The sequence below is a fragment of the Callospermophilus lateralis genome, chromosome 5 (genome assembly GCF_048772815.1).
Source record: "Callospermophilus lateralis isolate mCalLat2 chromosome 5, mCalLat2.hap1, whole genome shotgun sequence".
Lineage (NCBI taxonomy): Eukaryota > Metazoa > Chordata > Mammalia > Rodentia > Sciuridae > Callospermophilus > Callospermophilus lateralis.
The window spans coordinates 148,758,043-148,902,221 of NC_135309.1; the positions used below are offsets into that span (position 1 = coordinate 148,758,043).

General features: G+C 38.3%; 1 protein-coding gene across 4 annotated transcripts; it reads right to left on the minus strand.

Moving 5' to 3' along the window:
• Positions 1-15,693: 15,693 nt before the first annotated feature.
• On the minus strand, positions 15,694-69,480 carry Dab2 (DAB adaptor protein 2). 4 transcript variants are annotated; one of them, XM_076857404.2, is made up of 15 exons: positions 69,149-69,479; positions 37,171-37,363; positions 35,716-35,855; positions 34,816-34,914; positions 32,980-33,111; positions 32,343-32,427; positions 31,902-31,924; positions 31,628-31,681; positions 31,154-31,216; positions 25,662-26,315; positions 24,515-24,677; positions 19,987-20,613; positions 19,325-19,434; positions 18,672-18,739; positions 15,694-17,383 (listed from the first exon to the last, which is right to left on the minus strand). In XM_076857404.2, the coding sequence occupies exons 2-14, from the start codon at positions 37,259-37,261 to the stop codon at positions 18,677-18,679; spliced, it is 2,304 nt and encodes a 767-aa protein (XP_076713519.2). In that variant the 5' UTR covers positions 37,262-37,363; positions 69,149-69,479; the 3' UTR covers positions 15,694-17,383; positions 18,672-18,676. The 4 variants fall into 4 exon arrangements, with proteins under 4 accessions (XP_076713519.2, XP_076713521.2, XP_076713520.2 ...); XM_076857406.2 differs by lacking the exon at positions 25,662-26,315 and having other exon boundaries at positions 69,149-69,480; XM_076857405.2 differs by lacking the exon at positions 31,154-31,216.
• Positions 69,481-144,179: the final 74,699 nt, after the last annotated feature.

Here is a 144,179-nt window from a genome sequence, read left to right on the forward strand (position 1 = left end):
TGAAGTTTGATTAGGTACCTGAATGAATTCTGAGAGAAAGAGAGAAAGCTATGTGAGGGTTTGGGCAAAGTGTTTCAAGCTGAGGAAACAATAAGTGCAAAGGACCTGCGGTAGCATGTTGGTATTGGAGCAGACAGTACAGATGTACCAGGAGAAGAAGGCAGGGTGCATTTCTACTTTAGAGGCCATAGAAGAGATTTGCTTTGATCCCAAGCTTTCTGGGAATCCTTAGAGAGCAGAAATAATGCTCGAATTTATTTTGCAGAGATTTCTCTTCCTGGATGGATAATTGACTATTGGAGAGTAGGCCAGAATGGATGCAGGAAAGAAATGATAGTGATTTGGGCTATAGTAGTCAAAGTGGCTACAATTTGAAGTGGTTAGATTTGGGATATAGATAGATAGATAGATATTATATATTCTATACACTATAACTGACACATAATAATTGTATATTTTCACATTTCTAGGGTACAAGGTAATGGATTTGGAATACATTTTAAATGTGGTACCAACAGGACTTGCTGTTAGATCACATGTGAAAACGACACAGAGTTAGGAAGAACTCCCAGAACTTTATCTGAGCAACTTGGTGAACTGTGGTGTAGTGGGTGAGGAGGAATGGAGAAATCAACATTAAATCTGGGAGGCTATTATATTTTCAAGAATGTTGACTATGTCATTGGACATTGGACTCGGGGAAAAGATTGGCCCTGTAGGAGTTGGAATATAAGCAGTACTTCACCACAGATGTGGGAATAGTTGGAATAAGCACGGAATTTCACACCCTGAGACCTGATGTGAGAGTGTGGCTAGAGCAAGGCTTAGGACTGGGCCAACATTTAACAGGGTCGTTACAACACGTCTGTGTGCTGATAGGAATGGTTCCGCGTACAGGGAGAAGTGGAAGGCACAGGAGTGAAGGAACACAAGTAAAGAGCAAAGTCCTCCAAGGCCAGAGCAGATGGAGCTGGTACACCTGGGCTGCTTGCGCTTCGCAGGGCTCACCTCCCACAGCATCACAGAATTCACTCCAAGAACTTGGCTGGGTTTCAGGTGCCATTTACTTGTTCCTGTTCTTCACTACACCGTAAGCCCAGTGAGTACCGGGACCCTTGGAATGTTCTAAAGCAATACTGCAGCCATGGACTCAATGTCTGACCCGTGTTAGAAACTCAGTATTCGCAGTGGTAGACAGATTAATAAACAAGGGGCCCTATTGGCTAATGGTATCTGGTAAACAAATCTCTGTGAACTTCTATTAAATATGGAAATAAAGCACTCGGGAGAATGCAAAATAAGAGGAGAATGGACATTTTGTATATCTTCAGCTTTTTAGGTCCAATTTTTCTATTAATGGATGCTTGAGTACTTTTTTAGGTTGTTGAGATTAAGTGAACAAAAATAGAGTAGTTGCTAACATTTGAATATCTAGTTTGTGTCAAGAACTCGTCCCTTAAGCACTGACATGTGTTATCTATTTAGTTCTTACCTCTGCCCCTTGAAATATCTATTACACTTTCAAAGATGAGGAACTGAGCTATGGGGATGGGAAGGAATTTTTCCCAGGGCAGGCAGCAGCCGCTCTTCAGGCGCAGAGTTGGGTGCAAAGCTGAGCATTTTCTCCTGAGAGCCCACTTTCCTCATTGTCTTCATGCATTCTGACTCCTCATCTGACCCTCCTGCTTGTTTTAGAAGCAGAGAATGAACTGAAATCATGTGCAGAAGATTCAACTATATGAATAACAGGACGCATGAAAATCAGAGGATGAATGAAAAACTGGGAAAACATTTTTAGTTGATATCCAGAGACAAAACATTAATTTTAATATAATTTAAAAAATTCCTGAGTAAAAGACAAGAGACTATTTAAAAAAAAACACACAAAAGGATAAGGAGAGTACACACACACAGCACATGGCCTATTTCAATAACAAAGAGACAAGTCAAAACACTACCAAGATGCTATTTTTCACCTATGGGAAACATCAAGGAGTTGGCCCACCGCTCCTTCCAGCAAGCCTATGGGGGAAACACACACTTTCACATGCTGCTGGTAAGTGGAAAATAACACTAACTCCACAGGGTCATAGGGAAATTTTGGCCAGATCACGAAGGTGGTTACCTTTTGATCCAGTTAATATTATTTGGGGGAATTAATACTATCTGCTTATGAAATTACATATCAATAAGGATATTCCTTGCAGCATTGTTTCTGGTACAAAGACTGGAAACCACCTGAATGTCCGTCGGTAAGAGATGAGTTACTTCAACTGCTGTCCAGAAAATGGAAAATCAGCCAGCTATGAATGAGGAAGGCCCTTCACTTTGATTTAGAAAGGTCTCCCACATCTATTGTGATGCAAGAAACGAGCAAAGTACAGACGCTGTGTATAATATACTTCTAGCAAAGAGAGGGAGCGAACAAGGTAATATGAGACCCTGTGGTTTAATCTATATAAAGAAGTCGTAGAAGGATACCCAAAAAAACGAATGCACATATTTACCTAGAAGATAGGTGAGGTGGGAAGGAGCTTTATATGTACTTTATGTATGATAATGGAGATTTCACGAAAAGTTATGCACAGGGAAAGAAGACTTCACAATATATATCTTGTTGTTTTTTGATCTTTGAACAATGTGAATATTTTGGTATTTGCAAATTCAAAAGAAAGAGTCTCAATAGCTACATGCTTAGAGCTATTATTCTGCTCTTATAGTGGTTTTAAACATTTGCATTCTATCCCAAGAAGCATAAGAGATGATGTCCCCCTGGGGACCTGTTCTCATGGGAACCCTCATCTATCTATCTCTATATATTTTAAAGCAGAGCTAGAAAACCCCAACAGCTCACTAGTGGCAGTGAGCTGGGGCATAAACTGGCAATTTCATGAAAATCCTTCCTAGGTAGATGGTCACAGTGATGAGTTGAATTGCATCCCCTCCAAAAGAGCCACGTGGGAGTCCTATGCCCCAATACCTTAGGATGCAACTTGATTTGGGAATAGGGTCTTTACAGAAGTGATCAAGTTAAAATGAAAATACTAGAGTGGCCCCTAATCCCCTCTGACTGGAGTCCTTATACAAAGGGAGATTTAGGGGTTGGGGTGTCATTCTGTGCAAAACCTGTGCTCCTCAGTAATCCAAAAAACAACAAAAAAGAAATTTTATAAAGACCTACACAGAGGGGAGATGATGCAGAGATGGGCATGTGGTGACAGTGGCAGAGACGGGTGGGATGGAGCTGCTAACCAAGGAATGCCAGGGATGGCCAGATGCCACCAGAAAATAGAGAGGATCCCCCAGAGCCTCAAAAGCAACATGGCCCTGCCAACACCTTTATTTCCAACCTCTAGACTAAAGACTGTGAAACTTCAGTGTTGTAGTACTTGTCCCTAGGAAAGACACAATCAACAGCTTACAGACGGGGGATGGAGGCACAGAGAAGGCGAGTCACTTGTTCAAACCTGCACAGTTGGTAAGTAATGGCACCTTGATCTGAACTTGGGAAATCTAGCTTGAAAGGCATGCTTCATTCTGATTGAATTTATTATTTCAGAAATCATTTGTAAATTTTGCACTTTGTAAATTTGTACTTTGGTAATGCAAATTATTCTTCTCATTTCATGACCGAAGTCTCTGAACACTTTGTCTTGACCTCAACTTTCACAGAGTGTTCAGAGCAGCGCAACCCTGACAAGTTCTGGAAGCATGGTAGTGGGGGCATTGTGGGCCAAACCAATCAGCAGAGCAGCTACCTGGAGCTTAGGACCAGCCAATGGGGCTTCCTGGTCCTGCTTGGGACACTGACTGCAGCCAGAACCCAGGGGGTGAGAGCTTCAAAGCAATTGAAGCCTTCCCCATAGTCTCTCATTTTTGATCTGTAGAAGCCACAATCCAAGAATGTGGGCTATTAAAAAAAATTTTTTTTTTTTTGTAACTTAAGAAAAAGGTCAGCTTCAGTACAAGAGAGCTAAAGCAACTTTCAATAATTGCCTTTTCAAGTACACATTCCTTCTGCATCCAGATGTCCAGAAAATGAAAATATTTTCTGAATGAAACCATGTTGTTTAGACATAAGCAGAAGTGTAAGGACGGAGAAAGTCAGCTGAGCACTTGACCCAGGGCCTGTGCAGGTCTGGGTAGCCCTCTGTGATCCTGCTCCTGGAAGATGTAGTGCTGAGAACAGCCTACCTCAGCAAGTGGAGCCCAAGTGGAACGGCGGCCTCCTTTGTAGCTGGGAGGTGAGCCAAGATGTGCTTGAAATGGACATCAGACTCCAAAGCAGAATTTGGTCAAACCAAGGGTCAAAAGACCAAAGGAGAATTGGGTGCAGGTCATGGTTGGTCTGGACAGAGGAACAGTGTTCAGGCTGATGTTTCCCCTTAGCTGCACTGTTGATATCAGGAGTAGTTCGGTACTGTCTTCAAATCAATTCATACTGTATTGGATCACACAGGTTTGTGTCCTCCCCTAGGTCTTATGGATATAAAGAAGGATGTTTCATGTGGCCCTAACCTCCTGTGTTCCTAGATGCTCTGTAGATATTCAGTAACCACTTACTGTCCAATTAATTTCTTTCCTGGATGGGCTTGTATAGTGTTTTATTCTACTGTGTGTTGCTATAGCAAAATGCCTGATGCTGGATAATGCATAAAGAACAGAAACTTAATTTGACTCCTGATTCTGGTGGCTGCAAGGTCCAAAAAGCATGATGCTAGCTTCTGAGGAGGGTTTCTTGACTGTGCCATAACACAGTCAAAAACGCAAAGAGGAAACTTGCCATGAACAGAAGGGGCATGCAGGCAAACAAGGAAGTAAGAGGCTAAGGGGGGTCCCGGCTTTTCCTAACAACCACCTCTCTCAGGAATGAATCCACTCCTACTTGACTTGACCACTCCTTAGAGAGCATTAATCCACTCATATGTGTGGTGCTCCTAAGATCTAATCACCTTGTACTAGACACAGTTTCTTAAGGGTTCTACCACTTTGAAAAACTGAGGACCAAGATTCCAGCACATGAACCTTCAGGAACACTCAAACCATATGCAAGTCCTAACACGTGGCTTTTGTAATCATGAGCCAAATCATAGAAAAAGGAGAAGGCGCATCTTTGCTGAAGCAGGGTCAATGGATCTGTAGTGTACTTCAAAGGAGAAAACATGACCCTAAACCCCAGGACACAGCTTGGAGTACAGTACAGATGTCAAGGAAGAGAAGTGAAATTATTCGCTTTTATCTAATGTGGGGGGGGGGGGAAGGATGATATAACCAAAAATTTTAAAATGTTAGACATTGAGATAAAAGGAGGGATGGATTGATTTCCTTAATTAAATTTTTTTCAGACATTAGGCACTGATAAGCTCAGGTTTACCATACACGATTGATGATCCACTTCATTTCACAATTCTAAGTATTTAAAAATGATCTTAGTTCTAACATTTCAATGCCTTCTTGGGAAGAAATTCCCAGACACAGCAGCAGATTTCCACAGCAAACTTGCAAAGGTGTTCCCTGTGTCTTTTCTTAACCTCTCGTTAAATTCTGAGGATCTACATATCACTATTTGGCTTAACATTTCTGTCTACCTTGCTGTTAAAAGTAGACCTTGAATCACCAAATCCCACAGTGAAATCCAGAAACAAACAGACAGGCCATGACTCACCTGGAAGTGGGCAGTGAAGCAAGGAGACTTATTTCTAAAATGCTGATTGCATAGATGAAGGGCTTGCTGGGGGACATGCTGCTCCTGCTAGGCAGCTCCCCGGGAGATGATCCTTTACAGCAGGTTCTGTAAAGCATTTATTTGAAGAAGGCCGGAGGACAGGGAAGGATTATTGTTTGTATGTGTTCAGAGATATTGTCAATTTTGACTGCCTGGGCACCGAAGTCCAACTAAAGTAGAGTCATTTTGTAATGTTTGGCTTGTTTTTCCATGTTGACACGTATTTGGGGGTAATGAACCTAAATGCTAAAGTGTCTAAGATTAGCATTTGTGCTATGTAAAAAATAAAATGAGATCAGGGGAAAAACAGCAGTTCTAACCTTGGTAAATTCTGGGAGGGAGGGAAGGTGAGGGAATGTGTATTTTATTGAAAATAAAGGCCTGTGGATGATTCTTATAGAGGCATAGTCTTGAAGTAAGTAAAAGAATGACATTTAATGGAAAGCAAGGTACAGAAATGATGTTGTAACTACTCCCACTCACAATCCAAAAATGAGATATGTGGGTTGTTTCCATGTGGGCAAGGTAAAGTGTAAAACACATTGACAAATTTCTTTCTTTCCAGGTATAGTGCATCATTTTGAAGAAAAAGAAGTAAACTCTCCAATGCATTAACCATATCATTTAGAAGGATATGGCTTCCTTATCTCAGAATTACACATCAGTCAGATAAGTGTCTGAGATGGAAAATTTTGGTTCCCTGCCATGAAAAGTAGTGTTTGTCTCATGTTATCAAGTTCTCCAGGACTTACAGAAAGGGTGACATGTTTTGGAAGTCTCGGAATAGGTGGTAATTCTCTGAAAACTATGCAAATCCTCTGAAAATCTTGGTTGCACAAGAGAATGACCTGGAATGCTTGGTAACATATTGATGTCTGCCTACACCCTGCCCAAGTCGATTGGGATTTTTTAAAAGCTTCTAATGTGTGGCCAGGGTTGAGATTGAGAATGACCAACTTGAGAAAAAAAGACATCAGTGGAGTTTTGTAGGTAATGTGTCACTGGCTTTTAGAAAGACCTCTTGACTTAGTTCTTAAGGGAACTTCTTAAGTGTCTCTTAATTACAAACTGTCAAATTTCAAACAGGAGTTCATGTAAAGGCAGAACAGGGTTAGAGGTGAGAGGATGACAGAATATACAGCTAGCTTTTTCCAGGACTGCAGGAACTTTAACACTGAGAGTCCTACCTGGAGTACATGGTGTTTACTCTTACCACCCTTTCTTGGCCCCTTTCTGTTTTCGGCATAGAGCTTGAGGTGTCTAATAGGATTAATTTCACCCACTCCCAAGCTTGACATAAAGACAATTTATTTGGTTGGTGTATAGGCTGTGCAGAATTGCCAAGTGATAAGGTGATTCCAGTAGGTGTAACAGCACTCTTCAATGGATAGGTCTATGCCCAGGGGATACTTCCTATGAGTCTTAGCCAATGATGGGTGAACTGCACCTGGGTTCAGTCTGAATCTGTCAGCTATGATGAAGCAATGCTGAGAACTCACACATGATCTTTGTGGACCTCACCAGGATGCCCGTGGACCTAAGAACTTGAAAGCAGTCAGCATAGGATTATGCTTTATGCTAATCAGATTTCATGCTCATTGATTAGATTTTGTGATAATCAGACTTTATGAGGGGAAAGGGATACTTCTTGGCTGACTAGTTTGAATTAGTGGCAATTCCAAATTGCTTGGTTTTATTTATTTTATTACCATGGTTCAGGCTAAATGTGATATAGCAAAGAAAAATTGAGATATCAATGTATGATAAAAAAAACTTTAATTACATATATTAATGGTATGTATAAAATATATAAATAATATAGTATGGGCCGGGTGTAGCAGAAGTGACACCCCCAAGGCCGCATAGTTGGGGCAGAGGAAGCATCAGAGCCCCACTCTCTTGGCTGCTGGTTTGGTGCCATTGTCATGACAGTACTTTCAGCTGAGCTCTTTCATGATGAACAAATTTCTCTCTATGGTTCTGGAACTGTTGGTGAAGCTCAGTAAGTCCAGCTATCCCTTTGTAGTGATAGGATTCCTGAGGCTCAGCTCTGTTTATGATCACATGGAACTACTTGGGGGGTCCACCTGATTGCATTACAGCATCTCATTTTAAGGAATGATTCAGTAGAATCTTTTCTGATTCACCATATCTGCCTATGCCACCTCCTACCCTCTGCTCACCAATTCTCTTGACTGCTATGTGCCCCCCTCTACTCAAACTCCATCCTTCATTCTGGGCACTTCAGTATTCTCAGGGACATGCCTTTGACCTGCTCCATTTTTTTTTCAATTTATCCACTCTATCAACATTTATCTTAATTCAATGGACACTTCTTGGTTCTTAGAAGCTTTTTAACTCCCCATTCACCTGCCTTTGGTGACCCAGCACCTCCTTACTCCGCTTCTGTTTTGCTAGCTCTTTTTTCTTACCCATCATACAAATGCTGGTGTCTGCTTTCTTCCCTTCTCAGTCTGTTCCTTCTTATCTTATCCACCCTTAAGCTTAAGCTAATCTTCAGACCTAAAGGTCTGAGAGAGTGATCTCTTGAAGTCCCTTTACCAGAATCTCCTAGGTTCTTGTTTTGAAAATATAGTTTCCCAGAAGTGGTAATTTAAAGTTCACACGCACGCGTGCACGTACGCGTGCACGTGCGCGCGCACACACACACACACAGTTTATGGCATTACTTTGCAGCTTAACAGTCCACTTCTAGGAAATCTCCAGATGGACTTTGATTTGTTCACACTAAGTTGAACTTGCATATTTAGAATCAAACACTTATTTCCTGCCCTATGAATCTTAAATCAGTGGAGAAAGCTCAGGTTATGTGCCGAGAATATAAAAAGACTGCCCCTCTAGCTCAGAGAAATTTTCGGAAAGAAAGGACAAGAGTGAACATGTTTTGAGCAACACTTTGCACCCAAAGTTGTCTAAATGGGACCAGCATATTAAGAAGGTTGAGGGTAGGCTATGGGTATAGCTGTGATGGAGCACTTGTCTAGCACAAGAAGAAAAACAACACAAACTAAAAGACATAGAGGATAAGCACACATTTTTCTCCTTGCCATCTGGGAGAACAACTTGCAGACTTTTCCAATATGGAGGAAGTCAAGTTAGAAGGATCTGTGCCATGTGATTGGGCAGAGTCAGAAATAGTATATTTGACTTAGATTTCTTTTTCTGCTATGTGCCACAGAAAATATCAAAAGGTTCCCTTCTGTCCTGGGGAGAGAAGGAAGAGAAGATTGAGTGTGGGCTTACTTCTAGCAAGGACAACACTGTCCTAGAACCAAAGCTCAGAGTGTACAGCTTTATGTGGGGCCTGAGGCATTAGGGGCTCACCAGGTCACACAGGCTCCCCTGTGCATAGAGGGGACTCTAAGCTTTAAGCAAGAAGCTTGAGCCACAGAAACCAACAAGGTAGTGATGAGGTACATGCTGTAAAGAGTAGAAGAACAAGAAGATTATATAAGGCCGTATAAGGAACCTACAGAGGACACTCATCAACATCCTTCTCCATGTTCACCTAAATCTAAGGCACACATACTCAAGAAAGAAGAAAGGGAAAGTTTTAAACTCTGTGAGTCCTAACTACTGGGCGGAGGATACAGGATCTGAGTGAATGTGGATGCTCGTATCTCACAGAGTGGAGACTTTTGAAAATCTGATGAAAGAAAGAAAGAAAGAAAGAAAGAAAGAAAGGAAGGAAGGAAGGAAGGAAGGAAGGAAGGAAGGAAGGAAGGAAGGAAGGGAAAGAAAGAAAGAAAGAAAGAGAATGTGAATACATTTTCCCTCTGAGCCCAAGTGATGTAAGAAAATTTCCATCTGTTTCAGAAAAATTCATCTGTCTTCTTTGGACATGTTCAGCTAATCCTTCTTTTTTGTAAATGGGACCAGTCAATAATTATAGGGGATTTAAGTCAAGAACTTAATCCTGCTTCTGGTCCTTCATCATCTCCTTTGTTGTTTTCACCAGACTCATTTGAGCTTCTCTCTGTCTTGGGGCTTTGTGCCTGTCACTGATGAGCTGCAATAATCTGTCCTGCTTAGTTCACCTGGTTCCTTTCTAATCTCTACTGTTCAGGAGTTTGTGTTTGTCCAATGGAAAGATGGAGAGAATCATCATCATGGGCAGACTTTCTAAACCCTGAAGAATTTAGGAAGAAAAAATTTTAAAAGCACTGTAAAAAATGGACTATGCATTTCTTAATACACAGCCTGAATTCAGCTCATTAATGATATTGTTAAATGTTAAATTTTGATTAAATTATACATCAGTATTCCTGTCGTGAAGTGGGTTTGTGTGAATGGTCTTCTTCAATGGCCAGACAACACACCTCTAGCCAGACTATGAGCATATGCAGCATAGTTTCCTATTTATAATGTAGAAGAAATTGAGAAAACATTATTCACAACTCATCTTCCATCGTGAGTGGTCAAAGGCTTACATTAAAAACTCTTCAACATGTTGATGGGAAATATCTGAACTAGACTGAGTATAAAGTTAAATTAATGTGCTGCATTTATAACAACTGAAAAAAAATCAAACTCTGGAGTGCTACTTAATACATCCTGAAAATGAAAGTCCAAAATGTGATTAATCTGCCTAATTAAGAATGGTAAAGGGCTATGCTTGTAGCTCAGTGGTGAAGCACTTGCCTCACATGTGGGAGGCACTGGGTTCAATCCTCAGCACCATAAAAAAAATAAAATAAAGGTCTTGTGTCTATCTACAGCTAAAAACATTTATTTTTGCTTTGCATATTTGTTGCAGGAAGTATAAGGGAACTACCTCTGAAGGGAATAATATCTTGGTGAATGGGAGGCAGCCCAGGATCAAGGGAGCAGTGTTGGTTTGGGGAGGCAGCGGATGATGAAGTGCTTCACTTGAGGTTAAGTACCAGGTTCTTGGAGCCTGGGTTGGGATTTCACTCCATTCATTTACCAGCTGTGTGATCTGGGACAGTTACTTAAACTCTTGTTATTCTGGGGACCATCTCTGAACTGTAATTTTCAAAACTGGCTGTGTTATGCTTTCAATGAAGTAAAGTGAAGAATTGCAAAGAACTGAAGCAAATAAGAGGCTCAGGAGTTTTACGGTCCTCCTAATATCCTCACAACTTTTCATGGGTTGGATGTGAAGTGTCCCTCAAAAGCTCATATGTGAGACAATGCAAGAAAGTTTAAAGGAGAAATGACTGGGTTAAGAGTGTCTTAACTGGATTAGTGAATTAATCTCCCGTGGGATAAACTAAGTGATAACTGAAGGCTACCAGGGTATGGCTGGAGGAGTCGGGTCCCTGAGGGCATGCCTTTGGGGTATATATTTTGTATCTGGCAGGTGGAGTCTCTCTCTGCTTCTGATCATCATCTGAGCTGCTTCCCACTTGCATACTTTTCCACCATGTTGTTCTGCCTCACCTCAAGCCCCGAGGAATAGGGCCAGCAGTCTATGGATGGAGACCTCTGAAACTGTGAGCCCCCAAATTAACTTTCCTCTTCTACAATTGTTCTGGTCAAGTCTTTCAGCCAAAGCAGCAAAAAAGCTGACGAATCCACAACTGAAATAGTACTCTTTTGAGCTTAAATTGAGGGAACATTAAAACGTTGTAGACTGTGACTTTGGTTCCCAGTTCCCTTTCAAACTTTATTATGAGTAATCCTCATACTCATGCCCAGCCACCAGTCTTCTGCTTTCTGTAGCTTCCACCTTGTAGGCTGCTGCTTTGCCATTAGCTTTGCTGATGTGGTCATGTGGGAAATGCCATCCATTGCCAATTTCCAAGGCCCTCTCACCAGAGGGAACTTCACATGGAATCTGGATCACATCTCAAGTCTCAGCTGTCTAGAGAGTCTGTCTTGTGATTTGGATGTGGAATATCTCCCAAGGGTTTGCGTTTTGTTGGTCCCCAGTACAGCAATGTTCTGAGGTAGGGCTCTTGGGATGTGGTTGGGTCACAAGAACTGTGACCTCAAGAATGGGTTAATCTTGTGATGAGTTTGTAGCTAATAACATTATGGGACGTGACTCAAACTTCAGGTGGGGTCTAGATGGAGGAAATAGGTCACTAGGGTGTGATCCTGCCCCTTCTTCCTCCTCCTCTCTCTCTCTCTGTCTCCTGGATATTACAAAGTAAGCAGCTATCTTTCTACCATGAGGTTTCTACCTCACCACAGAGCTGAAAGATGGAGCCAGCCTACCACGGACTGAATGAAATCTCTGAAACTATGAGCCAAAATAAATACTTCCTTCTCTAATTCTTTTTTTTTTTTTCAGTTATAGCATCACAATGATGAAAGCTGACTAACCCAGCCCCATAGCTGGTTTTGTGCTCTGCTATTGTCCTTTTGACATCCTTGATAAATTTATTTTGAACATTTGTTTTGGAAGAAAATTCTAATGGGAAAACACAGCTTGTCCAGGAGTAGAGAAAATATGTCCAACATACCTCCTCTTCTGTGCTGCCCCATTCCCACACAGGTTTGTGTAGCCTCTGAGCACAGAGCAGGGCGGAGGACAATGTGTGGGAATTCCAAGACTCCAAATGAGAGTGAGTGTAGGTGGGTTATGTCTGTAACTGCATGGGGTGCCATGGGTCAGGGTTGGGCCACACTTCCTGTTTGAACCAGGACCTGCTTCCAATACTAGAAGAAACACGAATAAATGATCAAGAAACACTGATCTGTTGCTTCCCTACTGTGAATTAACCAGTTACACTAGAAATTATGGCGCAGAAGGACAGAAAAGGATAAGGCAAACTAGAATTTCCTTTCATTTTTCCAGTGCTTGGTTTCTCACAGTGACCTAAAGGTAGAAACTATTGTTAGAATGTACACACGTCAGGAAGTGACATAAAAAGTTGTTTTATTTTGTTACGAATAGAATACATATGCAAAAGTAGTCTCTACTATTTTGTTACGAATAGAATACATATGCAAAACCTTGCATATATTAGTTATGAAATATAAATAGTATAATTTTGATGATTCCACATGTGAGTTAAAAATCAGTGGTAAAATTCATATTAATAGTTCCAAATTTTGATTTTACTTTACTTAGAACATTAATTAGCAAACAATGGTGAGAAATAAATGTTTATTGTTTAAGCCACCCAGTCTATGGGATTCTTACTATAGGAGCTTGATCTAGGACACCTATCAATCTCAGTTCCTGTGAGCCTTTCAATTTCATTCTTAATGAAGACAGGCTGAGAACGGCCTACATGTGTCCAGGGTTGGTTTTTTTTAAACAAACAAAAAAAAAAAGACAGCTCCTCCAGCCTCTAGCCCTATCATTTCCTAATAGCAAGGACCTAACCCAATCTCTCAAACCAGTGAAGGAAACAAGAGGCAAGTATCACATTAACCATTCCTTTATTTTCCTTTCTCTGTTAGCTCCTATGTCCAATATTCTCATCTCAGATTACCCTTAAAGCAAAACAAAACAAAACAAAAAACTTTGAAGATCAACCAGCATAAGCAGACAGAGAAGGCAGTCTGGGACCCACCTCAGAAATAGCTGTGACTCAGATCCAGTCCAGTCGGGTCACCTCTAAGTTTTAGATCAGTATTGATTTCTCTTTTTCCCCCCAAGATAATAGTAATAATTAAAGTTAACCAAATAAAGAGAGAATTGATAGACAACTCCACAATCAACATCTTGAGGAAAACATAGTCATGCAGACTTTCAGAGTCAGGCTTTTAAAAATATAATAAACCTTTGGTCCAAGCTCTCATTGAGGTCTCCCTGAAGACTGGCCCGTGTACGATTTCAGTACAAGCTAGAGTTTTAGTAATTAAGCACATACTTCCAGCAAAGCAAGGGCAAACAAGGGACTGGGTCACTCATTAGGTGGGATAATAAATGGCTGGCCCTCATCCATCAGCATTGTTGAAATTAGGACTTGTTAACAGAGCTGCTGTTGGTACACAACCTTGTTCATGACCACATTTGGTAGATCAACTTAGAACATGAATTTTAGTTATTTTTAGAGGAAAGCAATTAGTTAGTTAAAAGCATGCCATTTCCCAGCAAGAGTTAGGTACTTTATTATTTTGCAATCTTCTCTAATGTTAATAGCTTAAATATTTACCAGGGGCTTTGGGGCAGTTCCCATCTTTCATTGGAAAACTTTGTACTGAACCTCTCCATATGGGTCAGAGTCCTCACTCAGCAGGTAATTCCAGGATCAACAAAATTCCTGAGTTAGCTACATCCTCTGTTTTTTCCCCTTCTTGCTTTCAGCACAGGAAAGACTCACCCTGTTTGGCTCTCTGTAGACGCCACAGGTAACATTTTGTGGAAGGAATCAGAAATCACTAATTGAAAGGATCTCCCTGCAACCCACTTTTACTATAAAATAACCATGGAAAGCTCTCCTTAGGAGAAGGAACAGATGGCAGTCACTTTAAAGCATCGATGCCAGTCTAGCATGAGATGTGACAGGAACAGGTCGACCTCACAGGATTATGGTACCAGTGGAATAAAGGCACTTTGTAAAAATGGTGAAGTACTTCACACACACAAAAAGTTCAGCTTTTAACTTAGATGTATTTGATGCCTAAATGAAACCTCATTCTAGGATAACAGAGTTCCCTCAAAATGTAGTACTTCTAGCACACAGATATGAATACCATTGCTACTAAAGAGACTGAAGAACAGATCTATCCCTGCTTTGGGAGACACTTTAGTAAATGCCCCTTCTGCCTGGCCAACAGTGGTTTCTAAACCTATTCTGAGAAGAATGTTCTCCTCTTGCATACACAAGCAAGGATTAACCTCCAGAAAGATCTCACGAATTCAGCCCCATGGAAATAGCACCCAGCCTCAACTAGTTAGACACATGGAGAGCACCTGGAGAAGCAAAGTAATAGGTGCAACACATTCTTATCAACATCCTTCTCCAGTTCATCCTCACCTCCTGGATGCTGTTTTTATGTGGATTTTGTTCCCCTCCATTCCACCTCATTCTTGTCAGAAAGAGACCAAGTGCTTCAGATAAGGATAAAAAAAAGGCACTACTACCAAACATCCCATAATAGGATGCACCAAAAGATGCCTCTTCCCCACACGTGTCTTATTCCTTATAGAAGTTAGGTGCGACACTAAGACATCTACGTCCAAGCAAGGTCTACCTTAGGATTTCCTCTTTCTTCTTCTTTTTTAATTATTTTTTTGAAAAGCAAATTTCTTTTTAATATTTTTAGTTATCAATGGACCTTTATTTTATTTATTTATATGTGGTGCTTAGAACCCAATGTCTCACACATGCTAGGCAAGCACTCTACCACTGAGCCACAACCCCAGTACCCACTTTCCCTTTCTTAGAGTACCAGGGGTTATGTTTTGTTTTTGTAGTGCTGGGAGTTAAACCCAGGGTCTTACCTATGCTAGGGAAGTTCTCTACCACTGAGCAACACCCTAACCTATTCCAGGTCTTCTGGAAGTAAATGAGAGCCTTGAATCTTGCACCAGTGTCTTAGGGTGTCCCAAGAAAACACCTGATCGTTAGCCTGCCCACATCACACTGCAGGTCTCCTGAGGAGCTTCAATCTGCCTCACTTGGTCCCCACAGTTGTATTTTGGTGGGGTCAAATAGGACTAAATACGCTGTGAGCAGTGGCAGAGGTTAAATTGGGCCAATACTATACCAATACCAATAATTTTTTTTTTTTTTTTTTACTGGACATCAGTGGAAGTTGTTCTGTGCAGGTCTAATCTACTGAACTCCATTAAACTCCCAGGAAGGGCGTGTGTGGAGGCCTGAGAGAAGAAAGTGAGGCATTGACAGAGAATGGATAAGAATTTACTCCTGGTTCAATTTCATGAATTTATAATTTTAGTCATCTTTGTGACAATCCAGAATGTACCGTAACTAACATTGACTCAACTTTCATTGGTACACTTTAAGTCTTGACCAGCACAGATTATCAATATTAGAATAAACTGATGGTAACACATGAGCTTTTGCCATTCCAGTTTATTGAAATGAGTAAATTTATAGCTTTATTTGCATACAGAAAAGTGCACAAGAAAACAAGTATGTACAGAACAGTTGTGTGGCTGATCATCATTTTCAAAAGAATTCAACTACCTAGTTATCTCCAGTTTAGCATGTTTAGGTATTTGGACTTTTAAAGTACTATTTCAAGTCTGTGTTTATATGACTCAGTAGGAAGCCAGACAGAAATTTATGCCATATATAATCAGCTATTACCATTAAACATAAAACCACAGGACTTCAGCTGGACTACTTGGGGCTAATCAATAGAAGCTCACAAGGCCACCGTGTTGCTTAAATCCTGATCAGCTGTCCTCTTCTTCCACCTAAGGTAACATTGTATGTGGTTGAGTAGGACCCACAAAAACCTGAGCATTAAGGTCCAAGAGATAACATTTTAAAAATCCAACATAAATCTTGTTTTGGCAAGAACAAACCCTTCAGAACTGTGCTAACAATAGGACTGAAAATGAACTGGGAAATTTTCCAAGGTTATGAGGAGGAAAAAAATTGCAGACATTAGATTTTTGATGATAACCCCCAATACTTGTCCATCACCTTTTCCCCTGCTATCTTCCTACTAACAGAGAGATTGTGGCTTCAAGAAAGTTTTCCAGTTACGTGATAAAGGCCTAGCATGGCCCCCAGTAAGAACCCAGTGTGTCTGGCACAGTTACTGCTCTTCAGAATACTGTCCTTCACTGCTGAGTTGAGATCAATTTCTCTTCCACGTTAACTACTCTTCTGGAATGTCAGTTCAAGAGGAAGGTTGCCCCGTCCACAGGAAGGATACAGGTTATAACTATTTGCAATTCTACTTTCTGGGACTAGCAATTATCAAGGAGAAACACAGGCCCAAGATCTGTGAATCATTCTTTCTTTCTTTCTTTTTTTTTCTTTTTTTTTTTTTTTTTTTTTGCCCATTAAAGTCTTTGCTTGCAAAAGGGAAGTAATGGTACATGAAGCCAGGAAAAAAATAGACATGAAAGACAATCAGAGAAAGAAGGCAAAGAGGGGTTAATTATATTTTCCCCTCGTCTGCAATAGCTAACAGGAGATTAGGAAAAAGACAATCTTGGCCTTGGCGAACCTGATCTTTAGAATGAAGAGAAACTATGATCTTTAAAAAAAGATCCTTAGGTATATAAGGAGGAGTTGGACTTGCTTTCATTGTATTTTAAAAATTCTCTGTCAAGAGATGGTCTGAAACAAGGGCCTTGTCCTACTAGAATCTTTAGGTTATAGAACCCCCTAATGACTTTGTGCAGCAAGGACTTGGAAATTCAATGAAAACAGGGTGTGATATGAGGGACTGTGGTGGCTGCATCTCCCAACCAGAGTGAAGAAAGTAGAATGTCCTGGAAGGTTCTAGGATCACGATAGGCAAGGACTCAGTAGGGAAACTACTTCATTTATATTTAAACTATAGAGTTTGGGAACTTAATTTACTTAAAGCCATAGATTCAGTTTAGCTTTAGCCTAGACAGAAAGTGAAAGACATTTTACAAGTGGAAGAGGCAATGAGAAATAAGGCAACAGATGATCCATCAAAGCTGGGACAAGGACAGAATCAGGATGCATCTGGCTATTAGCTTTGTCCTTGACTACGAAGGCCAACCTTTATGTTCCTCTGGATAGTCTGCATTCCAAGTTCCTAAAGAAATATGGAGAAGAAAAAAAACACCTTGCAATTAGAAATTTTGGATTGAAACCCATGTATTAAATATAAAGTCATTGCATCTCCTAGGGCTGAAGTGAGGATGGAATAAGAGAGTAAATACAGAACATGTGATGACATGATTAACATCAGTGCTCAACAACATCCTCTATTTTCTCCTATGATCATTCTCCCCATGGACTCTGCTAATTTAGCAGGTTATTATTATTTTCACTGTTAATCACTGATTGTGCCTTTAATCAATTAAACTTCATCATAGGTGTGCATGTAGAGGAAAGCACATAATATACATAGGATTTGGTGTTCTCCATGATTCCAGGCATCCACCTGGGGGTATTGGAGAATATCCTGTGGGTAAGCAGGGATGAGGGAAGAATTCTGTTAACTTAATCCTATTGTTGACATCACATTTAAGATATTATCTATTGAACATAATCTAATTATAGATGGATCAAGACATAGTTTAGTGGCCCTGTTTGTTTCCCCTTCATTCTTTATATTGTTTTATCCCTACCAGTTTTACCCTACCTTCTCTAAAATGGAGATACATGTCCTTTTACCTCCTTCCTTCAATCTTTCAAGATCAGAACCCAGTTTCTGCCATTTACTATTGAAAAAATAGTAGGTTACACTGAGTCCTCTCAAGGATTTGGTTGCAGGTATTTATTCCTAACACTTGTCTACAATAAAATCCACTGGAGAAGACGAATCCACTTTCTCACTCATTTCCTCTTTCACTGCATCTGAAGGTGATATTAACAGCTGTCACTGCTTTCACGGTTAATCCCATCAGACTACACTGCAGGCTAATCAAGATTGTCACAAAGAAAGAAATGGTATCTGTTTAGCAGACTTGTTTGTTGACTTCAGAAAGTCATTAGAACTTGAAGCTTAGAGGAAACAAAGTTATTACTAGGATACTTTGTAATCACTTCAATATGAATGTAAAAAAACCCTAGAAAACCCCAAATATATGTTATATTAAGTTTTACATACAGAACTGAAATATCAAAACCATGAGATGAAATAGAAATCCATTTCCCATAATTATATTATGATGTTTTAGAATTTTGCTCTCAACTTCCAAGTCTATCATTATTGAATTAGCAACCTATAGCTTTCCATGTCTAGTATTTCTAAATTACAAATATTAAACTCTTCCTAACTTTAAAATCAAAATCACACCCTTTGTTTCCAATGTCATCCTCTCTCACTGTTCCCCAATCCTCACCACAATAAGCTTAAATAGCCATTTTCTACTTACATAAGTTAGGCAAAAGGATTTCCAAAAGGATCCCTATGTACATCAGAACATTTGGGTTGAGAAGCCACCTAAGGAGAAAAACCATCCAGGCAACAAATACAATTATAGATATAAGACAAAATAAATAAATAAACAAAACCTATCATAAGATTTAAATTCCTTTAGAAATCACTTAGGTCATATACCAATCAGACATTGTACAGGTTTACAATGATTTTGTGTCTCTCTGCTTGTAGAGGGTTATATATGTTACTTATTCATAATTAAGACTCAGGTAAATTACATTTGCTTCCCCCAATGGGAAGTATTATTTTATGAGCTATAAAACCATGGGTGGTAAATAAAGATTTTACATTTTTAAAAAGTTTTAAAAATACTACTTTGATTTTCTCCCCAAATCCTTTCAGAATCTAGATTGAATGAAACATAAAGGATGTTCTCTATATAATAGTTTCTAAGTAGTTCCTGTAAAAGTAGTCTTACCCCAGCCTGAATAGATGGTTATACTGCAATAGTTCTCAGAATTAAGTCTTAGTGAAACAGGTTTTATCACCAAAAAGCTATTATGTGTTATTATACATAATTAATTTTAGAGGCTGTAGCTTAATGTCACTTAAACTTCAGAGCAATGACTTTTAGGAATTGATACTTACAGAGGGTTGTGATGAACTGAAGGGATCCTTAGAGAAAGGGTTCTCAAATGCATTGTTAGCAGATTTGGTAACTGGCAGGGTACCCTGTCTGGGAGATGGCTTCGGTGGTTCTAGAAGGTGAAAAATCCAAGCGATCATTAGACAAATATAACACACAGCTTCCACAGTTACTATCTCTGAAATTTAGTTCCATACTTCTGAAATTTACATCAGTGGATTAATAATCACCACCAAATCAATGGTTACTAAAGGAAATTCACCCTTATCAGAAGAGAAAGCTATGTGTATTATCTGAGGTGGAAGAGATTTTGTAATTCCCTTGTTGAAGGCCCTGGAATATTGATGAGGCTTTATTATACATACAGTCCTCCAAATTCCACAATCCATTGCATTTTGATAGCTCTTGACAGGTCTTCTAAGAACTGTCACTAGAGGGCAGCATTATACTATCCCTTAGAATCTGCCTAGCTAAATGATTGGCTCAAAAATAAATAAATAAATAAATAAATAAATAAATAAATAAATAAATAAATAAATAAATCTCCATAACCATTGAATATCAAAAGAAGCCAGAGTAGGACTACTGGTGGGTGGGGGAGGTCTCTTCTGAGTGACCTGAGGAACCCTTATAGGTACAGGAGGTAGAGAGATGAGTAGCTTACCATTGATCTTGTTCAATAGTTGATTCGCATCAAAATCATCATGGTCTGCATTCTCCTGAGGAATGCCAACTTTATTGTTGAAATAACTAGAGAAGGCACTTGAAGTCCCAGAGGAAGGCTGCTCTCCCTTCCTAGCGGGCACAGCAGGTGGCTGCCGCAGTTGGAAGTCCTTAAACATTTCTTTCACTTCCTTGACTTCTTTATCTCCAAGTGGGTCTAAGGCAGTGAAGGCATCACTAGGAATGTCCTTCGGAGGGCCTGTTCTAGGAGGTGGCTGAGGAGGAGTGACCAGGGGAGAGGACAGCATAGGGGAGGACTGAGCAGACATAGCAGGAGGAAAAATATTGCTCTGAAAAGGATTTCCCAAAGGGCTTGTTGAGGACCAACTGTTGGGTGCCACAGCTGTAGAAGAGCCCCAGATGGCAGGGGCTGGAGGGGTATTTGAGGACCCGAAGGATGAAGGCTGGGTCCAACTTTGAACCGCTGGGCTTGCACCAAAAACCATTGGCTGGGTGAAACCTGTAGGTTGGCCACCCATCATGGCTCCTGGGATCATTGAAGTAGACTGATTGAAGACCACCGAGGGGTTCCATGGTCCCGCCTGGGCAGGTGTGACTGGCACACCACCTGAGAGAAGAGGGGGAAAAATACTCCTCAGGAGTCAAGCCTGGAGAGGATTCCTGAATTTAAAAAGCACGACTCTCCAGGGAGCATTTACAGAGCATCCCCAGGGCAAATACCTTCAGTAAGCCTTGAAGCTAGCATGGAAATAAAGATTAAATTGCTCTGAAGGTTAACTAGCTAATACAGCATAACTAGCATTTGAGTGCTGTTTGCATTTTTTAGGTTTACACGGTCTTTCCGCTATGTTTTTTACCTTCCTCATTAGAAGGATAATACAATCCACAAGTACTAATCATAAATAAACTGATATATCTGAAACAACTAGATCAGAGCCTGTCAATAGCAGGAACTAATTTGTTGAGTGAACATAATTTGTGTTCACAAACCACATTGATTATGAAATAGTTATTTAAGATAATCCATTGGACTCTCTGACTCATCAATTTGACCTTTGCATTGAGCAGCTGGTTTTTTGTCTGGAGACTTATGGAAACCAGCTATCACGTATGTGCATAAGGCCCCAACGTGCGTTCATCCTGAAGAAACCATTTCAAAGTTTCCTTGCTTTTTATTGCTGCCAAAGTTGACACAGCTATATAAAGGGAAGATAAAATTTAGCCGATGCCAAGATAGTTTTAGACTTTTATATGTAAAGATGGAGGAAAAGCTATTACCCTAGGAAAGCTGTTTCAAATAAAAGTGTTTCCTGCCATGTGTCACTCACTAAACCTTGCCAGACTTTAGAACAGACTATTTAAGTGAGAAAGGGAGGAGAGAAGACAACAGGAAACAAAATGCTCCCCTGGTAAGGAATGGCCTGTGTCAGGGCACGTGATCTTGGGTCAATGGCTCCTTTGCTTGCATCCTTGCCGAGGTCATTGGGAATTACTTAAATCACAAAAATCCAAATCTCTTAAATTTCACTGTCTCTTATTATTAAATTTCACTGAGACTTATTCCTGCATCTTGCTCTAATATACAGGGCATTTTCTTTTCTGCCTCTGGCCAAGTATATTAATGAATAAGTCTAACTGTCACCACTGAAAAACACCCTCAATTCAGCCTCATACTTTTTCATGAATGATGCTGATGTTCTGCTTTTGAAACCTATTAAATTTGAGGTTCGGAGAATAGCATTCTTTACCTATGAATTTTCTAATCCAACTAAGAAAAGGCCATTAAACTTGGGTGAGGAATACTTTTGCTTCCAGAGTGATATATGCTTTAAAAGAATGTTATTTTGGGGGTTATGTAGCCAGATATTCTCACTTAAATCTTCTTAGTATTTGCATCTTCTATGCCTAGGAACGTGGCCATCTGGCCAGAAATAAATTCATTGTTCTCACAGAGTGGCAGGTTTCAGGAGAGGTTCCTTCACTTAATCAATGTTCTTATTTTCAAGGATAAAGAATACAATTAAAATTGGATAAAGAATCAATATTCTTATTTTCAAGGATAAAAAGTACAATTAAAATTGGGGTGGTCACAGTCTGTGACCATAGGGACAAGTTCAGGCACACTGGTTCCAAACCCAATACCCTATCCTCTCACTCTGCCTCATTGACAGGAAGGTACAGGACTTTTTATTGTTGTTGTTTCCTAAATGGTGTATTAATTCAAATTCTAATTTCACTGACGCATAAGTTAGACTTTATAACAAATCAATGGACAGGTTCTCTTAGATTCTATAACACAGGCCCTAAAAGCAGATTTAGTTTGAACAATAATTGCCATTGTTTTAAAAGAAATGTATTGAAATTTCATTAAAGGAAGCCAGAGTCCCTCACTAATAGTATCTACCAATTAGATGTGCAAGAAAAAGGAAGTCAAATTTTATCATCTTTTATGTTGAACCACTTCCCATTCCTTAGGAAAACTCATGGCTTTGGTCATAGATCATGTCAGTGGGAGTGGTGTTTATAAAAGAGAGAAATATGATATTTGCCAGGAATTAAAGGCTCTCCCAGGATATGCTTATGCCAGCCTTCATTTCCACCCACCAGATTGTACACAATTGTGTTTCCGAAACATTTATGGCCCAGCTGGAGAAAGTAGGGACAAGAACTAAAGAAAAAGGGTGTGTGGGCATGAAACACTGATTCTATTACCTTCTGAAGCTAGATCAAAACACAGGGCAGCAAGTCAAAGCAGAGGGCTCAGCTTTGTTTAATGCCCTCTCCCCACCCCCAGCTCCAGGGGAGACAGTCCCCCAGCTGGTTCTAGCGGAAGCCAGACCTACAACCTTCCATGGTTTGGCGGAGTATCCCTGTTGGTGGACAGGGGCTATACTGTAGAGCTCAGTTTGAGTTCCATGTCCAAACTTGGAAGAATCATCAGTATTCTGCAGTTGTATACCCCAAGGCCTCAACAGGGGCACCTAGCCAAAAAGCTTCACTTCGTCTGAATAAATTAACAGTTATAGGGTCCAGCTGTATTTTCAGGCTGACTTGTTAAATATTGGCTGTAAAAATTCTTCAGGGCATTGATATTAGACTACAAAGCCCTGGGATGTGATCTAGTCACAGCACTGCATGCAAGTTCTCTGCCTTCCTGCAAGAGACAAACACCTACCTACTCCACTTGAGGGTGTAGGAAAAAGAGCAAAAGAGAAAGGGGAAGACCCCCAGAGACACAAAGTGTTTAGGGAGAGCCTCTTGGTGGTGTAAATGCCAAGCAGAGACAGACCTGGAACACATTGGCTTCTTATACTCACATGGATTTCAGCCACTCACTATCCTCTTTCTTGCAATCCCCCTCTAGATATGATTAAACAGATTCACTGTGGTAGATCTAAAATATTCTCCTTTTCAGTCAGGAAAATAGGGGGAAGAGAGAGACAGAGAGAGTGGGGGCGGGGATAGAGGAGATCTTGGTGACTGATTCTGCAGGAGGCAGAGAAAGCCAAGATCCTGGTCAAATTTATCAAAGGAGAAGGAGAGTTCTTCTTCATTTATGGTCCCCCACCACCTCCCAAGCCAGACTATTTGCTGTTTGTAGAGATGCCAAGAAACAGAAAAACAGAGACCCCAGCAGGACAGCAAAGACTATTGTTGAGGTTTCTGAAAATCGTACCGTGGAATCTGAAAGAGCTGGAGGCTGTGGATGAAGAGTAGCAGGACCAGACCTCATCCGGTGTTTTTGCATCATCCTGTAGCAGAGAGGCCTGGTGGCTCATAAGAGCCAAGGATACCTTTATGAACAATGGCACCAGCATGGCCTAAGAATCTGATAAAATTCTACCTCTTCTGTAGCTGTTCTCCTTCCAACTTCAGCTATCCACTATTTACCTCTGACTATTATGAGACTTGGCTAGCAAAATATTAGCAAGGTGGAAGTATTCCAAGACAGATCAGGATGTATGCCTAGGAGTAGAGCCTACCAGAACCTGGCCTTTGATTAAATGACTACTTTAGATTTAACATCTCTCCTGGGGCACATAATGTTTTAAAAGGGGATGCAGGCATTAAAAAGTGATAGGTCTGCAATCTGTTATGGGATGTAACATAGAAGACATGCACGTTACTATTTTTCCAACACAATCGACACAGATGGCAGACAGGCAAGGCTCTTGCATCTCTTCTCCTCTGTATCACTGAAGCTGATCTGTGCATCACAGTCTCTCACAACTGTCTTCCAGGAGCCAATGCAAATTAATTCAGGTACATGCAATACTGAAAATGGATTTCTTATCACATGCCAACTTCAGAAGCCACATTTCCATTATAAGACAAGAGTATCAACTGGGAGTGGGTGGCACAGGAGTAAAAGTGGGAGAAGGGCTGCCTAGGTGGTCTAATCTTTTATCCATGGAACCCTATATGGATAGGAAGGTCCTTTCTTCTGTGCATTTATTTTATGAGTGATACTGACAGAGCCATACCTAACTCTATCTCTAGGCACCTACCTAGACCCGCAAGGGGCCCCACTGGGGCAGGAGAGCTTGTTTTGAAGAGGTCCAGAGGGTTGTTCTGTGGGGCTGCAGATTGTCCTGTGGGTGACGTCTGGCCTGGAGGTTCTGAGACCGGAGGATCAAAGATGTCTGATGCAAGCAAGTCATTTGCTGAAGACTGACAGGGAGGGAGGAGGAAGAAGAATTATTCAGCATCAGAGAAATACATCTCTTCACCCCAAATTTGAGATCCACAGAAAAAAAATGTTTTCCTATTATTGATTAAAAAACAAAACAAAACAAAAAATAATGGGGGTGGGGGGATAAAAGATACAAATGGCTGCAGTGGACTGACTATTGAGGTCTAGTGACTGATACAATGTAGGATTTGTGAAATGAAACATTGTGAAATGAAACAAATGTATACATTTGTATCACTTTGTGCTCCTTGGCTAGAAGCTTAAAGCTGGGAAAAGGAAGGACAAACTCCAATTAAGCATCCTAAAAAACCATGATCATTCTATTGCATTTAAATCAGCCTACATAGAGATGATAAAGTCTTAATTATTATGCAAACCTACATATTCCTATGAGAGTTTCAAAAAGATACCTATAGAAACTACAATTTCAATTGCTACTGAATGAAACTATTAATGGTGCTGGGAATAGTACATACTTAAGTTTCTTCTAGAAAATGGGTTAGGAAACCAATGTTTAAAAAAGGAGACAAGCTTGAAAATTCTATCCCACCACCGTGGACATAAATGCAATAGGCTGGGTGTGCAGGGCAGGTGTTAGTGTGGGGAAGAAACAAAGGGAGTCGTGAGGACTCTTGCCCTCCCATCCCAGAACATGAAGATCAAACTTACCAGAGGTATAGAAGCATAGCAGCATTAAAAAATGGAAAAACTTGTGTTTAGTTTTAGTGTAAGAGACAAGACATGCAAACGTCAGGCAGGGTGTGACAAACACTGCTGAGAAGCTTAGAAAGACTGGCGATTAGAGGAAAGTATTCCTGGAGAACCGATCGATGTGCCTTATCCCACCTTCTAGTTTACAGCCACACAGGAAACTACAAGACAGCAGGAAAGCACTTGCATCACACCACCCTCTGGTACCGAACATGCATTCTGCTAATGGCTATGTGGAGAAGACAATTCACCTTAGCAGTCCTTCTGCCTCTTCCTGGTTTGGTACTTTGTGGAGGTGGGATAATGGCTATGGAGTCATGTGCTGAGGACTGGACAGAGCTTTCCAAGTCCTGTTTTACGCCATTCGGTACAGAGAGTCCTTTGGGAGGGCTTCCCACAAAAGGGTTTGGGGAAGATTTGATATGGAAGCCGTTCTGTTCTCTTTCAGATACCCCATTTTGAGTTCTCACCGCTGGCTGGGTTTGCGTACTTGAAAAGGGCCACGGGCCTGCCTGAGCTTCCTGTTTGCCAGTCCGGTTAGAGATTTGGTCAAATTGCTGACCAAAGTAATCAACATCACCATTCAAGGGCCCATTACTCAGTGGAGTAGACAAGCTACTCAAATTCTCTTTCTTCTGATCTGGAGATTTGAGAGAATCAAACGAAGAGGGTGTCGATTGGTCTGGTTGTGCAAAAGGATCATCACGGAAAGGATCAGGATTGGGGGTGGGAAAGAAGTTGAGATTGGCAGAAAAGGCATTTTCAGGCAAGAAGGATGCCTGAGGCTTTGGTCGAGGAAGAGAGCAGGAGGTGATGCCATTTGTTAAGAACGGATTTTCTCTTAAAGAATTCTGATTGGTGTCGATTTCAGAGTTTAGATCCACTAACAGGATATCTTTGCTTTCCTATCACATTTGGAAAGAAAAAAAAAAAGAACATGTGTTAGTCCATGTTAATACTTCAAACGAGAAAACTACATAAAATGACCAGGACTATCAAAATTCCCATTCGAATTTGGTCTCTATAAACTGGTTGACTATGATCTCCTCCAATTAACTCCTAGAAAGTATTTATTAGTTGTGCACTGGGCGGGGTGGGGGGTGTTTCCCTGCCCCTCTCTCACCCCAGCCCCTTTTCTCTATGCCTCCAGTTTTTTGGTCCTTCATGAAGTGAGAGCTCACGGTTGCTTAGTTCATGTGTCTGCTCAACTTAGTTCATACCCACAGCTGGGCTGAGTTCATTTCCAGCATTGTTTCAATTCATGCCTAACTTGGTGTCTTAAAGAGTATTGATTGTGTCACTCTAAATGATTACCTGAATATGCTGAGCCTAAGTGTCAGAAGTAACTTCATAAACCTGGCCCAGATTCTTACCTGATGTATACATGGTCTTATCTATTGTACCTCCAGAGTCATTAGCATCACATTTCCAAATAAGTGAATTCACTGGTTAATGCATTCATGTTTTATAGTCCTGGTTATGACAAAGTTTGCAATCTAATGCATTTCCCTATAATTGGTCCATTTCCCTATAATTGGAGAGAGGTGGTTCCTTTACTATCACAGCCAATTGTTATGCCTCTTTAAATACTGAAGGTCCTTATTGAAGATGCCAGTCAAGGTGGGCCCCTCTTTCACACCACCCTAGTCTCTTCCCTGTACACACTCTTACTGATGTATGCCCTTCTGTGAAAGTTACACTCAAAATACTGGTTTCATCTCATGTATCATATATTAACCTCTAGTATTTATACATTTTTTTTTCAGAATGTGGCTTCCAGTTGTCTGTGTGATGGCAGTAATCTCATGTATTGAGTGCAAAAACAATTAATGTTTTGCTTTTGCATGAGTTAGAGATGTAGATAGAAGACTTAATCTAGAAGACAATAGAATGCCTAATTCTATTTTTGCTCAATTTTTTTCTGGTATGTTGATTTTATATGGTTTCTCTGCTGTTATATAAATGTTTTCTCAACATAAAAGCAGAAAATGTGATGAATTTGACATGTCTTTTTTCCAGCTAATGACATAAGTAATTACGATTCACCTTGGGATAAGGGTCTCAGTCTAACAGCCCTTCTTTCTGACTGATTTCAGCTTTTAAATTCTTAATTATGCTAGCCATAGAAGATCATAAACAATAAACTTGCCCAGCTGAAGAGCAAGTTAGAGTTGACATTTAGCATTACTTTGGGGAGAGTACTAAATATTTTGACCATTGGGACAATAACAACTTTAAGGAAATATTAATTTCTCAAACTAGTAAGAGCAAAAAGGACTTAAGAATGTCTCCTTGGCTTTTAGTGAAAAGAACACATTTTTACCAGTTGAGATGTTACTTTGTGGCTATAGAAAAGACAGCAAAATTAGAGCTAGATGGTATTTATCTTTTGGCTCCCTTTACTGTAGGTATAAAAACACTATTTCTAAAAGCCATATTTTTCCTCTTTGTAACTAGAAGAATTTGTCACAAGAAAGAGCTTGTAATTTAATATAAAATTTAATCAAAGAAATGGATTGGAAGACTTCTTAATGAAAGGATCTGTAAACAATCAAAAGGGAGGATAAAATGTATTTCAGAAGCTTGTGATTTCAATATTCATTCATTATGAGCCACCTCTAGGTGAGGACAGTTGGTGTTCACAGCTGGTAGAGTTCTCCTTTTCAATTATTACTTCAGAAGAAGTTCTTAGGACACCAATCGGGAGCCACAATGTTAGACTTCTGAATAGTCACCCTACAAGTAAAATGTATAAAGCTGGCCTCAGGTTGGGTTTGCTGTTAATCCAAGATTGAGAGTCTAGTCCAGTTAACTGACCACAACCTATGAGTCGACTATTTGTGATCCATCCCTTCTCAGAGCTTCATTCATGCTATGTTGGACTGTCAGCCCTCCATCCACCTGGCCACCGTGGGAGCATCTGAGACAGGCCTGGATTTCTGAAGTGAATTACAGGCCCTATTCTTAAGGAGCTATAAGCAGGTGGGCAGACAGTTGGGTGTCTGCACCAAGACCAGTTTTTAAAATGAGTTCCACAGCTCTCCTCCAGGCAGCTAATCTCACCTATCACACCAGATTGCCAAATTGAGGGCTTCCCTACTATAAGCTTTTGGTGGTATCCTGCCTCAACTGTATTAAAACATACTTCCTTAGACCAATTTTCAAGATGATCCACAGTAAGACCCAATTTGATTCTGGCCCAACACATTTTCCCTACATGCTTCAACGACCCAACTTAAATTCAGATTCTTTTCCCATTGATCTTTATATTTCAGTTTTACCCGTGTCTTCCCCAGAGCATTTTAGGAGTGTACACAAGTGTATAAGTGATACTAGAATGTTCCGCCCTGATCCTAGATCCTATCCCTTGTACCCATATTTAATCTCCTTGATGGTGCATCATGCCTGGCTTATCTCATACTACCTGTTTTTTTTGTAGTGCTGGGGATCACACCCAAGGGCCTCGTGCACGCAGGGCAAGCACTCTACCAGCTGAGCTATATCCCCAGCCCCCACCTGTGCTTTCACATGGAAAAAATTTTAAGTTAACAAACATGAACTTCCTCCCCTGCCTCCTCTGCTCTCTCTTTTTCAAATAGTATGAAAGCATAATACCTAAGTGCTTTTCTTAAAAAAAAAAAAAAAAAAAAAAAAGAAGAAGAAGAAGAAGTAAGTATTTCCTAAGGATGATGCTTAGCTTGCAATATGAACAAATTGCAGAGAGCTCCAGTCACCTCTAACCACTAATAAAGTCTAGGTGACTTAGATTTCTTTCTCAGTACACATCATCCAGAGCAATTGTTAAGAGTTAAATATTTTTTGAATATGCTGGTTTTACCAAGTACAGATAAATCTGTGACCTATGAATACAGAGTCAATATGTAAGAGCATGTCAAAGTTTAACCAGAATGTTAGCCCTGTTAGAAAACTAACAGGGGTTAGCTTTCTCTTACTTATTAGCTACCATCTATCTTGATGGTATTTTATTATTTTAATTTGTTGCTAGTTTAACTAAAACTTGAATTTCTACAAATGAAAAGTTCTTAGAATGTAAGAAGTCTAATAAGAATGAGACGCAGGATCATCCATGTTGTTTTTCATTTCCCTTTGCAGAATGTTCCAGAAGTCTACCAAAGTAGATTCAACAGTAAGTGCTTTCTTGCCTCTTCCTCTGCAATTCCACATCATATCTTGAATGTTCTACTCTCTTTCAATATCTTGTTTGAGAGTTACACTTGAAAAGTAGGTTGCCCAAGTATCAATTTCCTTTGGGGAAGGGACTACTAATAGTGGAAAGAGCAAAATTGTTTAGGAATCCAAAGGATCTCAGAGCTATGAAAGACCTTTCAGGGTCAGCTAGCTTAGGATTTCAAAAAGTTTATCTGTAGAACAGGAATGAATGTTATAAAGAATGAAGGGCTCTATAGACAAGTGAGTCAGGAAAATGACTTAAAAAGACATTAAGTGGATTTCTCCATTACAGGCTTCAGAGAGTCCTTAAGATGTTATGGTGCGGTGAGATTCTTACATGGTGAGGGCAGAGAGGAGTGCACGAAGGCCCTGCTCCCATACTCATCTCTCTTGGGTGTTTATGGAGTGAGGTTTCACAGGCCTGGAATTCTCTGCAATACTTGGGAAGTTAGAATCTTACCCAATCTCCCACCAACTGCTTGATGGTATTTTATTATTTTAACTTGTCACCCTTAATTAAGAGTGGCCTTCATTTTGTAGACCTATCTGATAATTTCTTCATATGAGAAAATCCTAGCTAATTTTTCTCATCATTCTAGACTAATTCTGCTTCTCCAGTTATTGCCTTCTCTTTCTTCATATTCAAGTCTAGAATCTCCCTTCCTCAGAAGCAGTACTTGAACCTTTAAACTGGATAAATGCCCTGTAATTAACATCAGTTAATATGCTTTGTGCTTCATTTTTAAATGTTGGTCTCCCTGTTAGACAGCACATTTTATGGTACTGTGCATTTTACTTACTGCAGTGCCTCGAAAAGAGCAAGTACTCAAGAAGTTACATAAACAATGTAAGTTGCTAGAAGTCATTTGAAGTTGCATCAATCATCATTTCATTTGAGATCTGTTTTAGAAGTTCTGAAGACCAGGGCTTAAGTCTTGGTTTTGCACCTCTTTATTGGGTACATAATGTTTTTTGTTGAATCATCATTTTCTTATCTATAACATTTGGTACATATCTAAATGGTTGATACATATTGATGAATGTTGAGAAGACTTACATACCATAATGTTCTATAAAAAAGGTAGCAATTTTCTAAAAAGGACATTTTTTGGTTGAACATCACTTAGCCTCTTGTTTACTTGAATTCTTACATCACAACAAGCTTTTGCTGCTACACTGCAACTGAAAAGAGTGGATGAAAGGCCAGGAAGCTTCATGATTAATTATCTGATAGACAGACTTCCTTCAAGTAGGGTTAAGCCAAGGATTATATTCAGCTTCTCCTTCTGATCCTGTGTCATACCAAGAAGGGTTTTATTGCCTGACCTCCTTCAATTGAACCTTTAAGCAATGTTAACATATGAATTAGTGCTGATAGGTTCCCACGGTGACTTAAAATTCAAATTTTAATAGTCTCTTACACTTTGTGTGGAAAAAAATCAGTCATCACCTTTTTAGTTTCAATGAAGATGCTCAAGATTTCTGGTAAATTACCAATTTGAACTAGAGATGTCATTTCCATTACATTGCAAATTTAAAAACAAACACTTACTGTTGGACTATTTAGGTCAGGAGGTGTAGACATGTCCCCAAACAAATCCATCTGGTCCACACCCTTAAAAAAGTATTTGGATTAGATTCACATGTGTCTACTAAAAAGATTACTTTGTATAGTGTTGTAATAGTCTGTCTCCTAAACTAAAATTTAGGAAAATAGTTGTCACAAATTGATTTTCATTTAACTCACACATATTTGATATTATATTATTTAGGTCAGGAAGTGTCGACATGTCCCCAAACAAATACATCTGATCCACACTCTTTAAAAAGTATTTGGATTAGATTAAGGTGGTCTACTAAAATTATTATATTGTATATTGACATAAATGTTACACTAATGTTTATAAAAATAATTGTTGTGATTGGATTTTCATATAAATCCAATTCAGAACTGGTATTAGCAACATCTATAGGAAGGAGAACCCGTGTTCAGGTGAGTAAGAATCATAAATTATCACATACATACCAATTTCAGTTTGGTCCCTTGATCATCAAGATTCATTAGGGTCTCACTCCCATTCTGAAAAAATGGGAAATAGTTAAGGGTTTAATTGATGAGTTTTCCTCTTACTGTATTGGCTTATTATACAGTTATGACTTTGGCACTGATCATTTAACTATATGTTTTCCATGACCAAGAAGTCACAAATGCACAGTAATAAGGTAGAAAGGGAGAGGATTTGGGCAAGGAACAAACAAGGGCTTATACACAATTCATAAGAGGTGGCAATTCTCTTTACCTCTATGGCTTTGTTGGCTTCTTCTGCCTGAAAAAAAAAATAGAAATTCAGTGACATTAGTATTTGTGGTTAAGAAGAGTTAAATAAAAGAACAGATATACTTTCAGGCTTACGAGCATAAGGAAATTAAGTCTTGCCCATTTTACCTATATCCTCTCTTATCTTATAGAAATTACTGAGGTACTAGATTTAAATTGAGGAACTAGATTTGACCTAGGTTGTCCTGTGTGATTCCTGTGACCAATATGAAACTTGTAGGGATTGGAAATCAGAAGTACCTGTCTATAAAATTCACCCATTGCCTTAGTGGGAAGAACATAAGTTCTATGCTTTGAAGAGTCCTATAGAAGCCCCATCTACAGATAGGTCCTATATACATAGTACATTAAACCTGATCCTGAATGTGGTTACAAATTCCAAGAAGCCTGTCTTAAGTAGGACTTGCCTTTTTCTTCTCTTCTTCCTTTTTCTTTACATTGTAGATTACTTGAAAAAGGTCTTTAAGGTCAATGACTAATGGCTCAGCCTAAATCAAGAAAAACAACAACATTGTTATCAGCATTTTATTCTTAATATTTTCTGTGTCATCTCCATCAATTCGGTTTAGTATTGGTTTCTTAAAAACACAAACAAACAAACAAACAAAAACCCTCCTATTCCCTTCTCCTAATATATAGGGAGTTACCCCCACCCCACCCCACCATTACACACCACCATTACCCTTAGATACATAAAGGAAGCAGGGCTAGTGAGTATTTAGACAAAAGAAGAGGTGCCATGACTATTTTCACAGTCTCTTCAAGGTTCCTGGGAACAACTCACTATTGTTCTAAAATCAGCATTGACTTTAAAAGAAAGTCTGTTCTCACAAACTTCGTGCCACATGGGTATCAATGACTATTTGTTAGTCCAAAGACTCTTTAATGATACTAATGCTCTGGGTCATTATTTTACTCTGGGTCATTATTTTACTCTCATTCATTTGATTATTCCCAGCAAGTTTTCTAGTTCTGTGACAGACACTTCTCTGCTCCACAGAGGATCAGTCCCCAAGGGTGTCTCAAGGTTCACAGCTTACCTGTTGCCCAGTTTTTATGGCAAAAAACTGATGTTGGCCTTCTCCTCCACACACGTAACCAAACGCCCGGTTGTCTGTCACGTCACGGGCAATGAAAGAAATCTTATTTACTGGATGTTCATGCTCTATCACCTGAAAACAAACATAAACAATGATTTATTGAGTAAACTAGGGCTAGGGGTGTGACCCAGTGATATGAGAATCTATTTCTATGCCAGCACTGCTAGGCATCAGATGCAGCATATATGAACAGGTTAAATCACCTGAATAAAGACTTTTTAGTCTCTAGGTAGAAAGGCCCACAAGGAAGTAGGAACAGAGAACAAAAATGGGAAGAATTTTCCTTCTTAAAATAATGAAATTGAATCTTTCAATCCCAAAGGTATGATGCCACACAGCCAAAAAATGATTGAGGCTACCAAGAACCTCTAAAGGAAAGAGGGAATGTGTAACCCTTAAGCCAACCCAAGTAGGTCTGCTTTCTCAATTCAAAATCAAACTTATATCCCCAGGGTTCCTTGGACAACACCTCAGAATGGCCAAGGAATCATTCTGTATAGTATTAGAATAAGGATCCCCTGTATTTTCTGGAAGTTATCAAATGCTGTCATCAAGTATGGTTCATGGACTTGTCCTAGATGGTCTATGTTATTATCCAGAAGTACATGAGGTCAGGAGTTCATTCCTCTTGATCCTTTCCAGGAACAGGATTTGGCTCATCATGTATATTTATATATGGCAGTATGTGTCTTTTGTTTCCAAATGCCTAAGATCACCAAAAGATCATATTTTAAGGAGAGAGGGAGAGAGAATGCACATGAGTGAAACCTGCCTCCATTCTCTGATGGGTTTGGGGAAACAAGAGTTAAGAATTGAAGGAAAATATTGGACATTTATTTCAGAGGTAGAGCGCTTGCCTTGTAAGTGTAAGGTCATGGGTTTAATCCCCAGTACCATGGGGTGGGAGTGGGGGGAAGGGTTGAAGAATAATGATGGAGAGGTAATGTCGGAGCATCTGAGCCCAGCAGGCTGGGTGAGCATGCACCAGGCAGCCTAGCTCTGAGTGTCATGGGGGATTTTACAGACTAGACAATGGGCATCTCCAGGAAGTGGTGAATAGTAACCAGAGGTCTTCCCACAGTGTGTTGAAAATACAGTATTGTACACCAATGAAAATGGGCTATAAACAATATTTTAAGTGGATGAATCTTATGTTGAGTAGGAAAAAAAAAATGCCCCAGAAGACTTGAAATAGGATAGCTTTTTGTTCAGTAGCAAAACTAAAACAAAATAAGCACAATTGTTCATGTGTCATGGAAACAGTAGCAACACCACACACACACACACACACACACACACACACACACACACACAATAAGGAAGGTTACTTCTGTGAGGGAAAAGACAGGTGGGGAAAAAAGCTAGATGTGTTTTAAATAATATTTCAGCTTTAGTTTAGTTGATAAGTTCACATGTGATCAATATATTAAAAATCAAATGAGAGCTTTGCATAGGCCCATGAAAAAAATCACAAACCGGGAATTAGGGTTCATCTAGTTCTGTATGTTTGAGGTTCAAATAATGTGGTATTTATAGCACACCTGTGTTCATAGACTTAGATTCACATCTCTTATAGGAAATAAATTACAATACACGGTATCTTGACTCCACCTTCTATTCTGTTTTCTGCTTATTATTTCTGGAGAAATAATACTTTTTTTTTTTTTTAATAGAACTTGGAGAAAGAAAAAAAAAAAAAGAAAGCTGAAATCCAAGCAGCACATAATTTGTCACACTCAGGTGCTCAGGTAGGTGTCAGCGAATGTGAATTCTTACCCCAGTTTTCTCATCAATTATTTTTATCCCAGAAAGGGAAATGTTGACCCAGATCCTTTGTTTGTGTTGTCCCTGAGACCGTCCAGCTGCTGCCATGCCCTGATGAGATTGAGAAGACAAGAAAAAACAAATTTAAAATTTTATATTTTATATTTTAAATTTGTTTAAATATCCTGCAGTGCTATTAATATTAAGAAATTAAAAGATAGCTTTGTTTCCAACTTGGTTTGCCAGCTATGAAAGGATGAGGTGCCTTTCATCTGGGATAAGAGGATGGAGTCAAAGACCATTGAGCAGGCATCTCTTAGCTGGGTAACTCAAACAAGTCACTGTAGTTCTCCTGGTAAAGAAAAGGGGACTGGACTCGAAGATCTTCAAAGATGCTCCTTCTAAGTCTTATATTGTCTAATGAGTATTACCTGTTTAATCAGGTCTACCTAGTGACATAGTACTGAATTTAAAAATTTAAAACTCTGCAGGGATAACACTAAAGAACACCAATTTCTAGGTAGGGTCCTGAATCTTTTCTGGACACTTTCCAGGTGAAAAACAGGGTATCCCCTATCCTCTGCACAACATCAGACCATGCACACCCTTGCACACAGGTTCTATAATCAGTGAATGAGATAAGACTGTTGGGCTTGATTCATTCAAGCACTGAGTCAGCCAAAGTGAAAGGCATCCAGATCCCTGATATCCTTGATGAAACCAGGTCTCTAGAGCAGTGCTTGAAATGGACCAACTACCTCAGGGTTTCTCAGAAAATTAGACACAACCGGATCACTGGTGGGATTAAAAAATTTTCAAATCACTGAGATACAGGTAAACATGAGCTTTGAAAATAATCCTCTCTGCTGGTCATTTAACATAAAAAAGATAAAAACATTCTTCTCCTTTTACCTTGAGTTTCATCATGGAGTCTTGGCTCATCTTATCCCCTCGAGCATCTGGCACATCATCAATTCCAATTAGCTTGGCCTTGTATTTCACACCATCACCTTTGAACCTTGCCAAGAGATACTCATCTGTCTTTTCAGAGCCTGAGGAATGAAAAAAATATAAGATAAAATTTTATTTAAATACCAGTCCTAGGTAAGACCAAATGTGCTCTGGAATCTCCAAATTTCGAGAAGCATTAATCTTGATTATACTATAATTTATCTTAAGTGGAATATTTTATTCTGTCTTATTCTTTCTTCTTTTGAGCAAAATCATGCTCTGTAGTATTGAATATGGAGTTGGGGTAGAGATAAAATAAATTCTTAAAAATAGAAAATTCATGAGGGGAAACCAGGGGAATGTGTAAAATGAGAGTTGGACTTCTTCATCTGAGTCTTTTAAAATTATATTATAAGGATTCTATTTTTTAGTGAGAAAAATAATTTACTAACATACAATTTACTAACATTTTGAACTATCAATAAAAAGGGAAATATAGGTAATTTCCCTTGATAATAATGAAGGTAATTATCCCATAAAGATATCTGATTTTGCTCCTCTTAAAAGACCTGTGCAGTCTCATTCCCAGAACTAAAGGGTAGTAGTAAAAACCAAGCAAGTCATGGCATATTCTCAGACTCTGAATGATTAAGAACGCTGTCACTTTTTTAAAAATTTATTCTGATTTGTTATACATGATGGTAGAATGCAGCTCATTTCATATTACACATATAGAGCACAATTTTTCAAGACACTGGTTGTACACAAAGTATTTTCACACCATTCCTGTCTTATTCATGCACTTAGGGTAATGATGTTTAACTCATTCCACCATCATTCCTACACCCATGCCTCCTCCTTTCCCCTTCCTCCCCTTTGCCCTATCTAAAGTTCCTCCATTCCTCCCATGTCCCCCCTGCCCAATCACCATAATGTGTCTGCATCCTCATATCAAAGAAAACATTCAGCCTTTGGTTTTTTGGGATTGGCTTGCTTCACTTAGCATTATATTCTCCAATTTCATCACTTTCTGGTGGTACTTTAGATCAAAAGAAAAGGGTCTAACAAGATACACATTTGATTTTTAGAAATAGTGACTTCAATAAAACCAAGTGGTTGGTAGATCATTGAAAGGTAACTGATGGTTGTATTACTAACTGAACAAGATCCATGAAAGTTTCCAGCAGGACCTAAGTTGGTGCAATTACACATCTGAAGACCAGTCTCATTACACATGAAGTGAACATATCCCTTCTGCCAAAGTACACCTTTGCTGTTTAGGGAAAACTGAGACTCAGCTAATGAGGCAGTCAGCCAAGAGGCAGTACTCATGATACCCCAAATCTCACATTTCTTTAAAGGCAGAGGTAACCACCTCTAGCTCCCTTTAGTGGCCTCCGGTGGACTTTTCCATACCTTTCTTCTTCTCCTTCTTCGACGGTGCTTTTGGTGCAGCCTGTTGGTCAGGCTGACCATTGGTTGTGCTCGTTTCTACTTCGTTAGACATGGCAAAGAAGGAAAGCAGCAAACCCAGCACCAGCAGACACTTAATGACACCAGGCGATCCCCGATGGAGAGGTCTCAAATGAACATAACCTACAACACACACCTGTGGGCATATAATACATATGAGGCATGATGAGGTCAGAACACAGAAAACCCAGAACCACTATAGCTAGTGATTCTCCTTCACAGCTCTGTGCACTCAGGTTATTCCTTCTTCTCTGTTAGCATGAATTCTGAGAGCAGGGAAGTAGGTAGTAGGTAAGTATGTTTAACAAAACTTTCCTTAAATACTTGGTATCTGTTAAAATTTAATGATTATCTAGCTGAATAGCTTGTATTAGAACTTCAGTATAAAAATCTAGTATTTAAGATAGGGATCAACAAACTTGCTGAGTTTCATAGCAAAACAGAAATACACTGAATGCAGAGTCAGCTAAGATTGTAACTGGTTTTAAAATTGAGAATTATGAATTTAATTCATAAATTTTTTATCTACATAGATAGTGACAAGAGTGGGGTTATGGGCTGGGGATGTTGCTCAATGGTGGAGTGCTCAGAGGGCATGTGCAAGTCTCTAGGTTCAATCCCCAGACCACACACTCTTGCCCACATGTGCACACACACAGAGTTATGAATTTATCTTAATCATACTGATAAGTGTTTTTTTAAATACTAGGATTTTGCATTTGATCTCACTGATCTACAAACACCACACTTTAAAAGGTGTCCATTTTTGACACTGACACATGTACCAGAGAACGAATGGGTGCCAATTGTGCAATTCACTGACTATATGCTATATGCTATTATTTAGCATTACTATCCTCAAATAGTTGTATTATATGCTCTCATAAAGTTTTCCCGTGCATCATAGTTTAGATAAAAGAGGGGGAAAAAAGTCATTGCAAGCCCACAGAAATGAACTAATGTTTCAAAAATTTCTTTGACTTCTCACTAGCCAAAGTGTCTATACAACTCTAGAGAGAGCTAGAGTATGAAGGTCCACTGCAAACCAAAGGCAAAGAAAAGTCAGTCATTGTTCTATATTCCTGTAAAGACTACCTCTTGAGCTAGAACCACCCCGGCACCACTACCATGAAATCACTCTTCATTCTGAGTCTATACTGCCAATTGATTTGAGCATTTAATGAAAAGGTCAAACCCACTGCATGGGAATGTATGCTACTTGTTAGACATCTTAAGGCAAAAGGTACACCTCAGGTTTTATTCAAGGGCTAAAAAGCCCTCTTCATAAATTTCAATGTGTTTTCTTGGAGGTCAGCATTTACTTCTTCCCCCTTTGAGTTTTTAAATGACCTTTATAGTTTTAGGAGTATAAACATATGGATTATATGTATATAATCCATGTATGATCAATGTTATCTGAATTGTTTCATTTGGAAATTTAGTAGTTAATTTTGCTCAAATTCATCTGACTGGTAGGTAGCCAGGGAGACAGTCTATTTATAGTTGCAAGTCTTACATAGTAGAAGACTCGGTCTTACTTGGGCTGGACTTTTGGATGCCTTGATTGGTTTCAAGATATTTTGGGGGATTAGGCACTATTAGGTTTTTTTAAAAATTATATTAACTCCAAAAATTTCACAGCAGCTTTATGAGTGTGATGATCAAGCATTATTTCATTTTCCAGAGGAAAAGCCAAGGCACAGAAATATTAGCACCTGCTAAAGTACAGAACCAAGTTTCTAGCCCATCAACTGGCTCAAAGTCAGAGTTCTTTAACAGATACCAATGAATCTCATCTTAGAAGCCATACTGTAAACTGGGTGTGGTGGTGCACACCATAATCCCACCTACTCAGTAGGCTGAGGTGGGATGATCACAAGTTTAGGGCTAGCCTAGTCAATTTAGTGAGATCTTGTCTCAAAATAAAATTTAAAAAGGACTGAAAGTATAGCCCAGTGTTCAGTGGAAGACTGCTTGCCCAACATGCAGGAGTCCCTGAATTCAATCTCCAGCGACATAAAGGAAAAAAAAAAAGCCACATAATAACTATAGAGATGCTCTGTTATATATCATAGTAGATATGTGTAAGTTGTAACTCTGAACATATGGAATGTGACCTTATTTAGGAAAGGAATCTTCGCAATTATAGTTAAGATTCTGGAAATGAGATCATCCTGCATTTAAGAATTTCCCTAAATCCAATAGCAAATGCTTGATTTTAAAATGTTCAAGTCATCTGTTGCCCCAGCTCCTTGGGATCCCTTGAGCTTAAGAGTTTGAGATGAGCCTGAGAAACACAATGAGAACCCCATCTTCAGACAGTAAAAATAAAAATGGCAGAAGGAGATTTGAGGCACAGTGTCTCACAGAGGAGGTGATATGAAGACAAAGGCAGAGAGCAGGGTGATGTACCTACATACAAGGAAAGCCAAGTATCGCCAGCACCCACCAGAAGACAGAAGAGGAACATAGAATGGGTTCTTCCTCAGAGCTTCCTGACGGAACCAAGGCCATCATGTCCTGATTTTGGACGTCTTACCTCCAGGACTGAGAAAAAACTTATCTTGCTTTTAGCCACCCAGCTTGTGATAATTTGTTATAGCAGCTCTGGAGAAATAGAACACCTCCATTTTGGATGCCTTGATTGGTTTCAATGGTTTACAAATTGGTTCCTTGGAGACATGGTAAATAAATCCCCTGGGCATACCTATATCCTTCAAATTTGGGGCCAATAATCATTTTCTTAATTCAGAGATTTTTTTCCCCCAAGAAGAGTAGATATTTGCCCATGTTAACCATGTCAGAAAGTGAGATTAAGTTCTGATCTAATGAGACACAACCATCTTCATCTTCTCTTCTCTCCAGTGAGTCCTCACTTTAACACATTTCTCAGATCTCATCTTAGAAATAAGGGGTATACTTCAGTGAGACCTAGTAGCCCCTCTGATTATCATCTCGTAATCTGTTTTGGAATTAAAAATCTACAACTGATGGCCTTGCACTCTCTGCCTTTTCCTATTCCCTTCTCTTCAAGGATTCCTTATCTCAACTTTCCTCTAGGGGTCAACTATAGTTGCTGATGTGTCTCCTGACCAAATCCAACTAATTTGCTTTCAGTACTTTTGAGGGTACACTTTAGCATACATCAGAAATGAGGCTACACCTATGAATGAGGCTATTTTCCCCCTACTCTTCGCTCTTGTGTTTGGTCAATTAAGATGACATGGATTTTTTTTTTTTTTTTTTTTTTTTAGAATTAAGTTTCTCTATATATTAGAATAAACTTGAAAGCTTTCTGCTCAATTCTGTAGTAGCTCTCCCTTGAATTTAGAACAAAGATTCGACTTTTTCATTTTTTATTTAAGGCTCTTAAATATTTTGCTTCACCTTCATTTTTTTTTCACTCCTGTATACCTACCTCAAGTTTCTCATTTCTTTAGAATGGTTTATGGTTTTGACTTGAATTTGCTGAGATGCCCCTTACCCAACATCTGTCCCTCTTCCCCAGTTTATTTATTTGTCCCTAAGGACAATAGGTAAGACCTAACTCTTAAGTTTCCCCCCTTCCCTCTACACACACATGACCATCACCTTATTATCATACAAGTCTGTCTACCTGTTTGTCTACCCTTGAACTGTCATCTTCTTGAATGTAGGATTCATTTCTCAAAGTCTGGCATACAGAAGCCATTTGTGTGAAGGGTAATAAGGATGGTAGTAGGCATGCATATTTTCTTGCTTGCTTGATATTTATATAAACATGCATGCATTACTTATTTCTTATCTTTCCTTTTTAATATAAGGTTTTGTCATTAGGTAGCAGATTATTCAGATATGACTATGACTAAATCCTAGAAATGTTTAATGTAGCCCAAAGGTACAATTTTTTTTTTCAATGTAGCTTCCTGGTTTGGGGACAGGGTGAGAATATCTTTCTTTGAATGAAGGATAGTTTCAGATAGTTAGATGGAAACACTTGCTTTGGTGCAGAAGGAGTGGTTCAAATGTGTACGTTTTCAAATGTATATGTCTTCTGAGGACAGAGACTTGTCATGGATGCTGAGTAGCCGAAGGGGTGGTCTGTGCCAGTTATTAAGTTGGCTTAGCTTCAAAATCACCCTGCTGTACCTTGCTTTGCGAGGCTGGACCTGGGACTCTGCAAACATTTTTCCATTGCCATCTGGCTGCATGTGAGCTGTGCCAACAAGGGATTCTAGAAAGAGACTGCAAAGCTGGACAAGGGACCCACACATTTCCATCTGCATCAGGTGGATTTCTCCTCATGGCCCAAAGCTCCTGTGAGTGTGATTCTTGATTCTCACAGAGGTTCTTCACCCTAGCAGCAAGTTTCTTCCTATAGCAGTGGCTGAATACAGTTTTCAGCATTTCCTAGACTGGCAGAACTAGCCTCATAGTGGTCTCCTTGGACACACAAACATCAGTCCTCTGTTGCTCTCTTTCCAGCACCAGCATTCCAGGTCTTCAGAACACAGGGTCTCCAGCTGCAGCTGAGTAGCACCGCTTCTCTTAGTAGCAGGCCAAGGAGACCCTGTCTTTCAAGTTTATAAGCTTTGATGATTCCAGCATCTTCCTTTTGATCTCTTGCCCTTAGGGTGGTGGTTATCTTTTGTATTCTGCTTATCCAGTGATGATTTTATGCTCCCCCTTTACCTTCTCAGTCATTCAGCTGACAATTTCACACCTGATTAATACTTAACACTAAGATACTTTAAAATGGCTGGTGTGGACTGGACTCTAACTGATACAATGCTAAAATTAATCTGTTTTGATTTTATAGTTGAAGAACTATTCTTCAGGGTAATCTAAATATTATGGATCCAAGTGTGTAATTTAAGAATACTTCCCTCTCCCCCCACCTGCCTCTCTCTCTCTCTCTCTCTCTCTCTCTCTCTCTCTCTCTCTCTCTCACACACACACACACACACACACACACACTCACACATATATGGGATCTGAACTGAGCTACATCTGCAGCCCTTCCTTGTATGCTTTTAAAAAACTACATTGTTTGGGGGATTTATCCTATTCTTTCTTTTGGGGATAAACTAGGAGCATTTGTGTAGCAATTCCTTCAAGTCTATCTTGCTCAAGTCAGCATTATGGAGAATTCAACAAAGCACACGTGGGCAGCAGAGGCAAAATAGCTAAGAGCTGTGTGGAATCATTGGCTGAAAAAGTAATCTGGTCCTAAGGCTGGAAGCCTGATATCCTACTTCAATCTGGTCCTAAGGCTTCATCTTGGAAGCCTGATATCATACTTCCTTGTAGGAAATTAATTCAGACAAGAAAAGAAATCAGAAGGGGAAGCATATGGAATTAAAGGAATCTGTGAAGTGCCAAAGCACTTTGACAGACATGGGGAGGGAAGGGCATCACATGGGTTTATTCATAAAAGTAATATAAAACATAACAGCCACATAACTCAAGACAGGTATCAAATATAGTGTTGGCAGACTGGTCCAAAAGAAAGGGTTTAAAAAGTAAGAGGTGCCATCCTATAGGTCTATACAGCAAGAACTTCTCAAGGACAAGGGGGAAAAAAAAAAGAGAGAAAAACTTCCTTTAGCAGAAATTCCCTGAAGAAAATGGATGTATATTTTGAGTTGCAATTACCAAGTGTAAATCTTCATTGTAAGCCATGCAGTTGAAAGTGTATCTCTCCCTGCAATCATCAGAAGGTAGACTGCCTACATGCTCTGAGACTCAAAGATGAACTCCTTTCTAAAACAAAAACGTTCAAAATATTGAATGATTTTAACAAGTATGCATCTAGTCATGCATATATTGGAGGGATAAATGTTCACCTTCTCCCAAGAGGCCTTCCTTACCATCTGTTAGTTAGCTTTCCGCCACCGTGACAAAATACCTTTGAAAAACAACTTAAAGGAGGAAGAGTTTATTTTGGCTCACAGTTTCAGTGGTTTCAGTCCATTTGGCTCCATCACTGATGCCTGTGGTGAGACAGAACATCATGGTGGTGAGCATGTGGTAGAGGAAGAACTGCTCACCTCATGGCCGGAGGAAAGCAGAGAGAGGAGAAGAAGGGGCTGAGGACACACCCCCACTGACCTACTTCCTCCAACGAGGCCCCACCTCCAGAAGTTTCCACCACCTCTCAATAGTGCCACCAGCTGGGAACCAAGCCTACAATACCTGAGCCCTTGGGGGGTGTTCCAGATACAAACTCTAATACCATCTGACATGCCGTAGGTGGAAGAAGTCTAGCTTATAGACTTGGATCCCTTTGGGAAGAACAATCAACCTAAATTTAAAATTTGAATGCAAAATCCTTCCAACAGTAGTTTAGAGTTATCACTTGTGCCTATAAAACCTTTAGAAGATTTATAATGAACTGATTTTTGGAAAGGGATCAGACCTGCAAAAGGGATCTGAGGGCCAAAGTATGTCCTAATAATTTCCTTCGATTACTTTCTCAAACTAAGGAAGTGTTGCAGAAAGTATCTAGATTAGGTTAAATTACACTTTGTTTTAAAGCTGGAGTATGATAAGAAATTTCTTATAAAGGGGAACGAGTGAGTGTAGGACAAGGAGGAAGTATACAGTCTTTCATTTGTTGGGTTGAATCCCAGGCCTTTCTGACCAAGGAGCACAAAATCAGTCAGGAACCACACAGAAGGGAGTCATCATAAGACAGGGATTACCAAGCAAAGCTCAAAAACATATACAGAGTCACATGAATAGTCCTCCATCTAAACAGAGCTGGTTTGTTATTCTAGCTCTCCAAGACAGGCTGTTTCCCTTCATTATAAGATGAAAAAGAGAAGAAGGATGACACATCTAGAAACAAATGGGACTCTAAAGTTATTCTATATCCTTGACTCCTTCTTAAGTCTTCAAAATAAAATAGAAAGTTTCTAAATGAAACTTTACTAAATCAATAAACTTAGCTTCCATTTGAGTGAAGCTACCTAACTTACATTTTGGACTTAGTTCAAACTTCCCTAAAAAAATGTGGGGATTTCCCCCTTCCATGACACCAGAGTCAGATGACCAGAAGAGATTTTGGAGCTTGCAACATCTTCCTTGGTTTCTGAGAAGGCTCTGGGAGATGTATACCAGAAGACTGAGTGAGTCATCTTGGAATGTCTATGTCCTTTGCACTAATAAAAAGCCAGCTAAGGTTTGTTTAGCTCTTAAAGTGATTAATGGAAAATATTTAGTATTTGCACCCTAGAAAAGCTAGATGGTGGACCATGGTCAACTTGGACGGTGTAGGAACAAATTTGGCTGACATCTTTTTCTATCTGCTCATCCTTCTCACCAGTGCGACTGTACTGCTATCAGCAATGGTACTACTTGAATAATTCCAGGGTTCCGAAACAACATCATAACACAAGTTTGTCAGTCCCCCACCCCCAAGCATTCCTTCTATCTTAATTATATTGAGCAGGCAGGAACTGGCTTAGTTGGTCTCAAAATACTGATAAAAGGATAATTTAAGTTAACAACTTAATAGAAGCCATTCCACAGATGGTTGCATCTGTTTTTAAAGTTTAGAGGAATGGAATAAACACCTAATACTGTCAGCCTCCATATCTTCTGGTTTCCATCTTTGAGTTCAAAAATTGCAGAGTAAAAATATTCAGGAAAACGTGGCATCTGTACTGAACATGTCCAGACACTTTTTAAAATTATTACTCCCTCAACAATGCACTCTAACAAATATTTATATAGCCTTTACATTGTATTAGGTATAATAAATACTCCAGAGACAATTTAATATATAAAGGAAGATTGCATGGGCTATATGCAAATACTATCCTGTTTTTAGAGAATTGACTTAAGCATCCAAGGATTTTATTATACAAGGAGGGTCCTGGAACCAATCTCCTGTAAATACAGAAGGACAACTGTATACCAAGCATTTACTACATTTATTCTGAAAGCTCTATCAAACAGTGTCCCTATTTTATAAACAATGAAATGGATGCAACAACAAAACATACATCCCTAATAAGCTGGCAAGTTCAAAACTGAATATAATCTGTGTTCCCTTTTCTATTATATGTTTTTCTTGTTCTTTTTTCCCCCTTATTCCACTAGTTTTAACCTGTATTTTCAAAAACTCAAAAATCTCATTGACTTTAAAATGCCGGTTAAATTTTCAGAAGGAATCACATAAAATGACAGAGGGGAGGAAATTAAGGAGACACAAGAACAAAGCCACATAAATATCTTTACTTAGGGCACCCAGTACTTTGTACAGGACAGAGGACATGTTTTCTTGTTCTTTGGAACATTATGTCTGCCTTAGCTGAATGCTGAATAGGATGTGTGAAATATTAACCTCTAAGACAGACCTCAGGTCCAAGAGGGCAGCAAACAGCCTTCACCACTATCTTTGCAGTAATCTTTTGAGAACAAGACACATTGCTTGAAATGGGGTAGCAAAGTTAGGCTGTTTCTGACCCTTTCTGCAAAGCCTTCTTCCCTTAACCATTTGGATTCCTAAGAGTTTAGGAAGGTGTTCTATCCTGCAAAGGCAAAATTGAGCAGAAATAAGATTTTTGCAGGCTATTAAGCTGGGAAATGCTGAAAAGGAGCCATTGGAGTATATTATTGTAAGTGCTGACACTGCTCAGTAATAGGGGCCTCAGTAACAAGGCATGATTGTGTCAATCAGTTATACATGGTTATGAATTTACAGTGAGTATATATCATTGTTTTTAACTCTTGGAGTACATCCCGCAAGATTTATCATTTAAAACACTGAACCAAAGTTTTTGCCTATTTTTAGAACTAAGTCAAACCAGAGTTGAGTTCCTCAGATGGCTAATTTGGGGAAAGTGTGAGATAGCATAGCAGCTAAGAAGCTTGGGAGCCCCATCCGCCCAGGACTCATTATTGTCTAGCTCTGTGGCTTGAGGTGACTCACTCAAAGTTTATTTTTTCATCTTCTAAATGGAAATATAGCTTTCTGAGCTGTTAGGAAAAACCAATAGGAACTTAAATAGGGACTCCCCTGCCTCATGTAGGAAGTGCTTGATAAATGGCTTCTCTGGTTGAACCACAGGTAGGTTTCATGGAAGCTGGGCGTGTGTTTCATGGAAGCTGCACTGTATCCAACATAGCTTTTCCACTTCAGGTGTTTAAACGCTTTCAGAACCAGAAACAATGAATAAATGGATATTAAGTAGAAACACGGGGAAGAGTAGGACTTCGTTGATTTATCCAGTTGAAAAAGTGAGAGGGTTTGCCAAAGTGAGAATCACCTTCTTCCCAACTCTGTGTTCAGTGCCTACAGAATGTAGGTCCTGATGGAAACAGAACTTTGGGAACACAATCTTCTCTAAGTTAGCTCTCAGAGGAGATTTCTAATGGACCTTAAGTTAAACCCATGTCTACATCATTGTCAAGGAGACTTTAGATCACCCAAGAAACTTTTACTGGGAGTTATTAAAACACTGAAGTCCATACACACCCAGACTAATTAAATCAGAATTTCTGGGGAAAGAAATATCATATATTTTAAATATTTCCATGTGATTCCTTTATACTGACAAGTTTAAACTCTCATGATCTGTAACAACTCTTTGCTCCCTTAAGGAAATACCAAGTGGGTCAGACAATTATTGAGTTGAAAGAAATCTAGGGAATAATTTAGTCAAAAGATTAGGAGGGTTGGGGGGTAGCTCAGTGGTAGAACTCTTACCTAGAAAGCACAAGATCCTGGTTCAATGCCTAGCATAGCAAATAAATTAATTAATTAATATTAGGAAAGAAAAGGTTAAGAAACTGAGGGTTAGAAAAAGTGTATGACTTGTCTAATTATTAAATAGTAGATTTAGTACCAGGAAATATTTGTTACCAGGAAACATCTACATCTTAGAATGAGACTCTCCTGTTCTATTTCTGGATATTATATATGTTAGTTTTTAAAACTATTTTTAAGCAGACTGCACAAAGCCCAATATATGGCGACTGAATACCTTGAGGTCTGATAATGTAGCTCATTTAGTTTTTGCATGAAGCCTTGGGTTTAATCCCCAGTACACACACACACACACACACACACACACACACACACACGAAGAAAGAAAGAAGACAGCTTAGCAAGGTATTTTGAACATGGTATTTCACAAGTGTTTCCTGAATTAAAACAGAAGAGGGATTTTACGTGGTCTAACCATATGTCATTAGATTATTTTTTGTCATTAGCATAGTTGGTCAAAGTGACCCATTGGTTTGGCTGCTTTAGTTAGGTCTGAGATATAAATCTCAGATCAGAGAATTTAAATTTATTTCGGTACATTCTCTATTATTCAGTATTTAGACCCCCACCTAGGATGATAGAAAATCTAAGTTCTGGAATTGACAACTTTCAATATCTTTGACTCATTATGACCTTTTTAAAATTAAGAATATCTCCTACTAGAACTTAAAGAATAGTCATTATCATGATGAGTGTTCAGAAGGAGCTGAATTTTACAGAGGCTTTAGGCACCCACATCAGGGCCTATCTCTAGATTAGGCAGTACACTTACTCTCTGGGAATATCTGGCCAGTGTTCACAAGTTGAACTGAAGAATTAAGTTTATGATTAGTTCTCCAATTGTATTTTACTCAATTTTTTTTTTTTTTTTTTTTTTTTTTTTTTTTTTTTTTAGTAATAGGCTCTTGTTTGCATGCTTAATTCCACTAGAATGGAAAAAGGTAGTATAGTTTTTCTAATCGGAATAGGCTCTCACTTCCTACCAGAGCTGGGTATAAGTTAATACACTTAAATGAATAAAAGTTGGGGTTGATTCTAGAATCCCTTTTTACATTCTCTGAGGTTCTAAGAAAGAGGGGAGGGTAAGTGTAACCCTGGGGTCTTCAGATATGTGTGCATGGACACCTGAGGCTTGTGGTTGAATTGACAGTAGAAAGTACACTCATCTTTTCTTGGATATCCCAACCACTTATTGTGGGAGCAGAAATTAAATTCCACCCAAGTTCTCAAGTATGAGGTCCTGTGACAAAAAAAGGAAAACTGGAATCCAACTTTCTCCTTTAACTCACTTCTACAAAGAGAAGGAAGTGACGACATTGAAGTTTTGGCTTATGGGGACTGCAGAGGTTCAAACAATCACACTTCTTTCATTGCTTTATATTGCTTATATAGATCACTGGGGCTATGCTCTGTCAAGGTTACCCTCACATTAGGCACTATCTGGACATGGCTCAACCAGGCTATGGTACATTCTCTCTGAGAATGTATCTCAGCTGAGCTGGATAGGATAATTGGGATAGAAAAGATAACAGGGGGTTTCTGCTCTAGTGTAGAGTATACTCCAATACAGCTTTACCAGACCTCTGCACTTCAAGATTATGAAGCATTGACTTCCTTCATGATCTGGTATTTGTTCCTTTATATGCTATTTGTCTCTTTTGTAGGAAGAGAGATTGTCAGGATAATGAATTTATCATTGAACCCAAGGTCATGTTATGTACCATCTTGAGCCGAACATCTCATTAGCTCCTTCTTTTTCTATTTAGACAGATACCAGCTCATTTATGGAACAGGACAATGAGTGATTCCCATTAATTCTGAGGAAAGACTATTAGGAACCCATTATTCTAAAAGAAATGATAATATGGCTTTTTGAAGGATGAGATGGACTTGGCAAAGGCTTCCCTGCCCCATATTCTTTGGGCTTTAGACCTCGTATGTGGCCGGGAACATGGTGAACAAGTTTGTATAGTGAGGCAAAGCATTTCTGGGAAATGGCCAATGGACTGAAGTGGTCTAACAGGAGGTGTGGTGGGTGGGGAGAGCCCTTATGGGTACAAGATGAGCAGTTTATAAACTACTGAAGACTGAACTCAAATGTCAGGGCTCTCACTTAATCCAGACAAGAAGATACCTTGGCACTTTCAGCCTGGTGCACTGATTAGTGGGTGGCATGTGTGAGCACACTGAAAGTCCTGCTTGACCCGAGGGCCTATGGGGACATGATGGATCTCTGCTAGACCCTTCCTCCCACCTCCCATCACACCCTGAGACATTACCCACAGGGCCAACCATGAGCAACACCTGCCTTGGTCACCTTAATTCCTTCTTCAGTGGATGAAATTCACCAGGTTTTAGTAGAAACTCAGTCAGCTGCACTAAGTGGCTATGATAATGCTGGAGAAACCATGCCACAGTGACGCTGGCAGAAGGGTTCCCTCCAGAGTTTGTATGTCTGAGTTTAAAATGGAGTAACCAGGATTAAAGAGGAAAAGAAAAGGGAAGGGAAATTTAAAACGCAAAAGGACTCGTAGATAACTGGAATAGGTGAATGGGACAAATCAATTTTAAAAATTAAAAACTATATTCTGTATTATTAGATGATGGAGTAAATGTTATGTTTCATGATCTTTCCCTTTCACCCTAGATCCAAGGGAAGAAAATGTCCTAAAAATGAGCAATTAACATGAAAAATTTTAGAGTTTTTAATATTTAAAACAGATTAAACTACTGACAGAGAAATCTCCAGAATATTTTTATTACAGTGTCGTTGGGGCAGTGATTCAAGGATAACCATTGTGGAATAGATACAAAAACCAGTAAACTCATGAGCTTTACTTTACATTTATTATCTAAATGTACAATGGATATCATGTTTAATCCTTGCAGGGGAAAAACACTTTGTTAGTCATGGATCCACTTGATTACTAAGCCAAGAGTCCAACATTATTTATACCTTTTCCAACAATCCCTCATGCCTTCTCTTCATACAGTTATGCAAATTGACCAGCAAGTATTTGTTTTTAAGGCTATCTTTCCTAAGTTAGGTTAGATACATCTACCAAAACAAACTCCTTTTCCTAGTTTCAAGGTAGTTTTTAAATGAAAGCATATAAAAATGGTAGTGATTTGATTCCTAGAATATCCAAGTTTTGCTTTTTGTTGCCATATGAAATCCTGATCTAAGTCCACATGGATGTGCTGTGTATTTAGCATATGGATCTCAAAATACAGTTGTTCATTCATCTGAGTCCCTCTTGACTTCACCTATAATGTGTATGCAACCAATCCTGAGAGTTCAACATGTTCCACTTTATACTCAAGTATCATTATAGCAGTCAATATGAAAGTCTATGATATATTAGAAGAGTTTAAGAAAGCCTGTTAGTTAGAAGCATCTGTGTTTTAAACATTAAGCTGTACACTAGTAGCATTATTTTATGATATATACCACACCAGGGCATGTTAAAAGCAGGCAGGTAATCTTAAACTTTTCCTCTTGCAAAAACCAGTGCAAGAAATACTGCCTGATATTTGGTTTCTTCTTTAATGGTGTGGCTGAATTATATAAAATTCCAAAGTGGTTTCCCTTTCCAGGCAGAGCCCCACATTTATATAATCCTCAAAGGCTTTCCTTGAGTGTTGCTGTACCTTTATGCAACTCAAGTTTCATAGATGTGCTGACTTTTGAAGAGTTGAAAGGAAGGAGAATCCAGTTGCCCTGTAATGTCAGCACAGAACCATCAAACTGGGATGTCTATAGTAAACGTGTACATACAGGTGGGACTTAGGTTCTATTGCATTTCTGCATATAGATCAAAACTTTGAAAAAAAAAACTTTCTTGGATTTAAATAGACTAAATATAAGATCAGTTTAGGTTTTCTGGTTCTTATATGCCATCTCTAGATCTTAGGTGGCATTTTTGGTAGAATATGCCCTTTGTTTTGGTGTTCAATTACCCTTAGGGTTGGCTTTAATCTTCCATGAGCAACTTACCATTGGCTCACATCTCCATGTCTGATAAAATCTATTCTAGTTAGACAAGATTTTGCAGCCAACAGGACATTTAGGTTTCATCTCCAAGAATATTGGTGGCTTTGCTAATTCCAATGTTAAATGACAATTTTTAAATCATTTACTTCTGTCTTGTGTACTCAGTATCTCAATTATCACTGTAAGGATGGTTCTTCATGATTTCACTGACTAGCAGGCTTTGTTACTCTCAAATAAGATGAAAGAAAACAAAAACATTTAAAAATATCAAAGGTGATGGGAAAAGTGGTGTGTGCCTACAATACTAGATACTTGGGAAGCTGAGACAGGAGAATTGTGTCAGCCCAGCAAAATAAAATAAGATAAAATAAATTAAAAATAAAAACAATTAGGGACTGTCCATTTATTTATTGAATTTCAGGTTGACAAAGAATCAGAAACTCAATAACCAGCCCATTCTTCCCTTAATACCTGTATTCTAGCACACTGAAGCTCAGGAAGAGTTTCCAGAATACTTCTAAAAAGCCAGGAAAACTCTTCAGGAAGAGATAAGAATATTAGTGTCATTTGCTTACTTCTTGATTCCTGTTCAAACAAGACAGGTAAACAGACTGGAAATCCCTAGATCATGTTAGGTTGTGTTATACAACTTACCTTGCTTCATGAGGTGAAATATTATTATTACCTTAGTCTTGAAAATTTAGAACAAATGGTGAAAAATATTTTCCTGAAATGGCTAACTTAACTTTGTTGAAATCATGTTTAAAGTTATTGGAAAAAAAATTCTCTAAGAAACTGTTGCAGAGTACAGGATGGGCCAAGTTGGCAGAAATGCACAATCTCTAAGTTTGGAAGGGTAATTCAAGAAACTCTGAAATTGTAGGACAGAGCCACCCCTGTGATCCTGAACAATGCTGCTAATAAAATAAATAAAACAACAAACAAACAACAAACCAACAAATAAACAAAAAACCTGAGGAGAGTTCATTTTCTACACCGTCTTTGACAAATTGCCTAACTGACCTCTGCAAGTAAAAGTAAACTGCATAGATGCAGACTTTCAGAGAAGTGGTACTTCTTAGGTAATGAATATACAGCTCACTGGCCTTCTTTCTTGGTTGTAAGAACACAAGGAAAGACCTCAAGTATCACCTTGATCTCTATGAGTTTCAAAAAGTTTGTTTTAAAGAGCAACTTTGAAGATTTTCTAATATGTCCATTCCATTGGATTCTTGAGCCCCCTCTGCTAGTATTATAACTATTGAGGGTTGAAGAAGGAAAACAAAGTTTGTACCAGCTATGTAAAAACAAAATTATTTAAGAAAACTATCCTGGTCATACCATTAGACAACATTTTCAAAGGCTCAAGACTTAAATGTTAATTTCATTTAATGCTTTTTCTTTTTTTAAGATAAGCTCCTAACGTGACATTTACCAATAACTTTGGGGACCCTAGAAAAACACTAATCCTTCCTTGTCCAACATAATAGACTTCATATTTTTATATGGATATTATTCTATGAAATTGAAATAATTAGTGTCTTTTAGTATGAACTCATATCCATGCAATGCGTTATTCCTTATAAACATTTCATTGTTAACCTGAAAACTCAAGTTTGGGTATTTTAAAAGGTCATGCATAAACTAAACAAATCATCATATCCTGTGGTGTCACATGAGTTTCTACTTCCCAAAAGGCTTAATTTATTTGAAAGGATAATTTTATATATTAAGTTTAGTTTTCTGGTTTTCTAGACTATAGAGATTTATTTATTTGACCTACTATATCTGTGTATTTTAAAATGAGTTTCTCAAAATCATCCCCAGCTGCAGGTACTTTTTAAAGTAAATCTAACCCTGGGTCACCCTCTGTTCCTGCCATAATATATGAGTTTGATTTACATTAATAATAGATACTGTATTGTCTAATAGTGGGGTTTAACTCAAAACACTACAAGTTACACTGCAATTTCTAGTATTGGTTGAATATTTGCCCTTTTTATCAGGTTATTTTTTACAAAACTGCCTTGTGCTCAGGGACACACAAATCATTTAAGGCTTCACTTTGGAGGAAGAGATTGGTCAAAAATTTGACTTACCACTGAAATACACTCCCAGAGCAAGCACATGGGATGAGGGATCTTCTTTCGAGAGGCCTGTTGAATACACACCATTCTTATCAGATTTCATTTCCTATTTTAGATGACTAATCATGTGGGCACCGCTCTGGTATAGTTCTATTGCAAAATGAATGGATAGGAATTGTTCTTTAATAAATGCCACTTTTCCAGGCTTCAACTGGACCTGTTGGAGCTTTATGAGACATTCTTATTTGTACTGAACCACAAAAAATCTTCTGCTTAGACTACGCAAGAATGTCAACATCAGTGAGTCACTATAAAGGAAGCTTCCTTGGTTCATAAAAAAAAAATGTAATATTTGAGCAAGATGTTTCATTAGCTTTTGTGTTCTTTCATAGCAGTCTCCTCTATTCTCTGAATCACTACGTGACTTGTGCAAGATCCTTTACCTGCTAAGCAAATGACAATTCAATACTTAAGGAAAACATGGATGGGCATAAATGATTAGTTAGGGGCTCTATTTGTAGCTTTTTGACCCCTGTTATGATTGTTAAATAAGAGTAAGTTGAGTCAGTTCTGGAAGCATTAGGCAAATTCACTCTGTGGTGGCATATGCTATTTGCTACTCCAATTATGGAGGCATTTTAGCATCAAAGAATGCAATTAGATCATTTGTTTCCTTAGCTGAACTCTATAGCCCTATGCAAAGGCAAGTCTTTGAAAGCCCCTATTAAGTTCCTAATCCAATCTTTATTAAAAATACTCAATATTGTAGACAAGGAGGTTAAGACAAATCCTCAAGAAGTACCAATCATACTCTTCCACACCCCAAAGAAACCTTAGAGTGCAGCAAAATCTGAAGTCAGGAAAGCACTTCCAATGCTGTGTTAACTATGATGTCTTCCTTAACTAACCAACTGTAGAAACATGTAAACAATTAGTTCCACCAAGGAAACCAGCATGTGAAATCACACCAAAAAGGTTTCTTTGTCCCTCCAAAACAAACAAAATTTCGCTTTTAGGGCTAAGAACAGACATGGATATGAGGACAGTCTCTTTCTCAGTCAGTCTCTCCAGTGTTGAAATTCCCTACCTAAATTCCAATTTATTCTCTCATCTAAGAAACTCCTTCTGTGGAGAAAAAAATAATTGTCACCCCTGTTAAGTCTAGAGTATGTCCCTGATTTCATACTGTGCCTTGTCTGTCTATACAGTTGGTGAATAATTACCTACCCTAGATTTTGCTCTGAGGCTATGACTATTAGAAAAGTAAAAAGGCCTTTAAATATGTCGTTTTTGCTTGGAGTACATGGGATCTGATTCCTGCTTAAAGTCATTACTATTTAGAAATTGTAAATAAAGTTTGTCCCTAAATGCTAGTGATCCTTATCACTGTTCACGTTATTAGTCTTCATTTCTACTATGTGCCAGGCATTCCTTTAGAGCTTGGGCTATGTCTGTAAGCAAAATAAAGATCTATTCCCTTACAAGGTTTATACCCCAGCAAAGAGAAAAACATAAATGTATGTCAGGCTTTCTGAAGATCATCAATTCTATGGGCAGGGGGCATGGGGAAGAGCAGAGTCAGGTTATTTGGGAGTGTAGGGTTGGGGATGGATTGAGCAAGTTCCTTAGAAAACAGGAAAATTGTATTTTTAAAATCTAAATGTATTGAAGATTTATTATATACCAGGCCTGATGCTAAGACTCATTTGATTCTCTGGGGAAGGTATTGTTATTCCTGTTTGACTTGAGGAGCTAAAAACACAGGTGTTAAGCAACCCTCTAAATTCTCTGATTCCTATGCCTTAACCTTTTCAGAACAATATAAGCAAAAGAGAGAACTCAGCTGGTTCTTCAAAGATAGGTTGAATTTCATTAGCCAGAAAAATGCATGCGGGAAAGAGGAGTTAAGAGCAATGGGTAAAGGATATTCAAGGAAGGGAGCTAAGACACAGGACCCTGGGGTTATGCTGGGGAAAGGTTGAAAGGTGGGTCAGGTTGGATTAGGGTGGGTTAACAGCACTCTATTTCGTCTAGACATTACTGGGAAGACTTTGAGGTTTTGAGTGATGGTGTGGAGGTTAGGGTGATGACAAATCTGAGTTCAAGGAGGCATCAAAGAGTCAGATGGCTTTGTAGTATAACAGTTGCATGGACTTGCCACTTTGAGTGATCAACACTGCCGGCTTCTTTTATTTAAATACTTGGCTAAGCTTGTGGAAACAAAGGCTTTTAATTGAAAGGTTAAGGTCTAACAATCTGAAATGTCAGATTCAAGGTTATCAAGCTATGATGGTTGGTGACCCTCAAACTTCAAATAAGCAAGTATCTTAAAAGACGGCTTTTTAAAAAGCCAAAGGCCATTATATTTTCCTTCGTTCTGAGATCCATTTCAAAACAAAAGGACTCCCCTAATCTCAGTTTTATAAAGATTTTTTATGAGTAAAATGATATTTTCACACATCACCACCTTCAAAACAAAAACAAAACACATCTTTTGTTAAAGGCAGCTATTGACTAAAATAGCCACATTATTGTAGCTCCTTGTTTGAAGCAGAATATACAGCATTTCACATTTTATGTCTCTTATATGACTATTGAAAGTCTGAAAGAAGCTGGGTGCAGTGGCACATGCCTGCAATCCCAGCTCCTAGGGTGGCTGAGACAGGAAGGACCACAATTTCAAGGCCAGCCTCAGCAACTTAGTATGATCCTGTTTCAAAATAAAAGATAAAAATCTAAGCTAGAGTTGCGGCTCAGTGGTAGAGCACTTGCCTTGCACGAGTGAGGCACTGGGTTGGATCCTCAGCACCCCATAAAAATAAATAAAGGTATTGTGTCCATCTACAACTAAAAAAAAAAAAGTTTAAAATAAAATAAAAAGGCTGGGGATAAAGCTCCATAGCTACAGTGCCTCTGGGTTCAATCTCATGTGACACACACACACACACACACACACACACACACACACACGAGCCTAGAAAGATCATGAGCAAGGAAATGCTGACTAGGAAGAGTGACAAATCCATGCTTCTTATATTTGGAATAGGTGACATTAGGGTGACACGTGCCTTTCTTTAATTTTCAAATTAAATTCCTATAGACATGTTCATTTGTCAAACAGCAGTATTTAAACGGTAGTTAGGGCAGGGGTGCAGCTCAGTGCTAGAGCCTGGTATGTTTGAGGCCCTGGGCTCAACCCACAATTTTATATATATATATATAAATTTAAAAGATACATATTTTTTAAAAAAGAGATAAATCTATAGTCTATATTCTAAGCTTCAGTCGAGTTCCATGAGATTCAAAAGCTAAGAGAAACTACAAAGAGAACACAAGCACATTGAAAGGATATAGAACACTTCCGTCGTCCACCCCCATAATATCATCTCAGACATTGTTAACTGATACATACCTACCCAACACTGTTGGCGAAAGACCCTGATAAGTTAAAAATTCAACAGTAAGTTTTGAATCAAGTGATAATTAGATTTTGAAAAAGCTCTTTGATGTTAGGATTTTGAAGTTGGCCAAGATATGGTCTAACACTGGCTGTCACCCAGCATTCTTGGACACACTGAGGACTGTGTGGACAATAAAGAGTTGGCGATTTAATGTCACTATTTTAAATGGTCTAACATATATCACATCTTAACCCACCACACAGCTTTACAGGCAAGTTAAAAAATCAGGTTTCTTTGACTTGGGCTGAAATTGTCAAGGCAATTAATTATCCAGTACTGAGCCAAATGCCGCATTTATTTCTGAATTTTTATTAGTCATTTAACAAACAGATTGATAGACACTTTTAAAAACAGAAACAGAGAAAGAATAAAAAGCAGTCCTTGAATGAAATATCACTGCAATTATTAGCCAGGTGATTGTATCCACCAGGTTGGAAGGTATGAGTAATAAATACTCCATTGGTAGAAGCTAAATGAAATGGAAAGACCACAGCATCTGGAGAATTTCAGAGAATTCAGAATTTCTGCCTTTGCCCAGCCCTGAATAGATATAAAATAGAACAACATATAGATATTGCTTTTTCTAAATGGACTTAAAGTTAAAAATGGAGGGGAGGGGGACTCAGAAATGTTTTACTTATACCAACAGATGACGAGCCAAGCTGAAGTTTTCCATTTTGCTCACTTAATGATAACTTTGAGTTAATATCATAAATGAGAGTGGCTTGAGTTACCATTCACCTGGTTATCTTGTTATTGCTTATTGAACACCTACTATGTGCAAAGTCTCATATTATTCTATGTATACAGTAACAGAGTAGGCAAGGTTTCTCCTCTCAGGGGGCTTATAGTATAGGCAGCAGAGAAAGAAAAAATAAGTGGTGGTTACAACTGATGCTAAGTGTTTGGGAGGAAATGTTTCTGATTAGAGTAGAAAGCTTCCTTGATATCAGTCATGTACAGAAAGAGAAAGCCAAATTAGCACTACTTCAGTGGATTCTATATAAATTGCTTTCTTACTGAAATCAACCTTAGAAAGATACCACATTTGTCTAAAGGGCTAATTATCCTTTTCGACAGTTTTTAAATTATGATATATACTTAAAACATTAATTAGATGGGGGATATTTGTGTTTTATGTTTGTAAGCCTCCCACAATCATCTTGTAATAGAGAGGAGCATTTTCATGACAGTGCCAGGGAGAGGGGAGAGCTGTGAAACACAGATGGTTGTTAAAGAGTACTACTGAAGCCAGGTGTGGAGGTACAGGTGTATGATCCCAATGACACGGAGGTTGAGGCAGGAGGATTACAAGTTTGAGGTCAGCCTCAGCAACTTAGTCAGAGGCTGTCTCAAAATAAAAAATAAATAAATAGTAAAACAAAATAAAAAGGGCCAAGGCTGTAACTCAGAGGCAGCGCATCCCTGGGTTCAATCCCATGTACCCCTCAAATAAATAAATAAATGGAAAAGAAAAAAAAAAAGAGTTTCAATGATGTTTCCTGCAAAGTAGCTTTGAAACACAAAGTTCTGAATCAAAACTATCTTCTTAATCTCCAGAAGGAAACAGCATGCTCATTTGGTGTTTAGTTTTGCCATTGTGGAAATGCAGGCAATTCAGAGGTGGGGCAAAATTCTGTATGCGAGAGCCACACATATGTTGTGGCACTCTTAATCACCAGATCTAAGAATACAAGTGTGTCAGATCAAGCCAAGCTACTGAATCTCAGATTTAAATGAAACAATATTACAGAAATGCAACCAGGAGCCCCCACAGCTGGAGTTAGTTAAAGAGCACTAACCTAGTTATAGGAGCACTACCAAGGGAATACTAGGTAGCACTTTGCTATGTCAGACTTCATGAAAAAAAAAATGGTCTACTTTAGCACCCCAAATAGTAACTTCCACAAATTTTTGCTGAATGAAGCTTTGAAGACCAGGTTTTAATGCAACCAGGGCTGCATTCATTATTTTTATGAAAATGTTCTTGTATAGAAAGCTGAATATTTGCTTTGCTCTACACTAACTGGGAACAGACCTGCAGAACTTATTTTGTACACAGTAATATTGTCTGTAGCCCAGCAGGAAGCTGAGATTTTATCTTAGGTTGTTCACATGTCTCCTGAATCTGGAAAACCTCTAACTCTGTTTTCATAATTACCATTTATTTTCATACTTCTCTTCCACCCCATTAAATATTATTTTTTACTGAGTTCCAATATCTCTCCCCAACCTTGCTTTATTGCCTCAAAGTTCCCCTGTTCAAAGAGCTGTAACACTTTGTATCACATACACTATTCTTCATGATTACCAGACTCACATTACAGTGCATTTTGATTGTTTCCACACGTACAGCATAGGTGTTCCTTACTATATTTAAAATACTTGAAGTCAAAGAATCTTTCTTCCATCTTCCCAAAAAGGTTCCAATTGAGAATCTAAATTGTAGGAAACTCTAGTTGTACCCGATCCACCTTTATGGCTTAATTTTTTAGACTGGCCTCAGCTTTCCTGATTTTTTATTAATCAGATACCAGGGTTTGATTCCTCCACTCATACTCAAGCAGAGATTCAAGTCCTTCCTACTCAGACTGCAGAGGGTACATCTACACCAGCACCTGCTCACTAGCCACACTTGTCCCTTCTGTTTCCAGTGAACAGACCTGGATGCACCTTGCCTTCTGAGGTGGCCTCCTCAGCCTGTAATACTGACTGCCTTCACCTACTTAAATCTGTCATTTGAAGTCCACTTGAGATGAGTGGTCTCTACTGGCCTCTCACCAGCTGTACATTTTTCCACATTAGCCATGACCTAGTATTGCCCTCTGATTCATGTAGAACGGCTTCCCTCAACTCAAAAAAGCTTTGAAGTCAGAGAAATATTTGTGCTACTTCTCTAAATGCTACTCTGCCTGGTAAAGAGTACTGCAATTTAAGACATTAAGAATAATACACATTTCCCTTCTGCTCCTTAAATTAAATTATGCAGCCTGGCACAGTGGCACACACTGATTATTCCAGTGACTCGGGAGTTGGAGGCAGGAGGTTCTCAAGCTAAAGGCCATTCTGGGCAACTTAGCAAGACTCCAAATCAAAACAAACAAACAAATAAATAAATAAATAAATAAATAAATAAAAAGGACTGGGAGCTCTAGTTCAGAGGTAGAGTATCCCTGGGTTTAATCTCTAGTACCAGAAAAAAGATAAACGAGGTTAAGCAAATATTTTCTTCCCTGATTTTTCAGTGAAAAGCAGATTTTTCTTCCACTACTAAGCCATCTCCATCACTCATCCTGCCAACCTAACTGGGTTAACTTATCCAAGTCAGCATGTTGTTTTCCTCCTTAAGTGAGGCTACCTGCTTGGCAAATAAGATCTAAGTTCTTGTCCTGACTTCCATGGCTTAATGTAACTCATCTCTCCCTTCTAAAGGGTAACACTTCTCAGCTCTCTACCACCTAAACTCTCCCTTGGCCAAACCAGCCTGTCAGAGCTCTCTGGGCACAGCTACACTAGCCCAGCTGTGGGGTTTGATCACATGTTTCCTGCTATGATGCATTTCTTTTTTTTAATTTTTTTTAATTAATTTTTATTGTTGGTTGTTCAAAACATAGTTCTTGATATATCATATTTCACACTTTGATTCAAGTGGGTTATGAACTCCCATTTTTACCCCGTATACAGATTGCAGAATCACATCAGTTACACATCCATTGATTTACATATTGCCATATTAGTGTCTGTTGTATTCTGCTGCCTTTCCTATCCTCTACTATCCCCCCTCCCCCCTCCCCTCCCCTCTTCTCTCTCTACCCCCTCTACTGTAATTCATTTCTCCCCCTTATATTTTTCCCCCCTTTCCCCTCACTTCCTCTTGTATGTAATTTTGTATACCCCTGAGGGTCTCCTTCCATTTCCATGCAATTTCCCTTCTCTCTCCCTTTCCCTCCCACCTCTCATCCCTGTTTAATGTTAATCTTCTTCTCATGCTCTTCGTCCCTACTCTGTTCTTAGTTACTCTCCTTATATCAAAGAAGACATTTGGCATTTGTTTTTAAGGGATTGGCTAGCTTCACTTAGCATAATCTGCTCTAATGCCATCCATTTCCCTGCAAATTCTATGATTTTGTCATTTTTTAATGCAGAGTAATACTCCATTGTGTATAAATGCCACATTTTTTTTATCCATTCGTCTATTGAAGGGCATCTAGGTTGGTTCCACAGTCTTGCTATTGTGAATTGTGCTGCTATGAACATGGATATAGCAGTGTCCCTGTAGTATGCTCTTTTTAGGTCTTTAGGGAATAGACAGAGAAGGGGAATAGCTGGGTCAAATGGGGGTTCCATTCCCAGCTTTCCAAGAAATCTCCATACTGCTTTCCAAATTGGCCGCACCAATTTGCAGTCCCACCAGCAATGTACAAGTGAACCCTTTTCCCCACATCCTCGCCAGCACTTGTTGTTGTTTGACTTCCTAATGGCTGCCAATCTTACTGGAGTGAGATGGTATCTTAGGGTGGTTTTGATTTGCATTTCTCTGACTGCTAGAGATGGTGAGCATTTTTTCATGTACTTGTTGATTGATTGTATGTCCTCCTCTGAGAAGTGTCTGTTCAGGTCCTTGGCCCATTTGTTGATTGGGTTATTTGTTATCTTATTGTCTAATTTTTTGAGTTCTTTGTATACTCTGGATATTAGGGCTCTATCTGAAGTGTGAGGAGTAAAGATTTGTTCCCAGGATGTAGGCTCCCTATTTACCTCTCTTATTGTTTCTTTTGCTGAGAAAAAACTTTTTAGTTTGAGTAAGTCCCATTTGTTGATTCTAGTTATTAACTCTTGTGCTATGGGTGTCCTATTGAGGAATTTGGAGCCTGACCCCACAGTATGTAGATCATAGCCAACTTTTTCTTCTATCAGCCGCCGTGTCTGATTTGATATCAAGTTCCTTGATCCACTTTGAGTTAACTTTTGTGCATGGCGAGAGAAAGGGATTCAGTTTCATTTTGTTGCATATGGATTTCCAGTTTTCCCAGCACCATTTGTTGAAGATGCTATCCTTCCTCCATTGCATGCTTTTAGCCCCTTTATCAAATATAAGATAGTTGTAGTTTTGTGGATTGGTTTCTGTGTCCTCTATTCTGTACCATTGGTCCACCCGCCTGTTTTGGTACCAGTACCATGCTGTTTTTGTTACTATTGCCCTATGATGCATTTCTCACCCTACCTTTGCTTAGCTGACTTCCACTGTTCCTTTAAGGTCAACTCCATTATCACAGCAGTGACTTAATTGTGATAAAATCACATGTCAGTTGAGTAGTTGTCATTTTCTCTAAATTTCTAGTAGGCAGTAACTGACATATGTTTGCTAGCAGAGAGGAGGTAAATATGTATATCAAATTTTCAATTACAACTACTTTTTAATCATTGGGCACTTTAGATAGCTAGATAAATCAGAAATATCTCCCAAAATAAATTATTAGACAGGTAAGCCAGCAGTTCTGCATCAAGATTTCCTTCAGAAGGCAACTTGGGCATTAAATAAAATTAGTCATCATTTCAATTCCAATTATATGTGTGCTTCCTGAAGAGCTTCACCAGGAGCTCAACCTTGGTAGAAATCAATATTGAACCTCCTTATTATCAACCAACTATTAAGAGCCTGTTTTATGATCATTATATTTGTTTTCTACTTCAAAAAATGGAATTGCATTTAAGATATTTAATTTTAGTGGGGAAGGGGAGACACAACCAAAAATAAAAACAAATAACAATAGCCACAAAATCCAGTGTTGAGGTAACTGAAGCACATTTGAGACTTTCCTTTAAAAGACATATATTTGGACACCTCCTGTGTAAGATCATTGCCTTTACTGCTCTTCTGACCTAGAGGACAATTATATGCTTCCCTGATGGATTAACACTGCATCTCAAAGTCAAACTAGTTGAGCATTCTTAGCATGACTATTTCAGCCCTCTCGTATATGCTCGCACACATTTGGCTTATTTCTATTGCATTTAAGAATAAGAAAAAAGCACTTGAGCACCTGAAGTACATATTAGAGAAGATTAGAACAGACTTTGTTCCCCTCATAAGACACATGAAATATGAAAAAATTGGTGAACTACTTAGAACAGAGGGCAGCTGTGTCCAACATATTCTCAAGAAAGGAATTCTTCTTTCACTTTCCAGTTTTCCAGGTGTGAATTAACTCTAGACCTTAAGGGGACTCAATGGTCCTACTCAGATTAAAGTGGTACCTTAAAAGTCAGCATTTGCGGACTAGAGGTGCAGCTCAGAAGTGGAGCACTGGCTTAGCATCTGTGAGGTCCTGGGTTCAATCCCACCCCCACCCCCAACCCTACACAGTGTTAACATTTGTGCATTCCCTATTGGTTTACCAAGCACTGCTGCATTTCTTGCTTGACCCCCTCACATTTAATAATTTCAAGATATAAAGGAAAGCCTAAATATATTCATCTCTAGAATTTAGCTTGTTTAAAACTCACCAAAAATAAGAACAAAATGATTTTCCAAATATCAGTTTAGTTATTGCACCGAGCACTGTAGTTCAGAACAGGTATTTGTCTGAAATGGTAGCCATTCTGAGGCAGTTTTGCTTTGTTTTCCCTTTAATTTTAATTTTGAGGCAACTCATTTTAGGATGGGGAAAATGAAACTCAGATGTTCCATGTCTTGTCTTATATAGCCAAGCTGGCTTATGGACACAGTCATTTGTAGCTCAGAGCCCAAACTCTTAACCACTAACCTATGCCTCTCCTCAAAGCCAGAGCTCCAATTTGCTACTCCTGGATCACAGCCTGTGTTTTTCAGTCTGAGGTGTGATCTCTGCTAAGCATCAGTCTCTGAGTAACACCAGTCATCCTTAGGTCTGTTTTGCAAGGTGGGTGTGGCAACCAGGGGTCAGAAACACTTGGAAGCAAGCCTGAGAAACGGCAGGGCTCTCATTCCAATGCAGGTCTGCTTACCTCTAGATTCTGTGTACATTGTCTTCAATAGAGTTTCTTCTCAATTTCTACTCAGTAGAATGTTTTTTCATTGCCAACCTAGTATTATACTTCATATATAGGATCTTCCTAAACATTCTGATGAACATCAGGGTTCAAATCAAAAAGACCTGTGCCTGAATCCTGGCTCTACCACTTAATGATTTACAACCCCGGGCAAGCTGACAGCTACTGATCATCCTGGATTGAAGACTTGGAGACATCTTTTCTCTCACAAGCTATTTAAAATCAAAGCCAAATTGGAGAATGGAACTGTGCTTCATAGGACATAAAGCTCTATTAAAAATTAAGTGAAGTTGATTCATTTATGGGGAAGTCTTTATCTTACTTCTGGACATGGCATGGAAAACAAAATAAAGGGCTTTATGGGCTAGAGAAAACCATCTGGTTCAAGGGAACTGATTTTGATTACTGTACTCTTTTTCAAAAAGAAGTAATTGGGATAGTCTCTTAATAAATGGAGATTAATTGTACTTTTAAAAAATACTTGGTGGAGGAGAAAGAATTGAGAGGTGAGGTGATAAGATAAAGCTAAAGAGTACATTGATTTTCCTGGGGATCAAGAAAGTAGTCTTTGGAATACTGGGGAAAATGTCCAAGGTCTGGGCTTTTTCCTCTTTCTACATTCTAAGATTTAGTTAAATTGAATTATGTTTAAATAATTTTGCTTATTTATTTTCATGGCTGCAGGAAATCAAATACTTTGTTACACTTTTCACTGAACAACTGAATTATAAAACAAATGAATGATAAAAGTTACTCTTAGATCACATTTTTTGTTTTGTTTTGTTTTTGGTACTGGGGATTGAGCTCAGCGGCATTCAACAGCTGAGCCACATCCTCAGCCCTGGTTTGTATTTTATTTAGAGACAGGATCTCACTGAGTTGCTTAGTGCCTAGCTTTTGTTGAGGTTGGCTTTGAACTCACAATCCTCCTGCCTCAGCCTCCCGAGCCACTGGGATGACAGGCGTGTGCCACCACACCTGGCTCACGTTTTTATAGAGCTTTATCTCTTAGGACTTACTTGTAATACAGCTGGATGGGCCCTTCTGGTAGTTTTTGGTTCAAGAGAGCAGGGATAGGGCCCACACTCTGAAAACCATTGTCTCCAATGTGTTTTCTCTAGTTGTAAAATACACATAGGCTTACTGAGAACCCAATCTTGAATTATTTTGTTACTTGTGAATTTAAGTATGGCAGTTCATCTGTCACATAAGGATCTAAGTCTGTTTCGGACACTTTGCATCATGTTGCTAGGAAAAAATAAAAGTAGCTTTTTTTTTTTTTTAACCAACCAAGAGAAAATGTTAAACATGATATCCCTCACTCAAATTTATTCCAGATTGAACGTACTTTTTATTCATTTATTTTTCTGCAGTAATGGGAATCAAACCCAGGGTCTTACTTATGTTAGGCAAATATTCTGTCTTTGAGCCCTGGAACAGTATTTCTAACCCAACTTTCTAGAATTGTTACTTCCTATTTTACTCTTTCCCTTTACTCTGTGGTTACCTGAAAAGCTAAGTGACAGTCATACATTCTGCTTCCTGGTAACTTCCCTACAATTTAACACTCAGTCACCCTACCCCAGTTACTCAGAATTCTTACCAGCTTGCGTCAGTGAAAGGTCACTTGCCCTGAGCTAGCTTGTAAGTTAGGACAAGAGAATAATTACCAGGTTACTTTTATACCGAGGCAATAACTGATGTTTCTGAAAATTTATAAGCCTTTATGTTTTGCTTTCTAGTTGATATACAAACTAGTAAAGATTAGGAAGTTAAATGCTGGGATTAAAATAAGTTTGAGGGGTGGGGGGAAAGCAATGTAAGTAGAGAAGAGATTCTACTTCACTTAGTAACTTCCATTTTTAGATCAGGAAGTAATTTGTTCATATTCTGCTTGCCCTGGAGAGGCAGGCTTCCTTCCAGGGTAGAAGAAGGATGCAGGAAGGGGAGTAGCCGTGGCAACCTGCCCAGCTATGTGGGCAAGTAGAGTATGGGGCCCCGCATACTCTGGGAAAAAATTTCATTTCTAGCCAAGTCACTCCGTTTAATTCTGGTGGTCCCTCCCTGCCCACTTCCTTCTAGAATGCTGACTTCAGGGGGAAGCCTTACTCCTTCTCTGCAGGGAGTCGGAGAGAGTGTGGGGAAGACTTCAATGAGACCAGAGGTCATTCTGACCAAACCAAACTGCAGGCTTCCAGGCTGAGAACAGAGAGTAACTCCCTGTCTGTTCTAGCGTGAACACAAGCAAACACACCGGCTTTGTTAATATTAAGTGCTTGAATGATTAACATTTTCAGGTAAGTGGGTGGTATCCAATTTTAATAAAGAAATTCTCCATTTGCCTTCAATTTTCACAAAGACACAAATTTCAATTGCTTGGGGGACAGAAAGAAACATTTCTAAAGCAGATTGAATAATGTATTCTAAGTACATTAGATGAACTTGTCTTCCAACAACCCCAGGTAAGTATATCATTCTTCCTCAGATAAAGGAGTGTAAGTACAAAAAGGTCATGCACAATGTGCCTAAGGTCATTTACTAGCAGTTGTACAGATAGTAGTTGAATCTATGGAAAAATACTCCAGAACTCACGTTTTCAACCACCAGCCAATTGTGCTAGGAAGAAGGCAATCGATAGCATGTGAATGCTCGGTCACTGTGTCCCCATCCAGTATCAATTCCCTCATCAGGAATTTGCATGCATTTTTGTCTCTGAGATGAGACTTGGTAGCCTGCTTTCCCTGATTTACGTGATCAATCCAGTCAGGACACCTTACCATGATTTAGGTTTCCCTTAAACACAGGTATCTGATGTCAAAGCTATTTCATCTAAATGTGACTTGGCCATCCTCTGTGCAATTCAGTGGCACTGCTTCAACTTTAGAATTACACAGCAGCTCCAGAAAAAAATTTAAAAACCACATCCTGTTCCTCAGGTGTTTCATATTGCCAATCTGGCTCCCATTCTGGGTCTGTCTGAAGGGTAGAAAACTTTACATGTTCAGTCAGTTACCTAACTCTCCCTGGTCAGTCACCTGGTCATGCCTCACTTTCAAAGGAGGCATGAGTTCTGGATGAGCAGTAAGGCAACTTAAACCCAGAAGAGCTCCATCTTCAGTAGCCATCCCAGGTATTTCAGCATCTTGCCTGTCTTTATGAAAAGTAATAATAGATTCTCCAAGTTGAGAGAATGAGGAAAGGAAATACACAATGCCTTCAAAACTGTTAGGTTGAAGTATTGGTTGTAGCAATCTTAGGTTTATGGACATAAGAGGATAGATAAGAAATGAAGCAACAGGTTTTAAATGTTCCACCATAAATCCATGTCTCCACAAAGCCTCCTGCTGGCCACAAGCCATTCAGCAAAGCATATGTTTTCCTGTTTTCTCAATCTTCAGATAATTGAGGCATGGCTCAGCAGGCCAACCAATAACCACACTGAGCGGCTGGTCAGAAGCTTCCAGAGGTCCCTGTACCACCATCATGCCAACAAGTGCCTTAAAAGCAATAAATATCTTTTAACCCAAACAAAATGACTGAAATCCATTCCAAACTGTGGAGTTGGACAACAAAATAGGTCTAAAGTTAGGAATTTGGATTTTTGGTTTAATCTAAAACTATAAAAAAGTCTTTAGTAGAAATGCAAACTCTGAATTTTGTCCTTCACAAATCAGGCAAGGCTTTTCAATGATAGCCATATTATATCTTCAGGTGAAGATCAATCCTGTTGTGCCAAAGACCATCAGAATGGCAGATATAAGCATTAGACCTCAAAGTTGGGAGACATTTCTCTACCCTTTTCTTTCTCTAATCATACATTAAAATGTAAGAGGGTATATAGGCTTGGGGCATTCAGTTCCTGGGGCAGTCATTGATACAAAGAAATAGAACTGGGAGTAGAAAGATTAGGAAGTCAGTCACCAACCATGGGAAAAAGAATCTGGTTGGTGTTAGCAGGAAACTGTTGAAGCATGTGGAAGAAGTGGCTCCCTGAATACACATTGGGAGAAACCACCAGGCTTCTTCCATGCTTCCTCTAGGACTCTGGCCATGTTGCAGTCATTGATTTTTCCCAGACACCTCGCAGTTCACCAAAAGAGGTCTTTCCTCAAAGATGAAGGATTGCTCAAATCTCAAATACTCCTGAGTTCTCAAGGCAATAAACTTACAGTGTCATTGAGGCCTATCTTCTTTCAGTAAAGAGATTGATAAAAGCTGGGGTGGGTGGGGCACCTAGCCCAGAGAAGGGCACCAGCAAGAAGAGAGCCTGGTGACAAGCCATTTGTTAGCTTGGAGGCTTTACCATCCCCACCTAGTTCCTCCTTCCCCAGAAGCCAGTGGCTGCTGCTGTATGGGGAGTCAACCTCAAGATCTTAAGGGAGATCCATAATACGTTCCATCAAAGCCATTCCAGGAGCCTTATCAGACATCTCAAAGACATTTTTGTAGCTGCCTTCTTTCCTGCCATTACTTCTGTTTGAATTACGTCTTACTGCCTTCTCCTCCATTCTCCTACTTTGCCTGATTAGGGCCAGAAATTTTTTTCATTAAGTCACTTTATAGAGCAATAGCAACATTTACTATTCATGGGGCCGCCCCTCCATAATTTTTAAGTCTTTCCATGTGTCTGGAAGCTTGTTTCTGCTCTTCTCGTTTTACAGTGTGGCTCTCTTCCTTCCAAACACAAGCTAAAAAGAAAGAGGAAAAGCTGAGAGCGGGATGGCCGGGAGGGGGTTTGCTGTGGGGTGGAGATAACATCCAGATTCTTTAAGTGTTTTTAATCCAGTTAAATTTCCCTTTGGACTCAAACAGCTCCCTGCTGAAACTGACTGTGGACCTCAATTTCAGCCTAAGAATTAAGTCAAGAAGGAAACAGGGCAGAAACAAATAACAGAGTCAGCTCTATGCTATGAAAACCGCTATGTTGACTGGGGCTCCAAGGTTTTAACCCATTCATTTTTTTCTCCCCCTTTTCTCCCCCTTTACTTAATCTTTCCAACCAGTGTATAGCAGTGGGGCAAGCACCATTTAAAAGCTTCGGGATTTAAAACAAGTTTGTTAAGTCCCTTGGGCACATACTTTCTTAGGAATGCTGGTGCAAGATAAAGTTCACATTTTAATGCCATATGTTGTCAGTCACCAGGGGGAAAAAAGCTCCTTATAGGCACAAACCAGGTCCTGAGCCTTTGTCATAAGGCAAAAATAAACACCCTTGGAGGAGTTAATTAGGCGGTCAGCAGCCACACCAGCGTCCTACCAGGCTGCCCTCAGAGCTTTTAAACAAGCACACCACACACACACACACACACACACACACACGCACACACCACACATACACAAAAGGAGGCGCTTGTTAAATGTGGTAACGATGGGCAATCTGGAGCCCGACCCCAAAGGTAAATGCATTCTGTGAAAGCATTCCACAGATGTCAGGCCCCCCAAATGCTCACTGCCCCGAGTACACTAATTTCTAAGATCCCCCACAGCCCAAAGTCTGCACCCGAGGCGGGGGGAGCAAAGGAGAGAAGGAGATCGGAAAAAGAGTAATAATAATAATGGAGCCAAAGGAAAAAAGGATCCCAAAGCTACTCACCGACTAGCTAGCGCCCCTGCGAAGCGAGCATGACTTCTCCGCGCCGCGCGGCGCCGGAGCCTCCAGGCTGCAGCGCAGCCGACCCGGTGGGCTCCGCTTAAATAGCCGCCGGCCGGGAGCCTGGAGCCGCGCGGCCACTCCCGGCGAGAGATATGGTTCTAATCAGATGCTGGCAGCTGAGGACTCCCCAGGAATGTGCCGGGATGTTTTTGCTGCCTGGGCTTGGTAACTCCCCCTCAACGTGTCTGCCGAGTCTTCCAAACTTAACTGTTTATTAACTAGCGCCGCAGCCACGCCGAGCACCCGGCTGCCAGCCCCGCCAGCTGGGGGCGATCGCAGGAGCCCGAGCCAAGCGCAGGAGAACTGGGCTCGGGAGAAGTCGGGACTCCCAGACCCCGGCGGGCGGGGTGGGGGGAGGGTGCAAATAAGGACAGGAAAGGGAAACTCTACAGGAAAGGGGTGGGATCCACGCAGATATATTTCACAAATCCGTTCCTTCGAGCGATGTGGCATGCGAAGTCATCCTAACCTTTTGGGCCCTTTGAACAAAGAGCTGCATTTACTCCCGACTTTCCTGACAAGGGGCTGTGGGTTCCAGGCAAGGAACTGCAATTTCTAAAGTCGAAAGTGCAATCGCCTCCTTTAAAGAAATCTGGGTCTCTCATTGCAGACGTGGATGCGCTTAAAATTGGAGGGAAATCTATGCATATGTAAAACACCGTGTTTATATATGAAATATAATCCTGCATATAGAGATACGACGTAACCTATTTAAATAAGCTGTATTTCTAATACGAACATTGTATATTGGCTTCCCTTGCCGTGCATACACATCCGTAGACACGGAACATGACTTTATCAGCACTGATTTTCAGTATTTCCTTTCCCTCCATGAAAAGCGCGAGATGTAAGAAAGGATGTTTCAAAATTCCATCTCTGTCAGTAGAAGGCACTGCACGGCGTATCTCAGTGTAGGTTTACAAGCTAGGAATTCATTTTTCCCGTATTTTAAAATCAGGAACAATTGTAAAATCGCCACAGAAGTTTTACTGCTTTTTAAGAATCATGAAATTATTCTTATAAAAGGCATGTCTTCCTTTCCCCCCACCCAAAGTCGGAGGTAGAGTGTACTAAATATGAAAATGCCAAATTGTGACTTGGAAGGGAGGGATTATTGATTTTATTGAGTAAGTAACAGATTTGCATTTTACCGCTGGAACCTGAAGGTTTAACTTGGGCTTATGGGACACCAAGGATGTATTTTGTGGTCTTTGCCTATCCCGGACTGCAAAGCCACAGTGTAATTTGGGGTAACTCAAAGTGAGTGGCAGTCCTTGCTTGCAAGTAGGTCAGACTTGGAACATACAGTGTGTAGAAGAGATTGAGGGGCATCACGAAGCACAGCTGGCCAAGAATACTACCTTTCTTAGCCTCTACTCTTTCTGTTATGGGTCTTATCTCCCCTACCTGGGCATGCAAAGGCAGGGGGACTGGTGCTAAATTTGCAATATTTCGCTGACATAATTTGCTATTATTTTTTGAATGCCTTTGTGTGAATAACAAGAGGTATATAAAATTTAGTCCTATAAAAGTAATTATAACATTTAAGCAAAGAACTTGAATTTTGATGCCTCTGAAAACATGATTCATTCTTTCTAAAATCTAAAAGTTCAGAGGAATGGTTTCACTTCTGAAAGCTAAGCAACTGGGGGTGGGGGAAAGCATATGATTTCAGGCAAATAGGGGTTTTGACAATGCAGAAGAAATAGGTCTCTTTGACCTTCAATACGTAATATTTTCTCAACTCAGCTGGAGTTATATCTCAGCGGTAGAAAAATTGCCTAGCGTGCCCAAGGCTCTGAATTCCATCCCCAACACTGAAAAGAAAAGGAAAAAAGCGTACACCCAAATCTATTTTTTTTTAAAATTCTACGACTCTTTACTAAGAAGTGTTAACATCAGTAACACAGAAGACAGAAATAAGAGAAAGAAAGAAAAAGAGAAAAAAGAAATATCAACTTATGTTTACTATACTCTACCAGATGGTGGATTTGCGTTAGAAGCCAGAAAAAGAAAATTATTTCATTTGCTGTGAACTCTAGTTTGAAGAGAAGATTTTGGTGAAAACAGTTCATATGTGAGCCCTGGGATCACACTTACAGCTTAAAATGGACACCTCTTGTTTTACACAGAAATCCTGAGTCGACAATGAGGAATTCTGGTTTGAAGAGTATTTTTATATCTCTAGGGTGCTGATATTGCTTCTGGAAGTAATCCAATGTCCTGCTCACATTAAGAAAAAAAAAAAAAAAAGGTGTGTGTGTGGGGGAATGAAAGTAAATTTAACTCGTTTTATCCCAGGAAATGCTGTTTCCTGTCACATCTAAGTTGTCACTTTTCACGAGCTTTAAAATGAATATCCCTGCATCTGGAGAATAACACCAAAGCCCACCCAGACATTCACCTGCCTGAACCACAGTCTTTTATTGCCACCACTGAAATTCATGTTTAGAAAACTAGGGTGAAGCAAATTCAATGTGGTGTTCAAAAAACTATGACGCCCCCCCCACCATTATATAAAACTATAAAACATCAATTAAAAAAACATGGAAAAAAAAGAAAGAAAAACTATGTTCTCACATGACAACTGTCCCTTGCACCAACTCTGACTGTGAGGGAGAAGGGGGAAAAAAAAGAAAATGGACTGTGCTCCCAGCCTAGGAAAGGGGTAGTTAATCCCCTGATGGCTTGCTGAAGAATGCATGGTTTATTATTAAAGTAATCTCTTAAGATTTTCCTGGAATGTGCTTCCACAGCAACTCTGCCTGTGTGAGCTATCCTATGTATGTGTCTTTTCTTCCATAATTAAGTTGGTTTCTTTCTTAGCTCACGTACCAAATACTTTCTCATTTTTTTTTCCTCTTCTGTCCTCTTCTCTATTCCTCTTGTTTTCTTTAATCTTCTGATTTTGAAACTGGCCATTTCCTATGAACTATAGATAGCACTTAGGAATTGGCCACATGGTAAACTGTCTGTGAGCCTTGATGCCTTCCTGGACACTTACAGACGCTCAAATCAAACAAATCAACTGCTGGGGATGTACCTTCGTGGCAATCACTTGACTGGCATGTATAAATCCCTGGGTTCAATGCCTAGTACCATAAAAACTAATAAATCAAGCTAATCAAGCTGAGCCCATGGTGCCTGTCTGAAGTTCTAACTATGCAGAAGGCTGTGGCAGGAAAACCACCTGAATCCAGGAGTTTGAGGCCAGACTGAGCAACAGAGTAAGACCCTAGACCCCCCATTCCCCCCAAAAAGGCTTGGTTGAAATGCAAAGGTCACATTGTTTTTTCCCCTTTGTCTATATCTTTAAAGAAGAAGGAGAAGAAGAAAATGGCAATTGCTCCTGGAAAATGTTCTTTGACCTTGACTACTACTGCATATTTAACATTGCAGAAGAAATTGACCATATCAGATTTGGCTGCTGGCAGGGTAGGACAAACAATAGGAGATGTTTTGTTTTGTTTTTATTTCCTATCTACCTACTTACCTGTCAAATCTGAAGTATTCAGAGGATAATATCATTGAAGATTGCCTTTTTTAAAAAATTGTCTTATTGGCTGCATTGACTTGTCTTCTTGTTTACAGTCTGAAAGCACCTTATTTGTGATGTGCAGTATTAGTGAAACTCCAAGGGGAAAACATTGTGGTGCTTGGAAAAATGGGAACATTGTGAATAAAGGGTAGTTTAAAGTGCAATGTTATAAATTTATATAAATGATTACACTTTGCTACCAATACAAAACTTTTATAATGAGAAGTTGTAAACTGGCAAAAGTGTTTTTATACAAATTATCATTAAAATATTATTTTTTGGAAAGCAAGCAGGGAAGAGTTATCAGAATTAAAATACACCTGACCCTGCAAATGAAATAATAAAATATATAAAATCCTATAAGAATACTAATATTAATTGTAATTGAGAAAACACTTGTACAGTTCACTGTTCTGGGAATAAGAATCCATGACCTATGACCTAGAAATAAAACATATATAATGTAAAAGGATGTCAATTGCTGCATTACTACTAGCAGTAAGGACTGGGAAACAAAGTATGTCCATCAGTGGGGGAATGGTTGAAAAAGATAATTCATCCATGCTGTGAAATCATAGGCAGTCATTTAAAATTGGAGTTCAATCTTGTAATATAGAAACATCTCTATAGATTTTGGTTGAGTGGGAAAAGCAAAATACAGAAAAGAATTTGAACTATGTATATACTTTATTAAGACATAAAGCGACCCCTACTCATATAAGCTTGAGTGTATGTTTGTGCATGTGGATGCAAGATTATAAAGGAAACTAGAGACTATAATACAGATTACTAGGTTTTGATGGAGATAAGGGTAGATGAGAGAGCAGAAAGGATGAGTATCATGCAAAAAGGAGAAAATAGCCCATATGAAAATATAGATAAAAGTATATTTATACATCAAAGTGAAATGACATGCACGCTTTTGTATAATACAAACAAAAAATACACTATTTGATTTTAAGGTAAGGGAAGGGAAGAAATATAAAAGAGATTCCACACAATAGTCTTCATGAAGCTGCACCTCCAGGTCTTTCAAAAGAGAAGAGTATCCATGAGTATCCCATTGTCTGATTCAGCCTCCAGAGTAATAGTTTTCAAAGTTTAACATTTAAATAGTCACCTTGGGAGCTGGTTACAAAGGATAATTTCTGGGCCCTGCCACAGAGACCCCTGTGGAAAGCTGTGTGTGTGTGTGTGTGTGTGTGTGTGTGTGTGTGTGTGTGTGTGTAATACTTGGAAACGTGAATGTTTAGTGACACTTCTGGGTGATTCTGATGCTGTAGTTGTGAGGACTATACTTTGAGAAATGCTGAATTTCTCTTGAGATCCAGAAGGACTCTATTTTGTTATTCTGTGTGGCAGGTGAGATTCACCATAATCAGAGCCACAAGATTGAGAGGTGGGTGCCACCTGACATCAGCCACCAGCTGTTGTCTCTCTTTTTGGCTCTCTGAAGCCTCAGACTGGGTTCTGACTTTGGCAGTGGTGGCCCTCAGTACCTATCAAAGATTGTTTTCAAAGAAAGATCTGGTATCAGTCGTTTGCACTGATACATACCCAGACATTGGCATCTTCGATTCTGTCCTTTATCACGGAATGAAAGATACTATGCATTGTAAGAGGGTTCTCAGCCATCTTTGTAAGAACAAAGAGAGATTTTCCCTCCTATGCTTTAGAAGACGGAGGCAACTGTCGCCTCTACTCTGCACCAAGCTTAAGTTACCCCTCAAAAATGAAATATATTTCCAACTTTTTGGACAACCTTTACCATATGTGAGGTCATACTATATCTCGGCCTCAGAGTGACCACTTGAACACTGATATTGCATTTTATAGATATGATTGCCTTCATGATAACCAAAGGAGGGTAGGATTTAGAAGTTCATCTGGTGTGCAGTCCTGGCTGAATATCTTTTATTTTTCTTTTTGGTACTAGGTTTGGGGACACTTTACCACTGAGCTATACCCCAGTCCTTTCTATTTTTATTTTGAGATAGGGTCTCTCTAAATTGCTGATCCTGGCCTCCAACTTATGATCCTCCTGCCTTAGACCCCAGAGTCACTGAGACCACCTGTGTGCACCACCACACCTGGCTCTGTCTACATCTTACTAACAGCAAGATAGGTTGTTAGTAAGTCACCTCTTTTACCTATTTCTCATGAATTAAATTTCCCTACGGACTCCTCCTATTTTGGCTTTTGATGGGAAACAAATGAAAATATTCATGAAAGGACTTTGGAAAGTTTAAAACTGTTAAAATGAAATAAAATATGTAGAAAGCATGTAACCCTCCCCCACATTATTGCCAAAAATGTTTTGGTCCCAAATTATTTCTATGACCAATATCAGAAATTCCATTATCACTAAATCATGCGTTTAATAATTCTGCTACTCTAGCTGTAGTGAAATTTCGTAGGCTGACCCCTTAAATGGGATAGTTCCAAACCCCATTTTTTTAAGATCTCATTGAGGATTACTTTAATGGATCAATTTCATCCCATTAAAGAGAGATGAGTGAATTTCTGCTGAAATGAGAATATTAAAAAGAGGGAGGAGGTAGAAAATGAGAAAATTAGCACTAAAGGCTAACTTATTTCTGAAGTCTGTTTTTCCTACTGAGAAAGAGGGCTGATTATCCACAGACATTCAGTTTAATCTAAAAGGCTTCCACTCAACCCCCACTGTGCACATGGTGTGTTGGTAGCCTCAGCTCTGTGTTGCAGAGCTGGGGATGGAACCCAGGGCCTTGCACTTGCTGGACAAACACTCTACCACTGAGCTCAGCAGCCTCAGTTTTATGGTGGAGCAGCCACTATGAATCAGAATATCATCCACTTTATTCATTAATGCTCAGATTCAAAATCGACTCTGTTTTTTGAGATGAGTTATCGCCACATTGGCCAGGCTAGCCTCACCCTCCTGGGCTCAAGTGATTTTCCTCCCTCAGCCTCCCAATTGTATGCCACTGATCCCCGCTAAAAGTCATTTATTATTTGGAGAATGGAGGGAAGCCATTTCTGAAGTTCAGGCTGATTTAAGTCCTCAATTATTTTGAAGCATATGCATATATGTGCACTTGAACACAAGTATATTTTCTGGCAAGATGCTTGTAGATTCTATTGTATTGTCAAAGAACCCTGTCATGTGAAACAAAGCTAATTCCTATTGTATTGTAAACTGACAGTCATTTCACATTCTTCCTGTACATTTTTATCTGAGGGTTTTATGTAAGTCTTTTGAACCAATCTATATTTTTCCTTATAATATGAACCTCAAACAGAATACAGCAGATATCCTATTTCTAAAGATTAAGAAATGTAAGTGCAAAAACCAGAGTTATTTTATTTACAGAGTTAGAGATGGGGCTAGAACTATTACAAGTTGATGGTCTAGAACTGGGTGATTTGTGTAACTATGTCTGAGCCATAATTCAAGTGGTTGGTGACAACTCTTAGAGTTCACTGTACCTAATGTTCTCCTTCCTGTGACTGGAAAATAATTTTGTTATGGATATTATTTCAGGAAAAAGATACTGGCAAGTGGAAAGGTGTCCAGAGCAGAGTCACTGGGACAGGGATGGGACACTCTAGGCAGCAAGATCATCTAAGAGCTCTGATGATGGGGCCTCACTGCAAATGGCTTATATAGTCAGGACAAGAGTGGTCTTAGGCCCGGAAGGTGGGGTGGAGAAGGGATATGTGTGAATAGTAAAAATTCTATCTAACAATTGAAGGCTTGTCATGAACAAAAAGTGGATTCTACTCCTGTCTTCGGAGGAGAAAGAGATCATGGAGTGGGCTGAATGATGTCTCCCCCAAAATTGTTGTCCTCCCGAAATCTCAGAATGTGCCTGATTTTAAAATAAAGTTTTGCAGGTCTAAATAGTTGAGATGAGGTTGTGCTAGTTTGTATTAAGTCTTGTCAGTGTCAATGAAATCTTTTTTTATGTGTATTGTAATACTTTTGGGTCAGAATACCTCTTAATTTTTATTATAATATTTTTCATGTTGCACAACTCTGGATACTGTGTGTCTAGACATGAATCCCAGCTCCACACTTCACTAGCTTTGTGACCCAAGGAATATTGCTGAAGTGTTGTTATCAGAAGTACAAAATTAACGTATCTTGGTAGGCTTTATGAAGTAGTTACGACATAGTACAGTCCTGAAGATAATGTGAATTTGTCCAAACATCTTAAACATATTTTGAAAGTAAGAAGTAAATATGAAAATACGCTTACCCTAAAAGTCAGAAATTTCACTTCTAAAACAATCTTATGAGAGCTCCCCCTCATTTGCTAAGAAATATGTTCAAGTGCTTAGGAGAGAAAAAAAAAAAAAGCAACTTATTAACAGAAAAACAGACAAATTATGGTGCATGCATCTATGGGAATATTCTAACAATAATAGGAACGATGTTCATGGGAGGCCGAGAGTTGCTTGTATCATCCTGGATGGATTAAGTAAGCAAAACAAATTGCATAAAACATACAGCATGATGTAGCCAGGTGCTGTGGTGCACGCCTGGAATCCCAGCTATTAGGAAGGCTGACGTGGAGGGATCACAAGTTCGAAGCCAGCCTGGGCATCCTATTGACCCTGTCTTAAAATACATAAATAAAAATAAAATGACTGGGGATGTAGCTTAATGACAGAATGCTTGTCTGGTGTGCCAGAGGCCTTGGGTTTGATCACCAGTACTGCAAAATTGACTGAATTTAAAAAAAAATGGTGGTGATAAATCACAAATTCAAAAATGGTGATTACTCCTGAAAGAAGGGAGGGGGTAAGTGAAAGGTGACTCCAATCACATCAGTAAGTTCATTTTTGTTTCCTTTTTTTTTTTTTTTTCTTTTTTCTTTGTTAGTGCTGAGACAGAACCTTGGGCCTTGTGCATGTTAGGCAAGTGTACATGGGTGTGTATTATTTTACTTTTATGTCTATTTATAGATAATTTTCTAAGAACTTTAAAGATATTAATTTATTTTATCTCATAAAAATTTTGTGAGCTAAATCCTATTATCTCAGTTTTACAGATGAAGAAACAGGGGACGTGGAAGAGGGTCACAGAACCAGTAAATGGTAGGGCTACGCTCCAGACCCCTGTAGTCTGGCTCCAGGCTACACTGACCCTCAGAACTATACCAAGAGGTGAAAAGGCTGCAGGAGGCATCGACTCAATACGGTGTAGGATGTGTGTTGACCACATTCCACTTACTTGTTCCTGTTGCTGCTACAGTATGAGTTTCCGCTTTCCAGGATCCTGTCTTTTTTTGTCCCACTTTGGTTCCTGTTATCTTCTCCTTGTGCCACTGACTTCATTTAGAGGCACTTTCCTTATTTTGATTGCAACCTCAGCACCCTTTCCAAGCTGTCTCCGGTGACGCTGTCTCAAAATACATAAATAAAAATAAAAGGACTGGGAATGTAGCTTAATGGCAGACTTTGACCATAAGGGAAAAAGTTCTGTCCTGACTCTGAGCCTGAGTCTGGCCTGAATGGACAATGGTTGGTAACAGAAAAGAGAAAATGGGAAGCTGTACATTGCAGCTTAGCACAGCAATGAAATGTGGCTGAGAGAGAAGTTTCCGTGAGAAAGGATTTAAGAGAATTTAGGGGGCAGTAGGGGTGGGTAGCAGCAGAGAGCAGGTTCATATGTGTTTTCTAGCTACATGTTGCTAGTTTTAGTAGAGTACTTGTGGAAGATAGATAAGAAAAAAAAATTATAATAACCAATGACCCTCCACCCCCCCTTTTTTTGAGTCCCACTAAGTTGTTGAGCATCTCACTAAGTTACTGAGGTAGGCCTCCATTTTGCAATCCTCTGGTCTCAGCCTCCTGAGAAGCTGGGATTACAGGTGTGGATCATGGGACCCAGGTTCCCTTAAATGATTTCTACTTGGCTCTCAGATATCCAGTCCATCTAAGTGAAGCTATTCTGATTTTCTTCTCCAGTGACAAAGCAATCAGCCACTCTAATTAATATTCAGCCTCCCCTAATGGAAGGACCTTCTCTTAGGCTGGTCTAGGGGAGGAAACTACAAGACTAGCCACTGTTGGTAGAGGAGCCCAAGCTTTTGAGACTGACTCATCAGCCTGCTGCTAGACTGCAGTTGCCTTGGTCTTCTGTGGATGAACTGAGCTTACTACTGTTGCATTTACTGGAGAAATATCACCTGCAAATGGGATGTGTAGCTGGGATGGGACTCAGTGGTAGAGCACTTGCCTGGCATGCATGAGGCTCTGGGTTCCAGCCCAACATTGAAAACAAAAATGCTAGGTGTCAGTTTGGGATGAGGGAAAATCAGAGCATAGAACTCTTAAAATTGCCTCTGAAAGTGTGTAAGTACTAGAGGCATTCTGCTGAGGTCAATCAGGATATGTGTAATCATCAACTTTAAGATACATGTTTCTGACAAGTAGACACTTTCTGTTATTATGGTTTATAGTGAACATTAGGCAGTTTTTAAAAACTAGTGTTAGACATTAACCACACCTAGCACATTGATAGTGTAGTCTCCAGTCTCTCTCTCTCTCTCTCTCTCTCTCTCTCTCTCTCTCTCTCTCTCTCTCTCGCTGTCTCTCTTTCAGTTGTAGGCAACAGTAGGCCAGCAAGTAGATCTCTGAATTTAAAAGCCCTGATTTACTGTGTTGGTGTCTGTGTGATAAAAACTCCTTCTGTGGATCATTTTTGAGCTACCATGGGACAGTGCAAGAATGTGGAATCTGCAAGAGATAAGCACACATTGGCTCTTGTGGGCAGCAGTGCCGGCTGTGCCCCATGCTGACTATGAGATTTGTTCTAGTCTCTTTCCTTCCTAGTATGTTCACCATTGGAAATCCTTTTTTCACAACATTGCTGGACAATAAAATAGGTCAAGTCAATAATTAGTCAAATACTTACAAATGAAGAATCTACAATGAAATCTGTGGGAATATATTGTTTAAAGACTTGGACAAAAAAGACTAGAGACCCAAATAGAATGATGGCTTTTCATAATTCACATTGGAGTTTAGTGGAGATAGCCTGGGACTGAGATTGGAATATCTAAATTAGCATCCTGGCTCTGTTCTTAATTATTTGTATAATTTTAATTTTATTTAGAGTACTTAACTTCTCAGTAATCTAAATTTCTTGTTGGAAAATGGAAAATGATGTTTGTGCTCCTGGTTTATTTTGAGATTAAGTTATTTACTAATGGATTACTGATGGATATAAAATAACAAATCTCTGGCATATACTAGGCTGTATGGTAACCATTGTTATTAACTGCAGAAATAAAAAGAGACATTCAGATTCTTTTCATTTTAAGATTTGCTTATAATTTCTTTGTGTGTGAGTATGTGTGTGTGTGTGTGTGTGTGTGTGTGTGTGTGCGGTACTGGGGATAGACTCAGGGTGCTTACCACTAAACCATATACCTAGCCTTTTTTATTTTTGATTTTGAGAGAGGGGCTCACTAACTTGCCCGGGCTTGGCTTGAACTTGCCATCCTATTGCCTCAGAGAGTCACCGGGGTTACAGGAGTGTGCCATCCTGTCTGGTTTGTAAAAAGAATTCTTAAACTTTTGGGACTCGCATCCATTATCTAGTAATGAGTATAACAGGCACAAAACACCTGACTATAGAACAGGTGAGTACTGATGGTAAAACCAACCAACCAAAAATACAAAACAAAACAAAACAAACTAAAAAACAAACAACAAAACAACAACAACAACAAAAACCCACCTCAGAGCACTTTTATGTATTACTCTTTTTTGTTTGATGTTTCTCAGAACCTTCACTCTGCACCTGGGCCAAGCCATCACTGTCTCACGTGGATTACTTAAATCACCTCTAAGTGTGTTTGCTCTCATACTTCCCATAGTCTGTTGTCAATAGAACAGCTGGAGATCTTCAGACAGAATGAAAGGGTATATGCTATTCATTTCATTCAATTCCAAGGTCTAATTTCTAGTCGGTTTAGAATATAGACCTTCAGTATTCTTCTTTTCTTTTTCCATTGCTGGGGGCTTTACACATGCCAAACAAGTTCTGCACCACTGAGCCGTATCCTGGCCCCATACCTGTCCTATTCTATACTTGGCTTGTAGACAGGCTAAATTTATTTCTGCTATTTGGTGCTTTTTAAAAGACAATTTCTATGAGATACAGTGGGAACTACCTAGCCAACAATGGAGTTAACTTTAATTACATTGGGTCTTATCAAATCCCTTGATTTATCTACCAGATTATAAGAAATACACAGGTAGAGGACACCACTAGCTTTCAGCCAAGTTCAAAATGTGGCCCATCTACAGATGCCATTAATAAAGTGCAGTAGGGTGGACTGGGAGAGATTAGAAAATATTTATGAAGATTTAAATGACAAAAAAATTGTGACTTTGTGAGTCTCATAAATTCTGATTCTAACCAATTGATAAAAGATATTTTGAGACAGAAATTGCAATTTTGAAAGTTATTAAGAAAGAATTGTTAAATCTGAAATGTGTGAGTATACATTTTTTTATGAATTGGAGATGTATAGTGAAATATTTATGGGTGAAATGATATGAAATATTGAACTTTTCTTAAAATAACCCACCCATGCCCCAGATTAAAGGGACATAAACAAAACAAGACTGATGAAGCAGAGTAATTGGTATATGTGTATTTAATATATAATTCTCTCTATTTTCTTTATATTTGAATATCTCCATAATAAAAAAGATGAAGATCACACCTTCATTAAGTTTTGCATGAACTGATTGCTTTCCTTCCTTCCTTTCTGCATCATTTTCCATGTGCAAGTTGCTGCTGGGTCACAAGGAGGGTGCTGGAGATAACAGTTTGCAAACCCATTCCCTGGGATTTCTGATTTGTGTCAGAGAACTTCACACAGCAATGCTCCCATGACTAAGAGAGTTTGGCTCCCTGTTCCCAATTCCCCTTCCCAGACATCTGTGTGTGCCTGGGGAGAGTGTCCTGGGATAAAGGATCAATTGAGTCATATTAGTTACTCTCTCCAGTGTTAAGTCTTGTCAGAATGCACAGTCCAGGGCCCCGTTAGTTCCCTCATGCTCCCCAAGTGCTTATTTACCCGGGTTACTAACTTCAGTTTGAAGTCAGATGGTTTGTGAAACAACCTCATCTCATTCTTGTCTGTTTCTCAAGGGGGTGGAGGGTAGGATGAGAAGAACAAATAGGTCCAAAGTCTCTTTGGCTTTAGACTTAGATAGAGGCTTAGATAGAGGCTTATATGCTGTCATGTGCTGTCTGATGAGAGGTTCCAGAGTCTTTCTCCGGGCTTTAGAATGTTGGGAAATCAATCTACAAAGTTCTAAGGCGATCTTTCAGGGGCATCCTTGGTAGTCAGGACATGTCTCCAAAGGCAAGTCTATATCGGGTTGGCTCTGCTGATTTTGGGGGGAGTGGGTTCTCTTTGTCTTTTGCTTAACCATTAGTAGGACCTCCCACTGAGAACAGAAACAGGAATGAGACAGAACTTGGAAACAACTTGAATCTTGATGAAGATGATATTGATTTTGAAGTATTTGCATGCAACTTCATAGTTAAATAAACTTAAAAAATATTCTAACTTGACCCTCATATCTACCTTGCAAGTTAATAGATCATTATAATTGTCTCTGTCTTACAGATGATAAGATTGGATCTTAAAGAAGTCAAGGAACTCCTTCAAGTGCATGTGGATTGCTAGTGAAGTTGCTAAGAATCAAATAAAATCTTCTACCTCTTATTACCCTACCCTGTGATCTTTCAACTACTTTGTTAATCACGACCTCTTAAATATTTAAAAAAGGAAGAAAGATATAGGTATTATGCATTTAAATTATCCATAATTTCTCCATTATCAGAGATGCTTGGCTTTTACTCTTTGTTTCTGTAATTGCATATAGATATACACACAAAATGTGAATGTATGTATGTAAATGTGCATCTCCAATTATCTCTAAGGATTATAATGCAAATCACTTTGCATTATAAATCTATAATATTTTATTTCTATAATACATATACACATATATATTTTAAATACTTCCATTGTTTTGGAAAATTATTTTTTGCTATTTGTAATATATGGTGTGACTTAGACCTCATCTTAATCTTTAGGGCTTTCTTTTCCTAAACAAATTGATTTCTTGTGACACAAAGAAATAATTATTAAGCCTGCCACATTATTTGGACTATTGTCCATCTCAGAGTGGTATTAAGCTAGCAAACTTATGCTTTGTGAGAAAGGATTGCCCAGTAAAGATGTGAAGGAAACATTAGTGCTCCTTCATGGCCATCTGGTTCTCCTTAGCTGAGGAATGCCCACTGGTCACAGCAGCGTTGAACAAAACTCGTAGAAAGAGATAAAACCTTCAATCCAGGCAAGGAGAAAAATGTGAGGGAATAGAGGTAGGGCAGGCAAGAAGGTGCTGTTTACAGAAAAGTAAACCCTGATATAAATCAAGTAGAAAGCTTACCCTTTGAATTGGAAAAAATTTGAGGCTGAAATAATCATTTTGAAAAATTCATCTTACTCATTTTTATTGAATAGTCTCCAGATTGAGTTGCCAGATAAGTCTGAACTCAACAAAAATTCAAGGATTTTTAAGAGTGAAAATATAATGTTCACCAAAGAACTGAGTAGAGACATTTCTTACTTTACTCAATGGATCTTCTTAAAATATAACAGAAGATGCTCATTCTGAAAAACACAAACACCAAACACCTGGGGTAGCCCAGAGGCGCTCATGTGTAACCCCAGCTACTTGGGAGGCTGAGTGAGAATTGGAAGTTTGAGGCCAGCCTTGGCAACTTAGCAAGACCTTGTCTCAAAATAAAAAAATAAAAAGAGCTGATGATTTAGCTCAGTGGTAGAGCTCTTGCCTGGCATGTACCAGGTCCTGGGTTCCATTCCTAGCACTGCAACAGCAACAACAATGAATAAAACACACAAATACAAGTAAGAACATAAAATCATAGGATAATTTATTTATAGCAAGGGAGGCTAACATTTCATATTCCTCAACAGAAAATTTAGGTTTTTAGTCTATAAAAGAGTTCATTATACTTGAATACAGCTGGCCTAGTGTCTGGTACTGGTGGAGCCACCTCACCCAGCCTGTAGCAGACAATTAATCTTTAATCCAAAAAGCCTAATTTCATGACACATTAGAAGAATGCCAGGCATTCTTCTAAAAATACCTGTCCTGAAAATATATGGAAAAAAATACCTGTCCTGTATATCATGATAAAAGAGATAAAAACCAACCCTGATGGAAATATCATATAAAATATTGAAAGAGCTGATGTCACACATTTTTGTTTTTAAAATGAGACTTAAACACATCACATAGTAGCTTTCAGTTGATTTTTGTAAATCACAGATAAGGTGGGTTTTGTTTTGTTTTCAGTGTTGAAAATGGAATCCATATTAGGCAATTGCTGTACCACTGAGGTAGCTCCATCCCCAGTCCCAGTAAATAATTCTAAATTGCAAATACTTTGACAATTCTCTGAGTTAAAAATCAACTTACATTTTTAGGGTGCTTAGTATAGTTCATGTTTTTTAATCTGACTCCAAATTGCAAATAAACATCAGGTAGAAAAATGTGTTTTATTTTCACTGATTATGCAGTTTGTCTACAATTAGAATGAATGCAGCCCCCAAATCAACTGGCATTGTGAAATTGGGAGTAGATTATGACTTGTTGAATAATAATAGTACATAATGAGTTTATGTCTCCTAGCAACTAAGTAATATGGAGAGCTAAGAAAAGTTTTGGAATATGCCTTTAATAAAGACTAATTATTAGAATAACATAAAGAAGACATGGAATATTTTAAAATATATCCATGTATAATCTCCTTTCAGTTATAGATATTATGCATAACCCAACAACTGGATTACATAACAACGAAGCCAGATATTTTAATTAAACCTTTTAGAAAGTACATGGCCTTTGTGTATGTTTATGCATGTGTGTATGTGTGTGTGGGGGGATTGGACCCAGGGCCCCAGGCACATCCACTGACCTATAACCCCCAGGGTGAAAATGTTTAAATGAAATAGATTATTTTTCTTGCTAAAATCTATAAGTTGGTATAGAATATAGAGTGGATACATTACTCTTCTAAGAGTTTTAGAATTCCTCATAAAAATTTATTCTGGTACAAATCCTAAATTTTATATTTCGTATTTCCATCTCCCATATGGTAAATAAAAGTTGAATTTTCTAGTAACAAAAACATTTTTTTTTGTTTTAAGTAGTTATACATGACAGTAGAATGCATACATATACCATACATAAATGGGGTATAATTTCTCCTTTGTATGATTGTACATGTTGTAGAATCACATTGGTCATGAAGTCAAGTCTGTTTCATTCTACTATCCTTCCTATCCCCATATCACCTCCCCTCCCTCCACTTCCCTCTACCTAAAGTAACTCTATTCTTCCTTAGCGGCCCCCCTCAAAAAATTATTAATTTTTTATATTGCAGTATATATTAAACTGATTTAATACAGTAAAAAAAAAACGTTGCCTTTCTTTGGGATGGAGTTTGGAACTTACTAAATACTATCAGTGCATTAGAAATTTTTGGTCTAAACACCAGGGCTTACTTTCTCTCCTGTTTTATGTTTTTGGGAGATGGGCTGGAGTAGGGAAGAACATTCCTATCATAGTTACAAAGCAGTACAACTTGCTGTCTCAAACTGTACCCATTAATGGTGGCTGGGAAGGTGTTACCCTACAAAAGTCTTTCTACCATTCTGAATAAGACTGGAAAATTTTTCTACAACATTGAAGTCTGGGTCAATGCAGGAAGCTTGGACATGCAAACAATGCTGCCTCTATTAAAAAGCAAGCCTAAAATGAAATGGAAATCATATTTACTTTCATTTCCCTCCCTGTATACTCTCTCTTGGGAGAGAGGTGGGGGTGGCAAGAAAACAAGAAGGCTGGATCAAACAGAAACAATCTGGACACATTTGAGGAATGTTGCACGCATGTGTGTGTGTTTATGATTGCACGTGTATGTGTGTTTGGAGTTTGGCTGCAGAGTATTTTCTCCATCTCCATAGTTTCTACACCAGCTTGAAACCAAATAATACTTAATCACTTCCATAAAAATTCCAAAATAACAAAAACATGCATGAAAAAGGCAGCAGTAAGAAGCAAGCATGCTATATATGTTATAGCTGACCACAAACGCCATTCACAAAACAAGCAAAGTGGCCTAACCAGGAATTTTCTAAATGCTTTTTTTGGGAGAAGTTAACTCCCTTACGGAGAGCTTCAAAATAGAAGAGGAAAATGACAGGTTGGTGTGGACCTGTTTTACTGATTTATCCCTAAAATAAAGACTGCTTCCTGAATTAAAATGCAAATCCCCAAGGGGCTGCTTATGAGGAAGCATTATAAACACAAATCACAACTCATCACGCAGACCCTCTTCACAGAGAAGAAACAGTCCTGTCCTCAGTGTGAGAGGCAGGTCCTTCTCTTCCAACCTGTTTGAAAGCTTGTCCACCTCTAATTCTGTACACTGCTGTTTTCAGTGTTTTTAGAGAACAACAGAGTTTATCCAACAGGAAATTCTGGAATAGGTTTTGCAAGACATCCATTTCCCCATCACTGGCTTGAACGGGGATAAGGACTAGCATGTGGTATTGCTGAGCTTTGCGGCAAGATATTTTAAATCAGTTTAACTGTAGTTACATTTGGGAAAAATTTAAATGGGCAGGGTCTGTGTATCTTCTAGAATCACCACCTCTCAGAATCCTTAAGAATGCAGGGTCCTCTAACCCAGCCTTCCTTCTAACACTTATAATGCTTCTAGAATACTTCTTCCTGCAGCAAGAGGTGATTCGACTTACTCTATAAGACTTTCAGCAAAGGGAATTCCTGAGGCCTTCAACTGTGCCCTTACTTAGGCTAAATTCTTTCTGTTTGGTCTCCATTGAGAGCATATAATGCTATAGAATTCAGCCTCTGTTAGTGAGCTACAGGGTTTGCTTGCATTCTTTCAGGCTCAGAGACACTGCATAAAACTAACCCAGACGTCAGGTGATACACTCTGAACTTGTAGTGGAACCTTGAGTGCCTTCCTGTCTCTCCAATGATTCTCCAGGGTAGATGATTTACAGTTCTCCCAGCCACTACTAGCTTGGGCTCTGTTTTCTGATGATGATTTTTTGTTTTTTCAGTTCGTGGTTCAGTTTGCTCTTCCTTGCCTACCATCTCTGTTTTGCACGTCAAACTCAACATTCTTCCCTAATCGGTTCACTCTAATTCCCACATGAAACCCATGTCAACAAAATTTTTGCGTCTGAAGTAGTCTTTTCTGATGGTACAAAAAATGAATGGTATTTACTTTACAAATGTGACACACATAGGTGCATATATTTAATAGACCTATGTTTTTAAAATTTATATCATATATTTCAACATATGTTAAAATGCATATATATTCATTTTGACATATATTTGAATAATAGAAATCCCTTTAATTACAACCATGTGTCACTTTACAACATTTTGGTAAACAATGGACCACAAATACCATGGCTTCCCATAAGACTATGTGGAGCTGAAAAATTCCTGCCAGCTGGTGATGCCTTAGTATCTGTGGCAACGCTGGGCTAACAAACCTACTGCCTTGCCAACATGAAAGTACAGCACCTACAATTATATGCAATCTGCAATACCTGGCAATGGTTTATGATTTTACAATACTATATTTTTCATTATTATTTTAGAGTGTGCTCTTTCTACTTATTAAAAAAAAAAAACAGCTTACTGTAAAACAGTGTGCCGTATTATGCCAGTAGCAGCCTACTACATCTTGCATTCATCGCATCTCACAATTTTCTCTTGTACTTGATTTAATCTTGTGTTGTTTTGCTCATCATGGCCCCAGGAGCAATGTCTCTGCACGCTATAAAAGTCTTTTTTTTTTTTTTTTTAAGTACTGGGGAATGGATTCAGGAGCTTACACATGCTAGGCAAGTACTTTATCTCTGAGTTACTTCCCCAGCCCCTCCATACCCCCACCTTTTTGTGGGGAAGGGTGGTATGGGTGATTCTCTCATACTGATCTACATCTCTTGTGCTTTTTATTTCTCTTTTTGAGACTGGGTCTTGCTAAGTTGCCCACACTTGCCTCAACCTTGCCATCTCCTGTCTCAGCCTCTGGAGTATACTTCTTGTCTTTTTTTCTTTTTTCTTTTTGTACTTGGGATTGAACTCAGGGGCAGTATTCCACTGAGTCACATGTCCAGCTCTGTTTTATATTTATTATTTGGAGAAAGAAGAAAATTTACATATTTACCCCCTGCCTTTCCTAAGTTGCTTAGCACCTCACCATTGCTGAGGCTGGCACTGAACTCACGATCCTCCTGTCTCAGCCTCCTAAGCCACTGGGACTTCAGGTATGTGCCACCACACCTGGCCACTTCTTGTCTTTGATAGCAGCCAAATCCTTGCTGGTAACATGCTGATCTCTTTATCACTTATACCTCAGGCCTTTTCATATCCTCAGTTCTTATCATTCATGGAAATTATTATCAAGATATTTTAATTAAAACCTGCCTCAAGGAGGATGCATATGTAATTATTTAAAATTTTCAGCCAGATCTGATGGTGCATACCGGTAATCCCAGCTACTTCAGAGGCTGAGGCAGAAGAATCTCCAGTTTGAGGCCAGCCTCAGAAACTTATCAAGACTCTCAAATTAAAAAGGGGCTTCTGGGGTTGTTGCTAAAGGTAGAGTGCTCATGTGTGAAGCTCTGGGCTCAATCCTCAGTACTGCAAAAAAAATAAATTTGAAAACAATGTTGCTTGACAAGCTTTCCAAATACTTTCCCATTTAGAATTCCTTTATCAAGATAGTCACAAGGAAAAAGGAGGAATTCAAACAGTTGAGGGAAAAAAAAAAGTGAGCTCTGAATCTAGCTTTCTAAGCCAAGCAGAAAGTGAAGAGTCTTAAACCTTAGTTATTGGGTTGATTGTGCCATTACAAATATGAAAAAGTGAAAACAACATGTTATTTTGAGCTAGGAGTAGGAAAATTGGCCCTCATCTAGATTAAAAATCTGTCTAAAATAAATCCTTTGAAGTATTGGTGAAAACACTTTGGGAGAACTGAGAGAGTAAGTTGGGATGGGGTGTGAGCTGCATGTGGTCAAGTTTTTCTGACAAATCACTTCTATTTTGTCCCATTACTTTAGAAAATTTGATTAAGGCCACAAATATAAAAATAGACACAGGCAGAAAGCAAGTGCTATCTGGGAACGATGGCCATAACTCCTGAATTTGCAGGGTAGCTCGTATTCCAAATGTTCTGACTTTGTGCATCTCATACTGGCCACATCATGTTTTTAAATTTAGGTTCATAAATTATGTTTGTTCCATGTATGAGCCAAAGGAATTATTTGAGCTAAGACATTATAAGTCAAAACTGCAAATAAAGTATTCAGGTGAAGAAGGAAGACTTAATTTACATAGTTCCCCCTGCCTTTCCTAAGCCCCCATTAAATTGTTACTAAGTGAATAAAAGTCTATATTACTCAGCAAGACAAAGAGAAGAGAAGAGGACCTTCAGCTAGTAGGCTATTTAAAGGAATCACTGAGCCATGGAACATGGGTACAGGTGTAGACATTGTTTCATTAGGTCAGAGGCCCCAGACATTGTGCATGTATAGGGAGAACAGTAATCATAGTAGAAGCACATTACTCCACAAAGCACAGATGAAGCTGGGGTGGTGGGCTGAAGGGGTGAGGCCTGAGACTGAACCAGGGGGTAGATGGCAAGGTTACATATGTAGACCCTTTCCCTAAGGAATGGACTACTGATACCCAGTCCTACTACTCCTTCAATATCCACCATAAGTAGAAGATGAATGTCCACCGTGCCTCCCATTTTCCCCATCAATATCACAGGAGACTGTAACTTATATTAAGTGGGGAAGTTGAATGAGTGGCTAGTGACTCAGAAATACTAGGCATAGTAGAAGGAGAAGTAGGGCTGATCTTAACACAAGGGAACTAATAGAAATCCACACTTACTGGAAACTCTTAGAGCAGCTGGACATGGTAGTACATGCCAGTAATCCTAGCTAATCTGGAGGCTGAGGTTGGAGGATCACAAGTCTAGGTACTTGACTAGCATGCAGCAGATCCCAACCCTTGTACCAACTTCTCCCCAACACACACACACACATGAGAGAGAGAGAGAGAGAGAGAGAGAGAGAGAGAGAGAGAGAGAGAAGAAGAAAAAGGAAGAAAGAAAGAAAAAAAACCTGTAGAATAGGTTGCTACTCTCCCTATCCCCAGTTCACTTTTCCCTTCTCATGTACAGAATATCACATCTAGGAAGATGCCTCCAGGACAAGAGATAAGATTTCTTCTCTAATAACCCCAAAATCATCCAGAAGAAAAAGAAAAATCTCTATATACTAATAGTTGGGAACTCTTGACAGAAAGGCCAGCTACCTATAAGACTACAAGATTGGGTTGGAGTTGTAGCTCAGTGGTAGAGCACTTGCCTAGCATGTGTGAGGCCCTGGGTTTGATTCTCAGCATCAGGTATAAATAAATAAAATAAAGATCCATTGACAAGTAAAACAAATATTAAAAAAGAAAGACTATAAAATCTACCAGAAGGTAAGCCAGTCAAATGCACATCCAGGTTCTAGAGATTGAATCCAGAGCCTTGCATGTGTTAGGTAAGCTTTCTCCCTCTAAGCTACATCCTATGTCCCCAGATAACTTTTTAACATTTTATTTTGAGACAGGGTCTCACAAAGTTGTTTAGGCTTGCCTTGAACTTGAGAACATCCTGCCTCAGTCTCCTGAGTAGCTGGGATTAGAGGCACAGACCACCACTTGTGGCTCAGAGTTCCACTCTTACATATGATTGGACAAACTAGGATCACCAGAAAGTATAGAGAAACTCTCAATATAAGGAAGAGATATCAAAATAGACAAGGTGAAAATAAGAACCTAGAAGAAAATGGAGATGATATAGGGATTCTACAAATATTAAAATTTCATATTCCTGGGAAGATTTGAAAAACTGAAATCTATAAGCAATAACAGATTACTCTGCAAAATAAATAGACTTTCTAGAAATTAAAAATATGATAGTGCTATTCTGCCGATAAAGAATGAGTAGTTAGATGATAAATTATAGAAACGCACCCAGAGTGGAAAAGATAGAAAATTTGAATAAGATATAAATCATAAAAGATCAGTTTGAGGAGCCTAATACTGGATTAGTGGGAGTTTCCAAAAGAGGTGCTAGAGGTAGAAAATTTCAAAGTATTAAGAAATGTTTAGCAAAACATGGATTGGCTACTAGAAATAAAATATAAAATTGAGTACCTAGTATAATGAATGAAAAAGATTCACATAAAACTCAACATAGTGTAATTTTAGAAGCCATGAACACTGAAAAAATCCAAAACATTTCCAGAGAGGGAAACCAAGAAATAATGTTAAAATGAAATTTAGAAATGGAATCACACTTCTCAGCATTAATACCAAATGTTAGAAAAAAAAATTCTCAAAATTATGAAATAACTATTCTAATCTAGAGTTTTATACCAAGCCAAACCTGGCCTAGTTTGGCCAAATTGAGCCATACTGGAACCTAATCAAAGTGAGAGTAAAGTAGAAATATTCAGAAAACTTACGTCTGTCAAAATTCCTTAGGATGTTTCTGGAAGGATGTGCTCCAGCAAAAACAGGAGTAATCAGGATCCAAGACAGATCCCTAGATATGGCAAAGAGAATTCCAAGTATGGCAGCCCTAGGTTGGGCCAAGTGTTATATGTACTCAGGAACAAGGGTGAAGGGGGCTCTGAGGGAGGCATCCAGGGGGAGAGGGGAGGGGAGCAGGGCAAAGTATCTCCGATGTACTAATGGTCTAAGGAGAGGAAAACAGGAAGGTTTATCTGCTGGCACATTTAGACACAGTAAACAGCACTATTTACATAGCTAATAATAGTGCTTTAATGATATACATGGAGTATAATAATAGTGCTTTGATAATAATACATACGTGGAGTATAACTTCCCATTCTTGTGGTTGTACATGACATAGAGTTACACTAGCTGTGTTTTCATATATGAACATAGGAAAGTTATGTCTGACTCATTCTACTGCCTTTCCCATGCCCATACTATGGAAATCTTTGCATTTGTCAGAACACAGCATTAGAATTTCTCTTACTGCCTGCTGTTTCTTTTACCTGGACTATCTGTCCCTCCTTTCCTCATTGGCCTTGTCTCCATGAAGGGCTAACTCTACTTACTTGCTTTCAAGATCTTGGCCTATAGACAGTGCCCTTCTGGACAGCTTTCCATAACCCCTGTGGGACTGAGTTAGGTCACCTTCCACTCTGCTCCCATGGAATTCTGAACTTCTGCCTGTTAGAGTGACAGTCAAGCTGTTGTAAGTCTTTAGTTTTGGAATCATTCCTCAAATTAAAGTTCTTCCAGCACAGAGGTGTCTCCTGTATATTATAGGATCCACCCATAATAGGCATGAAATATATTTTAGAAATGAATATGTCAAGTAAAGGAAGAGATTGACAATTTATACATAAAAATGGGGAAAATTCAGTGATTTTATTAATTCTTCTGTGTTATCTTTTATTTTTGCTTCCAATTTTCAATGTTCATCAATTCTATATCTTTTTTTTTTTTTTTTTTTTTTTACTATTTTTTGTGTGTGCCTGTGTAGCTGGGGATCAAACCTAGGGCTTCACATGTAAGGCAAATACTCTACCACTAAGTTATCCCTCCAGTCATTCTTTACATTTAAACATCTTAAGTTAGAATATGTCATACATTTGACAGCACACATAGATTTTAATCAGCAGCTTCCCTTCTTCTTAGTGGTAGACAAAAATGATGCTCCTTGCAGTCAAGATGGTATTAGAGTCAATGAATAATGGTACACGTAAGTATAAATTTGGTGTGAATCCTAAGTATGTGAGGGAATAAATAGGATGCAAAGCATTTCTAAGGTGGACTTCCACGATGTGTAAAAGGGAGACGGCAATGTTTCTCAGTTGGGAAAGAAAGGAAGGAACAGAGACATGGGAGAAGAAGAAGGAGAACAGTGGAGGAAAAGTCCCATTTCTTTTGCAGATTCAGAGGCTGCCCCTCACCCGAGTGCACTAACCAGGGTTTATGACAATCTTAAGTTGTAAAGACAAAAGGTTAGTTTGACTCATTGTTGGGTAGCATTGAAATAACATGCTTTAACTAGGCTTTCACAGGCCACCCTGCCAGAAGGGGTGGAAATTATTGAAAAGAAAAACAAGGATTCTTGTTTCAGGATGCGTCACCAGTCAGTTAAGAAAACTTGGAAAGTGGAGTGCCTCCATGTTCTTACAGGCCACGGCGCCCAAACCAAAACCCAAATTAGCCATTGTTGGGTAAAACCCCTGATTTTGCAAAACCCAGTCCCAAACCAGTTCTGGCTGGGTACAATCCAAAGAGAGACAATATTTAGAAAGTGTTTTTTAGTAGAATAACAGAGTGTTCAATTTGATGGAACAAAACTTTACCATACAATCACTAGTGAACATTGGGGAGGGCAGGTTGCAATAAGATTATCCACTTAATTGTGGTGGGAGATACTGGTTTTGGCAATTTATGAATAGATATCTGCAGATAAGCAAGCTTCTATCAGTGACCTTTTGCAGGGGATTAAGTGGGACACATTGATGAACAGAGGCCCAACTCAAAGTTGAATTTAATTGATGTCCTGATTGTACATACTTTCACTTTGTTCATTAAGATTTGGGATCTTTATTAATTTTGTGTTTTCTCTGGGATTATGAAGTTCTAAATGGACACCTATGAGTAACTTCGTAAAAATCATCATGAAAACAGAGAAGTAGCCAACAAGCCATTTTCAAACATGACTTCTAGAAAGGGCTAAATAATAACACCTTTTTCTAATGCTGAGTAAACTAATCTTTGACATGAAACTGCTCATTCCCAGGAACCTAGTCAATTGTTTCCTGGTAAAAAAAATTCCATTTAAGCACAGGGAAAGAAGTCCTTGACCCAGTATTGCTTTTTCACAGTGATTAAACACTGATGGACCCACCAGTTGTCCGGTCGTTAGTTCTTAATCATAAGTCAGTCATGGATATTAGTGTAAAAGTGGAATTTTAAGCAATATATTTTTATTCCTGCTATGAATTTTTTCTGTGCTGAATTATCAGGGGAAGTCTTCTTTAAACTATAGAGGTAATCAAGATATATTCTCCTTTATAACCTGAAAGGAGGAAATGAGGTAAATTTTGACCTTCACTTTTTTGTACCAACTTACTGCACAACTGGGTGGCCAATTGCTTAGACACTGAGTACAGTTTGTCCTGTTACAACTTCATCTTTATAACACATTCCTTTTGATTATCTGACAGCCCTTGAAGTCCAACTGATTCATAATTACACTGACCAGGAGTTCTTCTGAGAATCCTAGAATGTTTCATATTCCAAAGAGGGATCCCTTTTTTTTCTTTGACCAGGTATAAAGAATTTTGTATAAACTGGTGCTTGAAGAAAACAGCATTTATCTACAAATTGAGTGTTTCCTAGACAAAGATGTCCATTGTAGTCTCAAACGAGCCTATTTGTTTGAGTAAAGGGAGTGTTTTGTGAAGAATGACAGGCTGACATATATTTATTAATGTCTCTCATACTGTGTGGCAAAATCTGGCAGAGTAACTGTGAATGGAACAATTTGTCACCATTTTATGGAACCCTTTTGACACAGAATCCATGTCTTTGTTCAAGCTGCCTGGAGCAGAAGTTTTCTAAACAATATTTTGGGCAAAATTCCCACAAAATATTCCTTTCTTGTTTTCAAGGCTTTTAGTTCTTCCTTATACATTTTAAGTACACTGCCGTGTTTGTAGCACTCTTCCCAGTATAGATACTACTTTTGGAACATTCTAGAAATGAGTCTTGAAACTCCAAAAGAAAAAGAAAAGTTGAATTTATATTGGCATTTTCTTACTAAAAATGTCAGTCAAATTACATGATGTGCATTACTGATGACAAACATGTTTGCAAGGATCAATGTCAATGAGAATGTATTTTTTTAAAGATAAATCATCACTGTTGCCCAATGATTTTCACAAACAATACTTTCATTTTGACTTCTGCTGGCCTCACTACTTTTCTTTTATTTGTTTATTCCTCCAGCAATATTGATCTTTGATATTTAGCTCTAACAAAAATCTGACTTATAATTGTCACTAAGACATAGAACAGAAACCTTAAGGTATCTATCCCCAAATATTTGACTACTTATAATGTTAAAAATATATTCATGTAATACACAAAGATATATGCATTATATATGTGCATGAATAAATATAACATGTAACACATCTATGTAATTTTATAAAGCCCAGACGACCAATCGAAGATTTATTAGTGAAGCCAGGCATGATGGCACATGCTTATAATCACAGCAGCTTGGGAGGCTAAGGTAGGGGGAACAGGAGTCCAAAGCCAGCCTCAGCAACAGTGAGGCACTAAGCAAGTCAGTGAGACCTTGTCTCTACATAAAATACAAAATAGGGCTGGGGATGTGTCTCAATGTTTGAGTGCCCCTGAGTTCAATCTCGGTACCCCCCTCCAAAACAAAAAAATTTATTAGTGAAAATTTTAGGGAGGCAGGACTTGACTCAGTGTCCCTTTCCAAACATCTGCACCATCCTATAATAGAAATTCTGCTTCAGGGAGTTGTGGATTTTTCATTACTAGTGATGTTCAGGTAGAGACTGGATCTTTCTGGAGACACTGTCACAGTATTGAGCGATATACTCAAGGATCTCAAAAGATCCTTTCAAATATGTGACTCCACAAAATAAAAATATTGTTTCAAGGAAATTGTGCTTTATCTTTATACTATTGTAAATTAAAAGGAAGTCTTGAAGTGGAGGAGAGAAATATCATAAAATTGAATTGAATGCCCAAAGTTGAGATTTGGACACACAGTTTATATCATATGGCATTTGTTCTCCAAATGTTTATATTCAAAGGGATCAAGACTGTAAATAACATTTAATCATGCTTGGATTACTTAATTAGAAGTCTTTTTTCCTTGACTAATTTTTAGTTTTGGTTTCTTTTACTTTTCTTTCTTTCTTTTTTCTATTTCCCTGTAGGCTTAGGATGGCCATACCCTTTTTGTATGAATTGAATTTTATGTCCCCAGAAAGATGTTGTGATCCCAAGTACCTCAGAATGTGACTGTATTAGTTAAGATGAAGTCCTACTGGCCTTTAAGTTGGCCTCTAATTCAGTATGGCTGTCGTACTTACAAGCAGGTGACCACCTGAACACACAGAGGCGAAGACAGAATGCCTTGTAAGATGGAAGTGGAGATGGGAGAGAAGCATCCACCAGCCTAGGAACACCAACAAGTGGCAGTTGCTACCAGAAGCTAGAAGAGAGATATGGAAGATTCTTCCTCAAAGTCCTCAGAGGGAATCAACCTGGCCAACACCTTGATTTCTCGTTTCTGGACTCCAGAACTACGGGAGAATAAATTTCTGTTTCTTTAAGCCCATGAGTTTGTGGTTCTAGAGATGTTCAGGTAGAGACTGGATCTCTTTCTGGAGACATTGTCACAATATTGGGCAATATAACAGCCCAGGAAAATGAATCCATCATCTTTATAGTTATCAAGTCATCTGTATGTTTATATTCTTCCACAATTTTTCCAAGCGTTGACACACACATATACACATACAATCAAACATATATCTTTTTCCTTCTAGTATACATTGGGAGGATAACATAAAGTATGATTTATTTATTTATGCATTTATTTATGTACTGTGTTGCTGGGATCAAAGCCAGTGTCTTGAACATGCTAGGCAAGCACTCTTCCACTAAGCTATCCTTCCAACACTACTTTTGTTTTTTAGTAACTAACATAATTTAAGATTTTTGCACAAACACAAAAAGAACTATGTTGCTCTTTCTAATGGCTGTGTGATAAGTCATTGCATGGATTAATTGTTTTCTTTTCTTTCATTTTTTAAAAATCTGCCTCTATTGACAGTATTTAGATTGTTTTCAATGCTTATAATAAAAGCAGTGCTGCCTTGATATTTTTGGAGAAATGCCTTTGTGAAAACGTTCAAATATGTGTACATGATAAATTCCTAGAAATAGAAATGCCAAGTCCAAGGATATATAAATTTTAAAATATGATAGTTTTGGCAAACTGTCTCCCCAAAATGCAGTTCTAGCTTACATTCTCATGTAGAAATGCCAGAGCTTATCTCTCAACCCACACTGACTCACATGGCTTGGAATCATGTTTTTGAAATTCCCCTTTTTTTAGCCATGAATGAGGATAAGCATGTCTTCTTGTTTTTTTTGATGGTTTGTATTTAATTTTCTCATAAAGCCATTTTTTCCAATGGTGCTTTCCTTTTTATATGTAGAAGCCTCTTTAAAAATTTTATTTTTAATGCTATTGAGTAAATATTAAAGGAGTGGAGGTGGTGATTACTAAATATGAATATTTTTGTCCTAAGAGTATATAAGAAAAGAGTATCCAGAAATTTAATTGTGCTTAAAAATTTAGCACTAAATTTATTAAAGTTGAAAATTCATAAACCTAGTTCTTACTCAAGATTTAAAAATTCAGCTAATGCATTGCCATGTTTCAATCTGAAATGTCTCCTAAACACTCCTGTGTTTGAGGGCTGAATATGAGCCTGTGAAAGTATTGGAAGGGGAAGGAAGTTTTCTTCCTTCCTTTATTTTTTTTTTCCTTTATACTGAGAATTGAACCCAAAGTCACTCTACCACCGAGCTACATCCTCAGCCCTTTAAGTAATCTATTCATTTAAAAATTTTGAGACAGGGACTTGCTCAGTGGTCCAGGCTGGCCTAGAACTTGCAATCCTCCCACCTCAGCCTTTCAAGCAGTTGTGATTACAGGAGTGCCAACATGCCTGGACACATGGTAGAAGCTTTAGCAGGTGGAATCTAGTGGAAGACGCTTAGGTCATTGGGATGTGCTTTTAAAGGGGAGACTGGGACCCCAGCCGCTTCCTGTCTCTGTTTTTTGTTGTTATTGTTGTTGTTGTTGTCTGTTTGTTTTGTTTTGCTTGCTGTCATTAGGCAAGCAGGCGTCCTGTGTCATACAATTCCACCAGGATGTACTCTGTCCCCACAGGCCCAAATTAGCAAGGCTAATACAACAGGGATTAAAACTTCTGAAACTATGAGCTAAAATAAACCTTTCCTCTGGATTATCTGGATTATCTCAGGTATTTGTCCTTATTATTCCATTTTTGTAAACCAAAATAATTTTAGTGACCACTTTTAGGAGAGATTTATATGTGTATAGTTACATTTACACACTTAGTTAACCAAATTCCTTCATGTTTTTAAATTAACTTTGTGAATCTAATCTGCTTGCTGTTTAGTTATGTCAGTTGTCTACCTGTAAAACTTTCCCAAATACTTTTTAGAAGGCTTTTTGCATGTGTGTGTTTTGCTGGGGATTGAAGCCAGATCCTGGTACATGACAGGCAAATGGTTTACCACTGAACTGCATCCTCAGCCTTAATTTTTTAAATCTTAAAAAAACGAGTACAACCAGGCCCAGTGGCACACACCTCTAATCCCAGTGGCTCCAGAGGCTGAGACAGGAAGATCATGAGTTCAAAGCCAGCTTTAGCAAACGTGAGGCAATAAGCAACTCAGTGAGACCCTGTCTCTAAATGAAATAAAATATAGAGCTGGAAATGTGGCTCAGTGGTCAAGTGCCCCTGAGTGCAATCCCCAGTACTTGTCATTGGCTATAATCCAAATGTATCCCAACCGTTTTTGACTAATGACTTGTGATTTGATTCAAAAGATGGATACATCTTGATAATGTAACCAGCAACTGAAGGTTGTACACCCATAATGTACACATATTCAAATATACTCATGAAGATATTTATCCAAGAATGCCTACTGCAACACTGCTTGTATAAAAAAGACTAAAAACAATCAATCTAGGGACCCATGAATAGAGGATTAGTTATATCACTTACTAAATCTCATATCACTTAACAAACAGTACCTAGGATTCAATCACATTGCATGAGACTGAAGATGACATATTTTAGGTCTCTTACACTTTTTTAGCTCAGTACCACACAGTCCTGAATCCCCATGATCCCTGACTTACAGGGAAACCATCTGAATTCACTTCACGAGGCAGAGAAGAAACATATATGGATGAAATCAGAGTCATCTGATAATCAATAGTACTTCAACAAGTATATTCATCTGATCTACATAGTTTGATGTTGTGCTCAAAGAATCTAGAGTATTTGGAAAGGAATAGATTCAAATATCCTTTCCTTTGAATAAGTCACTTGAGTTTATTTTACTATATACACACTTCCATAATAAGGAACAGTGAGGCACTTGGCATAGCCTCTACCATTAGAAGTTTGTAATTGGAAGAAAGACTATTTCTCTGTTCTAATGTCATTTTATATTATAGGGCATATAATGTTAGAGTTAGAGGAACTTTTGAAGTTGATTGTTGAACTTCCTCATTGAATAGATAAGGTGGTACTCCAAGAGGTTAAATGACATGTTCCAGATTGCATAAATAATGGTAGAACTTAATTAATTAAGAAAAGCACATCTATCCTTATGCCATTTTCAGACTGAGTGTGAGGAGAAATTTTTTCAGAACCACAGGTCAGAATTCAAAAAATACTTCCTTTCATTAATGCATAGAGGTGTCATTTAAAAAATATAGAACACACAGCAAAAAGATTAAGAAAGTAGTATTTTTACCTTTTAAAAAATCATTTTGTGACATTGCTATAAATTAGATGGGATCTCAGGTGTTCTCTGATAAAAACAACATGAATTTGTATCATGGTTTGGAGAAGAAATGGCAGGGTGTAACATTTCCCAAAATATAGCATGTTTTTCAAAACATACATAATACAATTGAATTTTTTTTTTTTAAACCAGAAATTGAACTTAGGGGCACTCAACCACTGAGCCACATTCTCAGGTCACACACCCATAATGTACACACATTCAAATATGTGTACAATTTGTATTTTACTTAGAGACAGGGTCCATTGGAGTTGCTTAGTGTCTCGCCATTGCTGAGCCTGGCTTTGAACTCTCAACCTTTCTGCCTTAGCCTTCTGAGCCACTGGGATTACAGGTGTATGCCACTTTGCACAGCACAATTGAGATTCTTACTGCAGAAGGTAAATAAAGCTCCTGAAATTTTACACAAGTGTTTTCATTTAAGTGAATATGTGATTGGATAGATGATCCATGATTTTAATAAGATTCCCATGGGTCCATGAAGCTGAAAACAAGTGTCACTAATTATTTCCTCCTAAGCACTAGGATTATAATTCTGTGCTTGCTGTGTGCAGTGGCTCAGGAGGCTGAGACAGGAAGATCGAAAGTTCAAAGCCATTCTCAGCAAAGGTTTAGCAAGTCAGTGAGAACCATTCTCTAAATAAAATACAAGATAGGGCTGGGAATGTGGCTCAGTGTTTGAGTACCCCTGAGTTTAATCCCTACCAAAAACAAACAAACAAACCAACCAAAAAAAAAAAACCAAAACAAAACAAAAAAAGAAAACAATTCTCTGCTTGCTGATCAGTATAGCAGCAAGTAGTGAGGCTTATTTTGATTTCTTCTCTTACCAAACCTTAAGATTTTATTTATTTATTTTTTCTTTCCTATCAGGATCAGCTCCTAAAATGTCCATTGTTGAGTCCCAGAACATTTAGTGCCAGTCCAGTCAATGCTTTTATTCTTTTTTCTCATATAGAGAATGTAATTCTTTAATCAAAAAATTTTCAACAAATATAAGTTACTGTTTTTGCAAGCTACAAACATATATTTATATATAACAAACCATACATAAAAATTGCTGTTCCAAAAATTTAATAATTTCCTCCAGTACAGAGAAATAGTCTTTCTTCTAATTACAAATAATTTCTTCCAATTACAAATAATTTAGCTCACAAGTAAACTAGTCTCAATCAGTACGTATGGGTGGGTCATCTATTCTTTAAGGTTTAAATAAAGAGTGTTTTTGTTCTTCATCCCACATCCTTATTGTTTCACCAGCCAATCCAGGAATTGAACTGGGGAAGGATAGAGGTCCTTTCTTGCCCCCCCTGTCTCATCTGCTGAACTTCCTTGTTTTCCTCTCTGTTTCAGGCCCACAAAGCTTGAGTCAAGCCAGTTCCTGTGACATTTTTAAAAACTTCAGCATAAACACGTATAGCTGACTTTACTGAAGTTTTCTGGCAATGCAGGGGATTCCTGTCACAGCAGTACAGACAACTTAAGTGTGGACACCTCTGTTCAGGAAGGACCCTGGCCAACCCTGCTGGGGTTTCTGCTGCCTGCCCTGCATCTAAGCTCCCTCTTCTTTTCTCCCACTTTCTTCCCTGTTTTCTCTAAAAGAAACTCTGATATCAATTAAACTATTTTAAAAACGTGTGTGTGTGTGTGTGTGTGTGTGTGTGTGTGTGTATTCTTTCATCATGCTTTCCATAATTTTCCTTTTATTACAACTAGGAAGCTCTTATTTATTCTAACCCAAAGAGTATCCAGCTAGAATGTATGAGTTTTATAAATATGTCCTTGGTTTTATCTGATACTTGTTTTGCAATCTTTTCATAGCTCTGCCCTGGTATATTCCAGTTTTCAAAATGGGTATTTTTCTTTCAAAAATAGAGTACTTTATAATTTTGGGGAAGGCTTCTTTTTTTTTTTTTCTTTTGGTACTGGGGATTGAGCTCTGGGGTGTTTTACTACTGAGCTACAATCCTACCCTTTTTTATTTTGTGAAAAGATCTCACTTTCTTGCTTACAATCCTCTTGCCTCAGCCTCCTAAGTAACTGGAATTGTAGGTAGAGCCACCACATGTGGCAGGGAGGCTTATTTTGATTTCTTCTCTTGTTAAACCTTAAGTTTTTTTTTTTTTTCTCTCTCCTATCAGTATCAGAGAAAAATCTCCTTCACTATTTTGCTATGCCATCCTTAAACCTGAGATGCTTTATTTCCAGATGGAAGAAGGCAGCTAATAAACACAGACTAACTCACTCAGTGTCTGCTTCCTTTTTCCATGCTTTATCAAAACTCAATTCACAATGAAGGCTCTTTTAGAATCATAAATCTTTATAATAAACTTTAGTTCTTATTATGAAACTAAACCTTATTATGAAACTAAACCTTGTATTCCCTGAATGTTTGAAGATATGTTTTGAATAAAGCACAACAGATACATTTTGTATTGAATCATATAATATTCTATACACATCGGTGACATTTGGAGTTATCCAAAAGGTTGAGATTCCAAGCAAGACCACCTGGGGCAGATGTGTGTGTATGTATGTGTGTGTGTGTTGGGAGGGGAGGGGGATGTTGAAGGACTAGAGAAATACCAAAGACATAAAAAAGCCATTTTAGGATTTCCATGTAATAGGACAAGATGCTTCTTTGGGACTGACAATGAGAACACATTTGAAGGAAATAGTGTCAGGAAGAGGTTGTGCAGAGGAGGAATGTGGTTCAAATGAGAGAAGATGTGCATCATCAAGTCAGAACCATAGACGAGAACTAAAGAAGAGCATATGAGCTACATAAAGCAGAGGTTATGTCTAGCCAACCAACACTGGCATTGAGCACCCCATGTCAGACAATTTGCAACCCCAGAAGATCTCGACTCAGAATATCTGTGAGATTCTTCTGAGAGTAGTCATTATTATTTTCTCTGGTGGGGTTAGGGAAAATGGGAGATAAATCGTTGACTCAGGGTCAATTGATATTTGTGCACTCATTTCACATAATGCATAAAATGTGATTGATTTCCTGGGAAACCATGTTTCCTAAGAAGGAGAGTTTTTAATTAGCATCTGCTTCCCTTAAACCATGCATGTGGCAAAGACCATTCAAGCAATTGTTCATGCATCCTAAATTATTTGAAAATATGTTTACATTAAAAAAATTAATTGTGTAGAGCTAGCCTTTGGGTCCACTGACATTTTTTTTTTTAACATATACACTTGCAAAATGTTTCTACTAGTTTCTTTAAAAGTTTATTTTTTAAAATATGATGATTTCTAAAGATTCCCCTTGAAACCTTGTGTTTAGAACAATCACAGATGGCTCAAAAATAGAGCTTAAAACCTCCTGCCTCGTCATTCTTTCTGCCGAGTTGATGATGCCAGGATCCTCTTGGTTGCTCAGGTAACGATTTGGGAGAATTCCCCAGTTCATGTTTTTCTCTCATCTGTGACATTGATGCCAGTAGTAAGTTGGGTCAACTCTTTTTACAAAACTATTTTTGTATTTTCCCACTTTTCTTCATCTCCTTGGCTAGAATCTTGGACTCTCCTCCCTCCTAATGTGTAACCCATCAATCCACCAAGTAGTCACAGTAATCATTGAAACATTCTCCTTCATACTTGAAATAAAAACCTGTGTGAGATCCTGAATACATTCACCTCTCTGGTTTTAATTCTGATCTCCCTCTCCTTCTTGTATGATGCCACAGCCACACTGGCTTGCTTTGGGCTCCTTGAAGAGTCCCAAGTTATTCCTGCCACATGTTATTTCACTTTCATTAGCCTGTATTGTGTTTCTAGAGTATCATTTTGTCTGGATCCTTTTGGTTCTCTAGCTCTTATCCTCAACCCCACTTCCTCTGCCTAAATTGATGTCATGTATCCGTCAGGGTCCACCCAGGAAAATGAAGTCACTTTTAAGTGTTTCAAACATGAAAAGGTAACACATAGTGTTGGCTGTGCTTGTGGTTGAAAAACTAAGAAGCCAATCAGAGGATGGTAAAATAACCCAGAAATTAGCAACATCAGAAAGCCTGTACCAGCTTCACACAGGAGGAACAAAACGAGGTGGGTTTGCTGAAGTTCAGGGGCCACAATGAAAGCTAATTTCATATCAAGAAGTCTGGTGAGAGCCACTGAGAGATGCTCATCATGCTGGAGGAACACCCAGAGTGACAGGGGAGAAAGACCCTGGCTTCTTCCTTCCTCTAGGACTCCAATCTCACATTAGTAGTTCACCCAGCCATGTATTAACTAACATAGAAAAAACATGAGAAGTAAGTGGCAGGGGCCACCTCCCGCCCCCATGGTACAGAGCAACAGGACACTGCATGGAAAGTGAACAGAATCAGACAATGTATCCCCCACTTTGAGCAGTGCCTCCTGTCAGGCATTCCAGAACACCATTCTATTTCCATTGCAGCCTGTGACATCTTCACATGGTTTCTTGTATGTCTCTCCAGGTCAGACTCAACACAGAACCTGGCATATTTTACATGCCCAATAAATGATTAGCAAATATTTACAAGGAGGAGAAGATTATTTTGTATAAGGTGACAGAGGAAAAAATATGTTAAGTATTCCTCCAATAATTATCCAAGTTTGTGCACATTATAACTAGAGATAAACCTGGGTTCTCTATTAAATCAGTAGTAGATTAAATCACATATCCCTTAGAAGTTAGGCAATACAATGGGATTTGGAGCGGGTAAAAGTCTCTATGTTTATATTTTTTTTTTCTGAAGAGATGATTGTAATACTTAAAATAAATGCATATTGATTTGATATGACAGTTGCATTTTTGTTTCCTTAGCCAACATTCTTCTTTAATAACTTTACTGAAACAGTGTAACATGTTTTTAAAATTTATACAATGATTTTGATCTCAGGTAACTTTTTCTAAAATTCAAGAAGTCCTTGGAAAGATTTAAATACCCTAAAAATTCAGATTAACAATTTTGCATGTGTGTGCTAGGGATTAAGCTCAGGGCCTCATGCATGCTAGGCAAGTGCTCTACCTCGGATCCACATTCCCTGCCCCATATTAAGAATTTAAAATAAAGTTAATTAATTTAATTTTAAAATATTAATTTAATTTTTAGAGTATTCCTTTTTCTAATCAAGTCACCAATTTTCCCCCATTAATACATACATAAATACATTGAGTTTAAGGTGTGTATTAGATCTTTAGGAAGAAAATGGCAGAAAACTGCTTTTGCAATTTGGTCTTATCATTCTATTTTTGTTTAGAAATATAAGATTTAAGAATCTTGAAAGGTTTCTTTGGAATTATAGCATTTGAGGATCAAAGACACTTTAACAATATGCTCAAATCCATTCCCTTTGCCTCCAAGATATGCACAAAATTGTTAAGGTAAAGCAGATTACACTTAAATTCACATTTGTTGAGGGAAAGGAGATTGTGATGAACCCATTTTAATAACATTTGCTATTCATAACTATTTCCTGATAATTTTGCCACAACCTTCATACCACAGTTTAAATTTATTTGATCTCACTCCCTCCTAACTTTCCATAATACCTTCAATTTTGTTTTGCTCTTTAATTTTTCATGTACAAAAATATTCTGTTTCTATAAGATAATCTATAAAAATTGTATTGCTTCACATTGTTTCAATTCTTCTTAGACTACAGATTCAGAGATTCTTCAACAAGCTGGGGATGCACTTCACACAAATTCCAAAAGTTTTGCAAGAACATAGTGACGAAAGCATTTAAGAACATCAGATTTTGCCCCACTCTTTATTTCTTTAGTGCTAGGGGTTATTCTATTTTGAGCTTTCATGTTCACGTATTGAAGGGGTGGTAAAAACTCATCTAGTTTCTCAATTCTTAGGAAGACTTTTTTTTTTTTTTGCCAATGAAAAAGGTTAAGACTAAATATAATGTGCTATGTCTTCTCCTTTGTATTGCCATTTGAACAAGTACACCATATTCAAATACCTAGTCAAATGGTAATGATGATGATGTAATAGTAGAATCTGTTTTGGATGGAGAAATAATTAGCCAATGAGTGAGGACCACATGAAATCTCTATAATATTGTGTCATAAAGACTATAATAATAGAGATAGGTCAAGCATTATTGAATTCTTATTATATGTCAAACAATTTCTAAAGTTTCCTCACATGTGATGATTTAGTTAAGTGCCACAACCCTGTGGGGTTGGTTCTATTATTATACCATTCTAAAATAAAGAAAGCTGATACACAGAAATGTAGCATGCCCAAGAGTATGCAATTGGTAAACTACAGTGCTGACATTCAAATCCAAGAACCTGTGCTCCTAACCACTAAACTATAGCTTTTATAGTGAGAGGAAAGGAACTTTATTATTTAATAGGAAGTGTCCAGGAAGTGGCACATGGTTGTTCTGGTTTCAGTTCTCACTACAAGAAGAAGTGACTGTTGCTTGCAAAGCAGAAGACGACCACTGTTTCCCAGAGGAAACACAGCTGCCTGAGAGAGGGCACATACAGATACAGCAAAGCCATGGTCAGCATTTGAGGGGCTTATTGGAGGGAGGGAAGAAGGACTTTATGAACTTAATCTACAAAGATGATGTTTTGAGCTAGAAGTGGCAGAAGCAGTGACCTAGGTTTAGCAATAAGAGCCCTGAAGCAAGATATGAACATTCCAGCCCAATCCAGGCATTACGTGTGCAGATCACTGGGCCCACACAGAAGAGCATCAGACAAGATCAGTCTTGCTCTCCTATTCCACAGCCACAAAAATAAAGCATTATTATTGTTATAGCGATGACCAGATTTTTGGTTAGTAGAATACACTGATGGTTTTTTATGGGTCATTTGTTATACCTAGAAAAATAAAGGATATATATATATATACCTATATATATACTCAGTGCTGAGAAAATAGGCCCTGTGCATACAAAGTAATCACTCTACCACTGAGCCACATTGCTTGCCTAGAGGGCATAACATTTTTTATTTGGGCATAAAGTTATAAATCTTTTCATCATCTTCTGAAAGTTCCAAGTCAAAAGAATCCTTCTATATATTGCTAAATGTGAGTTCTTTGATGGAAGAGTAGGGTGAACACATACTGTGATTCTAGATCTTTTTCAGTGTCTATAGCATTTGGGTGCTATGTGCTTGCAGATGTGTATGTGTGTGTGTGTGTGTATACATATAAAAATATATATACATATATATGTGTGTATATATATACATATATAAAATATTATATATATAAATGTATGGTTAACATTGTCACCTGATATATTAAAAATGGAAGTGTCAATGATTTTCTCACTAAGAATGAAATACGTCTATAATTATATTTTGCACACTTATCCCTCCAAAACATTATCTATGTGTATTCTAGAATAGTGTCCTCAATTGACTGCCAAAAGTCTTCCCATGATCTGGCCCCACCATACATACTGAATGGATATTATTTTCCTATTTTCTATGACTTCCTGCACACTCAAAATCATACCACATTATTTCTCATCTTCATATTTCTTGTTCTTGTTGCTTTTGCAGAAAATGACCTTCTCACTTTTCTAGATTCATCCAAATCTTTTTAGTTATTCTTCAAGGCCCAAATCCAATGTCATTTGCTTCAGTGTAATTTGTTCTCCATCGGAGCATCTCTTTTCTCCTTTGGTGATGCCTACTTATGTCATTTCACCAGTCTCATGTTGCCCTGCCTGTTGCTATGTTTTGTGTGTGTACATCTTGTCTGACAAATCATTTGTATTCTTTCTGAAGCTAGGCACTCCACTTAAACTTTTTGCCCCTATACAACTTGTAGGATAATGTCAGGCATAAAGCTGACTCTCAATGCCCAATTGTATGCAATAAGATGAAGTGAAAGCATTTAATTGTTTCACTTCAGATTTACTGACGTCAATAAAAGCATTATTTTTGGAAGATTTTTTACCCCCTTGAGTTCCAGAAGGACCAGTGGAACATATTATATATCAGAGTTAGAGCTCCCTTTAAATCTATTGCATGTTCAGTGACAGAAATTAAGTATATTCTCTTGTCCCCATATGCTTTTTAATCTGAGTAAATTACGTGTCTCTAGAAAAAAACATTTCATTGGAAGAGAAATGGAAAAATCCTATTATTGTAGAGGCACATGATTATTTGAGTTTGAACACATTTTGATGATGGTCCTGTAACTGAATTTTTTCACATGGAGTTGATGTTTGTGTCAGTTTACCTCTCCTATGTCCAGAATTGGTATGATTCAACTTTAATGGGATTGGTATCTGGGTAGTTAGCTGTTGAATAGAATAATGAGAAATGATGTACACAAGATGTAAGACTTACCTAGTAGGTTAAACCCATTGTTATGCAACATGGTGATGTGCTTCAGCCTCAGTCATTCTAAACCATCTCCATATTGGGGGATTTATCAAGTTGAAATAATTCAAAACCTTCACCTTCTGTGCTTTCAGTCCCACTCCCCTCTTGAATTGATGACTTCCATAATGTTAATAATGCCAGCAGTAAGCATTGAACAAGTGCTTTTGCTCGCCCATGGTTATCCCAATGAATACAACAACCCTGTGAGGAAGGTCCTAATGCTACTCTATTAGAGATGAGGAAATTGACGTTTAGTGAGGTTAAGTTGCTTGGTCAAGTGCATGAGATTAAAAAGTGGTAGAATCAGAACTCAGTGCTTTACTGAGTCCTCAAGGCAACCTAATCTAAATCATAGTTATGGAGAGCATCAGCATCGCAAGAGCTCTTTAGAGATGCAGAATTTCAAGCTTACACAGACCTACTGAACTGCAATCTGCATTGAAAAAGTTTCCCCATGAAATTGATATGCACGTTTAAGTTTGAGAAGCACTCCTCTAAATCCCAGGTTATGATGCCTCTGTCTTACTTTTTCTGCCCAGAATGTAGCTCCCATTTTCAAAATTAAAAAAAAAAAAAAAAATGGGGAGGGGTTCTCCCAGTGTTGCCCAGGCTGGTCTGGAACTCTTGGAATCAAGTGATCCTACTGCGTCCGCCTCCCAAGTAAGTGGGACTGCATGTACACACCACTGTGCCCACCACTATTCTTACAACTCCAAACCTCAGGAGTTGTCACAGCTTAATGAACAAACATAACTTTAGTGGTTTTCTGGACTTTATCTTTTTATTCCTTAGCTTTCAGAGTTTTTTAAAGTCATTTTTATTGGTGCATTATAATTATATAGTTTTCAATTTTTTAAATATTTATTTTTTAGGTGTAGACACAACACAATGCCTTTATTTTTATGTGTTGCTTAGGATCGAACCTGGGTCCCGCCTGTGCTAGGCGAGCGCTCTACCACTGAGCCACAATCCCAGCCCTAGCTTTCAATTTTTTAAGTGAAATTTTCAGGATTCTTCTTTAAGACTCCAAAACACATTGTTTTAGTTGTGCTATGATGGTCATTTCTCACCTCTTTACTGACTTTTAAAAAGAAAAGATGTTAAAAACACTTTATGTTCCACACGGAGATAATTGTCTTTGACAGGGAAAGTCTAGCAACTACTAAAACTCTCACCTAGCACTGTGCTGACTTTTTTTTTTTTTTTTTAAACTTAATTCAGGATCCCATGCTGATCAATGTCCTTAATGAGCAATCACCACACAACAACCTTGGCTAAAATGAGTGCTCACTAATTATATCTGAAATGATACTCTTTTCTTGAACTCTGATAGTCCTTCATAACCTTACTCTATAGGTCTGAGTTCGGGAGACCCTGCACCACCTATGCCTCACATTGTCGTCACTCTCTGCTCTGTTATGCAAACCAGAAATTTTGGCTCTGTCTGAGATCTTGCCTCCGTCCTTGTATTTCAGACAGAGTTCACCTTCTAAATCTCCCCTGGATCAGTCCTCTCCACCCTGACTAGGATTGAGCAACCCCCTCCTTACCTCCTACCTGCACTACTGTGCAACTTCCAAGGTCATCCCTGTATCTGCTTTGTTCCTCCCTCTCTACCCTTATTCTAATTTTAAACACAAATCTGCTTATGTCAGCTTTTCCCTTGGCTTAAAGTACTCAGTGATTTTCCTTTGGCCTTAAATAAAGAGAGGAATCACTGTCTCAGAGGACCCGTCTTGCCCTTGCTAATAGGCCCATCCCACCTTGCACTTGAGGACTCCATTCTCTCCCTCTGACACCTCCACCCCACCGCCAGCCCTCCTGTCTTTTCTTATGGGGAGTCATGCATCCCCTAGTGCACACATCTGGGCATAGGCCTCCCTTTTCTCCTTATTCATCACACACCCTTCAAAGGTCAGGGGGAAAGTGCTAGGAAGGGATATTGGCCAAATTACACTGCTATATTTTGTGCATGTACTAATATACAACAACAAATCCCACGATTATGTATAACTATAATGCACCAATTTTTTAAAAAAGGAAGTCAGCTTCTTTTAGGAATCCTATTCCTTCATCACTGTGACTGTCAGATCCCTCTACTCTACATTCTTGCCCATTCATTAATCTATGCATTCATTCAAATAATTTAACAAATATCCTTTGAGTAATTCCGTTCAAGACTCTGTGGCAAGCACTGGGGATAAAACAGTGAACAAAGCATGATAAGTTTCTGATCTTTTTGTTGAAAATAGAAATCAGAGCAGAAGTCTCTCCTTTCACAGAACTTGTTGTAGGCACACTTTGACACTTATTTTTATGGTTATTAGATTTGAATCCGTGCCTCACATAGACTGTAAACTCCATTTGTTTTGATTTTAGAACCCAGCACTATAACTGGCATAAAGCTGATACTCAGTAATATATGTTGAGTGAATGGATTTTAAATATTTAGATCCTAATACCATATTAAAATTTATTTGTCACACATAGACTATCTCCTAAAGCATTTATTTTTTCATTACTCTTGTCTTCAAGATTTGTAGCTACATACATTTTCAACTAACTTCTTCAAGAGCATGCATTTATTGTCTATTGATCAATGCTAGCTCATCCCCCCTCTATAATTTTTTCCAGTTATTGAACAATACCTGCTTGGAGACAGAATCCTGAAGTATCTCAGAACACTATTTCCTGCAGAGTTAATCACCCCTAGTTTTCTATTTTTAACCCTTATATGAAGCTTTCAATTCACATCTAAATTATTTCTCCCTTAGTGGTTAAAGTTCTAAAAAAGATTTTATAATAGTTTTTAAAATATTTTAAAATATTTATATAATATTTAAAATATTTATATAATATTTATATAATTTATATAATAGTTTTTAAAATATAAATATATTATACACACTTGCTTCCTTCTTTCCTCATCTCCTTAAAAAATTAGCATTTTACAGCTAGAGTTCAAAGATTCTCTTGTTAAATTCTACTGGAAAACAATGGCTTAAACACAGCAAAACATTTTCTTTTCAGAGCCCTTTAACCTGTTTTTCCACACTATTGGTCTCCAAAAGTGGAGGGACATTGCACAATCAGAACAATGGTTTTTTCAAATACATTACTTAGTGGGACTCTTTTCTCCAAGATTCATTGCCCAAAAGCTTTGGGAAATTTTAACTTTACCTAAATCAGCCTGGCACTAGATATAGGATAAAATGTACATAGGTCTCTATTTTGCTTGTTATTAAAAAACAAACGGGGCTGTAGTCAAGGCTCAGTGGTGGAGCCTCAGTGGTCTAATCTGTTCTGTGGCCAGAATTCTGGTCTAGTGCTTCAGAATTCTGGACCAAGAAGACTACAGTGCAATCCCTATCAATGAGGAGTGGGCAAGAGTAAAAGATAGCTGGGATCAAGTGCCTGTTATGCTCCAGGGATGCTGCAACCCTGACACACAGCACCCTGAAATGGTAGAAGCAGAGGTTCCCACTGAGAAAACAATGGATGCCACACACTTAGCAGGTGGGAGAGCAAGACTCTTCCCTCCCAAAGCATTCTCTACTCACAACACCCGTGACTTACATATAGCTCTGAGTGAGAAATTCACTAAAAATAATGTGAATATCTTATCAAAAATGTGAGTAAATTCCTATGGAAATCATCAAGACTATTTTGGTTGTTTTAAAAACATAGTCTTCATTTTCTTTCCCCAAATTCCCAGAACGTATCTTGGAGGATGTGTTTCAGAGAATACATAGGTAGGAGACCCTCCTCCTTCACTGTCCTGTATTTTTGAAGTAAGTTGTGAAATTTCCATTAATGCAGAAGTAGAACTACTGCTCAGCAGAAATTTATAACTTGTGCTTGTGGTTTATTTATCTTGGTAGCAGATGTGATGTCCTTCGCAAACTTTTTAGAACCGGGAGGAAACAGTGATTGTCATAAGATTCCACTCATACACAGCCAGGGCAGAAACAGTTAATATAATATTATTTTATTTTCTCAGACTCACATCAGAAATAATAAAACAAGTATATATTAATGTTGGTTCCAAAACCACAACTGGCTATGCTGAATCTACTAGATAATATGAATATGGCCTTTAGAGTGTACTTGTACATTAAGTATTATCTTTATTATCAGATGAGATGTCTGAGGCTCAGACAAGTGAAATATTGAAGGAAACACAGCTTTTAGGTGGTAGATCCAGGTTCAACACATGGGTGATGTGAGTAGAGAATGCTTTCCATATGTCACTCCTTGTTTCTCTACCATGGGGTCATCAAGACAAGCAATAAGGAGTAACCCGGTTTCATGTCCCACAATCCAAATCAGTTGGAAAAATCAGGGCCCAAGAAAGTGTTGGAATTACATCATTTATAAGAGGCATAATTGAAGAAAAGATCCTGGATTTTTGAACGTTATGTTACAGGTTACTGATCCACACTAAGGTGTATTTTCCTCAGGTGCTTATATCAAGAGCAGGAGTTTACTTCAGTGATGCTGCTGCAACATTAAATTGGTGACTTTTTCTTTCCCTTTTTATTACTATCTTTGTAACCCGAGATATGCTCTTTTGAAAAACCTCACTAATAGTGAAACATTTTCCTTTAAGAGCAGTTTTAATTTTTTACATCTTTGGAATTCAGTTTGGTGAATGAATGACTGAGTGATAATGGTCAATAGTATGTCATTAGACTGGTTTGCCTTACTAGTTGATCCACAGACTCAGCAGGTCTGGTTTAGAGTCAAACGTGGTCCTTTGGACCCACAATGACATCAACGGAATCCAAGACTCTTAGATTTGCACAGGATCTTAGAGAACTTCCAGACTTAGCAACATGAAGATAATTCAAAACAGTTACATAGGAATAAATAACTTCTGTATTATTATCATTGTTGTTGTTATTATTATTACTCTTATTATTGTGGTACTGGGGATTGAACCAAGGACTCACATACGCTGGGAAAACCCTCTATCAACCAAAGTGCATCTTCATCCTTAAAAAAAAATGTTATTTTGAGACAAGGTCTTCCTAAATCTCTAAGGCTAGCCTTGAATTTGCAATCCTCCTGCTTCAAACTCCCAAGTAACAGGGATGACAGACGTGTACCATCAAGCCAGGCTATATTCTTTTTCTCAAGTGAGTGTGAGATTATGATGATATTTAAAATCACTTAGCTATTTCTCATGGCATAATTCACTCCTAACTTGAAAATCTTATGAAGATCCAGATGAATCCTACTGTATCCATGACAATGTCCTACCAGAAAGAGTCTCTGAACCATTCTAATATTTATTCTTTTCTCTATGTTTTTAGACTTTAATTGAATACATTACGTTTTTTCAAAGCTGAGAGGATTATGAGAATTTTATTTTATTTTATTTACTTATTTATTTATTTATTTTTTGGTGGTGGTAGTGGTGGTGCTGGGGATTGAACCCAGACCTCTTGTGCATGCAAGGCAAGCATTCTACCAGCTGAGCTATAGCCCCAGCCCAAACACATAACATTTGTATTTCAACTTTCATGGTGTTTTTCTTATCTTTCTGGAATAGTTTTTAAAAATTTATTTTATTCAAATATGTGTAGAATTTTTGAATTTATAATAATTAAACAGAAGACTCCATTTTAAAAGTTGTGTTCCTTTTCTTTACTTAGCCCTGTCACGATGCTCCCTAAAACAAATGCTTTCAAAATGCCATGCTTCCTTCAATAACTTCCTCATTTTATGTATCTGTCTCTCTATGAGCATAATTTGAGTTTCTAGAAAATTTTCATTATTCAGTGCCTTTTTCCCTTTGACTTTATTCACTCTAATCTTCATTTCCCCCAAACATTCCAGTTACTAACATTTCTTCTTTATATAAGTACACTGCATTGACTCTGGTCATATTCAGGGATTGATTAAAGTGGAAGGTTGAGCTATTTTAGGAGTTTTAGGTGGATAAAGGTGAACTTTCTCACTAATTCAGACCCAATCTCCCACAGAACTAGAACAGTTGGTTATTTAGCTGGAATAGATGGAACTTCAGTTCTACTATGAGGCAAGTCTTTTTATTATTATTATTATTATTATTACTTGAGAACTGCTGAGTCAAAGGTTGCTGTTGCTTCTCAATAAGATGAAGGTCGAGTCCAAGGTATATGTTGAAATGTGTTTTTAGAATACCTACTTTGCACAGCCCTGGGATAGGCAGATCTTAGAGCATTGAGATCAGGAATTCCATTATGGATCATCCAAACTACTTTAAGACCCTTGTAGATTGTCTGCTTTCCTTAGTGTCAATTTGACTCCTAGATTTATGTCTATTTTCTGGAAGTCTCAGGACAAAACAGGGCAGCATAGATCAATATCTAAATCCTGGAGTTCAAACGCCACCAACTCCAAGCAGAGGAAGTGTGTGGTGAGTGGCAAGTGAACTTTCTGGCAGCAGAGAGTCTTCCCCACTGGAAAGGAAGTGAGCTCTGTCTCAGCAGGACTGAGAAAAATGCAGAGAGGGTGTCTTTCTACTTTTTCCATGACAGAGGAAGGACGGATGGAGAGGCCTGCAAAACCACAAAGAATAAAATATTGCTGGGCAATGGAAATACATACATTTTGAAATTAGGAAGTCGACTCACTGCTCCTGAAGTGGTGCCAGTGAATGGGGCCCTACTTTAGAGAGCCTTTGGAGAGGAGGGTGATCTTTAATGCATGATAATGGCAAACATTCAAGAAAGTCAATGGATGGGAGAGACCAAGAAGGTGGAGTCATAAATAATGGTTATGCTTGAGAATGCCACCTGTAATAGCCCTCAGTTTAAAACCAAGTATCTTTGCACTCTTCGGGGTTTACAAAGATCCAGGTTGTGAGCATATGCAAAAAAGAAATTCTAAAATCCCATGAAAGGCACCTCTGTGCCTTCTTAAATTTGACAAGACAAATCCATCCAGAAAACAAACTTGAATAGTTTTGAATCAACCAACATCAAGTTAATACTCTCAATAAGGATGAAAACAGTCTGAAACCCAGGAGTCTGGCCTCACAGATGCCTCACTTTAGCAAACCGGAGCATAAAGTGCCAAAGCTATTCCTAGTAGTCTGGCTTGCCAAATGAAGTGGTTTCTTGTAGATGTTCTTAAAATAGTTTCCTCCTCCTTATTGTGACATCACCACCAGCATCAACCCTCTCTTGCATCCACTCCCACCTCCAAAGACTTTGATTCAGTCACTCTGTACTTAGGAATCTATTTCAACACACTATCAGGCGTGTTTGGTAACTTCTAGTCAAGGAAACCTATCGTTATCATTGATGCCAGCTGTTCTCCATTCTGACTGCCTATTCAATCGCTTATAACAATACCAGGGCTGGAGAATCCTCTCCTAAACATTCTGATTAAACTTATCTTCAAGTTTCTTGAAAGCTCTCCAGTCCATTCTAATGTGGAGTCAGGAAAGAAAACCACTAACATAAGACAAATCAATTTTCAAATTTTCCATTCTGAGCTTTCCTGACCTGTATCTATTTGACTTTTGAATAAGTGACATCTAACCTTTAAAATTTTACACATCATCATTCTTCATGATCGTAATTCACAAACTTTTATAAAGCATATGTTTATACTTTACGAAAAAAAATTAATTTTGTGTTCCTGACTCTTCTACTTTCTTATGAAATTGCTTGCCTGAAATAACAGCAATAGTGGGTGAATCTTTAACACACAAGATATATTCTCCCCCAAACTGAATTTTTATTGCAAGCCTCCTTATGATCTTTAAGAAATCACACCTGTGAAAAGATTGGTACAGAGTAGAGACCTCCTCAGAATATATGGGAGACCCTCAAACCCCCAAAGCCTGGTCAAGAGGAAGAGATTGAGCAAAGATTCCTCAGTTGTCCTAAGAGAAAAGACTTCTAGAGGCTCCAGTACAATTTTTACCATCCTGCTGTTCTCAACTGGGTTTGCTGTCTCCTTGGACTGCAATCCTCTACACTGCCCTAGACTGTCCAGGTACCACCTCAGTTTGCAATTAAAATACTTGCATTTTCTATATTACAAATGAGTCCTTGAAATCCTTGTGATTGCCAACATCACACTGTCCAACCAACCCCTGACCATTTTATTCAATTCCACAGAATTCATGTTGAATGAATAAAAGAGTATATCTTTCTGCCTATACAGCTTATCAGCGGAACAACTCAACATAGTAAAATGGACAGTCTGGACATATCCTGGATGGCGATGCCATCTATAACCTCTTGTCTTGGCTTTACTAGGTCTGTAGAGATGACTGGATGAGGATTTGAACACATTACCTAATATAATGTAAAGGATTTACGTCAGACTTCTAGGACACTATTTTAGAATTCATGAGGACATTCCTGTTGCTAGAAGCTGATGGAAAGCATGTTGTGAAAATGGCATTTAGAATAGGCTCTTTTTGACAAACACAACCTCTTTAAGTGTTTTAGGAAAGGGAGGGTTTAGGAAGGGGAAAAGTATTAAATTATCCCAAAATAGCTGGTTAATTACTGCAGGAAAAAGATAAGATAGGGTACATTAGTCACAGTTCCTTTTCTGTTGTTTTACCGACATTATCCAGTGAGTTGCAATGTTATTTTGCTTTGCTGTTCAGACTTTTTAAATGCAACCTATCACTGGAAGTGGAGGCTTCTAAGTAAATTCACAAGACTTCACAACAGTAAGACACCAGGGTCATTAATTTGTATTTGCTTATTTTGTTGTCACGGTAGGAAGTCCAGCACTGTTCTAAGCTACTGTTTACTCCAGGGGTACATAGCTGACAATAAATCCATGACTTTCCCTTAACTTGCTTCATCCTTCTTTGACACTGGCCTACACATACAGATTTGCTATAGATTCTTCTCTTATGCAACTGAGACTCACAGATTAATATGTTCATTCATGTGCATTTGTTAATCCTGTGTCAACACTCTCTGTTTTCTCAGCTTGGTTTATGCCACCTCATGGAAGTGACTCATACCCAATAGTAATGTCTACAACTTGCATTTGGTTCTCTATTTGTCTGTAACAATAAAACAACAGCTAATAAATATCTCCGTGAGTGCTTACCTTTTGTAAGACACCATCCCAAGTGCTTCATATATGTTTGCATTTTTCCCTCTCCCTCTCTCTGCCCCCTTCTCTCTCTCATTTTTTATTTTTTTCATGATGAGATCAAACCCAGAGTTGCATACATGCAAGACAAGTTCTCTACCACTGAGCTACTCCCCCACTCAACTTTTATGATCCTATGAGAACCCTTTGGAGAAGGCATCATTTTAACCCCCACTTCCTAGAAGAGATAATAAATTTAAAAATTTATTTATAAATAAACTGAGATATTATTTACTTATTTATGTATTTATCTACTTAGTCTTACTGGGGATCAAATCCAGGGTCTTGCTTCTGCTTAGTAAATGCTCTACCATGGAGCTACATTCCCAGCCCCTAGATCGAGTTTAAATGTTAAATAACTAATAATTGCTCTGAGGATGGCACAGATGATTAGAAGTGAAACTGAATATGAACCTGGGCAGCCTGGCACCAGAGGCTGTGCCCTCCATCACTGAGGCATCTCTGGTTATCTATGGTTATGATTCTGGGCAGATCTCTGGCCTCCATTCTGACCTCACCCTCCCCGGAACCTTTCCATCTGACTCATTCCAGTCCTCTCACGAAGGATTCTCAGGGCATTTGGAACTGAAGAATTACCAACTGCGTACTTTTAACCTTAGTTCCAAAAACTGTTCCCGTAGATACAGTATTTTTAACCCTCCTATTTTTTTTTTCATTTGATTTAGAACATTTGCTTTTCCCCAGAGACTGTATTTTCTTTATTATAAAGATATTATATGTTCTCATCCTAGTTAATTATAAGAATATTTGTTTCTTTAGTGTAAAGTGGTTTTTTTTTTGTTGTTGTTGTTTTAGATATGAGGTCTGAGGTCTTTCTGTGTACTTGATTTTTCTTGGCTGAAGCTTAGAAAAATCATTTATTTACACATTAAAAATAGCAAAAGTCTCCTTCAAGGTAAAAGCCTTTGGGTACACATCACAGTTGGGGTTGATGGGCCCCCTTTGAGGCAAGAGTTAAGTTATTCTTCTCATGATACAAAGATGGTGCATGGGCCACTTTCTAGGGCAGATGATGAGCCACGTGTCATCATCTCTCATTTATTTTCTGACACTTCCTTGATTTTTTACCAACAGTTTTTGAAATTCACAAAGATTCCTCATCTTCTACTCAACAGATTAATTTGATTCATACTGTCTCTGTTTTCTATCATTTGACTTGAGAGACCTGCCAAGATTTGAATAAATAATTAAAAGTTTCTAAATAGAAAAAAACTACATTAAATAGAAAAAGTCCTTTCCCAGATCATACAGCAACAAATAGATTCATATCCAAAAAACAATCACATAAATAATCCTTAAAGATTAAAAAAAATGCAAAGGTTTTACAGATAAAGGTATCAACAAGGATTGCATTAGCGGTGTTTCAGTAGAGAATATGTGTTTTCTGGCCAGAGCAATTAGACAGATGAAAGAAATTAAAGGCATAAAAATAGGAAAAGAAGAACTTAAATTATCACTATTTGCGGATGATATGATCCTATACCTAGAAGACACAAAAGGGTCTACAAAGAAACTACTAGAGCTAATAAATGAATTCAGCAAAGTGGCTGGATATAAAATCAACACGCATAAATCAAAGGCATTCCTGTATATCAGCGACAAATCTTCTGAACTGGAAATGAGGACATCTACCCCATTCACAATATCCTCAAAAAAAATAAAATACTTGGGAATCAACCTAACAAAAGAGGTGAAAGATTTATACAATGAAAACTACAGAACCCTAAAGAGAGAAATAGAAGAAGATCTCAGAAGATGGAAAAATATACCCTGTTCATGGATAGGCAGAACTAACATCATCAAAATGGCAATATTACCAAAAGTTCTCTATAGGTTCAATGCAATGCCAATCAAAATCCCAATGGCATTTCTTGTAGAAATAGATAAAGCAATCATGAAATTCATATGGAAAAATAAAAGACCCAGAATAGCAAAAGCAATTCTAAGCAGGAAGTGTGAATCAGGAGGTGTAGCGATACCAGATTTCAAACTGTACTACAAAGCAATAGTAACAAAAACAGCATGGTACTGGTACCAAAACAGGCGGGTGGACCAATGGTATAGAATAGAGGACACAGAAACCAATCCACAAAATTACAACTATCTTATATTCGATAAAGGGGCTAAAAGCATGCAATGGAGGAAGGATAGCATCTTCAACAAATGGTGCTGGGAAAACTGGAAATCCATATGCAATAAAATGAAACTGAATCCCCTCCTCTCGCCATGCACAAAAGTTAACTCAAAATGGATCAAGGACCTTGATATCAAATCAGAGACTATGCGTCTGATAGATGAAAAGGTTGGCTCCGATCTACATATTGTGGGGTCGGGCTCCAAATTCCTTAATAGGACACCCATAGCACAAGAGTTAAAAACAAGAATCAACAAATGGGACTTACTTAAACTAAAAAGTTTTTTCTCAGCAAGAGAAACAATAAGAGAGGTAAATAGGGAGCCTACATCATGGGAACAAATTTTTACTCCTCACACTTCAGATAGAGCCCTAATATCCAGAGTATACAAAGAACTCAAAAAATTAAACAATAAGAAAACAAATAACCCAATCAACAAATGGGCCAAAGACCTGAACAGACACTTCTCAGAGGAGGACATACAATCAATCAACAAGTACATGAAAAAATGCTCACCATCTCTAGCAGTCAGAGAAATGCAAATCAAAACCACCCTAAGATACCATCTCACTCCAGTAAGATTGGCAGCCATTATGAAGCCGAACAATAACAAGTGCTGGCGAGGATGTGGGGAAAAGGGTACTCTTATACATTGCTGGTGGGACTGCAAAATGGTGAGGCCAATATGGAAAGCAGTATGGAGATTCCTGGGAAAGCTGGGAATGGAACCACCATTTGACCCAGCTATTGCCCTTCTCGGACTATTCCCTGAAGACCTCAAAAGAGCGTACTACAGGGATACTGCCACATCGACGTTCATAGCAGCACAATTCACAATAGCTAGACTGTGGAACCAACCCCGATGCCCCTCAATAGATGAATGGATAAAAAAAATGTGGCATTTATACACAATGGAGTACTACGCAGCACTAAGAAATGACAAAATCATGGAATTTGCAGGGAAATGGATGGCACTAGAGCAGATTATGCTAAGTGAAGCTAGCCAATCCCTAAAAAACAAATGCCAAATGTCTTCTTTGATATAATGAGAGCAACCAAGAACAGAGCAGGGAGGAAGAGCAGGAGGAAAAGATTAACATTAAGCAGAGTCATGAAGTGGGAGGGAAAGGGAGAGAAAAGGGAAATTGCTTGGAAATGGAAAGAGACCCTCATTGTTATACAAAATTACATATAAGAGTTTGTGAGGGGAATGGGAAAAAAATAAGGAGAGAAATGAATTACAGTAGATGGGGTAGAGAGAGAAGATGGGAGGGGAGGGGAGGGGGGATAGTAGAGGATAGGAAAGGTAGCAGAATACAACAGTTACTATTATGGTATTATGTAAAAATGTGGATGTGTAACCGATGTGATTCTGAAATCTTTGTATTGTTTTGAATAACCAAAAAAAAAAATAAAATAAAATAAAATTTAAAAAAAAGAGAATATGTGTTTTAAGAGCATAAGCAGACTTGAGATATGGCTGGGTAATAATGGGGTGCAAGATTCACAAGAGCACATTCTCACTGTATACCAACAGTGTCGATGTGCTATGCAGCAAGGGGAAGCCCCCTCGCCACATGTACAAAAACCCACCCCATGCTCTCCCCACCCCTGCCACAGAGGATTGTACTGTCTTCGCCTTTCAACGAGGTCTGCCACTTTCTCCCCTCCCTGAAACAGGTATTTAATTTCAGGTGACAAACCTACTAAAGACATCTTCAAGATGTAGTTATTTGACAAAATGCCCTCACTTGGAAATAAGTCATCACCCAGACAGGAAATCAGGAGGTGACTTTGTGGTTTCAGCCTTAGTTCATTGATCTCTGGAGAGAGATAAATCCAATAACTCAAATTTAAAAGAATCACTCTGAAAGCTGACTCATCCAGTTTGTATCTCACATTGATTCAATTAATTGGACAATGTCAAATCCCCATTTTATTTCATACCATGAATTCTTTTTATTGAGTATATATTGTGAAAGTACTTTGTGGGTCCCTTGGGTCAAAGGAACCCTAAAGTACTATCAGTTTTTCTCCTGATTTGTTATTATTAACTTTTGTTTTGACAATCAACACTTAGAAATTCAGGATAATGTGACACTCTAAACTTACAACCTGGTTCCTCTGGAACTATCTCTATGTGAAATATTTTATTCTACCATCCCCATAAACCACTTATAAGAGAGCTAAATGTATTAAAAGCTATTAAAAGTCGTGTCTTCAGATTTGGACAGAGATTTCATCATGGCTCTGCCACCTGCTCAGCTATGTAACTTTGTGCAAGATGTTTTACATTTGGAAACCTCTTTGAAGAAATACAACCTTCCTTCTTAGAGTTGAAGGGGATATAAAATAAGATTGTGCATAAAAAGTTGATAAACAATCTTTTACATATAAAAATTGGTCATAAATTTACCCATTATTAATTAATTAATTAAAATATTTTGTTATACAACTTTTCCTAAATTGTCTTTCATATCCAGAAACCTCACACAAATTAATTTTGAAATCTAGTCATTTTTATTCATGAAATATGGTGTCTAAACCTAAGGAGAATAGAGGGTCTATTAAGTAGATAATTTTATTGTCTCTTTAAAATGTGTATTTTGAATTTTTGTCTTCAGTGACAAAGTGATGCATAGCTAACAAAAGAGACTTACTTGAAATCTACTCTTCTCTCTCCTTTCACCATTGGTGTTTGGTGTGTGAAATAGTGCAATAGCGTAAGAGAGGTCATGGAGGGAATGCAGAAGTGAGGCAAATGACATAAATAACAAATTGCACAAACGTTTCACAAATACTTTAGAAAAGACAGAACATTTCTTCCAAAGAATTAGGATAAATTCCCATTTGTTCTAGTTACAACTCTGTGACCTGCTGAAAAGGAAGAAAGATCAGTCCATTTTAGAGGGGGAACTGAATTATGGAAGCTTGGGTGATAAATTTCCAGAAAAGCTTGCCCTTGTTGCTTATTGCTCACTAGTGAGCTGCTTCCTCTAACCACTGAGATACTGTCTACTAGCCAATTTATTCATTTACTTACTTATTCAGCCCATATCTTTTGGAAACCTACTATGTGTCAGGCACCATTCCAAATGCTGAGGAGGGTTGAGGATGTAGTTCAGTGGTGTGGCCTAGCATGCCCAAGGTTCTGGTTCCCATTCCCAGCACTGCAAAAAATCAGAATAAAAATAAAAATAGATTCTGGAGATTCAGCAATGAGCAAAGCAGATCAAATCCCTGACCTCGTGGAACTGACATTTTTTGGGGGAAAGATAAACAATTAGCAAAATAAATAAAGTGTATGTTATTTTATGTGCTGACTGATACTACAGAGCAGATGAGAGTAGGAAAACAGGTAGGGGAGCAGTGTTCCGATTTAATGAGGGTTATGATTAGGGATTGCTCACCTATATGGTGACATTTTAATTGAGAAGAAGAGAGCCATGTAGCATCTAGGGAATTTACATTTTAGGCAGAAGGGTCAGCATCTGCAAAGACTCTTGGTAGAGGGTCCCTGACATGTGAAGAAACAAGGAGACCAGGGTGGAGCAAGGAGACAAAGGTGGAAGCAACCAAGGCAGAAGGGGAAGTGTCTTGCAGGCCGTGGTAATAATTTTGGCTTTGCCTGGGATAAATCTATGAGGGAACTTAGAGGTTTCTACGTTAGGTATGGCATGATCTGACTTCTGTTTTATGGGTTCACCCCGTGCTTTGTGGAGAAGAGGCCGTGAGGGCCAAGGATTGAAATAGGGCACCAGCATGGGGGTCATTGGAACAACTGATGGAGACGTTAACAGAGTTGGTGGTGAGAAGCAGTCAGAGTTGAAGCAAGCAAGAGGCAACAGAATAGTAAGTTTGTGAGAGAAAGAGAAGACCTAAGAATGACTTCATGGTGTTTGGACAGAGAAACTGAAAGGGTTGAGTGGTCATCAGTAAGTGGTTTTCTGACCAAAATCTTTTATTCTCAGAATTAAAGCTATAAATTTAATCAATGGTGAAATCATTTTATTCGTACTCTACTCTTTTGAAAGGTGTAGCTGTGATCAGACAAGGCCTGAGATGACGTTTACTACTGCTTTTTGTTCTTGAAATAATAGACCATTAAAGAAATACAGTCATATACACTAGGCTCCAAAAAAGATCTTTGCACAGGAGTATGGATCAGAATATGGCAAACCGATTTTTAAGCAAACATGTTCTCCTTACTCCATCACAGATTTAAGGAAAGATATCAATAGGAGGGCCCCACGATTTAAAATATTTCCTCAGCTCATTCCAGTTAATTAAATGGTTAATCCCTGGCTTTAACCTTTTCCTGGCTATCCCTTCCCCTTAGTCTAGTGAGAGCTACTCTATTTTATGAAGCTCACCGATGTTGTAAGAATTTATAAAGCATCTTGGAAATGGTTTGTGTATTATAAACCTTACACAGATTACATTTCGCATTGCTTTACATGAGGTCCTTCAAGTCTCTATTAGCATACTGAACTTAACAGTGCTGGAAGAAACTTTGAGATCATCTAGACTCATAAATAGACCTAAAATATGTGTCGAGGAGGACAGAATGACTGAGAGATTATTGGAGCTCTGTGTTAAGAAATATGTTGAGGCTGCTTCTGGGGCTGACGTAAAGTTCTCTGTACAAATGAATGGAATCAGATGTGGGAGCAGGATGGAAAGAGACTCGGCACATCCCTGCCAGCCCATTCCCATCTCACGCTCCTTATAGAGAACCTGGCCAGAGTCCTCCTAGCTTCTTAGTGGGCCTAGGAGTCCCCTTCCGTGCTCTTCTGGCATTCTTCACCTACTAGGTCATCTGTGCTGTTCTGCAACATAAATACCCTCGTGCAGACATGCACACATACATCTGTACACGATAAAAATCGAATATTAAAGTTCAGTAGTCTCTAATCCAGACTTTCCACTGATGAGATGGATCTGAATTAGTGTACTTTTATTATATAGCAAGGGAAAATTCCCTAAAATTAAAAGAGACTTTGTTTATTTGTTTCTTTTCCTATTTAAAAAATTATGATTCATCATAAAAGCAGAAACAATGAAATGAAATTATTTTATAGACTACTGTGGAGTGGATTTATAGCTAACACTATGATCCACAAAAACTGGCATAAAGGAGTTTTTCTTTTTCTTTTTTTTTTTCCTCTGGGGCCATAGAATGTAAAGAAAATGTCTGAGCAACAGCTGGAAACAATTACTAAGCATTTTCAATGGTCTTGTGAAATGCCATGAATTCAGAGCATCACTTCAGAAACCTGGGCTTGTGTCGTGAATGGAGTTTAAGCCAAACTCATAATCTGCCTCTTCTTGGCAAGGTTTACTGATTAGACTTTTATGAAGCCTCTGTCTTCTGACACCCTGAAGTAAACAGACCCTCTTTTCTTCTTGACTGTCCGCCTTACTTTATTTTCTGTAATTTATTTATTCATTTATTTAGAAACAGGGTCTCACTCTTTTGTCCACGCTGGTCAGGAACTCCTGGGATTAAGTGCTCCTTCTGTATTAGCCTCCTGGGTAGAGCTATGCACCACCATACCCAGCTCGCTTTAATTCCATCTTCCAGAAGATATCTTTATGATCCTTTAGGTTTAGAACATCACAATTCATATGTGCAAAAAGTAACTACTAAAGAATCATAACTCCATTTTGCACAGGCAGGAGAAAATTTTCCTTTAAGTCCCAAAAGTACAGTTCTGTCCAACACAAGTGAGCTAATTGTGAAATGCTGCCCATATGAATTTTCCTATTATTCCACTAGGGATTCCTGAATTTTAGTCAACTTGGACACAGATTTTTCTGAAGAAGCTTAACTCCTTAGACTAACCTGTGAAACCTACAATGTACAACTGAAATCCCTCAGTCAACTTTAATTTGTGTTCTGAGAGAAAATTCTCTGAAATTTTAAGCAGTAGAAGTTGGAGACCTAGATAGAAAAAATGTTCATGACTTAAAGCAAAGACTCTGTGGAAACTGATGGCATTCCAGGCTTGTGAAAAAATACCACACCACGCTTTTGGTGGCATAGTAGTCCAAGTCCCATCATAAAGACTAGGGAAGATTAGCAGTTATGGACCCACACAGGCATTTGTTAACAATTTAACTTTCTATCATTGCCACAGTCAAAGAATAACTTTGCACTGTAATTATTCAACCAAACTAAGCCATATGGATAAGCAGAAAACTGGCAGAGAGAAACACTTGATCTCTCCTTCTCCTCTTCCTCTTCCTCCTTCCTCCTCCTTCTTCTTTTGTATTTTAAAAGAATAAATGTTGTAATGAAACGTAATGCACTCTCAAGTGACCTATGTGTAGGAAACAAGTCATAAGGCCTGGCTTTGTTCACAGAAGTGCTGATATTTGTGACCTAGCTTACTTTACCTGCCAGGTAGGCAGGTATTCAGCAGTGTTTCCCCTCCAAGGCGCCAACATGAGGAGTGGGAGAAAGAACAGAACAACAACTCCCTTACAGGCCAATTCCCACCCCACACCTCTGCCTAACGTCTTGCCCACTGGGCCTAGATGATTTCATCCATCTGCAAAAACTGGGCAGAAGGGTGGATAGGAACAGCTAAGCTCCATAATCCATACAACCTAAACCTGTGTTATCAGATCACAGAGGGAATTCCATGTTAAGGACAGGCAGTTTGGTGCATTTCCTTCTGTTTGTCATTCCAAAGCAAAATGACATATCTAGTGGTCTATCCCCAAGTATGACAAATATTCACCATTGTGTCAGATATTAAGCTGGAGCAAATGGGTGCTTGATCGTGAAGTGTCAGAATGAAACTTTGGGATGCAACTGAGAGCTTGGAATGGAAGTGCTTAAATGGTATAATCAAAAACATGAAGTTTTAAATCAGATTTAGGAATAGACAAAAGTATCCATATGACTTTAGAATGAATTATTACAAAATATAAACACTTTAAATTGCAAACATGTGAAGCAAAGTTTCAGTTTCTGTTTGTTCCCTGTCTTGTCCCCCACATCCTTTTTGTTTTCCTTTAGAAAAAGATGTTTTTGTCAACATGTGGTGTTTTACATTCCAGTGGGTCACAAGATAGGATCATCACTCTTATCTGGGGAAGACCAGAGAATGTACAAAATGACAAATCCATTCTTGTGTCAGGATTTTGGTAATTAACAACCTCTGGATTTTTTTTTTTTTTTTTGTAGTTCCTATTTTAAATTTAAGAAGCAATCAAAGTAAGGAAGAAAACAAATATCTGCACTATATTTATAGATGTTATAAAGATTGGCAGAAGCTGGGTATTGTGTCATACACCTGTAATCCTAGCTAATTAGAAGGCTGAGGCAGGAGGCAGGAGGATTGCAGGTTTGAGGTCAGCCTCAGCAACTTATCAGGAGCAGCATCAGTAATTTACTAAAGTTCTGCCTCAAAATAAAAAACAAAAAGGGTTGAGAATATGGTTTAATGGTAAAGTGCCCCTGGATTCAATCTCCAGTATATAAAAAAAATAAATATTGGCAGAAAATGAACAAAGAACAATTGCAGAAATACAAGAAATGCTACAACTGTTACCAGGAACGTGACAAAAACTGGAAATACTTAAGTAGCCAAAGTTGAACATACAGCATTATAAGAAGACATTATGTCCATGTATAAATATGACACAATGAACCTCATTATTGTGTGCAATTATAATGAACTAATAAAAAAAAAAAGAAGATCCTGAAATCTTTTTTTTTTTTTTTTTGTTGGGGGAGGAGAGTGGGGATTGGATTCAGGGTCACTTGACCACTGAGCCACATCCCCAGTCCTATTTTGTATTTTATTTAGAGATAGGGTCTCACTGAGTTGCTTAGCACCTTGCTGTTTTGCTGAGGTAGGCTTTGAACTTGTGATTCTTCTGCCTCAGCCTCCCAAGTCACTGGGATTATAGGTGTGCGTCACTTGCCCAGCCTGAAGTCATATATATCTAAATCTTGTCAGTTTTCAACTTCTGTGAAGATAGATCAGATTAAATACAAGCAAGAATTTAGTGAGTTACAAAATAACAGATTGTTGATGGAAATAAGAAAAAAAAAATGAACTAAGGCTGTAGTTAAGTATTCAGATGGGTAATTTATATGTAGGAATTTCAAAGACCTGTTGGATTCTCATGCATTATTACTGGCTTTATAGACATTTTTAAAGAAGTTTCATATTGTGTTGAAATGTATTACTACTTTAAGCATTTTAACTAGGGTGACCGGGTTATTCTTGATATAGTTGTGAACACAGAGCCCAATTTAGCTCTCTGAATTCCTTTCCAAAGAAAGTAAAAGTAAAATAAAAAGGAACATTGTTGGCTCATAATTTGCCTTGTCCTGGGAAATAAGTATGTTTCTTATCTTAGTAGTAGGTTTCCTAATTTTAGAATTTTCCTACATCAAATCTTTGATGCCTAAGTGTCTTTACTTCCATTCAATCACTGAGAATTCACTTTTATAATATGGATTTAAATTTGCACACTAATATAATAGATTTTTTTTTACTTTCTTTCAAGCATTTTAATATTGTGATATACTATTATATTTAAAAAAGATTCAAAAACTCAAAATGAGAGTTTCACAAAGTAGTTATAAGAGAACATCCACATCACTGTTACTAGGTTAAGAAACATAAAATATTACCTATCCAGGAAACTCCTTGTTTGTTTTTTCCTCACTAACTATAGTTATTTTGCCTTCAAAATAATGTTTCATAGCATTTATTTCTTTGATTGTTTTTCAATACCAGGGATTGAAGGTGGGGCTTAAAAACTGAGCCACATCCCCAGCCCTTTTTATTTTTTTACTTTGAGACTGGGTCTTGCTAAATTGTTTAGGGCCTTGCTAAATTGCTGAGGCTGGCTTTGAACTTGTGATCCTCATGTCTTAATTTCTGGAGCAGTTGGGATTACAGGCATGCACCATGGTGCCCAGCTGACTTTCTTTATAGTTTCATTAATATTGTGTGCATGCTCAAATCAGATAGTTTTACTTATCCTATTTTTGAACAATGAGAAGAAAAACACACTATTAATACTTACCTGTGTGAGACTCCTTTTCCAACACTGTTACCCATCCTTGTTGTTGGTCAGGGGTGGCCCTTTCCACTGCTGTACTACATAGCATTCCAGTGTATAAAGATGCCTGTGCTCCCATTGACTGACATTTGGGTGGATTGCAGACTGTGGTTATTACCATAATATTATGAACTTTCTTGTTCACCCACCCTGGAGCACGTGTCATATATCTTTCAAACGAGTATATATCCCTTGAAGTGTGAGTGCTGAGTCATCACACTGCATCAGAGCTGTCAACTTCACCAAGTGGCATTGTACTGTTATCTAGAGGTGCCAAACAAGAGGATTTTCCCATCTGCAGTGTGTGAATACTTCTTGCTCCAAATTCTCACCATTATCTGACATTGCAATACTCTTAGCTTTGCCAATCTGTGTATCACCTCATCATGGTTTTAATTTGCATTTCTCAGATTAGTAGTGAGGTTGAACCTCTTTCTATGTTTTTTGACTATGTAGTTGTACTTTTTTTTATATGCATTATATACCTCTCTAAGTATCTTGACGATTATTCTATGGCACTGTCTTCCTTTTTTTAGTTACTGTAGGCATTATTTACACATTTTGAAATCTAATGTGCATGAATGATATATACATAAACAAATATATTTGTGTGCTGTGTGTTTATTTTGGTGGTGCTGAGGATTGAATACAGGGCCTTGTGCATGCTAGGCAAGTGCCCTACCAATGAGCTCCACTTACAAGTCCCTGTAAATACATTTTAATCTATCTACCTATATAAATATTTTACATATTATAAATATTTTATATATCTATACATCTTTTCTTCAGTAAGATTTAAGAAAGGGAGGTGGGATATAATGACACAATGACATAATGATAGACAGGACAAAAGAATGTTGACATTTATGCCAGGATGATGTTAATCATGTGCCACCTTCTTGACTACTAGACTGTTGAATTCAGATTATATGAATCCATCTACAGAGCAGTATTGTCTTTCAGTAAAACAAAAGTGGATGCTAAATCCACTAAAACCCAGAAGGGACTCTACTGGTAAATATATTCCATCAAATACTTCATGGTGCAGATTTAAACATGGCTCTGCAGTAGATCATCAAATGCCAAGAACTCACAGTCAATCATAGATATTGGTTCCCTCTCTGTATGTTTTTTCCACAGTCTCGGACAAGTCTCCTTTTTATGTCGAACCTCCTAGAAACTATTTTTATTATTTAAAAAATCAGTCTTAAGGAGATGGCAGCAAATTTAATTGTTCTGCTACTTCTTCTTAAAAACAATAAATACCTGGGAAGAAAACGTTCCTTATTTATTTCCTACAGAATGCAAGTTTTTCAAGGTGTTCTGATGAGGCTTCCTCCCTAGAGGGCCAGGAATCTGAAGTCCAGAAGCTTGCATTGCTCCTTGAGGCCCCGACCTATACAAGCTCCTTCCCTTCTTTACTCCAGTGTATTTGTTTAGGGCTTTGGCATTTATGTTTGCTCAGCATATTCAGTGAAATGGAATCTTTAATGCCCACTCTGACTGCTCAGTGCCAGTTCCAAAGCGAGGCCTCAAAGGAAAGCAAGAAGAAAAAGGAGCAGAAATTGTAGGGACGAAGAAAGCTTAGAGAAGCTATAATTTTTCTTTTTATTCTTTTGGTAGTTATTCTGTTTTCTTGATGGCATAGGTAGAGAATTCATTATGGATGTTCATAAACCAAATTGTGTATGACAGTGAAAGTGAAATAGGGTAACAAAATGAATTTTAAATTTGTTCTATCTCCCTAGAGCAGGGGAAAGTTCTGGCAATGAAGAAGTGAAGCTAAAATTGATCATGACGAAAGAGAAAAGCTGTGTTATTTAAAAAGCAAGCTTGCTATTGGGACGCAAAAATAGACATAAAATGGCAGTTCTCAAAATGTGGTCTGATGACCATGGTGAGGCCTTAGGAATCCTCCAGGTGGCCTTTGGGCTAGTCTCTTGTAATTTCGGCATTTAAGTACAACCAAATATATACTTTCTTTGTAGTGTAGAAAAGAATCAGTATCTACGTCTCATTAATATCTCTTTAGAAACAGAATATCTCAATAATTTTGGTCAGGATATGTGGTTTATGATGCCCTGGGATATATATAAATGGTCTGTGGGCAAGAAATTTTTATAAAACCCTAGAATCTCCTATATAAACACTTTACATCAAACATTAACATTTTTTACACTAGCAATCTGTGTTAGGGATTGTACTAGCTAATACTAGAAAATATCTTATTGCTCTAAACTGCTTATTGCCCACTCTCTTAGTCCCCAAGAAATTAAGTCAGGTAGCTGATGCCTCTGACCTAGAAATGCTCCTGTCTTGAGGGCTAAGAAGGCAATCTTGGTGACAATCATTGGAACAAAATTAATCAGTTTGCAGAGAGAAAGCTCTTAGTGACTTTGCTGTCCCTGATTTCAGCCCTCTCGAGGCTCAGGTACAACTTACATTTTTGGATCCTAAAGGATGGTCCTCTCTCCTTCCACTAAACTACTTCCTTCTCGTTCTCTCCATCGGTGTCTGTTACTTACATTCCAATGATTCCTCTCTATGGCCATAGGCTAGTTAGAAGGACAGATACCTAAATAGGTAATTACAATTGTGCACTTATGTCTGTAATAAAGAGCTGAGCCGGGTGCAGAGGTTTACGCTTGGGATACCTGGGGAGGCTGAGGCAGGAGGACTCAAGGTTGAGGTCATCCTGGGCAACTTAGTGAGATCCTGGTCTCAAAATGAAAATGCAAAGGCCTGGGGTATATAGCTCAGTGGTAGAGCACTTGACTGGCACGTGCAGGACTCTGGGTTCAATCCCCAGGACATAGAAAAAGGAGAAGAAAAAGAAGAGGAAGAAGAAAAGGAAGAGGAGGAGGAGAAGCTGAATAAAATTCTGTGGAACATGGAGGAAGCAGCAAGTCAGTCTTTCTGGAGGCATTCATGGAGATATCTCAAAGAGGGCACTTGTGAACTGGACAGTGACGTGTCAGTGGGTAAAACAGGCATTTCAGTGCAGAGGTAACGATGTGCACAGGGTACAGGGTTGAAAGAGACTAGGTGTGTTATGAGTGGAAGAAGGAGCATGTGTGTGCATGTGAATTAAGAGTGATGGGGAAACTGAAAAGGCAGATTGGAGCCAGATTATTACTGACCAGAATGCTATTGATGCTGTGTGGGAGACTTGGGAATGTGTTTTTCATACTGTGGGAAATTCAGGGATAATGGGAGGATGCAATCATTTTGTTATAGCCAATACTCGTCACGAGTCCTCTAGCTTAATATCTATCTATATATAAAGAGTTAGAGAGGTACTTAAGAACATCTACCTGCCCTGTTAGAGGAATAACTGTACTGGATGTCCATTTTCTTATTGTTTGAGTAGTAGAACTATACCTAGTGGTATCCATTAAAAAGTTTTTATATATGAGCACAGGAAGGTTATATCTAATTCATTCTACCGTCTTTCTTATTTCCCATCCTCCCCTTCCCATCATTTCCCTTTGTCTAATCCAATTAACTTCTATACTTCTCCTCCCTATCCTCCCTTGTCATGGGTTAGCTTCCACATATCAGAGAGAACATTCGACCTTTGGATTTTGGGGACTGGCTTATTTTACTTACCATGATAATCTCCAGTTTCATCCATTTACCAGCAAATGTCATAATTTCATTTTTCTTTATAGCTGAGTAATATTCCATTGTGTGTATGTATATATGTGCACATGCTGGGAGCCATCAGCCAAGTAGATATGACAATTTCCTTGCCAGCGTACTCCCATGTTAATTGTGGTAATGCTGGTATATCTTTGCTGATGGTGTCACCAGTGATGCAATTTTTCCAAAGGAGCTGTCAATTGGCTTGGTGTCATGGCATTTCTGTATCCTCCTCCCTTCTTCTAGTGATAGTCTAAAATTTGGGGGCCAATGGCTGTATGCTAGACCGGTAGTCAGTGACGGGTATGATCCAATTGCAGTGGTATCAACCTAAGACAGGAGGCTGACGCCTAAAGTTCAGTTTTCCAATGACGGGTAAGAACCATATGTTGAATTGGACAACCTACCAGGCACGGTCCTTAAGCCACATTAACCTCACTCCCCCACTGGCACCAAGGCCAAATTTGGGGGCCAAGAGAGGTGAGGCAAAGAACCTCACCCCCGCACTGGTGCATAGACCTATCCACAAGTATGGCTGTATGCTGGACCGGTAGTCAGTGACGGGTATGATCCAGTTGCAGTGGTATCAACCTAAGACAGGAGGCTGACGCCTTAAGGTCAGTTTTCCAATGACGGGTAAGAACCATATGTTGAACTGGACAACCTACCACACATGGTCCTTAAGCCACATTACTTGTTGTTTAATTAATCAGAAGGGGGGATGTACATATATACATATATATCCTGTTGAAGGGTAGAACATCTGTTGAAGTGTAACTCCACATCATGTTCAACAAGAATGGAAACAAAACTGTAATGGGGGGCTGGGGATGTGGCTCAAGCGGTAGTGTGCTCGCCTGGCATGCGTGCGAACCGGGTTCGATCCTCAGCACCACATACAAAGATGTTGTGTCTGCCGAAAACTAAAAAATAAATATTAAAAAAGCTCTCTCTCTCTCTCTCTCTCTCTCTCTCTCTCTCTCTCTAAAAAAACCCAAAACCCTGTAATGGGTTGCACCCTATGTATGTATAATAGGTCAAAATACACCCTATAGTCATGTATATCTAAAAATAAAAAATAAAAATAAAAGTTTTCATGACAGGTAGGAAGAGCATTTAAATAGAGGTGCTACTCATTCCATCTATTTTCCATGTGCTTATGAATGTATTAATAATCTAAGCAAGTGTATACGCATGTGCGCATACACACACACACACACACACACACACATACACATTCACACACAGAAACTTCCATTACGCTAAGAGATGAGGGCAGGCCATAGTCTCAGGCTGGAACATGTAGTCCTGAGTCTGCTTCTGACTAACTGCACAGCCACATTTTCATGCATCCTCTCCTTGTCTTGTTTTCCTCCTGCAGGAAACCCGAAAACAACTAATAACTGTCTAACCTATTGCAAAATGGTGTAATGAGCATGTGAATAAATCACTCATAAAGGTTTCACAAAATGTAGCTGTTATTGGAAGCACAGGGGCCATTATGTCAAACCTGGTAACCAAACTGTATCCCTCAAGTTGGAGCTACACACTCGATCTTCTAAGGGTAACCTAACTTTAAAAGGATATCTCTGCTGTGTGGATAAAATAATTTTCACTTGTGAAGAAAGAAGCACACATTTGCCCAAGCAACTGCAATTCCAGAGTTCTCAGACTCATCAGATAAAAATCATTAAACACACATCAATCATGTGGAATAATAGAAACAGTCACAACAGCAGAAAGTTATTATAGGAGCCACATCTCCTGCTTTGAAAATAAACACGTCAGCTTAACTTCATCATTTATTTTCCATAATGTTTCCACACTGCTTGATCAGTATTCGCATACCAGCAGGAGACTATTCTCTTGAAATAAATTATAGGAAGTCCTTTGAGACACTCTCTTCTTTACACTTTATAATTTTGGACTTAGTATGGGAATACTTCACAGCAAAACTCAATTCAAGAACAAAGAAATGTTACACAGAATATGCATTGTGTGTCTTTAGGCTAATTTAAAGATTTCCTAGAACATTTCCAGAAAAGTCCTGTAGAAACAAAGCTGTTGGGAAGAGAGGTATGCTTGATATGTCTTTTTGGACCCAGTGCTACTGACTCTGACACTAGAGAGTCTATTATCAGAACCCCTCATCCTCATGGATCTACTAACCCTTTCAAAGAGTTTAGACTCTTATCTGTGACTGAGAGAATATAGTAGCAAACCCATCCTTGAAAGTAACCCTGTGGAAAAGAGTCAGGGCTAAGGAGAGGCCAGGGAGCTACTTTCCTTAGAAGGAAAATATACCAAACTGTCAAAAATCAACGTAAATAAGCTTTGAATATAATATTTAAAAATAAAGTAATTCAAAAATCCCATACTGAAAAAAATCTGGAGGGGATCTAGATGGAATCAATCACTACATCAAATTTTCAAATAAAGACAATATCAAAATGTCATTTCATGCAACTGAGATCAGAGTTATAAAGAACAAGAAGCCTGTCTTGAAGGGAGCTGAAGGCTAGGAAAAGACTGACCAAGGTGAGTGTACTGAGGAGGGCAGGAAAGCAATCCTGAATGAGTGGCAGGGAAGAGGTTTTCTCACTGATTAGTTGCCCATGCAACTCAGGAACTTTTTTTGTCCTGGACTGAATGAGTGGTCTCTCTGACTCAGGCAGGCTGCTTTCCTGAGCCACTGCCCAGTTACCAAGCAGTTCTTTTCTAAACCTCGACTTGGGGAGGAGGTGGAGGCCTCTGGCTTCCTCTGCTTTCACAGCAATTATACATATTTATTTGGAACCAGCAGGGCAGCCTTCTCTCCGAGGGACTGGGTGATATTTAAGTAGATGTTCACCAAAGAGGATACATGTTTATGCTAGAAGAAGAAACTGTCTTTAGCCACGCTTTCCCTGGTTCCTGAGGGAGAGGAAGCGTGGAGCCAAGGAGCGTGGGTGGTGCAATGTTCCTCTTGAGAGGGTACAGTGAGCTCTTCTGGGGGTAGCTCAGTGGCCACATGCGTGGTTGCTGGCTGTGCCTCAGGCCATTTCAATAATGTATGGGTGGCAAGCTGCCATAGCCCAGCAGGTCAGCTGCCAGGTCATGGGCGGTGGGGAGCTGTTCTGCCCACTCCCATCCTAAGACAGTTATGGTTGCTCTGGGCATTCATTCCATCTCTTCTCCTCAAAGGAGGAGGAGAGTTGAGAAGAATACGGTTAGTAAAAAGAAATCATTTCAAGCTGAGGAGTGAATAGACAATTCAATAGTCTTCCACATTCTTTCAACTACACTCTCAAAGTCAGTGGCAGGGATGTACTTCTTTTCTGTTAAATTCAAGCGTGGGTTATATGACTTTCTGAGTGGGCAGTCTATTCTTTGGTTGAGGTTTAGCTTTAGTTTGTATCTTAGGATTGGAATGTGTATGTGTGCTCCTGAATTACCATCTACTCTAAATATTCACCAGATCAAAGGCCAATGTCAAACTCGGACAGGAAGAGCCACGATGATATGAAATCACTTTTTCAGCAGCTGACAGATAAGTGTCAGCTTTCAGAATTTGGAATTTGTCTCCGGGCATTAGCCAGAGGGCCATCTCCTGTGCTAGTAGCACCATCAGCTGCCCGAAGAACCAGATACAGCGGCAACCCTGAACATAAAGTAACCACATCTCATGTTATCACTCTTTCATTTCCCTTAATCATGATGAAATGCATCTATAGGCCTTGAACATTCCTCTAAAGTAGGTTGGGAAAGAAACTTATACTCTCATTCTAGGAAAGGCTGATGGTACCTATTGTTTATCATTCTGTGTTTGAGACATTTTAAAAAGCCAGCTTAGGACTCTTGCTTTCAAAGAACTTTCCTGATGAATGTTTCATGTGGCATCTTTAATATTGCATTGCATTCCAATTACTTGTGAATATGGAAATTAAATACATATATGATACATACATGAGAATTAGATACACATATGAGAATTTCTAGAGGGAATCGCTGCATTCTAGTCATCCTGGAATTTCTTGTCAATTGCCACAAACACAGGAAGTCTTTGCTACAAGCGGCGAACAAATGGATGAATGAGATTAACAAGTTTAATAAATTCACACTGGTCAATATGTCATTAGGAAAGAGTTTTTTTTTTTTTTTTAAATGGAAGAATGTGGTTCCCCAATGAATCTATATTCTGATACCTGTGACTTTTACCAGAGCCCTTTGCTTGGTGACTCTGATATGTGGATAGCTGTGAGGACAGTCAAAATTCTGCATTTTTAATAAAAGACAGCCAACTGTTAGACACACATCCGTGTTTGTGCTAACTAGTCTAATATGACTGACTTGGTACTAAAAGCAAAATAATAATATCAGATATTATTTCTGGCTTACTAGAAGTTCAATATTTTTATGATTGCTTTGCATATTTTAAGTCACTCAATTCTTACCCTCACTGATGAAGTAAATGCGGTTATTGTCCCCATTCTACCAATGAGAAAGAGAGACATGGAAATGTCACGTGTGCAGTGGAGCTGGGATTTGAACTCAAGAGAGCACAGGACCAGAGTTGATAGTCACCTGTTACATCTACTGTCCTCCCACTTGAGATTCTGCAGATAGTGATCCAAGCCTGTATTCTATCTTTCCTATCACTCTATCTGCTATTGAAAGTACAGAAAAAATTAGAACAAACTTGATAAAGAGATTCTTGGGATAGCAGTAGGAGTTGCTATGTTGATCTGCTCCTCAGCAAAGTGGCCATGGTGGGTGGAGGTTTCATGTATATGGAAAGACAACCAAGGTTAAGCGTGCTGAGAAGGGCAGGAAAGCACCCCAGATGAATGACAGGGAAGAAGTTTCTTCACCGACAGAGAAGAGGTTTCACAATGCAATTCAGGGATGTTTTTATCCTGGACTAGGCAGAGTCATCTCTCTGACTCAGGCAGGCTGCTTTCCTGAGCCAATGCCCAGTTACCAAGAAGTTCCTTTCTAAGCCTAGACTTTGGGAGGAGGTGGGAGGCCCCTAGCATCCTCTGCTTTTAAAGTCATGGTACATATTTATTTGGAACCAGCCCAGTAAAGAGCTTCTCTGAAAAACCCACAGTTAATATCACATTTAATGATGAAAGATTTAATGCTTTCCCCCCAAAGATTTGGAGGAAAGCAAGGATGTCTACTTGTATTATTACATTAAATATTCTAACCAGGACAATTACGCAAGAAAATGGAAAAAATAGAGTCATCCACTTAGGAAAGGAAGAAGTAAAACTATCTCTGCTCACAGATTATATGCTCTTATATTTAGAGAACATTAAAGAATCTACAAAAATGATACTTAGTTCTAATAATCTAGTTCAGTGAGGTAGAATTTTACTTTCAACACATAATATAAAAAGTATGCATTTAGACACTTGCAATGAACAATCCGAAATGCATATTAAGAACAAAAGTTTCTTCACAGTAACATCAAAAAGGATAAAATATTCGGGCATTTATTTACAAAAGAAATGAAAAACCTATACTTATAAAAACTATAAAATTTGTTTTAAAGAAATTGAAGAAGACAAATAAATGGGAAGGCCTATTGTACTTATGGATCAGAAGACTTAAATTATTACAATTACAATGCTCCTCAAATTGATTGACAAATTCAATGCAATCCCTATAAAAATTCCAGATGGGTTTTGCAAATTATGACAATGTGGTCATAAAATTTTTATTGAAATGCAAGGGAGCCAGAGCCAAAATAATCTTGAAAAGGAATCAAGTTAGAGGATGCACATTTTCCATTTCCAAAACTCACCACAGCAATCAAGATGGTGGTAGTAGAATAAACACAGACATATATGTCAATGGAATGGAATCAAGAGTCCAGAAATAAATTTCACATCTATAGTCAATCAATTTTTGCCAAGGATGACAGATAATTCAGTGGATAAAATAAGAATCTTTTCAACAGAAGGCATTGAAACAATTGGATATCCAGTTTGTGAAATAATAATATTGAACTCCTTCCTCAAAATTAGGAAATGCATCAAAAACCTATATGTAAGAATTAAAACTACAAAATTCTAATAAAAAAAACATAGAAGTACATATTTTGACCTTGCGTGAGACATTAGTTTTTTTTTTTTAGTTATAATATAAAACACAAACAACAAAAGAATATAGATAAATCTGACTTCTTCAAAATTGAAAATTTCCTGCTTGGTGTACTTTATGTTAAGAAAGCAAAAAGACAAACCACAGAATTTATTAACAAAGAAATGCATCTTGAAAACAGATACTCCTCTTCCAACTAGAACAAAAATATTTTAATACAACTCAAGTTCAGTGATAATGTAGAAATGTATGTACTCTGATTTTCTATTGCCTTTTGACAGAGTACTTTGACAGTGTGTGTATCAAAACTTTAAATGCTACTTCGTTTTTATTTAGAAAACCTATCTCTGTGAATATAGCATACCAATATATTAGTATAGACAAAGATCAATGCACAAGGAAGACTACTGAAGGATCGTTTATGGTAGCAAATGAATGGAAACAATCCCAAGCCTATAAAACATAAAGAAGCTTAACAAATCATGGTATAGTCATCTTTTTATAAGCTGACTATTTTCCTATTTCCATAGTAATGAAGAAATTTTGTACAAAATGATATGAAAGGTGTTCACAATATAAAATGACAAATGAAAAACGTACAGTGTATGTCTTATAACAAACATAAAACAAGGCTAGTGTCTCTATATTTTCTGAAGAAACACCTAAATATTATTAATTGTACAAATATTTGCTGCAATTCTCTTGGCTTTTGCTATAAATCAGTACCCATGGAATCTGAATATTTGCCCTTTTAAAAATTTAATTCAAGGCACATACTGGAAACTACTTTTTGTTTATACAATCTATGATGTCTTCAAATACTCAAAATTGGACAAATATTCATCAAGTCAATTTCATGTGATACAGTAATAGAAGAGGCAGAAACAGGATTCAAATTTAACGTGCCCCATTTTTTTTGGTTATTATGCGAATATAGATAGAAAAGAAATGAAAGGGCCATATTTTACACCTACTCTCTACTCTTCTATATTTGAACTTACTATAATTTAAAAGTAAACAAAATACATGGTAAAGAAACCAAAGAATAAAATCACATTTGGCAGCCAGGTGTAGTAACCCATGTCTATAATCCCACCTACTAGGGAGACTGCAGCAGGAGGATCACAAACCTGAGGTCAGCCTGGGCAACTTAATGAGATTCTGTCTGGAAAAAAAAAAAAAAAGAAAAAAAAACCTGAGATGTACCTCTGTGGTAAGCACTCCTTTGATTACTAGTACTACAAATAACAATAATAATAGTAATTTTGGCTTTTTTTTTAATTTATTTTTTTGGTGCTGAGGATTGGATCCAGGGCCTTGTATGCTAGGCGAGTGCTCTACTACTGAGCTATGTTTTCAGCCCAAATAACACATTTTTTTAAAAAAGAAATTTTTGCTTGCTTTTTAAAGTTTTACATTTTTCCTTTTTCTATTTCTGGAACATTCGAAAACTAACCATATCCTTGAACCCATTTTTTCCTCTATAGAATCTCTTTCTTTTTAAGTAAGTAGTATAGAGACAGACTAGGTTACATTTCTTATATTCAAAAGTCCCCCATCTTGAAGTTTCTTACGTGCTTTCTTTTCAATCTCTTTACCAGGATAACATTTCATTTGTGTTCAGCTTTCAGTCCACACTTTTCATTATTCTGTTGGTTGAACTGACTTTGTGTAAGATTACATGAAAAGATGTGCCAAATGGCATGACCCATTATGAAGAGTCTAGAGTGTTCCAAGTTTTGAGACTTGCTCCAAGTGTTTTCAGTATCACTTACTGTTTTATGTGTATGCTTGTCAAAAGCAATTACGCCTGATTCAGCAAAATTCAATGCTTTCTAACAAATGATCAGGAGGGTAAACAACTCATTTACATGGGGAGGTTTATATTTTCAGAACTGCCTCAAGGGATCCTTTCCAAGAGGCCAGAAAGGAATTCAGCAAAAAGGAAACAGCAGGAGGATCCTGTATTTCTCTGCAATTCAGCAGTGCTGGTTGCCAATACCAACATCATAACATTTCAGAGCTCAATTTTCCATATTTTGAAACTCCTTACAGAGATTCCACCAAGCAAGTCAATTTGTTGTCAAACCAAACTGTTGTTAGTTGCTGAACATGGCACCTGAGCTAAAATGCAAAATTTTTACTGCCTGAAAATGAATCAGAAATGATGAAGACTTGCCTTAATGCAGTGGTTCTCAGATTTTGGCTTGCATCAGAATTGCCTGGAGGGTCTAAGAGGCAGATTCCTAGGCCCAATCAGAGTTATGGATTCTGGGGCCTGAGAATTTACATTTCAGATGAGTTCCTAGATGAGGCTGTAGCTGCTCTTCTGGAGTTCACATTTTGAGGACCACTGTGTTACCTTCTTAGACTGCTAGGGTCCTCAATTAGTAACTAGATACTTTAGCTCACTAAAATATATCCCTCTAGTTTTCAAATATTAAGTCATTCAAATGGTAGTGATATGATCTCTGATTATTCTAAGAAGAGAAGAAGGTGTATGTAACTACTGTTTTTGTAAAACAACATTTGTGGGCTGATGAAAATTGGTACATATGTGTTGAAATATAGAAGGGTTCTGATTATTTCAGTATGAACAAATTCTCTGATCTTTTTTGATACCATTGAATTAACCAAGAGCAATGGACACTATGGGGTTAAATGTAGGCAGTAAGCCTTAAGATACCATGATTCTTTCTTTCTGAAAATTGGCTTTAACCATGTGCCAGTCTCACTGGAGTTGTCCATTTCCCACAGGGAGAGAATGAAGACTAGAAGCAGAAGATACTTCTAAACCATTCAGTTTGTTTCTGATCATATAGACAGCCATTTTAGTCTTTAAATAAAATTTAGTCTTTAGCAAATTTTATTTAGCTCTGTTTATAATCCAGCAAAATTACTGGATTGGTTTCTTCTGGTTTGGTAACTGTGCCACTTAATTAATAATAATCTTATTAATTAAAATGAAAGCTGTTATTATTGTAACATAAATCGTAACTAAGCCAGGCAAACTAGGAACATATAAACTTCCAACTTATTCAGCAAATCCAGTGCCAGACACAGTGCTAATTGTTTTATGTAGATTTAAATGCTTTTCTTTTGCTATGTTATATTGAAATGGGCAGAGCTTTTATTTTATCACTAGTTTAGTCAAATTGATTTTCAAATGAATCATGCTCATGGGCACTGTCTTCCAGAAAGCTGAGGTTTGCTTTACAGGAGCCAAAGGCAACTCAAATTTTTACTGAAAACTTCACATAGTGTGGAAAGAGGCGGTGTGAGCCCTGTCTGCATACACACTTAGTTTGCAAGAGGAATAATAATTCATCTTAACTGCAGATTTTGGGGAATATAAAATTAGAGCACAATATTAAATCAATGATGATATTTAATAAATACATGTTTTCACAGTATTTCAGTTTTCATTTTTTTTCATCATGTAAGAATTTCTGTAAAATACGTTTATCATTCCTATTTTGTATTATGATAGATAAAACACAGAATTTTCCTTATGTTCTAAGAACATAAGGCTGCTGTGTGTGTGTGTGCGCGTGCACACGCGCGCATGCGCGTGTGTGTATGTGTGTGTGTGTGTGTGTGAGAGAGAGAGAGAGAGAGAGAGAGAGAGACAGAGACAGATAGACAGACAGATGGACAGACTGAGACAGAGGGAGAGAAGGAAGGTACACACTGGGTCTAGCTGCTGGGTTTTCTGACTTCGACTCTAAAGGAAATAACGTAATTGAAAGAATGAATTTCTAGTCAAATGCAGCTGGTTTGATTCCATCTCTTGCCTTTACTAGCTACACGATACCAATAAACAAATGACTAAATATTTCTGAGCTTCAGTTTACTCATCAACAAAATGGGTTGAATGGTTTTCCCCTACTTAACGTAGTGGTTGTAAAGATAATCTACCTAAAGCTCCATGTACACAAGTACTCAAAGAATGTAGTTATTATTAGCACGTATTGCACATTGGGATTCTACTCTGCAGGTTTTGTGAATCCAAGAAACATGTACTTTTATTCACCACATTTCCAGAACTCCAGCATTGAGCACCGAGAAGACACTAAAACATGTGCATTAAATGAATAGTATGTATTATAAATGGTAACTAACCATATAGCTTAATATGATCATCCTTATCTAGATTTAAAAATGCACAACAGATCACGCCTGTGGACTGATCTCATTTGTTTGAAAATGAAATCAGGGCGTCAGGAAGAAATCACTTGCCAGTTATGGCGCACTCTCCACCCAAAAGACAATGATGCATTGCAATTCCTACTCAGAATCCTGATGGAGGTGAAGGTACAAAAACTTGGAGGGCAGAGTCCTAAGTATTGCAGAGAAGCCCAGTAGATCAATTCTGTGATGGCAATGCATGTCCTAGTGTTGACTGTTGTAGAATAAAAGTAAAGTGAAGATTTCTCAAACACAGTCTATGAAGGACAAGGCATCTCTTCAGCTTCTACACTAACTTGAGTATTCACACATAAAAGCGCACTGAGTGTTCAGAGGTGTTCTTGAAGAGGGACTGTCTGTGGGGGAGGGTATTGGAATATGCCTTGTACCCACTCAACTATCAGTCTAAATTGATCAAGTACGGGCTAAATGTATGGGATTTAATACTAGCCAAGTCTGGATTTGAAACCCAGTAGTCTATATTCTAGCTCTTTAAATTGTGCTATTCTCTAGAACTTCCTGATTCTCAATGCATTCATAACTAAATTATGACGATAACAGAATCTAGATACCAGACAGGGTGTGGGTGGCATGTGTGATAATAATGTAAAAAGCCAGGCACAAGTTAAGCACTTGACAGGTACTGGCTATTATGAGGTAGGAAGTTAGAGAAGAGACTGAACATGATAAACTGGTCAAAAAGGCTGGGTAGAGCTAAGGATATGAGATCTATAGCTGGGCAAATAAAAAAAGATTGGTTGGTGTCAAAAAAAAAAAAAAAAAAAGCAGAAAGGAACCCCTACAAATTCTCATCTATGGAACAAATTTTCTAGAGAATGCCCCTGAAGGTGGTGAATACCAGTGGAAACTACTCATGGTTATTCAAGTTTCTAATTGTTCTGCAAAATCAGGATTTTTGAGTGTGTCTGTGTTATGTGTGTGTGTGTGTGTGTGTGTGTGTGTGTGTGTGTGTGTGTGTTTTGCATAACTTTGCATTGACAACACAAGATAAATGGATAATGTATTCTGGAATACATCCAGAAATAATTCTCCTTGGGTTCTAGCCAATCAAGTTTATTATACCCATTCATCTCAATGATGATGTTGCAAATTAATGTCTTTTTCACTTCATCCCAATCACATTTTCACTTTCAGGCTGATACTATCATGCACACAAAGGTGATATGTTTTTAGTTTGTTCAAATGTTTTTTAATTTCTCTCAAAGGATTGGCAATTTGAAAAAAAATAAATTCCCAGTGAAGCTAATCCTTCTCTTAAAGATATAAACATTTTAGGATGGAATATCATATTTTGCAGAACATAGGTATTAGCATGTGCTGAGGTAGGAACAAGAAAACATTAGGGTGGTTTCTTCTCTTTTCTATTATATTCCACCGGCTTTATAGGTCTCTAACATCCCTTATTTTATCTGCCACATTAGACCACTGGACAGAAAATCCATAAATACACAGGGTTTATAATAGTTGTGGAACAAATATATATAAGAAATACTGATTTATACTATTGTTTAATCCAATGTGTTAAAATTTAAAAATTAGAGGATAGGCAGGATTATTTTATATGCTTATAACAAACCTCTGTGCAGATTCTAACCAGGAAATTAAACAAACTTAATTCCATAGCAGACACTGTAGACTAATATCTAAAAACAGTAATTTTCTTATCCATTAGAAATGGGCACACTGTTTTTATCTGAGTCAATCCTCAGTCATTGTTTTCAAGGGAATAATTAATGTCCTATAAAGTATATTCTGTGAGCACAGAGATCTCGATTGTTCCCTAGAGTATGAAATACTGAATACTGCCTGTCATATAGTAGGAACTCAATAAATATTTGTTTGGATAAATGGATGAACAAATGCATTCCATAGACT

Excerpts from the sequence above, each read along its gene's own strand:
- Dab2 (XM_076857404.2), bottom strand. The coding sequence starts at position 37,261 with ATGTCTAACGAAGTAGAAACGAGCACAACCAATGGTCAGCCTGACCAA. Across the intron at positions 34,915-35,715 it reads ACTCCATGATGAAACTCAAG|GGCATGGCAGCAGCTGGACG; the intron begins GTAAAAGGAGAA and ends CAATCTCATCAG. Across the intron at positions 20,614-24,514 it reads GGGGCCCCTTGCGGGTCTAG|GTGGTGTGCCAGTCACACCT; the intron begins GTAGGTGCCTAG and ends CTCTTCTCTCAG.